This window comes from Danio rerio, chromosome 15, assembly GCF_049306965.1.
Source record: "Danio rerio strain Tuebingen ecotype United States chromosome 15, GRCz12tu, whole genome shotgun sequence".
NCBI lineage: Eukaryota > Metazoa > Chordata > Actinopteri > Cypriniformes > Danionidae > Danio > Danio rerio.
In genome coordinates, this window is record NC_133190.1 from 7,363,736 (window position 1) to 7,485,356 (window position 121,621).

General features: G+C 35.8%; 2 protein-coding genes across 4 annotated transcripts; both read left to right on the plus strand.

Annotated features, from left to right (window-relative positions):
- Positions 1–611: 611 nt before the first annotated feature.
- foxl2a (forkhead box L2a) lies at positions 612–4,695 on the plus strand. Of its 2 annotated transcripts, none has more exons than XM_021481464.3 (2): positions 612–689; positions 3,077–4,695. In XM_021481464.3, the coding sequence occupies exon 2, from the start codon at positions 3,090–3,092 to the stop codon at positions 4,008–4,010; it is 921 nt and encodes a 306-aa protein (XP_021337139.1). In that variant the 5' UTR covers positions 612–689; positions 3,077–3,089; the 3' UTR covers positions 4,011–4,695.
- Positions 4,696–10,943: 6,248 nt separating this feature from the next.
- On the plus strand, positions 10,944–107,913 carry pik3cb (phosphatidylinositol-4,5-bisphosphate 3-kinase, catalytic subunit beta). Of its 2 annotated transcripts, none has more exons than XM_005157466.6 (25): positions 10,944–11,010; positions 11,132–11,177; positions 32,183–32,251; positions 69,574–69,757; positions 69,867–70,095; positions 76,472–76,692; positions 76,788–76,970; positions 77,714–77,911; positions 83,205–83,303; positions 86,238–86,489; positions 86,646–86,742; positions 86,944–87,074; positions 89,286–89,336; positions 90,929–91,117; positions 91,193–91,314; positions 91,389–91,532; positions 91,654–91,753; positions 96,409–96,593; positions 96,837–96,946; positions 97,034–97,112; positions 101,897–102,064; positions 103,891–104,014; positions 104,146–104,291; positions 104,482–104,614; positions 106,287–107,913. In XM_005157466.6, exons 4-25 carry the CDS (start codon positions 69,608–69,610, stop codon positions 106,416–106,418), a joined length of 3,243 nt encoding a protein of 1,080 aa, XP_005157523.1. In that variant the 5' UTR covers positions 10,944–11,010; positions 11,132–11,177; positions 32,183–32,251; positions 69,574–69,607; the 3' UTR covers positions 106,419–107,913. The 2 variants fall into 2 exon arrangements, with proteins under 2 accessions (XP_005157523.1, XP_073780479.1); XM_073924378.1 differs by having other exon boundaries at positions 69,623–69,757.
- Positions 107,914–121,621: the final 13,708 nt, after the last annotated feature.

Consider the following 121,621-nt stretch of genomic DNA (forward strand, 5'->3'; position numbering starts at 1 on the left):
ATACTACGAAATAATTGTGATAATAACTCTATGTAAATAATGATACATTTTTTATCATCAATTGTATGCTTTTAATTAGAATCGATTATAATATTCGAAACAATTTGTTCGAAAATTCACTGGATGATCAGCTAAATCTGAGTTAATATTGTAACACAATGCCATAAACATTGTTTATCTCTGCGTACTGGTCTGACTATTCTTTCGAAGTTTAATATCCCTACAATACAAAAACTATCTCACTAATATAGTAAAACCTGGTGAATGGCGACAAACGAGTCGGACCTCTAAAAGGCGTTTACACAATTTTTTCCCTCTTCAAATATAGTTTCACAGATAGCTATGTGATGGTTATGTTAAAAGACAATACAAGATAAAACAGTCTATGAGATGCCCTAAATAAATACAGTAAATAAAAGCCTATAGCTAAATGTGAGGGTCTGCGCGCATGACACCAACCCCGATTTTAGAAGCTGCGGAGATCAGTAATCTTTTATAATACAGTTACTAATGCACGCATTATAAACGAACGCCTATCTTTCCCCTCTCTCCTCCCTCTTCCTTCCTTGCTTCTAGACGGTCTATATTATTTTTCTCACTGAGCCTGTGACAAACGATGGATGTTGTTCACACCTGAAAGAGCATTTAAATTCCACTCTTTGACTCGTGGTGGGGGCTTAACAAACCTGGTGAGTTTTACAACTAAGATCTGATATAGCCTGGGTAAATTAATAAAACTAATAGGCTAAAAGCTCACTAAATTGAAAGTGATTTCTTAATTGATTTAAGAGAGAATATATATATATATATATATATATATATATATATATATATATATATATATATATATATATATATATATATGTTCTCTTAAAACAATCTATATTTCTTATTATATATTTCTATTAAGAATAGAATAATTAAGAATAATTATACAAATAATTTTAGCTTAATAACCACTTAAGCTAAAATTAATATTGCCGTTTAAATGTCATGAAAAGTATTTTTATTCAGTTGATTTGTTCTATTTATTCAGCAAGCTGAACTTTCTGAAACTTATTGTTCAACTTGACCCATTATGGACGAAAATACAGCTTAACTATTTTAATTCGTTCATTTGAAAACATGCTTGTACTGAACTGTACTGCAACTTAGGCCTAATATTTCCCAACGGTTTCTCATTAATTTTTCTAAGAGGATAAACAGAAGATAAATGCTTAGCCTTAATTAATGAGTAAGCCTTTATTAATCTTGGAGTGAACAAGAGCATATTTGATCAGAATTAAGAGTTGTGTTTTGGCTTTACGTTGAATTTGTGACAACTATCAGTCGAATGTCTAAGCTCAAAACTAAATGCTTAAATATATTATAAAACTTAATTTCAATTCTACACATTTTATGTACCGACACTGTTGTGACATGTAAAGCGTCTTTTTCTGTAATTTGCCGTTTTATACACATCACAGTGAATTCTAAATGCTTGCAAACCAAATTCATTCATGTGTATTTTATTCTACTTCAATAATTTAGGAGTAACAATGTTACTGAGTTTAATCAAGCCAGCATGTGATTACTTCAGAGCGTCCGTAAAGGAGCTGTCAGGTCCAACGGTGCTGAAAAAGTGTCTCCGTGTAAACCTAAATGAGATAAATAGGCTAAATGATGCAAAACTTAAAATTGCTTTTATTATTATTATTATTAGGCTAACAGTAATAGTAAATAATAATAATAATAATAATAATAATAATAATAATAATGATAATTATTATTATGCAATTATTTAATAGATAGCGACAAAAGCTGGCTTAAGACAATATTCTAAATGTTGCTATTCTACACGAATCTTTATCAGTTCTAAGTAAATACAGGTCACCTAAAAGTAAGGTAAACCACATTTCTGTAGCCTATTTTAGGCAAGCTAGCGGGAATTAATAAAACACTTACTGCCAATAACCTGTGAAATAACAGCTTAATAAAAAAAAAGATAGCCTACGCAGACATCTACTATGCATTTGCACTTTAGTAAACTGTAGGCCTATTTAAATTTGTGTTTTTATGATTGTTTAGCCTAATGGTCAAGAGTAAAAACAACATTTTTGAAATTTTCAAAAATGAATTAGAGTTATAAATAGCCATCTATCACTTAAGCCCCTTATAGGCTATGCACAAACTGCTTTTAAAGCGTTTTTTTACCTTCGCAAATCCGGTTTTTATGAAATAGAAAGGAGCAGAAATATCCGTCAAATTGAATGGGTTATGTAAATATACATCTTACACCATAGGCTATACAATGACTTATGATTTTATTAATTTAACTGTAGACCTTTGCATGCATGACTCGGGTAGGTCTAGCCTAGTGGAAAAGTTTATTGTACAATTTAGTAAATTAAAATGATCTGAGCGATCAGTCACATTGTCTTAAATAATAGCCTAATTATCTTTAAATAAAACATTACCGTCAAAGTAATATTGCAAACAATAATTAGGATAATAGACCCTAGGCTATTCTTATATTCGTGTTTGTATTTGAATGCTTTATGAGCTATTATTTGCAATAAAAAATATGCTCATTAAAGGCAATGTCTGGCTACACATTTAAAATGGTTTGACTTCAACAGACTTCTGCACCTGCTTTACGAACTAATTATGTCTTCTAAACTGTGTCGGTTTCCAGTTGTTAGTTCAATTGTTGTGATGAGAGACATAGTTTATGAATTTATGAAGCGAAATAGATTAGTCGCTTTCCAGGCATACGAATCAGGAAGATTTATGTCGTACTGCATCAAATATGTGTGAATGTGAGGGAGTGGGAGGAAGAGAAGGCGGGATTAGAAAAACCGAACCACAATTTGCCCTCCTTCTCCAGGGGTATCTAGTTAAGAAACTCTGAAGAGCAGCAGCTTGCAAAACCTTTAACGCTGATATTAAGCTCCACAAATAGGTCTAACCTACAAAAAACACTGGGAAGGTAAAGAAAATATCTGTACATGACTCCAAACGGACGATTTTACTGCCATCGAAATAACATTGGTTTGCAAAACTTGAATTTTTATTAAGTGATTTTGTTTTGGTATAGGTTTGCGTGCGCAATGATGGCCACCTACCCAGGCCACGAGGATAACGGCATGATACTCATGGACACAACCTCGAGTTCAGCGGAGAAAGACCGAACAAAAGACGAAGCTCCTCCAGAGAAGGGACCGGACAAATCCGACCCGACCCAGAAACCACCGTACTCATACGTGGCGTTAATCGCGATGGCAATCCGCGAGAGCTCGGAGAAGCGTCTTACGCTGTCCGGTATATACCAGTACATCATCAGTAAGTTTCCATTCTACGAGAAGAACAAGAAGGGATGGCAGAACAGCATCCGACACAACCTGTCACTCAACGAGTGCTTCATCAAGGTGCCTCGGGAGGGCGGCGGTGAGCGAAAGGGCAACTACTGGACCCTGGATCCTGCATGCGAGGATATGTTTGAAAAGGGCAACTACCGGCGAAGACGACGAATGAAAAGACCGTTCAGGCCTCCACCGACCCATTTCCAGCCAGGCAAATCTCTCTTTGGCGGTGAAGGGTACGGTTACCTCTCCCCGCCCAAATACCTACAGTCTGGTTTTATCAATAACTCATGGTCTCCTGCACCCATGTCATATACCTCCTGTCAGGTGAGCAGTGGGAGTGTGAGTCCCGTTAATATGAAAGGCTTATCCGCACCATCGTCGTACAATCCATACTCGCGCGTGCAAAGTATAGGTCTTCCCAGCATGGTAAACTCTTACAACGGCATAAGCCATCATCATCACCACCACCACACGCATCCTCATGCGCTCCCGCACGCCCAGCAACTCAGTCCCGCCACGGCTGCAGCACCTCCGGTGACCACTGGTAACGGAACAGGACTGCAGTTCGCTTGCTCGCGCCAGCCTGCAGAACTTTCAATGATGCACTGCTCATATTGGGATCACGAGAGCAAACACTCTGCACTACACGCGCGGATTGATATATAGTTCGGGCATCTCGAGATCAATGACACATCAACATATTCACTGAAAGACAGTAAAAAAAAACAAACCAACAAATAAATAAGACGAGTCCAGCCATTTCAAAAAACAAAGACACAAATATGCGACATCTAGGAAGACTGATAATAAGGACGGACCGTTTACTGGAGCTAAATTATGGAAGCACGGGCATTGATGGCAAAATGATGTTTTCTTTCACGGGAGACGTGGACATTTATTTTCTGAATAGATATAAATTGTTCAACCGCATCGCTAAGCCAAGTAGCCAGCAGACTGAAGTTATCATCGTCATGGAATAATTACAAATCCTGCTTAGCCTACCTGAAACCGTTCGCAACATTTTGTCAGTGACTCTGGAGTGAATAATTGGGCCCTGAACTCCTTTACCAGTTATTCTTTTTAATTCCATTTGCTTTTGTTACTGGATACAGTGCATCTCAAGATAAACTGAAGCTCTGTGGAAATGTGTTTGTGAGCAACACACATGCCCCTTGTTGCCGTGATTAGGGTCTCAAAAAGGTCAGGACACGTGACTTCCAGTTGAACAATTGTGTATGTACTTTGTAAAAAAAAATCATGTCTGACACATTGGGGTTGCGTTTAACTAGCACTTTTCAATATTTTTAATAAATCTAATTTTTATTCTTTAATAAACTCTTTATCAGCTTGTCACTGTTTTGGATCTTATTTTGGATATTTATTACGTATGTAATAAGCAAATTTACGCCTGCAGATAAGAAACAATTGCTTGAGACAAATCATTTAGCTCAATGTCACGCAAGTCCAAAAGGATAAAATGTTTATTGTGTTTATGCGGAGTAAAACTATTATGGTAGTTCCGCTTGTGGCAGCTATCAAACAATGTTCAAGCTATTTAATTCAAGCTACATTTGTCGCATTTATTCTAAAACACATTACATTTAGCCTACGTGCTAGAATACAACTGCTGTAAAACTTTTCAGTAGGCGTCTAAAAAACTTCGTATTTTTATATGAGAAGCGACTATACAATCCAACAGATAGCCTAATTAATTTTAAATAAAGTGTTTCAGTTAAATAAAGTGCATGTTTTTGCACGATTTAATTGTAGGTTACGCAAGCCCAATTAAACAAACCCTGAAACAACCTATTTTGATGTCTTTAATACAAATACATTTGTTTCTTTATATATTTCATAGACCAATGATGATGAATAAATATACAACATGAATGTGCAAATAAAGTTTAGACCTGTTTCAATAAATAATTTTTACAATGAATTTACAAATGCTGTAGCATTTGGAACTCAAAAGTGTATGTTAATGTCTTAATGTTGTTGTTTATGTTAATGTTAATGATAACTTTCTTCTTGCGCGTAGGCCACCACAAGACAGGAAAGTCTGAGCGCTCCTGACGCGTCATATCTACATTTTTATTTTATCATTATTATTATTATTTTGTAAAATATGCTCACACAAAAGGTTTGCTCACGGTTTTAAAACTTACGGTTGAATCAAACAATGTTTTAGCTACATTTTAGTGCATTTGTTAAATTAATATATGACAGCCGTTATTTTATCTTAATTTACATATAGGCTAGCTACTACTTCTCTACTACCGATAGTAACATAAATAGGCCTAATAATAACAACAATAGACTTAAAATAAAGACAATAATAATAATAATAATAATAATAATAATAAACTAATAATAATAATAATAGTAATAATAAAAATAACAGACTCATAATAGCCTAATAACAATAACAGCAAAAAATAGGCCTAATAGGAATTAAAAAGGACGAAAAAGAACGTGATTATTTTGAGAAATTATTTTCTCAAAGAAAAAATAATAGTTGCAAAATTCTGCTCAAGAGATGACGATTGCTTTCCATTTTTAACTATTTTAGGCCTTGGCCCCATCCCTCCGTCAACCACAGCCATTATAGGTGCCAGGTGTGCATCACATAATACGCCCGCATACAGGATGCTTAAGGCCATTGTGAGTTAAAGGTGGGCCCCCTTTAAAGTGTTTATGTAGGCCTATTTTTGTGAAAGCGCATCGGAATGCTGTCACAAAATATCTCCTTCTTAAATAGTTTTGGAGATGTACAGGTGTATTGCTCCTCTTCAAGGCAGTTCATCTGCAGCGCACGTGTGTTTGTAATTAGAAACATTTTTCAATGACAAAGAAAATCATATAAACTGCTCAACTAACTGCAAAGAAACTGACAATTATAAGTAGGACTTAAACGTAAGATGTGTAAAATGTGAAAATATAGAAATAGTATTAAAATAGTTAGCTATTCTTTCGTGTACGTGCAATAATTTAGAATTAAATAATAATAATAATAATAATAATAATAATAATAATAATAATAATAGTAGTAATATATTGTGCAGAATTACTGAAGAATAATAAGAAGAAAGAACAAGAACCGTGGAGTCTAACTTTCGGAATTTAAAGCTTGATTGTCTAATCGCTTGTCATTTTGACTTTATTTAGGCTTATGTTTCATGTTTAACGTTAGTCTATGAATTTAAATCAATTTTGACTTTTAACTTTTTTTGTCAGAATTTTAATTATAACCAAATGTTTAACATATTGTAATATTCTTGCAGAGTACTGACAACTTTTCTACAACGCTTGGGTAATCTACGCTGCGTTAACAAAAAGTATTTAGGAATTGTTGAAGACTAAAGTGCAGAGAGACACGCGCAGCCACCTGCAGGACAACTCAAAAATTGCATTAAAATTATTTGTTTATAGATTAATGTTCTATTTACTTCTAGCTTAGCACGCACACACACACACACACACACACACACACACACACACACACACACACACACACACACACACACACACACACACACACACACACACACACACACACACACACACATACATTTTCATCCATTTCTCAGTGAATATAGAAAATGTATTTTGGTGCATTTAAACAAAAGAGATTTATTAAACAAATATATTTATTAAAATAATATTTTTGCCACAAAACATATTTAGAAATCAAAAGATAATACAATTAAATTGAAGCAAAATATTGCAAAAAAAAAAAAAAACTCCAAAATTTCAACTAAATTTTTTATTTTTTTATTTTGCTTCTCTTGATTTTTCCTTTTTTAAAATTAGTATTTAATATATTGTTTTTTATAACAAATTTGGGTGTACTAGTTTTTGGACCGTTGTGGATATTTATAAATATGCTCCAGATTTGTGCTGACTAATCTAACGTACATGAACAAATATAATGAGATGTGTATTTATATATGCTGAGCACAATTAGGAATACTAAAAAAATTTAATCGAAGTTGAGCAACACAAATGCCCGGCCCAATGGTGCGCTTCCTATTTAGGTGCGGAGCTGACCGAAAGGCAAGAGTCAGAAAGTTTATGCATGCCAAATGATTTGCACCCAGTTACGACTAAATCAAGTTTCAAGTGTTCGGTGCATGGTCAATACTTTACACATTATGTAACATAATTCGAATTTGTAATGCAGTTTGATTGCTTTAATTGTGAATATTATAGGTCAACATAAGCCTAAAGCCTTGCTTGTGCGGTTTATTTGATTTTTCTCAATATTTATTGTTGCACGCGTCCCCTTTGTCAGCACTAATTCTAAAATATAATTGTCCTTGTTATGATGTCATGATTTTGATGTAAACTGATTTAAATCAAAGAAAAAGAATCGTTCAAATTATTCTTTTTTGAAAATACAGTAGGCTACTTTGTGGCAGCGATGCACAACGACGCAGCACAAGATTCCTTACGTTTTGGGATTACTAATTCATGAGTTCTTCAGCCCAGAATATGTATGATGTTCCTGAGGTTTCCGCTGTTCTGACCTCGCGTCACGACACATGCTGTCGGTTTCCCAGTGGTTTTCACACAATTGAATTCCCAAGATTGTTAGGAAAGCTTTAAACTGGACGCAGTGGTTTCCAAGAGCTCCCGTGCCCCTCGTCTATTGAAAAAGGGGAGAAGGGTCAGCTGTGTTTTCTATGCACAGGAAAATAGTCGAAGATTTGATTTGCACAAAATCCGGCAATTGTTATGAAGGACATGATTTTTGTCAGAATTCATAATAATTTGGTCAGTGGTTTCATTTTATATTTTTTCTCCATTTACAATTGGACATTGAGTGAAGATTCACCCTACGTGATGTTTTGTGTTATTACCTTTGATGAACAATAGACGACATTAAATAGGCATCTCTATGCCAAGATTATTATTGGGGTGTGTTATGATATGCCACACTCGTTTGTAAATAGGAAATGTATACACACAATTTGTATGGACGACCCTTTCACCCTAGAAGGAACACGAAAATGTTATAATGAGGTTCAGAAATGGTCAGCTAAAAATAAATGATGTGTCATTTCCCTCTGGAAGATAATGAAGACAAGAGATTCTTGCTGAAATAAAGCAGTGACCTTAGAACGACCTTTGTCACCAAGGTCATTCTAATGTTATCAGTTGTATGTAATTTACTTTACATTGTGCATGTTAAACACTTTCAAGATATATATAAAAAAAGATATAAAATACAAAAACATATAATTGGTTTTATATTATATTTTTAGTAAACAACACAATGGAAAAAAAACATGAAGATTTAACATTTGTCACCTTGGATTTATAAGGTTCTATCTGCAATCTGAATGATTTGGAGATATTGAGCTTCAAAGTTTTTGCATTCCATATAGCAAACAGTATATGTGTAACATTTGTTTTTAAATAAAAAGTCTTAAAATGTAAACAACTTATAAAAAAACATCCCATAATGTAAATAAGTCGTCATTTAATAAGAATATGTGAATAACTCAATTTTGACAAATATGTCGGATAGAACTTTATAATTCTAAGGGGATGATTTATTGACCATTTGAATCTGAATCAGAAACGTTATGCAGAAATCAAACATATGCTAGCTTTAACATCTGTTCGATTTTTTTAGAACTATCATTAAATTATTTAATTCTGTGGACTACAAACAACAACAAAATACTACAGAAGATGTTAAGATACCATGCTCCTTATTTCAGCATATGATAATATGTTTAAAAAGCATACAATTAGCAAATAACCTTCAAACCTCCATCTACATAGTTAATTACAGCAGTACAGTCATTCCTGAGATTGAGTATTTTAAACACCTCAAATCTAATTAAGCAACAAAAAAAAGTACAAGCAATTTTATACTTGGCCAAGGTTCTCAAATTATGTTATGATAGCCATTATTATGCACTAGGCATGGGGGCTCCTTTCAAGTGTCATGTGTGTCTAGTTAAAGATGATGCGATTAGTAGTTAGGTTGGTTTATATTCCTTAAACAAAGTGTTTAATGAAATCAAATGGAATGAGTGAAAAATGGAAGTACTGTTTTCCGGGCTACCCCTTTAAGTTACAAAGAAAAAAAAGTGTGGATCCATTTAGTCTACAATAATCACATAAGCATCTTTCATACATTAACAACATGAGTGAAATTATTATGAACACATATTGTCATTCTCTAAATAAATATAAACATACCAAACAGTTCCACATGTATAGAGTCATCTGTGGGATGAAGATTGAAGAAAGCTGAAAACATAAACACTGACTTCTAAAGTAGGAAAACATACGAAAGTCAGTGATTTCGGGTTTCCAGCTTTCTTCAAAATATCTTCTTCTGTTTTCCACAGAAGAAACAGGTTTAGAACAAATGACATGAGAGTAAATATAATGACAAAAAAAGTCTTGGGCAAACTATCTCTTTAATGCAAAAAGAAAATATCAGTTGATCCAAATTGAATAGATTTTTTTATACTCAAAATTGTTTTAAAATTATTTCATTACGACAAAATAATAAATAAATACATTCATTGAATTATCGGTTTTGGCTGAATTCATGTAATGTCTGTCACATGTAGTGCTTTCAACCAGGCCAGATTTATGAAACATCTAAAGCAAATTAAAGGGACTCAAATAATTACTGTAATTACATTTACATTCACGTTTTAGAGTGCACTTCAAAAGTTTATAAAAATTAACAGGTAAGAAAAACTTGTCTGTAAACTTAATGGATATTGTTCTGAAAGAAATAAGCTTTTAACAATTTCCCTATTTCATAAAGTGCATTATCATTCTTGTTTGTCTAACGAAATGTGTCAGTAACGAAGTAAAAGGTGCCTGCAATAAAATTAAATATAAAATGAATATTAATTTTTTTTTATACAGAATGAGGCTGAATGAAGTCAAAATAATATTTAGGTTTAGATGGAAATTAGCCTTACCACTAGATGACAGCACAGTGCCGTAAATAAAAAGGCGTACCAGGTCATTTGAAGAACTAAAAAAGGAAAGAGAGTAACAGCTTGGGAACATAAAAAATAACCATTTGGTTAATAAAAATGAGCAGAACTTTTATAGTTGTCTAATCTCTAATAATTTTCAATTGTCCACATATTTGACGAACTGATCTAGCCTACGCTATTAAATAATTATGACCCATTAATTACTAAGGAGAATAAAATTAACAATTAAACTAAAACCTAGACAAATCAAATTAACCGAAATCGTTTAAATACTCATGCCCAAACAAACGAACGCTGTTAAGAAAAAAGTGAAACAATTACACCAGGCAGCCAATACGTCCAGTGCACCGTCATCCCAGCGGAATGGAGGAATGCGCAAGCTGAGTGAGAGTCACGCAGTTCATAGCCTACGGCCTAGGAGAGGAGTTCTGCGAGAAGATATTTGCAATACATTAAAACATTCTCGACTGTATAAGTTGTCATCGCATTACTTTATGACTATTTCCGGGTGAGATCACGGCTAGGTTCGAGTGTCTGTGAGCTGAACTGTTCGCGAAATAGCGGATACGTGTGGAAAGGGAGGGTGTTCAAAGCAAACAGGGAAAAAACTGAGCGATCGCTTGTTTCGCTCAGCCAGCTGAAAGAAGCAGGAAGCGGATCAAATCAGTTCACCTGTCGAAGGAGAGACGGTATTGGGAAGCTTCGTTCATTTTTTTTTTTCGTCGTGTCGTGATTACATCTCAAGTCGATGTTTTTTGGAGTTTAAATCGCAGTAAACTTTTAACATTCATTCTTTCGCTAATCACACAGAACTGGTGTCGTACATTTGAGCCCAGTGGAACACTCTGTACGGAAGGTGAGTTTATTTTTGCGTCATTTAATATTATGTACTCGGTTGTGTTTGTAATGTTTATAATGTATTGGTTTCAGTTTGCCCTAGACTTGTCAGATTGCACTGATCCTCACATGACGGCTTCTTCTTTGATATCAAGTGCTGATTGCCTCTGTGTTAGTTTGCTTATATCCGGTTAAATAATATTGTAAACCTTGACAAAAACGTCAAATTCGCGAAGAGGAGTTTTGTTTCTGGTTAGTTCATGATCTAGGTTTGTTAATTCCATAAAATTACGTTTCTATGAAGATTTCAGACTAGATTTTACAGATTTGGTGTATCAAACCCCAGTGCTTTACTTTGATAAATGTTTTATAGAGTTATATCAGATTTTGATGTTCGTTTGGTTAAGTGAATACTTTGACTCGCTTTAGTAAACATTGCAAAGAATAAGAATGGGTTTCTACTGGAAATCACTATCTAGCCTGCTGGAATCACATCAGTTGTTCTTGATATAAAAAATAGGGTGAGTTGCATGACATTCCTTTACAAGTTAAGCTGACAATCCATATAACGTGGCTTAATGTCGTAGACGGATGCAATGGCATAATGCTGAACTAAATGACTCAAAAGCTGTACTGACATGAGTAATGAAGGCACTCAGTCTCCACAAGTCACGCCCACAGGCTGTTCACAACCTCGGGGACGTGCAGAGACCTTTTACGGGCTGGGGCAGGGTCTCACGTGGAGAAAAGAGGATTTTTTTTTTAAATAAAAATTAATAAATAAATAGATTTAAAACTGAATTCAAAAAGCCATTCAAATGAGTTCATTCAAAACAGAAAATCACGCAACCATTTATGGATATTTTACTTGTTCTAATTTCTTACTCTGGGATTCAATAAAAATATCTTTAGTGTTCAACAAAATAAAGAAACACAAAGATTCTATACGGGTGGCGCAGTAGGTAGTGCTGTCGCCACACAACAAGAAGGTCGCTGGTTCGAGCAGCTGGGTCAGTTGGCATTTCTGTGTGGAGTTTGCATGTTCTCCCAGTGTTTGCGTGGGTTTTCTCAGCGTGCTTCGGTTTCCCCCACAAGTCCAAAGACATGCGGTATAGGTGAATTGGGTAAGCTAAATTGACTGTAGTGTATGTGTGTGAATGAGTGTGTATGGATGTTTCCCAGTGATGGGTTGCGGCTGGAAGGGAATCCGCTGCATAAAATAGGTGCTGGATAAGTTGGCGGTTCATTCTGCTGTGGTGACCCCAGATTAATAAAGGGACTAAGCCGTAAAGAAAAGGAAGGAATGAATGAAGGAAAGATTTGAAACACTTTGAGGGTGAGCAAATTTTGGGGAAAACTTTCCCTTTTCAATCTATTATGATTTCTTTTTGTTGTTGAACAAAATAATACAATATTTTGAAGATTGTTGGAGGGACTGACCTCCATAGTGAGAAAAAATTACTATGGAAGTCAATGGATAGTCTATAGGTAGCCTACCTAATTTATTCATGTGTTAATAAAAAACACTGCAAAACCGAGAGAGAAATACTCTCAAATTTTATCAAATTTACTTTGCTGGTTCTGTCGATCACATTGTGCTAGCTAAAGTACGGTCAGATAGTAACACCTGTTTCACACACACTTCTGCTGCATTCCAATTTGCATAATAAAACTATTGTGTCCCAGGCCATAGTATGTTGAAATACACCAAAGGTTGCCGGATATGCTTCTATTTCCGGTAAAAAATCAAAGTGTAAAACCATCCATACTTTAACTACTAATATTGCCCACAGAACTACAAACTCGGGTGAATGAACTACAGACATGCGATACCAACCTCAAGTAGAGAGGCTCAAAGATGTTTGAATGACTAATTATTAGTATCTAGCCTACTGAAAATTGATTCAAAGCTTGCTTGGAGCAGGTGAACTAAAACCTGTATATACTTTGATATTTAGTAAAAAAAAATTGACAAGGAAAGCTGTTAAATATAAAGCTGCTAATTTAACTCACGTGAACATATAAATGCATTCATCCATTTTTCTTCAGCTTATTAACTTTATTCATCAGGGGTTGCCACAACAGAATGAATCGCCAACTAATCCAGCAAATGTTTTACACACCAGATGCTCTTCCAGCGGCAACTCAGTACTGGGAAACAACCATACACACTCACATGCACACTCACTCATACACTACGGCCACGTTAGTTTATTCAATTCACCTATAGCGCATGTCTTTAGACTGTGGGGGAAACCGGAGTACCCGAAGGAAACCCACACGAACACGGGAAGGGCCCATCTGGCCCAGCTGGAACTCAAACCAGCAACCTTCTTGCTGTGAGGTGACAGTGCTAACCACTGAGCCACCATTTCACCCTTACATATATATTATATAATTATGAGTATTTAAAAAAAGTAATAATTATCCCCAGAAAAAAGTGCTTTTTATTTCCAGGAACCCCTACCACACACCCCTGCATGTGCCTAATACTCATTATACTCTATATATAACACATGACACTAAAAGCGCATTGTGAATATATTTGTTCCAGAAAATTCCAAACTTGAACGTTGAAAGTAACATGCAATGTAAATGGTCTTTGACCAAACTAAGTTTGTCACCATTCCTAAAGTGACATCTATAAGCATTTAAACTGTTTATGTTTAACATTTAAACATAAATAAACATTCAAACTGTTATTTTCAGATATAGAAAATAAATGTTCTAATACAAGGGTGTCCAACTTGGTCCTGCAGGGCCGTTGTCCTGCAGATTTTAGCTCCAACTTGCCTCAACACACCTGCATGAATGTTTCTAGAAAGTCTAGCTTGATTAGCTAGCCCAGGTGTGACTGATGGGGTTGTAACTAAACTTTGCAGGACACCGGCCCTCCAGGACCGAGTTAGGGCACCCCTGTTCTAATAGAAGACAACAAAAATCCAAATATTTTCACTTTTGACTTGATCTGATACACATCCTTCTTAATTTTAATATCATTGTGTGTTGTGTTTTTGACACACATTCATTAATTCATCAGTAAACTGCTCTCAATTAGGATCTATTTAAAGAAGGAAATACTATCCACTGTTAATGGTCCTCAGGTGGTTTGCCAACTTGTACAATAGTGTCTTTTGGTTTGAGATCATTCCTAAAGCTACTTCTAAATTAAAATTTTATCTGCTATTTTCAGCTAGGGCATTTGTATCTTTTGTATTATCTGTGAGTCAACACATTTCTCTGTTTTCCATTCAATAAGAGATAACACGAACAAATCAGATCTGTTTTTTCACTCTGTTTATATTTTTACATGACATGCTATTTTCAGCCATTGTATTTTTGTGTCTAGACACGTGTTTTTTGTGAGTTGAGCTCTCTGGCCCTCACCCAACTACATGTGACAAGTGCTTCAGAGAGACTTTGGTGGCAGACTGTGATGTCATCAGTCAGGGGACACAAACACTTTGGGATGCCGTACACACTCCCTCACAGTCAGCAGAGAGGTCACTGTGGTGACAGGGGCCATGAATGGGCTGATTCTCTCAGTCATGTGAGAGCACAGTGCGTGTGTTTGTTTTAGAAGCGCAGGGAAACATTTTTCCTAAGAAATGGGTACAAGCACACACATACACACCCCCAGGACTAACTGTATGGTTTAAAGAGCATATTATGTATGACAGAGCCAGTTATTCTGTTTATAAATCGGTAGAAAATCAGATAGGGTCAGTGTCTTATTAGAAACAAGGGTCAGTTTTGCCTAATGGTCAGTGAGCTGGACTGGTAACTCAAAGGTTTCTGGTTCCATTCTCATTCCTGGCAGAAATTGAAGGTGGGGAGTGAATGAACCACACTCGTTCCATCTTCATTACCCAGCTGAGGTGCCCTTGAGCAAAGCACCTAATCACTATTTGCTGCTCGGGCACTGGAAGCAATAACTGCCCATTGCTCCGGGTGTATGCTCAAAGTGTGTTTGTGGTTGAGTGTGTGCTCTCAATCCTCACTTATATTGCATGTGTTTGCACTTGGATGAATTAAAAGCGGAGGACCAGTTTTGAGTGTGGGGAAAAATCATAACTCACAAGGCTCACATAACTTCACTTCCTGGACAGGATTTAAATTAAACCAGGAGTATAGGCCTTAATCTACAATAATGTAATAAAGTGAAATCATTCATCCTTGCATCCTTTAGCCTCACAGCATTGTCATTTTAATACAGTTGGGACATGTTTCTGGCATATATGTGCACAGATATGTTTCGGGCATATATGTTGACATATATGTTTCTGGCATATATGTGCACAGATATGTTTCGGGCATATATGTTGACATATATGTTTCTGGCTTATATGTGGACATATATGTTTCTGGCATATATGTGGACATATATGTTTCTGGCATATATGTGCACAGATATGTTTCGGGCATATATGTTGACATATATGTTTCTGGCTTATATTTGCACAGATATGTTTCTGGCATATATGTGGATATATATGTTTCTGGCATACATGGGACATATATGTTTCTGGCATACATGGGACATATACGTTTCTGGCATACATGGGACATATACGTTTCTGGCATACATGGGACATAAATGTTTCTGGCATATACGTTGACATATATGTTTCTGGCATATATGTAGACATATATGTTTCTGGCATATATGGGACATATATGTTTCTGGCATATATGTGGACATATATGTTTCTGGCATATATGGGACATATATGTTTCTGGCATATATGTGGACATATATGTTTCTGGCATATATGTGGACATATATGTTTCTGGCAAATATTGGACATATATGTTTCTGGCATATATGTGGACATATATGTTTCTGGCATATATGGGACATATATGTTTCTGGCATATATGGGACATATATGTTTCTGGCATATATGGGACATATATGTTTCTGGAATATATGGGACATATACGTTTCTGGCATATATGTGGACATATACGTTTCTGGCTTATATGTGGACATATACGTTTCTGGCATATATGTGGACATAAAAGTTTCTGGCTTATATGTGGACATATATGCTTCTGGCATATAAGGGACATGTATGTTTCTGGCATATATGTGGACATATGTGTTTCTGGCATATAAGGGACATGTATGTTTCTGGCATATATGTGGACATATGTGTTTCCGGCAAATATGAGACATGTACGTTTCTGGCATATATGGGATATACGTTTCTGGCATATATGTTGACATATAGTTTTCTATATGCCAGAAGCATCTCACTGATTTTTCCTGCATAAGCAGATTCTTGATTATTAAAGAATAAATAATTATTTAGTATTGTAATAGTTTCAACATCCACAAAACAAGAGATGCCCTACAAGATGGTTGAACTTGATCAGTTAATGGTTGGAGGATTTGAGGTTGCCTATAAAACATGGAACGAAGCAAGAAAAGTTTAGATTCGTATGCAACTGAGAAGGTAATGGCAATGGCAGCTGAAAAGAGTACAATCAAAGAATTTTCTTAACATAAAAAAATTATTTTGAAGTAAATAGCTTCAAGACCTCCTCTTATTAAAATTAACTGCACACATCAGCTGTTTAATTTAAAATATATATATTTTTAAATCAATTAAACTTTTTCATGCACATCACACTGGTGTGATTAGAACTTTCCATGCATCACGATTAGCTTTTAAATCTGCTTTCCTGCAATAGCTCTCACTCAGACAGAAAAGCAGTCAATTACCAGTTTTTAACATTGTTAGAAAGCTGTAACTTGGGAGTGCAGCCACCTTGGACATTTATGGAAGGTCAGTTCTTCCGGTTCTTGTATTCCTCAATGTATGGAGTATATAGATGCTTAATGGGACTATGTGTCCCATCTTTGCAACCTATGACTCCTGGGAAATTATACTTCATCATACTCATAGAACATTACCTTATCAGATAGCTTGGGTTGCAGCACCAGGGAAATTTATGTAATGGTCTTAATTCACAAATTTCCCTGCATAATCTGTTTTCTTTGGGTAACAGATGAAAGCCCGGGTTCAAAAAGTTAAATAATTTTCACTGAATTTGAATTATGACTTGCAATGCTAAAGACTACTTATGCTAACAATTTCCATAACAAATACACAAAATTATGTTTATGAAAATATTGATTAGCCCACATTAAGTATTGATTTGATTTATTTCATCAAACGTCTGTCTAGAAGTACTTTTAGCTTTTTGGTAAGCATTGGTCTTCACATAATTACATTTAACATACTCTAATTAATCCTCCAAATTATATTAATTTATAGTTAAACCTGCATTTTTGTAGGGTCAATTTAAGCCTTATTTTAGTCCTGAGATCTTCTTTTAGTCCCTATTCTTCCTCCAGCCTAAAATCTGTACTAGACCAAGTCTAGAACATGTATTTGCTACAGAAAACACAAGACACAGCACTCAGGAAAAGTTAATGCAGGATAAAAAGCACACCATAAAGCACAAAGGTATCCAGACACTGCCACTGTGCACCTGTAAACAGAAACTTGCAACCGAGTTCTGCACTTCCGAGATCTGACTAGTCCACTGCTTTGGAATCAAGTGCATGTTTACATTGAAAGAAGAAGTCCTTCAGCTTCATTGTTGTATTTTATGTCAAGATATTTTACCCGTTTTGCATACTTTGTTCATTTGAGAACATATTTTGCACTTCTTAAAGACTTAGTTCACCCTCAAAAATGGCATTTAGTTATTAATTACTTAACCTCATGTCATTCTAAACCTTAGTTTGTCTTCAGAATACAAATAAAAATATTTTAGGTAAAATTTGTGAGCTCTCTACTCCTACACAGACTGCAAGTTTCTCGGGTTATTTAAAGTCTTGCCGCATTTATAATTCACAATATATCATATTGTGGCAATTGCAATACCCAGTCCTATTCAAGACTGCAGGTGCTGCCTGGTAATTAGATTTTCTTTTCTGTTTTTATGCATATCATTTGTGGGTGAACTAACGTGTGCAGTAAATGTATGAAGTTCTTTTAAGCATTGTAAGTCGTTAATGAATTAAAAAAAAAAAAAAACAATGGTACACTTTCCTTTTACATTCTCTGATTCTGCACCAATGATCAATAATTTTCAAGACTGTCAGTGAGCGTAAGACACCTGTTTGTTTTTAAGCCTTGACATAAAAGCTGATTTGCATTCTCAAAATTTCAGCTAATTTCAAATGTCAGGCCTACGTTAAATACATATGCACACCTAAGCAAGTACATGTGTGCACACCTGTGTACTTTTGAGAGCTGCTACAGTGTGAGTTGAGTTTTAAGTACTAAGCGTGCCCACACTCAGAATTCTACAATTCTCTGTAAACAAGTAAGGACATGCTCAAGAATTCAGTATTGAGGAACAGGAAAGGAGGGAGTTGAAAAATACCAAGAAAAAGTGACGATAGAGAAGTCAAGAAAATATAGGAAGGATTGTTTGATAGAGGCATTCTTATTCATTTATAAACGTAAATCTTTGGAAGTTCAGTATGTCACAGAAGAGTTCTCAGTGTGTTATTTGAGCTGATTGAGACACATCTGTCTTCTTCTTTGCCCTCAAACAGAGCGTGATCCTGAATTTATTTATTATCTGAGCAGGTTCAATTCACTTGAATGGTCTGAATTGTACACACTGGATTCTTTGATAATGTTTGTATTCACATAAACATAACTGTCAATAATGTTAATAAAACAATGGATATATTTTAACACACTACCTTGTTAAAGCATAACCTTGGCCCATTTTGGCTATATCCAGCAATTAAAAATTAAGAAATGGTTATATAGAAAAAGTTTGCATTAAGTTTTAACTACATTAACACTTTAAATAATATTGGCGTCACGGTGGCGCAGTGGGTAGCACAATCACCTCACAGCAAGAAGGTCGCTGGTTCAAGCCCCGGCTGGGTCAGTTGGCATTTCTGTGTGGAGTTTGCATGTTCACGTGTGTTTCCTTCAGGTGCTCCGGTTTCCCCCACAGTCCAAAGACATGCAGTATAGGTGAATTGAATAAGCTAAATTGGTCTTGTGTATGTGTGTGAATGCAAGAGTGTATGGGTGTTTCCGAGTGTTGGGTTGCGGCTGAAAGGGCATCCGCTGCGTAAAACATATGCTGGATGAGTTGGCGGTTCATTCCGCTGTGGCGACCCCTGATTAATAAAGGCACTAAAGCGAAAAAAATGACAGAATGAATGACTTTTGTATGTGACACATACACAATTTTAATAATTTTGTTAGTGAACATATTTATATACAAATAAAACCTTTTTTTCCATACCACTGCTTTTCTTGTTAGCTGCTGTGCTGCAGTTTTGTCAATGGAATCAATCTTTAAAGGGATAGTTCACCCAAAAATAAAAATATGACAATATTTATTTACACTCAAGAAATTCAAAACATAAAGCAATGTATTCTGAGGAAAGTTGAACATCAGCAGCCATTAGCTATGTTTCATAATCTAAGATGTGAATTGGATTTATGTCCAAAACTGGACTATCGCATAAATCATAAAGGTTTGCTGTTGTAGAAGAAGCCACTGTGGCCTTTTTTAGATAGAACACATAACTTGCATCTCAGTAGACAAAGTGCAATGAACTAATAGTATATAGCTGCAGACTTGCACATTCATGCTTGTTTTTGAGGAGTGAGAGAAATGAGAGCACAAACTCAAGTGGTTATAATAATAATAATATAATTAATAGTGGTGGAAAGAGTGCTGGAAAATCATACTCAAGTAAAGTACCATTACTTGCCTAAAAATGTGCAAGTACAGTAAGTAGAGGTAACTGTTGTAAATATTACTCAAGGATGAGTAAAAAGTAGCTCTTTCCAAAGTACTCAGGAGTAGTGAGTTGTGAGTATTACACTGTTTAAAGCTGATGCGTTTACATGTAATTTGGGGATGTGTTTAAACGTAACATTCTGTAGTGCACCTAGTTATTGCCTAGCAGGCACACAATCTCATAAGACATTAATTTTAGGTTAGATTTAGAATGTGGTGTCAGGTGACCAAAATTTAACGTTTAGCCAGCATCTAAGGACAATGTTATTTTAATGTCCAATAACGACGTCAAATGATTTGGTTTATTTTAGGTTGTTAGAAAGTCACCAAAATCCAACGTTGAGCCAACATCCTAAATCAATGTCATATTGACATCAAATACTGAAATTTATTTGTCAGGTATGGCAACCAAAATCCAACATCTAATAGACTTCATAGTAATAATGTCGGCACAACATCAAGCTGTAACATTATTAGACATTGATGTTAGGTTGGTTTTAGGTTGGACAATGACGTTGGCCTGACATTGAGTTCTGCCATCTATCCGATATCCAAACAAAATGCAACGTCCCCATGACATTAGGGTACAACGTCAATCTGACGTCATCTTGATGTCTTGTGCCTGCTGGGTGTTTAAGGCCATTTCTGTAAATCATACAGTATCATCTTTTCATCAGTGACCAACAGTCTAAACAGTCTCTGGGACCAAGCGTGAAAATATTTTGGACATCTTAAACACTTTTAATGCTTCCTAACAGTTTGCTGCAAGACCCATGTCTTGACTAGGTTCATTATGATGCGATTTACCTTCTATGTGTGATTTCATTTGACAAGAATCACAGGACTGATTCTTCTAATGCCTATAGACAGGAGAAAAATAAAGTAGTGACTGCAGGTTGAAGTAGTGGAGTAATAGTACCAATACTGCAGTAAAAATGTACTCAAGGTAAAGTAAAAGTACACATTTTGAAAACTACTTAGTAAATTACAATTCCTGAGAAAAGCTACTTAATTACAATAATTTGAGCAGGAAGCACCTAGATAGCCCCTGGGCCCGGTTTTTCAAAAGGTTTCATCTGGATAAAATTGATCCAGATTTAGTAATCCTGTTTTTGCGATCCGTGATCACGTAATCCAGCTTACTTTTTGAGCCAGTTTTTCAAAGCAACATCGGATTGGATCAATCTGATCCGAATAGGAACTTTTCAGGATCACTAAATCTGGATAACCAGTGCTCAAACAGCATAGGACATCACAATGTAGAACTATAGATATGTAAAGAGCGACAAGTAGAATAGCCAGCATGGGGCCAATATAACTTTATTTTTATTTGAAATGAAAACTAAAAAGAATTTAATAATTATTAAAATAATAATAAATAATAAAAACAAGAAAAACCCCACCCCATCCTCTTTCAGCAGTCCACTCATCTGAGACCTACAACACTGTACATTGAGGATATTTATAATAAGTTTCAAATATAGATGTAAATAAAAAAAAGACTTAATTTCAAAAACTCAATAATTTCCGACTTCCTCATCTGATGTGGAGAGACCAGCTTGTCTGAGCGCAGCCTTTAGGAGGCGAATCTCAAGTCATTGGCCTTGGTTTGCTGCAGTTTGGTTAGAGTCAGTTGTTTCTCTGCCAGACGAAGCTGTGCTTCTGCCCTTTCAGTCTCTTTTTGCAATTGTTGAAAGTGATTTCAAATATCAGCGATTGCCATTCTTTGCAATTTTTTTTTGTTATTCTGTAATCATTGCATGCATCACTAATAAATATTCTAAAAAGAAAAATATTTTCCATTGTGATGAATATATATATCAATTAGTGACAGAATAAAATTGATTGTTTTTGGTCAGTTTTGACAGCTGTTTGGGGGATTATTTTATATGGCCAAACTCTTTCTACTTTGCTGTACGCCTATACTGAAAGGCTGAATACGTTAAAGCCTATACTTACTATAGCCTGACAGATGAACAAATAAAATTAAAACCTTATGAATAAACAGTATATCTCGTAAGATACTGCATGATCCAAAAATAGTATTATTTAATACATTTTTTAAGTTTTCATTACATTTTGGGCATGAAATCCACGCTAAATCCACCCTTCTGATGGGATCAGTTTAATCCAGGTTTTTTGGATCAAAGTGATCCAGATCCTACAAAAAAAGGTCTGAAAAACCCAAACTAAAGGTTTGATCCGGATCAAAGCCAAGATTGGATTACATGATCTAATCCGATTACGTAATCCGTTTTTTCTTTTGAAAAACCCATTTTCAAGATTTGATCCAATCCCTTATCCAAAATCCTAGTGGATTACTTTTGAAAAACCGGGCCCTGAAGATCACATGAGTTGCCTGCGAACCTGTTCTAAAAATAGCTCAGCATAGTCTCATTTACCAGAAAGCTGAGCATAAAAATCTAATATTTTTTACCTTTTTTATTTTACTATAAAACACTTTTTAAATCCCACTTGCATTGGTGTAAAATTGAAAATGACATGAAGTTATACTGTATATAAAAAAAACTATTTCATGTTGCATATTGATATTTATCGGTTTCCTACCTTGTTAAATTATTGTTGACAACTATTGTGAGAAATCATTAACATGATCAGTGTCTTCACATAGATGAATATCATTAATTATTAATAACATATAAAAGTAAATTGAGCAAGTTTGTTATTTAAGTGTGCATCAAACTGGTAGCCCTTCACAATACTCGGTACTCAAAAAGTAGCTCTCAGTTTCAAAAAGGTTGGTGACCCCTGAATTTGAGTATTTGTAATTAGTTACTTTACACCACTGATAATTAATAACAATACTGCACCACTGTGATGACAGACTTTTGCTGAAGCTTTTTTAGAATTATTTTATATTGTGGTCAATCTGCTGGTTTGTCCAATAATGTCGTCCCATTGTGCCTTTTTTATTTGCATGCTGGAATTTATTTGGTAAATGTGTTTCCATAAAAGTTTATTCTACTCAGTTGTGTGCATATGTTTTTATGCAAATTTTGAAAATGTATGCGCTTTCCTTTCATGCATGATTTCTTACATGCATATCTAAAATGTGCATAAAAATAGGTGGGTGGAAACATAGCATCATGTAGGCATAAAAATATTATGCAGGCCAATGGCTGCTTCTTTCCAGCGTTCCTCAAAATATCTTATTTCGTGTTCAATAGAAGAAGAAAACTTGTTTGTAACAAGTGGAGGATAAGTAAATGATAAATATTTTTAGTTTTGGGGGTCTTTAACAACCCGCTGATATGCATGCAAGGTCAAAAAAACACTTTCATTAACTTATAATATGCATTTAGTTTTACCTAATTATGCCAATGACTCCCATATGATTTGTTCAACGATTCATTTGTTCCCAAACCATCTCTTTGCATGACTCTAATTTTTGTTGATTGGTCTGATGACCCAGTCTGTTGCAATTGGTCGACTGCTTTCAGCACGAGATGGAAAAAAATGCCCACCATGGCTTGTCAACATTGTTGAAGCAGCCAGCGTGCAGAGTAACTGATATATGTGAGCCCAATGCTGGAGTGCATTAAAGCAGTGTAGTTAAATATCAGCATATAGCTCTATTCTTAACCATAAGTAAAAAAACTACACACATTCAGTATTAATCACCACAGTGGCTAAAGTTGAACTAAATAAAAAAAAGAAGAAACAGAAATGCAACACATTTTTCAACACAATGAACGCATCTATGCTACTGAAAACACAAAACACGGCACTAAGGGAAAGTAAATACAGGATAAAAAGCACACCATGCAGCACAAGGATATTTAAACACTGCCACGTTTCTCCTGTAAACAGAATCTGCTATGAAACTGGCTTCCAAGATCTGATTAGTCCACTGCTTTGGATGTTTACATTGAAAAAACTATAGAAAAGTAGAGCATTGGAGTGGAAAACCATCCATTAAATTTACAGCCCTTCAATTTCATACTTCAAAACATAGGTAAATTCACTGATGTATTTTAATGTCAAGAAATTTGACCTTTTTGCATTTTTTATGTGCATGTGGGGTCATAATGTGCACTTCTTAAAGGGTTAGTTCACCCAAAAAAATTTATTTAGTTATTAATTACTTAACCTCATGTCATTCTAAACCTTCATTCGCCTTCTTAGACATTAATCAGATACAGTACAAGCCATGCAGAGTAACAAAACACAGTTGAATACATATTTTGCAAGCCAGAGAAAACGAGAAGGCAACCATTTTATTCACACTTACACTTGTGAACTGGAGGAAGAAGAAACTGCTCACTGACAAAGTGACAAAGTTTCTGTCAAGATCTCACAAAGTCCCATACATTAATAGTTTTTGCTGATCCTTTATTGACAAAAAGTCAGGGAGTCCCCCATTTCAGGGTAGGTAATTGTATTAATCACCAGACTGTTCACTAATTAATGTTTGCTTCTCTTCCGTCATGATCAGTCTCTCATCCACACTCCACTAGGGTTTTAAGTGAAGGGCACGTTCATGTTTTACCGGAACCGGCAGCACATATTTGATATAGCTTAGTGCTGACGTCGATACAAACTGACAAAAAAAAATTTAACGCAAGGCGACTCATTTAAACAACTCTGAGTCAAAAAACCCCATTAGTTTTAAGTAAGGTGCACTCAGATTTAAAGTTCGGCTGGAAGCTTTCATTCACTTAAAGCTGTGTTGCACGCTGCATGGAAGGTAATATTCAAAAATACATAATAGGCTCTTTCACTACAGCACTTTTTGTTATTTTTATGTAATATTAAAATATGAATTGATTCAAATTGTAAAACCCGACGCAGGCCGGGTGTAGATGCAAGTAGAGACTGAATGCAGTGCTTTTTATGCATACACCTAGCCTTCACAGTGATGTCACTAGCTCTATTGAGTGCATGTGTCTGAGTCTGTATGTCTGAGGCTTGCATGTGCATATCTGCATCCAGATACTATTGACCCTAAGGGCACAATTTTAAACGAATAACAACATCTGTGAAGTAGCAAAGACTATAGAATACACAAAACTTGTCACTCATATCTTTTTGAATATGGAAAAGTGTAAGTCAATATGGCGAATAAAGCCCGCCTTCTAGTACAGGAGCCAATCCTTGATCCCTATAGACTGATGATAGTCCGGGGGAGGGGCTCAGAACTGACGAGAGTTTTTGCAGATTTTGTGTGATTTAGGCATTTAGAAATTAAACTAAAGATGTTGTTTAATTTTAGTGGTGATTTCTAATATGAAATTTAATTGTAAGCTTGGCAAGCAGTTTTGGAGAATTTGATGTTTTCCTATTCACACAGAATGCCTGAGCATACTGCCCGAGAGGCGTTTCAAAGATGGCTGCCGAGTGAAATCACTTGTCTTAAAGGGACTTTGGAAGTAGTGAGCATTAGTTTGAAATCTATCATTTATTCAGGTAACGGTTATGGGAGGTTTCCATTTATCCTTAAAAACAGATGTTTTCGGAAAATAAAATCACAAATAACAAACATAAATTCTCAATATTGCTACAATAAAAAAAAACTTCTCCATCATTTGATCCTGCTGTTAAATTAAGAGGTAAATGCATTGTGCACGTGTGTTCAATGTAGCACTGCACACTTGCATTTTAAAAAGGACATTATTAACCATTGTTTTATTTAGCTTATCTGTGGCATAACTACATTATTGTTTGGAAATAAGGCCAGGGGCCTGTTCCATAAACCAAGCTTACAGAAAAACCAGGCTTATTTTGGTTTGTCAGGTTTATTTATGAGGTTTAATATCAGGTTTACACTGCCTCCATGCCTTCTTCATCTCCGGGGACTTTTTCAGTTTATTCATGACAATTTGCTTTTGTATAATGTTATTATTAGTATAGTAGTATTTATTATATGCATTATTAATGGCTGTAAACCCTGAGTGGAAAAATCGGGAGATGGATCCAGCCTCACTTTAATATAAGGATATTTTCCCACGGGCTGCGCGTACACAAGTGTCAAAGAGAAAGCAGCAATTTGCAGCGGTTTTGGGAGTAAATTAAAAATCCTGTGTGTGCACGGCTCTTTGTTGCCATTATTTTAAACTCGGTGTGCTTATTTTAAGCGTACTTTGAATGTTACTGGGAACCTGCAATGCATAATTTTTTTTTCCTTGTAAGCAACAATTGGCTGTAAGCAGACATTTTCTCTTTCTCACGCGCAATAACAACTTCAAGGTTTTTTTACAATTATGTAATTGAGTGTTAATAGGCCTAAATAATGGCCTATATTTAAAATCTGCAATTTCCTGTCAGCCTTCCCACTTGCTTTGTTGCAAGCCGTACTGTGGTTTTTGATTATTATGTTTAAATTATTATATGTTTGAACTCTAAAAACTAACGTGGCTCACTCGCTTTGAACATTGATTCACTCATTTTCTTGTCGGCTTAGTCCCTTTATTAATCTGGGGTCGCCACAGCGGAATGAAACGCCAACTTATCCAGCACATTTTTACGCAGCCGCAACCCATCCCTGGGAAACATTCACACACACATTAACACACACACTCATACACTATGAACAATTTAGCCTACCCTATTCGCCTGTACCACATGTCTTTGGACTGTAGGGGAAACCGGAGCACCCACGCAAACGCAGGGAGAACATGCAAACTCCACACAGAAATGCCAACTGAGCTGAGGATCGAACCAGTGACCCAGCGACCTTCTTGCTGTGAGGCGACAGCACTACCTACTGCGCCACTGCGTCGCCCTCGCTTTGAACAGCTGCGTCTCATTTCAGAGCTCTTTCAGTTGTCATAGTTGCCATGGTTGCACACAACATAATCGATGCATCTATGCTCGACCTTCAGGGTTTCACGACAGTAATGTGCACGAGCAGTTATCTAGATTATTAAAAATGAACTCAGATTAGTTCGATCAACTTGCTGTTATGGAACCAATTTAAGCGTGGATGTTTAGTTCGGCTCATTGAAGTCAGGTTTTTGACTTTAATCCCCACTTTTCTAAACGACTTTTATGAAAAAGCCCCCAGTTCTAGTTGTCAAAACCAGTGGAATTGTATTGTTTGTTTTGTGCATTAAGTTATTGGATGCCAAGAGTAAGCTAATATAATAATTATTCAGTTCAGTTTATTGTGATTATTTGGTTCACTGTTGTGATAAAAAAAAAGAAAAACATTTTGTTGTCATGCAAAACCAATCAAAAAAGACAACCAAAAGGCAAAAAGACAAATTGCACAGACATCAAATTATCATTTATCTGCTGTCATAAAACACAAAAGCTTAATCACTCTCACTGGATCTTTTTTGACTCTTTGTGTGTGTGTGTGCATGTGTCTGTATGTGTTTGTGCACAGTAAATAGAGTTTGTAAAGTCTGTGCTTTCCATCTGTCAGCCCTTGCATAACTTTCTTACGTAGATGCGTAGCTCAGCTTTATTCAGACATACAGTTAGCCATACAGGAAGAGTGAGAGAGACACATACATGCTCCACCCACAACTAAAATGGGACCTTTGTTCAATGCCTCAGTAGGTAACTGATTAACATCTTTGTATGTGTTTATTGGAATTTTGCCAGCATGGCACAGCACTGAAAGGGCAGCTGCACAATAAGCTTTCAATTTAGAGCTTAAAATGAAGCCAAAATAGCCCTATCACTATTTACTTTTATTTTAGAGGTTTAAATAAAAGAGGATTACATGATGTTAAATGATAAAACATGACTAAAATTGAATTAAATGCTTTAAAAATAGTTTGTACATTTATTGCAGGAACTCTAGCCCTAGTAATTATTGAATGTTCTGCTTCGATTTCTGCAAACTCCATCCTTTTAAGAAGCCCAGAGTGCTTTGTGATTTGCCAGGCGTTGTGACTGGCCAAACGCCACACACATGCTTCTAAAGTAATTTTAAGCACAATAATGGTCCATAATGGTTAAAGATTTGTTGTGTCAGTTCAAGTCAAGACCATGGCAGACGATGTGGATGATAAAGCATATCGATTACAACCAAGTTGTGCATTACTTGTGCAAAATTGTTCGCCAAGCCATTTAGCATCTCCACAACATATCGGCAGCTATACTCAAGTATGTCCTAGTAGAAACACAATAATTTTGTGTAAAAAAAAAAGTCCTCCAATGGGCTGTTAACTATTAAAGCCAGCACATGTTGGAGGAAAATATGCTATTTAAAACAGTTTTGGTATTTTGCTAGATGTGTTGTATTGAGCAATAGCTGATGTAGCTTGTGTGAAAGGGGAGTGTGGCAGCTACAGTGCTCTCTTTGTTTATTATGAGGTTGTGGCAGTGCATGTGGGCAGATATTGTACCGGTCATTTCGGCCACACCAATTTTAGTTGTTTTGTCAAAGCACATTTGACATCGTAATCTCAGATTTACTTTATAAAAAGTTTACAATTGTTTGTGATTTTTATTTTTTTTTAAGTCTTTGGAGTTTATTTATTCATAAATATGTAAGTGGCTAACTTCAGATCAGACAAACCTGTTGAAAGTTTGTCCCATTATTAATGGAATGACACAGTTTTTCAAACTAATCCAACCAATACTTCCAAGTTATTACTAGTGTAAGTCATTCATATAAACTGTTTTACTCATCGGCTTTGCAAATGAATTCTTTTTGAAATTTCTTTTAAAGCTTGCTCTTTTTTTCCTGGTTGGGAGAAAACTTGAGCAAAGCCCAGTGTTTTATGTGTGTGTGTTGAAAAGGTTGTAGGAAGGGGGATGTAGTCCTATGCAGAATCAAAATTCTTGACATTCCATTGTGAGAACGGAAGGTAGATTGAGGAAGAGAGTGGAATAGCTTTGGTTGGGGCCTAAATGGTTTGTCACTCTTACTTTTGTCTGTTTTTTTTTTAATGTAATGATGACACAGTGATCATCATGTATACAACAAGGATATAATAGTTTTGGATTTTTTATTAGTTTTAGTTTTTTTTTTTTTTCAAATTCAGTTTGTTTTAATTAGTTTTTAGAGGTGGATTTACTAGTTTCTATTAGTTTGTATATTTTGAAATTGCTTGGTTTTAGTTTTGTACTAATTAGTTTCAGTGTTAGTTTAGTTTTTACTGATTGTTTGTTTTTGTAAATTAGGATATTTGTTAGGTGCAATATTCAAAATAATCAGAAAAAATATTTTATAAAAAAAACTCAACCAAAGATGGGCTACATTTTGACACAAGAACACTGTCATCTACCCATCCTCAAATTCAAATACAACAGTCCACAAGATAGCGGGCCTAAGTACAATTTGTGTGCAAGGCTGCTTCTGAGGTTAGATACACAGTAGTGATGGGAAGTTCGGATCTTTAGAGCGAACCGGATCTTTTGTGACAATCTTCCCATGTTTGGACTCAACTTATCAAAAATAGGTAGTCAGCAATCATAATTTCAGTCAGTTAAAACATCACCATAACTTTAAGGGCCCTATTATACACTCAGCACAATAAGGCGCAAGACGTTTTTTTTATGATGTGTTGCTATTTTTAGCCCATAATTTTCCTGTTTTTCGCCACGCTGTTTAACTAGCAAATCCATTTGGGCCACTTTGTGGGCTCATGAGTATTTTGGTCTAGATAAGAGGCGTTTTAAGGCGCATTGTTGGCGTGTTGCTATTTTGAGGAACTAATAAAGACTGCACAATAGACCAGCTAAGAGCAGGTCTAAAGTCCAATACAGAGCACATTAGTTGTGCACCTCCCTCACACATGTACATCCTGTCTGCTTAATACACACAGCATGTACAGCAATACACACATATTTACAAATGAAAAAGAATTAAAGGAATAAAATATTACAAAAACTATTATTTTCTACATAAATATAAAAACCACAGCCTCCATGTCTTCTTCATCTCCTGGGGCCTTTTCAGTTCATTCATGACAATTTGTTTTTGTATAATGTTATTATTAGTAGTAGTATTATTTATTATATGCATATTTATATTTGTTTTATTAAAAAAAAGCATGCCCACCTGTCAGGTTTTGGACCATATGGGGCATAGCATAGTTTTTTGACCACACTTTGTTATTATTATTAATTTATTAGTTTGCTGGAAATTATTATGGAATTGCAGTTCAAGTTTGCCTCAGTCACAGCAGGCTGTCATGTACTGTTTGTGTTTAGCTCACTAATTCACACATGCGCAGTATTAGTGGTCCACCTCTTGTCAAATCTGTTATCGGTGTTTACTGTTCTAATAACTGAATAACTCTCTCTATATATTGGTTTATTTCAAAGGCGGTATCAGGCATGTTAGTAAGTAGTTTGTGGATAAGTGCTTAATGCTACTGGAGACGCAGTTCGATTTGGTGAGATAGCTAAACTGGTTCACTTAGGGTGCTTTCACACCTGCCTTATTAAGTTAGATTGAATCACACTAGAGTTCGTTTTCCTTCTTGGTGCGGTTCGTTTGGGCAGGTGAGAATGCAGCAATCGTACTCGAGTGCGCACCAAAAGCGGACCAAATAAGCGTACCAAGACCTGCTTGAAGAGGTGGTCTTGGTACGCTTTCAAACGAACCCTGGAGCCGTTCGTTTGTGGTGAGAATATGATTCGTACTAAAACAGGTTCAACCGCAAAAAGTACTGGGACTTTTGGACTAATCCAGCTGCCTTAGGCCGATGCGCTGTGCATTATGGGATATGGAGGAAAAATATTTGTTGACAGCGCTTTACTAACAGAGAGAGAGAGAGAGAGAGGCAAAACATTACCTGATGGATCATTGGTAATATTTCTGCAAGATGACTATGTTCCAGTTTAGCTAAATTAATTCACGCCTCCTCCTGAAGTGACGAGCGATGCATTAAAACGCTGTTTTCCAGTCGCAGCTAGAAATGTGTAGTTTGTCTAAAGCAGGGATAAAATCAGTCAGCGCAGTCGTCCCTCCAGAGTAAAAATGACATTTTGTGTCTGCCGGTTTTGTTTACTTGCGGGAGTTCATTGGCATTTTCCCGCACATGAATTCTAACTAATCAATAAGCAGTTTAGGAAATATGTTCAACAACATCTGGCCAATGAGAGATGTGGATTTTGTCAGATGACTGCATTTTGGTTCGTTTCAACTGGTTCGGACCAAAGCCAGCAGTGTTGTGTGAAAACGACCCAAAGATGGCAGAAGATGCAACAATGTATCATTTATTGCCCTTGTTCCGGACCAAATAAAGCGAACTACAGATGTGAAAGCACCCTTAGGAAATCTGGTTAAAAAGAATGACTCATTCAGCACAAATGATTATTTGGCACAAATGTGTTAAATTAATACTTTTAAATATCTTCTCGGGTTTAATGTTTTCACCATATTGCAATCACGTCCACTCTTTGTTTTTGTCGCGGGAGCAACAGCGAGGATGACTGGAGGACAACCGGCTTGATATGGCTGGATTACAGACTCTGAGGTGTCGTACGGGTCAAACACCTGGCAGCGTGAAGTAAATAGATTTACTTTTAAAAGGCATACAGTCTGAATTAAATACGTTAAAAAAAATGAAAATGAAGAACATTTTTGCTACAATTTTAGTTAGTTTTGTATGTACACAATACAGTTGTAGTTAGTTTTAGTTTTTTTTTTAAAACTCTCGTTTTTATTTTTAGTTCAGTTAACAAAAATCTTTTTTTCAATTCAATTTTTTTTTTTTTGTTTTTGTTAACTATAATAACCTTGCTATAAAAATGAGTAATGGTTATGCTTTCGCGTTTCTGAGTGCTCACAGATGCTGGAAGCTTTCTGCAGTGTGAGTGTGTGAGAGTGTGTGTGTGTTGCCTACTTTACTATTTTCTGGGGCATACCAAAACCTGACTAAATTAAAATTACTTGTAGCTGCACTATCATTTATAAAACTATTACAAAATAAATATGTGAAATTGTGAAAGTGGAGAATTAATTCAGTCCTAGCCATACTAATTAACAAAGAAAGACATGCTATTTGGCACATGCTACTAACATTGTAGTATAATGTGAGGTTTACCATGGATTAAAAATGCTTTGCTTGTTGCATGTGGGAAAAATATATTATCACATTACCACATCCAACACTAATAGCAATTCTTTATTTCTGAATACAATATAGAATCCACTAGATAATGTTTGCACGTTTTCAATAATAAGAGGGTATAACTGCTGTTGTACATTGAAATATTAGAGCCATGAGTTGCTGTACCAGCTGATATGGAGACGCTTAGTGCCCTTTCATCTTAAATATTTTGAATCCATCTGTGTTTCAGTGTCAGATGCAGCATCCTCTTCATCCGATCATGGAACCAGCTATGAAATAAAAACTGCAGAGACAGCAGGTGAGTAAGTGGGCGCATTTGTGTTCATGTGTTCATTTTTATAGGGATCAGACCATAGATCGTGCTGAAAAAAGCATGCTAAATTACCATAAATCGCAGGAAATGTGCTTAATTTACACTTATCACACATAAACACAATCTAAATATCATATAATAGGTCTGCTCGTACTGAACACTTTGCCACAAAAATCACTGCTGTCATTCAAACCATTTCAAACATGTCTCTGTTTTTTTTTTTTTTTTTTTTTGCTCAATCTGAGTAAACACGTGTAGTATGAATCTCTGACTTGCCTAGATCAATAATCATTGAGGAACATTTAGCTTTCCCCTTTGGATAGCTGGCTATAACACTGTCACCAGTGTAACAGGCTCAATTACAGAAGGGTCTTTATAGACCTACATGCCTGTAAAGACATAAAGAAAAGTCAAAGCTTCATGCAATGAGAAGAGCAGCACCCTCGCTCTCTATCTAGCTGTCTCATGCTCTCGTTCATAGAGGACGAACTGTAGCATATGGAGAAAAGGCTGTATTTCATTTTTATGTGACTAAGAGAAACAGTTTTAGTTTTGGTTGTGGTTTTGACATTCTATCATAGTAATACAACTGGTTATTTGTTTTTCTGTTTGAATGGTGGAATGACAGAAGGAAGTATGTGTAGAATGATAGTAGGCCTGCATAGTACTGCAATGAGCAATGTAGTGAGAATGTGGCATGTTGTCCAAGTGTATTATAAACAGTTCCTGTTTCGCAGAATCAGATAGGAAAATTAGTATGTGGGTTTCCCATTTGCCCATTAGAGTGCAAGAAAGCCTATAGTTCATGTATTTATTCATTTTTATACTTTTTACATAGTGATAATCTTTATGTGACCTCTTTTGAACCTAGCACTGTGTGTGTGTGTGTGTGTGTGTGAGGGGGTGTGCACCCCTATCAAGCTTTTTAGTACAGAGGTCTTTTGTTTCCCTGTGGTAATGAAACTAACACAAGTGTATTCTCTTGCTCAACGAAGCAATTCATTTTCACAACATGACAACATGGGAGGTTTTATGTTGCCCTAGCATCACACTTCATCAGAAATAGAGGAAGTGTCATACAACTGATATCCTGTGTTATTTCCTAATCTTTACATGGTGAAATAACAGTCAGTTATGACAGTAGAAGCAAAAGTTCTAGATGCATCGTGTCACTAATTCTGTACACTGCAAAAATTATTTTTTTTGCTTAGATTTTTTGTCTTGTTTCTAGTCCAAATATCTAAAATGTCCTAAATCAAGAAGGATTTCCTAGACAAGCAAAACATGTTGTCTTGTTTTGAGAAATAATAAGCTAATATTAAGTGAGTTTTTTCCTTAAAACAAGCAAAGTAATCTGCCAATGGGGTGAGCAAATTAATCTTGTTTTTTCTTTTGACGTAAGATTATTTTGCTTACCCCATTGGCAGATTATTTTGCTTGTTTTAAGGAAAAACTCACTTAATATTGGCATATTATTTTTCAAAACAAGACAATATGTTTAGCTTGTCTAGAAAATGCTTCTTGATTTAGGAATTTTTAGATATTTGGACTAGAAATAAGACAAAAAATCTAAGCAAGAAACGCATTTTTTGCAGTGTAAAAGGCTTGGTGGTGTTGCGTGAAAGCATAAAGACATTAAGGAGACTTTTTCTTTCAGAGATAATAAGAACGGGTTCATGCATGTATTTGTAGATTCATGATTTTTTGCCTTTTTTAGTAGGCAAAAAAGATGTATTGGGCAATGTTTCATAATTGTGCATTCATAGCCAGATTTCTTCACTCATTCTCATTTTAAAAGTCTATTCTTTCACCAGCACAGTGACATTTTACCCAGTGATTACCACTTTAAAGTGCTCCTATTACAATTTCTTTAGAAATTTCTTTCAATTCTATTCATCTTTATTTCTACAGATGTTTTGCAATGTAGATTGTGTCAAAGCTGCTTAACACAGATGGAGTTCTTCTCTAATTGAAACCGTTTCAGTCCAGTTTCACAGTTGCTTCGTTTTAGTTTTAGTTAAATCCAATGATGTGCTGCTTCATAAGTCCCAAACCAAGCAAGTAAAAATTCACCAATTAATGAATGTGAAGGAAATTTCCTTGAGAAACACCAGGCTAAGCTGAGCACGACCAGTTCTCCTCTGGCCAGATGTCTTGTGCAGAGCAGCAGTTTTGTTACCGGAGGCTTGAGAATTCTGGACGTCCACCGTGGAGAAGCTGCTGGTCTGAGTAGCTCACTGGCGGGTGTTCAGGCTAGCCCACAGGCTCATTGCGGTGACTCGTCTGTCACTGGGGTCTTTCAGGAATTAGTCTCACGCTCTCCATCTGCTCAGGTTACAGGCTGGGTGCAGGATTATATCAACCTTGGGATAGGGAGAAACAGATTAACATTAGCATTGTGGCTGGGCGATTTAGCCTAAAAACAAAATCTTGATATATTAAAATTTTAAATTGATTGCAACTAATAAACGATTTTTTTTTTTGCACAATGTGTTTATTTGCAAGACAGAAGGTAACAGAAAAAATTCAATTATTTCCCACCTCAACAAAAGAACATCACTCTCTTCTCCCCTATAGAAATACACAGAATTCTCTTACAAGAGATAATTTAAATGCAAAAAAAATATTGCTAGGTATCCAAAAACCAAGTATGTATTACTGTACTTTACATATAAAAGTTACATTATCTAAGAAAACAAAACGAAACACTCACAAAAAAAAACAAAAAAAAAAACACTATGACCAATATTATTGTTGTTAATGTAGTAATTAAATGGCTTCCATATTTATTCATATACATTCATTTTGTTTTTAATAAAAATATATTACTTTTTTCCATGGCCATAAACTGTGCCATGGCACTAATCCAAGTTCTAATAGATGGTGGATCATTCTTAGCTTGTATAATAGCATAATCTATGAATTTGCGCAGCTGAAGATTTAGTTTAAGGTTGTTTGGATAAAAATGTAGCAAAATCATTTTCTCATCTAGTGGAATATTCAAGGCTATAATTACCTTTGTAATATTAATCACTTTCACCCAAAAGTCTCTAACAACATTGCATTCCCAAACAAAATGCACAAATAAACCCTGAGCCTCTCTGCATTTAAAGCATGTATCAGGAATATTTTTATTAAACCTATTTAGTTTGACAGGAGTTTTGTAAGTCTGCATCAACCAGTTATATTGAAGTATTTTTAAGCTAACGTTCCCTCAGTGTTTCTGAGAATTTTTACAGACTTGTCTCCATTTATTCAGCAGACCCTGATACAGGCCAATTGTAAAAAAAAAAAAAAAAAACTGATATTAATCCTTTATTATTGCATTTCTTAGTAATTAATTCCTCCAGAGAGGAGAGTACTGGCAAGTATGATTATTGGTTCTGCCTAGAAAGAACAAAACTCCTTATCTGTAGGTATTTAAAGAAATGTTTTCTTAGATTATTGTAGTGTATACTTAGTAGTAAATTGCTCAAACGACATCAACGTTCCCTCCTCAAAAAGATCACTAATTTTGCCTAATCTTTTTTCAACCCACAACCGGAATCCTGAGTCCAATGAACAATTATTTTATTTTATTAATTAGTTCATAGTTCACTGATAGGTTTTGTACAGTAAATATGCTCACATATTACAAGTGAGAGATGTTTAAATGAAGGGTGCATTACTTGATTTTAAAATAATTGAAGAAAACATGCACACTCTACTATCTAAGGTTATTTACTTGAACAAATGAAATTAAGACACACATTGTCTAATACAAACAGTGACACTTTCTAATAAAAAAGTGCAAATAAATAGCATACCCTTTTGGAAATAAAATTTGTTGTTGTTGTTATTATTATTATTAATATTATTATGTTTTTCATATTAAAAATAGAAAATAAGCACTTTCTCTTCTAAATGAAATAACTCTATCCAGTAAATAATATTTTAAGCAGTGCTTTTATCACTACCTCTGTTAACAAATATGTTTCATGTAAGTAATACTTTTAGGGGCGAAGCAGTGGCGCAGTAGGTTGTGCTATCTCCTCATAGCAAGAAGGTCACTGGGTCACTGGTTCAAACATTGGCTCAGTTGGCGTTTCTGTGTGGAGTTTGCTTGTTCTCCCTGCATTCACGTGGGTTTCCTCCGGGTGCTCCGGTTTCCCCCACGGTCCAAAGACATGCGGTACAGGTGAATTGGGTAGGCTAAATTGTCCGTATTGTATGAGTGTGTGTGTGTATGTGTGTGTGTATGTTTCCCATAGATGGGTTGCGGCTGGAAGGGCATCCGCTGCGTAAAAACGTGCTGGAAAAGTTGGCGGTTCATTCCGCTGTGGCAACTCCCAATTAATAAAGGGATTAAGCTGACAAGAAAATGAATGAATGATAATACTTTTATTGTAATGGAAAATATGCTGTCTCAAGGCTTTTCTGGCACAGCTTTCAATCATCATCAATGTAGTGCAAACGTGTGCAATGTGTGGTTACATTTTTTGAGAGGTGCACAGGTATGCGACCGAGCAAAGGCTGTGCCAGACCACACCCGTGCATTTGACGCAGAAGTATAAATCAGTCTTAACAGAGTGGGGTCACATGACTCCATACACGGGGAAAGTAATTGAAAAAATTGGATCGATTGTAGGTTCTGAATATCGTTAACGATCATTTTTTGATTAATCGCCCAGCCCTAACAAGCATAGATGCCATTCAAATTATAATGCCTTTTTTTGGAAATGTTTCTGGCTCTGGTTGCCCTAATTAATGCAGCCTAACAAGGCTTTTGGTTAGGTTAGATTTAAATGTCAAAAGTTACACTTTTGTGTTTTATGTGTATGCAAATGCAAAGAGATGTTTGAGTGTGCCTGTCTCTTAATTTGTGCTAGGAGAGTGGTTCTCAAATTTTTTTCATCAAGTACCACCTCAGAAAAAAATTGTCTCTCCAAGTACCACCAAAATGAGCAGTATTGAAATACAGTAGTATAGTAGGCCCAGTAAAGCAGCTAAAACTCTGCACAGTTAAAAAATGTGGCAAATTACCTCAGAAATATAAGCTATATGTCATATATGGCATACTATATACATCATTTTTGATAAATTTTGAAATATATGTAGCATGTACATGCCATATTTCATTCCTCCGCGTACCACTAGAAGGAAGCCCGCGTACCACTAGTGGTACACGTACCACAGTTTGAGAACCACTGTGCTAGGAGATCTGTTCAAGAGTTTAGGTGGCAGATATGAAAAGGATCTACTGCTTACAGTACTTACTGCTTACTTGATAATTTCTAAATAATCAATTGTCCTGAATGAATTGAGCATAGTAGACATGAGGGGCTGTAACACACCAAGCGCTGCCTCAAATACTGGGGAGCTAAGCTATTCAGTAGCCAGAAAATTAAAAAATGTATACAGCTTTTATCAAGGTCCCAATGTATAATAAAAGAACTGGAGTGATATGATCATATTCCTTAGTTTTAGAAAGTACTCTTGCAGCTGCATTTTGAACCAACTGAAGTTTGTTTATTAGGCCTATAAAGTAATCAACCACTTAGTAACACAATGCGATAGGCCCAAACCCAATTCTATTTTAATACCCCTACTTCTTCCCCTTCCCCTTGGCCCTTTAAACAGAATGTGAAGAGGAAGGGCTTCAAAATTCAGCCCCAAGAAATGGGACAGCACTGCAGCACTGCACACGTCATCATATGTCATTGGGATCTCTGCGATCACAACCAGTGTAGTTATTCCAGTTGTGCTATTTGTTGGTATTTATCTTCAGGAAGTCACTGAAGGCAACGGTATCATGTTACCATAACGATATACTGTGGCAATAAGATCGTAACTGTGCATTTATACCATATTCATCTATATAAATACACAAAAAACACAATAACATTATACCAGACACTGTAAAAAGCTCATTCCCAGCCAATAGACTTTTCTGACAGGGTATTCGAGTGTCACTGAGTGACAGAATGTTGTGGGACTACTATACAGGAGTTATTATTATGTATTATAGATAGCGAAATTTATCGTTTTTTATTTTAGCATTTTTTTTTACACGAACATGGTCATAAATGTATTAAAACACATGCTTGTTTGTTAAAAGAATTCATATTAATGACAACAAAATACTAATTTATGAATCTCCTGACTGGTTTGAGCGTGGTCTTGACAAATCTCCATTTCAATGGGTATCTAGGACTTTACTCTAGCCTTACACCTTCAAGCTAAAGACAAAAGGGAAGGGAAAGGGGTAAGGGGTAGAATTGGGAAAGGATCCAGGGGTGCATATCAGCTCTCTATTCTGAAGAATTCCACAATGCACCATTCAAACCACATAGCATCAATGCTCACTATATTCAGAATATCAACAGTGACATTCTCATGTTACCATCAGTGTGCAAATCAGTGTTATGGATGCTGAGTAAGCCAGGGTGCTTACTGTATATAGCAGTGACTGAATTTATGTACATGAAACACATGATAAGATATGAAAGTTATTTAGGTGTGGGCATTTCTTTTTAATGTTTGTTGTTTTTACAAACCCCGTTACAGTTTTTCTCAATTGCTTTGGCACATTTTTCAAAACAGACATAACATACTCTAAACTGTGAGAGCAAATGTCAAAACTGTTTGCTGGAATTTCAGAACTTTATTGAATGTCTGTAAAACGCAGTTACTCCCCTAAAACATTTAATCCATGCTTCAAAACCTAGTTTTTGTGTCAATAATTTGGACAAGGCCACGAAAACATAAAGTGTATTTGTCCTCTGACACTGTAAAAAGGTCATTCCCTGCCACTATACTTTTCTGACTGGATTTTCCAATTGTTAGATATGAAAGTGTGTGGAGACTACTATACAGGAGTTATTAGTATTATGGATTAAAGGTAGCAAAATGATGGTAAAACACGAACGCTGTTATGAATGTATAAAAACACATGTTTGTTTTTAAGAATTCATAATAATGCCAAAAAATCCTAATTTGTGCATGTCCTAACTTCCGTGTGCAGCCATGGTCCCGTTGTAGCTGGTGTATTCTGGGAAATTTTCTTTTCCCTTGGTTTTGAGCGTGGTCCTAAAAAATTTCAGTTTTAAGGGGTTCTAACCCTTCCCCTTAGCCCTATGCCTTCAAGCTAAAGAGAAGTAGTGTAAGGGGAAGGGCCAAGAGGTAGAATTGGGATTGGGCCATGGTCTATCTGAGAGGTCGTGAATGCATAAATAAGCTTTTCAGCATTAGATGTTAATAGTATGTCGAAGTTTGGCACAGTTTTTTAAAATGAAAAGTTGCAGTTTTATAGTTTACTGTGTAGCAATGAATGAAAAGTTTTAAAGCTGCAAAGTTTTTTCAAAGAGTTGTTATCAAAATGTATCCCAAGACATTTCATGGCAATGTACATATAAAACAATAGTCCTCACTTGTAGCTACTAATTTTTTTACGGACACAAACTGCACAGACCCTGGTCTCGCATAGAAAGAACTCTAAAACGCTAAAAGTCTGGAAACTTTGAATGATGTCTTACTCTTATCTTCATGACCAAAATAACAGAACATTTGTAGTTTTTTGTACTGTCATTAGAATGCTTAAGCATACATACGTGTTTGTCGACATCATGGGTTGAAGCAATTATCCAGTGAGTATTACATACTTTAAATAATCTGGAGCCTCATGTATCAACACTGGCGTAAACTTTGTGTACGCCAGATTTCACGCTCACGTTTAGATTTACGAACGATGAAATGAATTTGAGAATGTGCGTTGGTTCATGCCAGCTTCATGTCTGGCGTACGTGCATTTCTTGTATGTGTGTGTGTGTGTGTGTTTATTTCCATTGGTGACTCCTAGAGGCAATCGTGTTAAATTGCACATTACAAAGTATCTTTGAGCCATGCAATGGCAGCTGTATGGGAAGGGATCATCTGCATGTCTAGAAGGTATATAAGGTTTCCATACCATGCAGTTGACCAGCCTAACATTAATGTGTAATTTGCAACGATCGCCATTTTTTTTTTATTTAATCGAAGCAATCGACTGCCCGCACATTGCTATAAAGGCGCCATCTAAAGACGAATTTGCATACGTTAATCGGAAACATTTAAATTCAATAAATGTGCAAAATATATGTGATGCTCAAATGCGCCTAGCAAATATTGTAGCAAGGTGGCCTTGGTGAACCCATTATTAATTTATCCTCACAAACAGCCTGGTTGGGATGAGGCTCCAAGGTGGCAGGCACTCGGTCAGTTATAGAGCGAGCCATTGGGCAGCTGAAATGCAAGTGGCGCTGCCTTGATTAGAGCTGAGGGGTGCTGCTAAACCGCCCTAACAAAGTGTTCCTCTAATACATCTGTTTCTCCCACAGACAGGCCCGGATTAAGAATTCAGAGGCCCCTGGGCACAATGTCTTGTAGCCCCCCAACCTGGGCGCATCCCTATAGTTGAATTAAAAAATAAAATTAATATCATATTTTTTTATAAAATTAATCTACAATGCATTGCCCGCATTTTTTAAATAAATGATATACAACACAGATATATCTAGTCTACAAATATTTAACTTATTTTTAAAGCACACTGAATAAAATATACTAAAACAACTAGTGAAAATTGATGGATTTTAATATACTTGTTTAAGTACACTGAAGCGGTACTAGAATTTATATTTAAGGGTATTTTTAATGTATAAATTCTACAAACTTATGATGCATTTGATTTGGATATAACACCTCTCCAATCCAGTTTAGTTCCATGAATCTGAATCTTTCATAATACACACACTTATTAATAATTCCTACTTGTCTTCCTCCTGATTAAAAGTAGGCAAAATCTGATATGTTGTGTAGGTAAAGTAGAGTCATTATCATATTTATTAGGGAGAGGAGGCAGGGAGGGGTTTTGCGCTCATGTACGTGCGCTCAGTGTCACGTCAATTTGAATGTACAAAGATAATATGCGTGGGATTCCGCAGTGTTTCATACATCTGAATTTTTTACTGAGTACGCATATTTACTTCTTTGTGCATACGCAAAGTTTTAGTAGGAATTTATTGCAAATCTTTGAGGTCCCTGGTGTTTAGTCAAATTAATAAATGCTTATTGTCACAAAGTTACAAGGAGTGCAGGCAGTAAATCACTGATTCATGAATGTCTAAAAGCCAGGACACACCAAAGCGTACAGTCGGTCCTTGAGGATTGTGGTGCCGTCTGTCAGCGTTGGTCTAGCTAGTTTGTTTGGTGTTTACATAAGTCATCTCTTGTCTTGTTAAAGGCAGAATGAGTTGGCCCAATTCAGCATGTAGATCCAATTCATCATGCCAAACTTAAAGAAATTCAGCTTTCCAGGACATTGATTAAGCACTCATCATGGTGCTTTAATGGTGCTCAAAGGTGTTTAGGAACATTAGGAACTCCTCAAAAAGTTTGTTTTAGTGAGCAGTTTACAGGTGCTGAAAAAGAACTTTGTTTTGACCAGATTTTGTTTAAAATTACATCACTTCAGTTCCTTAATTAATTTTGTTTAAAGTATACCGCAGGGCCTTAAATGTTTAGTCACTGTCAAAGGCTGTCCTTTCATTTTTGCTTGCATATACGGTGAAACAATCAAAATTGGTTCTTTAGGTAAAACTTGAAAATGATGACAAATGGTCCCTCTTATCTAGTCTTCAAACTAGTTAAGATGTGTCTTTTAGATTCTGTTGAACTGCCTCAAGCTAAACTCTTGGATATCATTTGAAAAACAATAATGACATGAGAGAGGCAGCGAGACTAAAGCTCACAGGGCCATGTCTAGAGATGGCAAAAGTACACGCATTCTTTACTCAAGTAGATGTAAAGATACTCATGTTTAAAACGGCTTTAGTAAAAGTTGAAGTACTGATTACACTTTTGTACTCAATTAAAAGATGTATGTAACAAAATAATTAAAGATATAATAAATTAAAAATAAATTAAAGATGTATGACCTTAAAAATGAAGTAAAAAAGTACCCATTACTACTACATGTTTTAGTTTCACTGGGTAGGAAAATATCCTGTTTTCCTCACAGTCATGCAGTATGGATGAATAGATAAACTAAATTGGCCACAGTGTATAATTGCAAATATATATGCGAGAGTGTATTGGTGTTTCCCAGTACTGGGTTGTGGCTGGAAGGGCATCCACTTGTGTAAAACATATGCTGAAATAGTTGGCAGCTCTCTCTCTGCTGAGGCAACCCCTGATAAATCAGGGACTAAGCTGCAGGATAGTGAGCTAAAATAGGTATTGATATTGATTAAATAACTTACATTTCCTTTTTTTATGTAAAATATTTGTTGCCAATTTTATGTCACATGGCCAAGCAGCATCACACCCTGCAAAATCTGCCCAACATTGCTCAAAAAGTTGGCCCATGTATCATCATCCTGACGCAAACTCACAGCATTCAGCATGTAGTTTTGCAGCTATTAGGTCAAAAACAACAGCTGCCATTCATGTTCATACACTTTAATACTATCTTTATAAATAATATAGACATTATAAACATTGTCTTACATTTTACATTATTCCTGTCCAAAATATATAGATTTTTTTGTTATTTTGCTAAAATTATTAAATATTTCAAAAATATTTAAATTATTAATTGAAGACAACAGTGTAGGCCCTTATGTAAAATTATATAGTGAATAATATTCAATAAAACAGCATAAGTTCTGTATTAAAAAATATGCAACTTATTGGAAATAAAGAAAATAAATGTCAATGCATAACGGTTTTATAAAGTACTTGATTGTTTTAGTAGCTACTTACTGTACAAATCTTTACAAAAAAGCCCTTGTTTTTTGTTGTATTAGATTGAAAGACCAAAGAAATCTCATGCAGTATGATCGAAAGTGGACAAAAGACTCTGAACCTTAAGCATTTACAAGGCATATTTTTAAACTGGAATGTATCTCTCTAGTTTACCTGTAATCCGATCAAGCAAAATGTGTTTTATTACCGTGTAAATAGGGCAGCATCAGACATGTTAAATTCTCTGACTCCCTCTGTCTTATCTGTGTAGTCATCCTTGCCTTTATCGTGGTAATCTTCATAAACTAGCCTACATAAGGTGCAAGATAACCTTGGTTGAAAAGTCACGCACTACAGCACGCAGACACACATTGACGAGAAATAGATTGATTGCATCGTGAAGTTGTTCAAATTGCGCAATAACAAGAAATAATATAGATTGTGCCACCAAACACATGAAAACGGAAGTAATGACCGTGGTTTAAAAATGTAAGGAGTAGAAAGTATAGATATTCGTGTAAAATTGTAAGGAGTAAAAGTAAAATGTTGTCAAAAAAATAAATAGTGGAGTAAAATACTTACAGTTGAAGTCAGAATTATTAGCCCCGTTTTGATTTTTTTCTCTCTTTTTTTAACATTTCCCAATTGATATTTAACAGAGCAAGGAAATTTTCACAGTATGTCTGATAATATTTTTCTTCTGGAGAAAGTCTTATTTGTTTTATTTCTGCTAGAATAAAAGCAGTTTTAATTTTTTTAAAAACAATTTTGGGACAAAATTATTAGCCCCTTTAAGCTATATTTTATTTCGATAGTCTCCAGAACAAACCATCATTATACAATAACTTGCCTAATTACCCTAACCTGCCTAGTTCACCTTATTAACCTTGTTAAGTCTTTAAATGTCACTTTAAGCTGTACAGAAGTGTCTTGAAAAATAACAAGTAAAATATTATTTACTGTCATCATGGTAAAGATAAAATAAATCAGTTATTAGAAATAGGTTTCTAAAACTATTATACTTAGAAATGTGCTGAAACAATCTTCCTTCCATCAAACAGAAATTGGGGAAAAAAATAAACAGGGGCGCTAATAATTTTGACTTCAACTGAATACCAGAAAAATCTTCTTAAGTACGGTAACAAAAATATTTGTTCATTTGTCCATTTCTGGCCATGTCTTTATGCTGACACTTTAATAGACACCGAACGACAGCACCAGTGTATGTACTGTACAGTATGCTCTTAGAAAACAATGTTGTTATGAATCTAAAGGATTGCATACAGCTTCTCAGCCACCCATCTCTTTCAGAACAAAATCGGAACCTATCAGAACAAAAAATGTGGGATATTCCACCCCAAAACCATAATGTGGCATTATGTTATGTTAAGGTGTACATTGAGAAATTTGGCACATCATTTATAATGAGGCAGCAAACACATGTAAAATGCTAAATCTTTTTTTTTTTTTTGACTGAAAGGACACCTATAAATGTCATAATTGCTTCTGTTTATGTAGAGTTTGATATTTACTTCCTGTCTGCATTTTGATATACGTTAAAGCTTTCAAATACAACTCGAAATGCATCTTTGTCTGTCTTTAATCAGGTTTAATTGTAATTTATATTTAATCCACCACACAACTAAGGAGCAAAATGGGTGATTTATATTAGTGATTTATATTAGATTTCCCTTTCACTTCATCTTGGTACAATAAACCTCACCAGTTCAGTTAACAAAAAGGCATGCACTTTGTTAAAATATTTTTTTGATGAATGAAGTATGATTATTTTGCATGTGTTTATTTAGTGCATCATTGTGTGTATGTGTGTCTGTGTGTTGTTGTTTATGAGGGAGAGAGAGAAAGCTTGGGTGAGCTGCATCTCAGAGCAGGGGTGAATAATATTCATGAACATGCCAAATATTGTCAATGGAGCTTTTAAAGAGCCCCTATTATGCATTATAAAGTTCAAATTTTGGTTTTGGGGGTCTCCAACAACAGGCTGAAATGCATGCAAGGTCAGAAAACACTTTCATTGTCTTATAACATGCTTTTATATTTACCTAATTATCCCAGTTACTCCCATGTGATTTGTCCTCTTGTTTGCATGACTTTAATTTGCGGTGATTGGTCCAATGACCCAGTCTGTTGTGATTGGTCGACTGTGTTCAGCACAAGACAGAAAGAAAGGTCCACCATGGCTTGTCAACATTGTTGAAGTAGCCAGCATGCAGAGTAACTTATAAATGTGAGCCCAATGCTGGAGTGCATTAAAGCAATGTAATTAAATATCAGCATATTGCTTTATTCAACAACTAGCGACAGGGGATTGCAAGCTCACAAAGGCATTTAAACCAGTAAAGAAATTGGCAAAAGTCATGCTTTCAATGTGGTTTTTAGACCCATGTGAACCAAATACAGTACAAGCCGCATGGAGTGATTATAAGAATAAAGACATAATTTTGTTACTATACATTTTGTTAATATATATTTTGCAAGCTAGAGAAAACAAGGAGACAACCATTTTAATCACACTTACACTTGTGAACTGAAGAAAAAAGAAACTGCTCCATGAACTGTGTACTGAAAAAGTTTGTGTCAAGCTCTAACAAAATCCCATACAATAATTCTCAGTTGATCGTTCCTTAACGTCTGGCGAATTCCCCATTGCAGGGTATGATATTTAATTAATCACCAGAATGTTCACTCATTAATGTCCGCTTCTCTTCAGTCATGATTAATCCCACATCAGCACTCCGCTATGGTTTGAAGGGAAGTTTGTGTTCACGTTTTACCAGATCAGGCACCTCATATTTGGTATTGTTACATGTCGATGTTGATATACGAACAGGCAAAAGATTTGGACAAAAGGTGAATCATTTTAAACGACTCTAAGTCTACTCTTCTTCTTTTTTGTACTAAATACAGTACAAGCTGCGTGGAGTGATTATAAGTAAAAAGACATAATTTTGTTACTATATATTTTGCAAGCTATAGAGAAAACAAGGAGACAACCATTTTAATCACACTTACACTTGTGAACTGAAGGAAGAAGAAACTGCTCCATGAACTGTGTATTGAAAAATTTCCTGTCAAGGTTTGACAAAATCCCATACAATAATTCTTAGCTGATCGTTCCTTTAATAGCAAACGTCCGGTGAATTCCCCATTGCAGGGTATGATATTTAATTAATCACCAAAATGTTCTCTCAATAATGTCCGCTTCTCTTCAGTCATTATCAATCCCACATCCGCACTCCGCTATAGTTTGAAGGGAAGTTCGTGTTCACGTTTTACCAGATCAGGCACCTCATATTTGGTATTGTTACGAGTCGACGTTGACATACGAACAGGCAAAAGATTTGGACGAAAGGTGAATCATTTTTAATGACTCTGAGTCAACTCTCCTTTTTTCTATTTCTTTCTTTTTTTTTTTAAATCAGTAGGTTTAAACATGGTCTACTTTTCAGATTTAAACCTCAGCTGGATGTTTTCATTCACTTAAGCTGTGGTACACACTGCATAAGAGGTCATTTTCAAATACCCATAATATGGGACTCTTTAAATCAGATATAAAACAGTTCCGGAGAATTATTTAACTCTAAGTCACACACGACTATTTATAAATCAGAGATCAGTTTACCTTATTAATTCAATGCTCTGTAGGCCGTAGCAATTACTGCAGCAGAAGCCCCAAACTTAAGCTGTATCCTAGTCAATTTACCAATGACTGCTAGAGTATAGCAGTTTAAATGTGTATCATGTAGAATTCAGTGGCAGGTTGTTATTGAAAGCTTCATTAGCATGTTTGTACATCTTTTAGAAGAATGTATTTGGACATCTCGTTATATTTAGGTTTGAATTGTGGTAAGTCACTATTTAAGCCATGTTTTTTTTTTGTTCATACAATCTTCATAAAATCTTCAACACTTGATAAACCATAATCCAGTAACTGTGATGGGCATTCTCTTTCTGCTGCACAAAGTAGACCAATCACAATGAACCAATCACCAAAAATTAGAATTACGCAAATGAGGGGTTTGAAAAAAAAATCCATTCTTTTGGGAGCCAACTGACATGCAATTGTATTTACATATGAAATTGTAATTTCCATCCACATCCTTTTGCTCTTAAATTGCTCCTTTATTTGCATTTAGTAGTACTGTACTTATGCATACCACTAAGCCCTCCAGCAAAAGTGATAAAATACAAAATAGTCATATACAGGACACAATATCAAATAATTTTTGGTACATGCAAATAAGATAAATCAGCAGAACTGTGAGCATAGTTCTGATGCCCCTTAGTAGCTTTAAACTGTTTTGTGTGGCCATTCATCTGCATTTTAAAACGTCTGTGTAAAGTGAATATCAGGAAGTTAACTTAGCTTAACATGCTTCATTATTTGTTTTCAGCATTTCTGTGTGGCTGGGGCATAAGGTCTTACATTAGTCATGCTAGTTTTGAGAGGGGGAAAAAAAGAGTTTGTGTTGCCCATAAACATTCTGGTTTGGTTTAAACATTATTAAAAGACAGTTCCTGTACAGTTTTGTTGTTTAAAGATTTAGTTTGTTTCCTTTGAATTTTGAATGTAATGTCAAAAGTTTTTAAAAAATAAAATTATATATATTTTGAAGACGAGTAATCAAATAACCAAAAATATCACACATTCATACTGTATGCCCTATACATATGCAGACAGTGGTTCCCACAGGTTTGAAATATACTTGTGGTGGCAGTCGGATTGAAACAAACCTTTTACCAATGCACATAAGTGGTTAACTACATGCATCAAACAAGGGTTGGGTCGATAGATGATGCTGAGCTGGAATCACAATCACTCTGCCTATTCATGCTCTTCATGCGTCCCACAGAAAAAAGTGATTGACATTTGGTAGTTTGTGTGTAATTTATATTTATTTTATCTTTGTTTGTTGGTTTGTATCTTTATATACTTTATATTATTTGGTTATGGGTGAAACAAAGACCATGCGAGTCAGGTAGTTGAAACAATAGCCTACAAATAATTATTTATAATAATTTATTAATAATTAATTCTTCAACGCCTACGACGACAATGCCATCGTCCATAGCGGTGTGTTTCACATTAGACATCATACAATGTTAAATTGGTCAACATCCCCCAACCCTACATCAAACAGAAAATATGTTATTTTTAGCAATTATGCTATTTATTAAAATTAATTTTAATTACAAAAAAATATTCCACAGATCCAACTAACCACATGGGAAGAGTAAGATAAAACTAGAACCTAAAGTTCATTGATAAACTTTGATGTTGGCTTGAGAAAGTCAAACGTTTATGGCATTCTTAGGTGGTTGCTAAGCAATTGCTAAATGGTAATGCTCGTGTACATGTTTGATCAAATGCTAATACTTAGTAGGCATTCCTAGCATATGTTATTGCATTTAGATAATCATTCATAGCATGTAGCTAATCGTTATTAGCACTTGGCTTCCATTATCATTGTTACCATGCAAAGTACACAGGAAGTCCCATTTGCTAGCATGAGTCAAACAAGCCAATGCCCAGGTCCCTAGGATGTTCTGATGTAGAGATATTGCTATTTTTTAATGGTTGCTAGGTTATACTGTTTTATTGCTATGGGGACATTTGACAGGTTAGTGATGATACATCAAAGCTTCTTGGCAATATGAGTGATCTAAATCAACCCCGATGTTTCTATGACAGTCTTTATGAGTGTCAAAAACTGGACTTGAACATTATGTATTCCTGGTGTTGGGTTGCGGCTGGAAGGGCATTCGTTGTGTAAATCAAATGCTGGATAAGTTGGCGGTTCATTCCGTTGTGGCGACCCCTGATTAATAAAGAGACTAAGGGAATGAACATTATGTAAAAATGGCTTGCTGTATTTTTTTGAAAATACAATGCTTAATAAGTGTGAAGGTGATACATTCAATAATGGCTTGCCATATCAGTAAAAAATATTGAGTTTAAGTCAAAAATGGCTTGCCACATTTTGATTAAAATAATGCTTAAAATGATTTATTGGAAAACTAAAAGTCTGATAAACATTAAAGATATAGCAACAAAATCTAACGCATCTAAATACAGCTTTTGGCCAAATTTGGGGCTTGTATATTTTTTTTATATGTCCGGATTATAAACATTTAATATTTAACATTTTTTTATTAAAAAAATTATAAGTCTTACAGGCATGAGGAGATATAGCAACAATCTTAAATGCAGAAAGCACATTTTGACCACATTTGGGCCTCGTGGCATGAATGGCCTAGGAGGAGATACGTTTGTTTTCAAGGACAGAGTAGCATAACAGTATGTTGGCTTTCTCAAGCCAACTTAATAAAGATAGACACTCATGTCCAAAGTTGGCTCTGTTTATAAGAGCACTTCTACCATTCTATTTAAATTAAACTGTTACAATGTAGACTGTGCCAAAGCAACTTAACATAAATAACCTCAGTAAAATGAAACTGCTTCAGTCCAGCTGTCAGAAATTTTGTTAAATTTAATTCGGTGAAATGTAATGCCGATTCACACCTGACTTCAGCGTCAATGCTTGATGGAGGGCGTGTCTGAAGTTGGGACTAACATTGTCATCATAGCAGTGTCAGCCAATGAAATTAGTCTGCAATCAGCTACTGTCTGAGCTGGGGTATTTGCTTAAAGTAATCTGATTGGCTGATGCTTCCGTTGGGGCCTAAAGTTGAGAATTTTCCAACTTCTGCTGCGAGGATCTTTACATTCACGGTTGAAGTGAACCATTCAAAGTGAATGGGAAGCATTGATGCTAACACCCCATGTGAATGGGTTGTAAATGTCACTGCTGAAAGCCCAAACACTGAAGAGCAAATCCAGTGATTCACAGCTCCACAAGTCCGAAACCTAGCAAGCCAGTGGCAAGGAACAAACTTCACCATTTGACGAAAGTGAAGGAAAAAAAAACCCTTAAGAAAAACCAGGCTTAGCTGTGCATGACCGGTTCTAATATAATAAATTTGTCAAGTAAATGCATATCTTTGATATTTAATTGTTTTGTTTTAATTGTGCAGTTGTAACACTACAATTACCTTTTCAACTTTTTATAAATGTAAAAACATTTTAGCAAAATCGCATAATTTCAGAAATGCACTGTTACACAAATACATAGCCCTATAAATACAAATAAAACGGAATTAATATTTTTATATATAAATATATATATACATAAATATATATATATAAAGTATATACAAGTATATATATATATATATATATATATATATATATATATATATATATATATATATATATATATATATATATATATATATATATATATATATATATATATATAGGTATATATATAAGTATTTTCTTTACTATGGCCACTTGTGCTTCAACACTGTCTTGATAAACCATGTTTTCTGCGCCACAGAGGAATGAACCGCCAACTTATCCAGCATATGTTTTACGCAATGGATGCCCTTTCAGCTGCAACCCATCACTGGGAAACACCTAAACACTCTCAGTCACACACATAAACTACAAAAAATTTTAGCTTACCTAATTCAACTACAGCATGTCTATGGACTTGTGGGGGAAACCGGAGTACCTGGAGGAAACCCACACAAATACAGGGGGAACATGCAAACTCCACACAGAAATGTAAACTGACTCAGCCGAGTCTTGAACCAGCGACCATCTAGCTGCAAGGCGATTGTGCTATCCACTGTGCCACCGTGCTGCCCCTGGGATAATTAGATAAAAATAAATGCATAATATTAGACAATGAAAGAGTTTTTGATCTTGCATATTAGCCTGTCATTGGGGACCCTATAACCAAACTATGAACTTTTATAATGCATAATAGGGGCTCTTTAATATAATTAAATCAACATAAAATACAAAGCCTTCTTGCACAGGAAGGAATAAAATGGACCTTCAATCCTGAATGACTGTCCAATAACACTGCCTTCAGATGCACTTATCCCAGACCATATTCTTTAACTAAGTTCCAACCCAGTTTTACCTCCAGGTTGAAAATCTCCAATTTCCTAGACATTGGAGATAGGTCCAATACATGGTAGACCTATTTTGGAAAAAAACGGACAAGGGAGTATATTCTGTTATTGCAAAAGCGACAAGCATAAAAAAGGGCGAAACTTGAAGGTTGAGAATTTGGTGCTCATAATGGACGAAAATTTTGTGGCAATTGGGATGTGTAACAAAAGCAATATCAACACTCCAAAGGATTTGTTTGGCGTGTTTGTCAAAACCAAGTGGCAACCTCCTGCTCTCCCTTGTAAAGCAAATACGGAAGTAACTGAAACTATAATTCATCGAAATTCCGCTAGTCCTGGCTCCACAATAGAGCAAATTTCTATTGACCCCGCTGTTAAAATGGCCAACTTTACAGCAGATAAAAAGATGTTTACAGGCTGGTACAAAGAAAGATTTTGGTTCTTATAGCTAATATTACACTTCATGACAACTTTGAGGGGGGTGAATGTTTTTATAACTCATCCGTTTCGTTTATATTAAGTTATATTAAATCTGCATAATTTAGGGTGTGGCCACTTGAGTGACAGCTAGGTCTCACTGGTCGCTGTCACTTAAACTCAGCTGATTCTGAATAATTAGCTGCTGAACTCGGCATATATATCATATTTTTGTTTTGTTTTATGTGGCTTTACACAGTCAATTGCCTTTTGGAATTATTTTGTACAATTAACAGATAATATGGCACTTAATTGTGCCCACAAACTATTCAAGTTGCCTCCATTTCCCAAGTGAGTGAAATTATATACTTTAATGTATTTATTTAAAATAAACTTTTTAAAATCATTTATATCATTTATAATTCTCTCTAGAATCTGACAAATTGGTTAGCTGTAGGCTCTAGAACAGTCATCTGAAAAGTTGTCATACAGTGTAATGCCTGCATTTCAAGAAGTAGCCTTGCATTTACTAACACTTTTCAGTAATTCGTAGTAATTTGCGTTTTCTCCAATAGAAAAACATCTTAAGAATAATGTTTAGTGGCTCAGTGTATTACAACAGATTTTTCAAAAGATTAATCACTTTATTAATAAAGTATAAAACCAAGCCCATGTGGTCAGAACACAAACGAGTCGCAGGTAATGAAGTATTAGCGTTTCTCCTAAAGAAAAGCCCATCTAAGCAAAATGCTAGCAGGCATCTGTAGTCCTGCTCACGCTCCACCTCTTTGCCCTTATTTGGTTACCCTCAAATGAAGGGATGACGCGCAAACAAAATGGTGCCAGTTGGCCATGCCCACTTGCAGCTTCATTTGCGCTCTTCAGAAACCTATGGGTGACTTCACGGATACTACATCCATATCTTTTACAGTCTATGGTCAAAACGCTCAACTGGGCTGGAATGCCCAATCAACAAGGTTTACCTTCTGCTAGAAGGAATTTATTTCAGATTATTTTGAGTGGAACATTTACACTTTTTACTCACTTATGTTGACTACCACCACATTAGGCAGTTGCTGAAAATTTTAGTCCGAAAGAGAAAAATGTCTAAAAATGGGACACTGTTCATGCAACTGATTTCATCATTCCTGCAGCTTTATACACTGTATATGAGGCACTGGGCTGGACTAAAGTGAAGTGAAAGCAGAGATAGAGCTCGCAGCGATGCGCAAGACAGACCCAACATGTGTTTAATCTGCTTTCGCTTCACTGTTCTATCTGCTTATGCATGTACCACACATGCTCACCGGAAAAGTCCACTGAACAGATGCCAGTGCTGTGTGAACATTTCTATGTAGTAACTCTTCCTGCTTCGTGCAGTAACATCTAATAAGAGGCTTTTAAAAATTCTAAATACAGGTGCTGGTCAGTTAATTAGAATATCCTCAAAAAGTGTATTTATTTGACTAATTCTGCCCAAGAAGTAAAACTTGTAAAGTATAATGTATACATTCTTTCCACACAGACTTGTATATTTCAAGTGTTTATTCCTTTAATTTTGATGACAACTAATGAAAGCCCCAAATTATACATGTACCCCATGTAGACATTATAGAAGTTTTACTTCTTGAATGGAACTAGTCAAATATATAAACTTTTGGAAGATATTAATATGATTAATAAATAAAGTGTTTAGTAATTTATATTACTAATTGACAATTGACTTTTGATACATTTACAGTGGAAAAACACAGCAAAATATCTTCATGGAATATGATGTTCCTTCCTTGTAGTTCTAATAATTTTTGACATAAAGAAAAATAATAATGGACCCAAAATAATTTTGATCCATTGAATTTTTTCACAGCCTCAAATGCCAATAGCAAAGCAGATGAAACGCTATACTAAGATCGCATCATTATGTATGAGCCACAAAATATGCAAAACATCTATAATAGACAGTGTGTTAAGGACGCTGGCAGTGTGCAGCTGGAAGCAAGACATTAGCATAGCTAAGAAATCATCGCTTTGAAATGACTGAAAGAGTCAGTTTAAACAGCTGGGCATTACATTCATCTGTGCATAAAATCTCGCTGAAGCACTTAGTAAATGTATGTGTTGTAACTTGCTTCTGAACAAGTTTTTGCAAAGTTGAGTACCTGTAGCTTGACTGAAATCTCAGATCGCTTTCATAAACATTAAGTAGCCCAGCTCATGAATAAGTAAAAGATCAATGTCACTTATCTTTTAGTTGTTTGTTATGTTGTGATGATTTTGGATGAATGTCAGCGCTTGTGTTAAACAACACTGAGGATTTAAAATGCTGAGAAGCAAACTCATTGGCTGCAGAGGCAACAGCAACCAGTGTAGCTCCAGCACTGTGTAGTCAATGACGTATGGTCAGATCAGATGACATATCAGAGTGTGTGCATAGACTTTCATGACAGAACTTTGTATTAATTAACATTTTGGATAAAATAGTGAAACTGCCATGAACTCTATGAACCTGAAATAGTGTATAGTGAAGTGTAAATAATTGATCATGGCTAACTATTGTAAGCTGAGAAAATATTATATACTTTTCCTTCTATGCTAATGAAGGACTACTGAGACAGTCCAAGCATGGGATGGGTCTTCCTGGTGAGGCAGAGTTCCTCACAGCTTTAAAGGGTCACGAAACACCAAAACACATTTTTTGAGCTGTTGACAGTCGTATATGTGTCCCACACTGCTAAAAACACTATTAGGACACCTATATTTCACTAAAAAGTGTAAATTGGTTGTTTTTGCGTTATTTCCAGTAAATTCGTACTTCCTGTTTGAAACGAATTTTTGAAGCTGCGTCACGGTCATGACATAATAGCGTGTATTCCAGTGTGCAGACTGAACGTCTGAGCCAGAGTGTGTCTTATTACGTCTTACAGTGTGTTGCTTTAATGCATGAGTAAGGCTTGGTTCAAACCAATTAGCGCGCTCTATTGTGCAACTTCATTAATATTCATTCCTGTCACCGCGTTTACGCCACAGAGACGCCACGTTGTGTTGGCAAAACAAGCGTGAAGTGTTGCTTTTATAGTTTGCTGCCATTAAGTTTCGTTTTCATTTTCTCTCTGTGAGAGCTTAGCTGGATCACGTGTGGATTAACAGTGTACGTGACGCTCGACAACAATAACTTGAGTGTCTAAGGAGGATTATTGTTTACCTGAGAGCTTTTCTCATCTGCAAACGCTGAAATCCGGATTCGCTTGTAACGTTAGTCTTCTCTTCATAAAGACTTGGCTCTAGTTGCTGGTGATTGTCCTGTCTCTACAGATTTGGTAAGTGAGCAACCAGTGCTTTTTGTTTAATCAGCTTGTTCGTATCGAATTAAGTTAACTATTGCACTGAGTGCAAACATAGCACCGCATTTTGTGACCGGAATAACACGCGCGGCTTTCTGAAGCTACCTGCTGTGTGCATCTAAGTTTCCAGGAAATGCTGAGTTTTTTTTTTCTCTCATTCGCCGTGCGGTATCAAACATTGCATGAAAAATACACGCTTAGAGCAGATCCTCGAATCAAATATCGCGTTTGTCGCGAGGGGCATGAATGAATTCCCTGAATGAAAGAGCCAAACTGCAGTTAAAGTCCAACATTTAATAATTAGGCAAATAATTCGACTACAGATGTCCATGTAGGTTAAACACCATCACTTTCTCATGTGTGTGTATTTTGACTGAAACTCGCGCATGCCCAAATAGACACTCCCACACCATCCCACTTTTGTTCCTCCGACACTCCCCCCTAAACAGAGCTGGACACGCCCACTTTTCTGACTTTTTTCAAAGTAGAGGTGTGAAAACACCCTGCTGAAACGAGGGGGTTTCATGGCCCTTTAATACACATCTCTGCCATTTGCTTACAGTGACCATGTGCTTTTCTCCATACACAATTCATCTGCTCGTGATCCTCCTTCAGATAACTTTGTCATGTTTGGTGTCATCTGACAGTTTATGACTTCAGTGTTGTAGTGATGAAATCAACAGAGGCATTGATTAATTGTATTTCAATCTATAATATATTTACTATTGTTGAGTCATGGCCTGAGGAGAGTATGTTAATGTACTTCTCCCCCACTTTATCTCCTCAACTTTGCTCTCATGTCCAGCTGGTTTTGGGGGTTGGTTTTCACTCATGTTTGACAATGCTTTGCTCAGGGTATAAGAAGGAAAGGTAACTGTTGATCTGGGAGAACGGCTTTTACTCTGCATCTCCCGCACACCAGTGCGTAGCCTCATATGCTAACAAAGGCAGTTTCACTGTCTTTGTTGCTCAGCAGTGCATGTGTTACAGCTAATTTATTTATACAGTATGTTAGTTTGTTTCATTCTACTGTCTGTATATTTAAACATGTAACTTAATGAACAACTTTGCCTGCTTTAAGGCGTAGAGATTCTTTCTCATTATCAATCATGATAACAAATTTAATGGAGTCAGATTAATTACAATGGAGTCAGATAAATAATGGATTTAAACATGCCATCCTTTAACTGCTTTCTGCTTCCGACTATTGGTTCAGAATAGCAGCGTAAGCTTCGAGCCTTACACTATGTTATTGTAATTAGAACAAATATCATTTGATATAATTTGAATCTTAATTTTTATGCATTGTTGTCAATAAGTTGTGTGTAATAAAAAAGGGTCAAAAGAGTGTGATTGGAATTAGATGCCTTACAAACAAAGCATGTATGGCACCATACTAGATCAAATAGCCAGAATGTGTATATTTATTGAAGTATAGATTTTTGAATAAATTAAATTTCACAAAAATCTAAATTAGGCCGTCATTTATTCACCCCTTGGATATTTTTATCCTGTATAAGTGTCTATTCTTAAACTGTTAACCTTTTTGTATTTGTCATTAATGTTATTAGATAATTTTTATATACAGTTTATAGAATTTTATAAAACATTTGTTGTAAATTCATAATACCTTTGTTGTCACGTGACCAGCACTTTAGTGATGTCGATTCATACTGAGCCATAGATATATACAACAGATATTGCATATGGACCCTGTGCATGTGTCAATAGCGCCGCCACATTTGTACAGTGCTCTCAGCACAAATGTCATTCAAGAATTTGGTGCTCATAATGGACGAAAATTTTGTGGCAATTGGGATGTGTAACAAAAGCAATATCAACACTCCAAAGGATTTGTTTGGCGTGTTTGTCAAAACCAAGTGGCAACCTCCTGCTCTCCCTTGTAAAGCAAATACGGAAGTAACTGAAACTATAATTCATCGAAATTCCGCTAGTCCTGGCTCCACAATAGAGCAAATTTCTATTGACCCCGCTGTTAAAATGGCCAACTTTACAGCAGATAAAAAGATGTTTACAAGCTGGTACAAAGAAAGATTTTGGTTCTTATAGCTAATATTACACTTCATGACAACTGAGAGGGGGGTGAATGTTTTTATAACTCATCCGTTTCGTTTATATTAAGTTATATTAAATCTGCATAATTTAGGGTGTGGCCACTTGAGTGACAGCTAGGTCTCGCTGATCGCTGTCACTTAAACTCAGCTGATTCTGAATAATTAGCTGCTGAACTCGGCATATACATCATATTTTTGTTTTGTTTTATGTGGCTTTACACAGTCAATTGCCTTTTGGAATTATTTCGTACAATTAACAGATAATATGGCACTTAATTGTGCCCACAAACTATTCAAGTTGCCTCCATTTCCCAAGTGAGTGAAATTATATACTTTAATGTATTTATTTAAAATAAACTTTTTTAAATCATTTATAATTCTCTCTAGAATCTGACAAATTGGTTAGCTGTAGGCTCTAGAACAGTCATCTGAAAAGTTGTCATACAGTGTTATGCCTGCATTTCAAGAAGTTGCCTTGCATTTACTATCACAGACTATATTTTATACCTTTGTTGATTTTATACCTTTGTTGTCACGTGACCAGCACTTTAGTGATGCCGATTCATACTGAGCCATAGATATATACAATAGATATTGCATATGGACCCTGTGCATGTGTCAATAGCGCCGCCACATTTGTACAGTGCTCTCAGCACAAATGTCATTCAACGCACTAGTCAAGACATTGTGCCAACGTGAAGATGCTGGACTTTGTGCTTTGTTTTCTCATTATTACACCTGTACACAGCACTAAAGGCAGAACATTTCATAGGTAAGATTTTGTTGATTTACATTTTTGTTAAGAACTTTTTGTGCTTACCAAGTAACGTTATTAATGATAATACAGTCACTTACTGCATTCACCATAGGGAAAAGTAGCATCAACTTGCACTAAATACTAGGCTTATGCTAGTTTTGTTGAATAAAATAAGCAAAAAATGCTAAAGAATTCTGACAACAAGATGCTGCCGTGCTAGAAGCTTGTATTATTGTCGGCTAAGTGAACGAGTCTTGCATAACAGGATTCATTCACAAACGAATTGCTCCCACCATCAGAATGAGAAGTGAATCCAGGAGAGGGGGTGTGTTTCAAGACACGGATTGGATCAAATTTAACAGAGAGGGAGGATAGTACATTTCCAAACACACACTCTTTGTCAGTAATGCCTGTGCAGTCACTACCCATAGATGTAGCAAAGGGATGTAAAATGATATTTTTCGTAATTTAAAATAATATTTGCAAAATGACCACCGGGAAAACTCCCAATTATGTATATATGTATGTATGTATATTAGGGATGGGAAGATTAATCGATATGTATCGATACGCGGTCATGCGCGTGCACGATGCGAGTGCATCGGTAGAGCAGCAGAGGAAGAATGAAATTTTGGAAGCAAATCGAGATGCATCGGTTTTTGCGAGATACAGCTTATTTTTTTAATATAGAATGTATTTTTTATTTATTAACAAGTGTTGTCAACCTGTTTTTGGTGCATAATTTAATCGACCTACATAAAGTAAGCCTTAGCAACGGATTTGCGGATGTGTATCAGGTGTGCGGATGAAGCTAGTGGTGCGCCCTCAGAAAGCGCGAGAAGCAAAACAAACATTTTATTCCCCACTGAGTTTTAAATCTAAAGTATAGCAACATTATGGATTTAAGGATGGACGACTTGACAGGACAGATGCAATTTGCAAAATGTGCCATACATGGGCAGTACGAGTAATCTGAAATCTCACTTGAAGCGGCGCCACGGTGTTGTTGTGAAAGCATCTTCCAGTGTTCCTACATCCCCGGCTTTCGCACTGCTTGATCTGTAGCTACCAGCTCCAAAAGTGGTGAGAAAAGCATTGCAAGTTTTTTTTTTCCATGCGCAAAAGTTTTGTGCGCTCTATGCCAATAACGGATGTTACTGCATTGTTCATCTGCAGGGCCGGAGCAAGCTGAACTGCTGCTCTAGGCAGAGGACGATCACGCCGCCCTCAACCCCAATGTGAAAACGAAAGTGACCGGTTATGAAAATGAAGTGACGTGTCGCGGACCGCTATTCTGCCGCCCTATGCGCTGATATAACTGCGGACGCGCAGGTGTCGCGGACCTCTATTCTGCCGCCCTATGCGCGGATATAACTGGGTGTTGCAGACGCCGCCCTCTCTATACTGCCGCACTAGGCGGTTTTAAACACCTCCTCCTGTTAATTTTTATTTAATTATAATAATAATAATAATATTAATAATAATAATGATAAAAATAATGGGTGTCACGGTGGCACAGTGGGTAGTTTGACCACCTCACAGCAAGAAGATTGCTGGTTTGTTATATTTTTATTAGCCTGTTGTTTACAGTGACAGTGATGTTTCAACGCAGCATAACACTGCTAGTTCACGACCTTAAGTTTTGAATAATCAGTGGCAAAATATATCTTTGTAAAACTTGTTTTCATAGTTGAAAAGTTAAATCACAATTCTTGTTGTGCAATGCTCAACCTTTATGTTGAAAGAGTGCAAATATATATATATTTTAATATATATTGCACTTATACATTCTGTTTATCTTGAAAATACTTAAATAATATGTGCTATATGTTCTAAAATGGCCCTCTACTGTAAACTGACACTCTGGCTCTGAGAGAAAAGCCAGTTTGTAAAAAAAGTCTTGGTTTTGCTTGGTTAATAAATAATCAAACTCATTCAATGGCACAGCATCCTCTTTCACATAATATCATAAACTTGATTTAATTAGTTAGTGCTGAATTATCGCATTGTATCGTGATATGGGTGTGAATCGTATCATGTCGCATCGCAATATGTCATAAATGTATCGCTAATATATCGGATCGTATTCTTTGTATCGAGATGGGTATCGGATCGGCATTATAGCTTAGATGCCCAACCCTAATGTATATATATGTGTGTGTGTGTGTATACCTAGCTCTGACACATTCCTTCATTAGACAGCAACAGGGTAGGTGACATCTTTGGCGAATGCCGTTGACAGTGATTGTTATTTTGATTTGAACATAACCCTTTGTTGCTTTGTTTTATTGCTGAGCTACAAAAAAAAGTCAAAAATTAAATGTTTTAATTAAATGTTGTAAATGAATCAGACTTTTAAAATGTAAAACATGTCTTGACCAAAAGCGATGCACAAGACATCGGAAAGCAAATCAAGGCAAAGGTAGGCGCAGGTCGACTAGTGTTTTCAGAATTACTCCATTGTGGTATAAATGAGATTATGTTTTTATTGTAATAATAAGTTTATTATAAAATGCTAAAAATTGTGCTTTAGTTCATATGATTTAAAGCAACATTTTCTAGCTATTTTTAAACAGTAGAAAATAAACTAGGAAATAACCCATGGCAAATTTTATGTTATACGATGTAATATATATTCAGTATGCTATATATTCAGCCTACATCCCTCAGTCAAGTTTTGTTTTTGGGCCTTTATAAGAAAAAGTTTGGGCACCCCTGTTCTATACATGCATGCAACTTTCGCTGGCTAGGAGCAGTGAAAATGTTTCCGATAACTAATGTTTCAGAGCACTAGCTCATGAAGTACCTACTTAAGCGAAGGACCAACATGGAGGATAAACCTCAGCTCTTAACAAATGGTGTCATCAGCAGAGAGAGGTCAGAGGTCTGAGATCACTAGTGATATTGAGCTGTGGTGGATGTGGAGGTTGGGCTTCCTGAAGCACTTCACAACAGTGTTCACAACAGAGTTATTATACGAGCTGTAATGTCTGTGGTGGACTGTCTAAAAGCATGCAAAGTGCACTTTGCTGCACTGACACAGCAAGTATCTCTCTTCTGTTTTTTTTTTTTTTTTTCGATTGTGCATACTTTATTAAACAATAGTAAAACAAAATGAAAACATTCTGTTTTATTAATGTAGACATGTATGTTTAACTTACCATATATATATATATATATATATATATATATATATATATATATATATATATATATATATATATATATATATATATATATATATATATTTTTTTTTTTTTATTATTATTTTTTTTTTTTACAAGGGTTTGTCTTTTGTGGTGAGCCATCTAAAAACATTCTAGCACACTTGTCCCAGTTTATCAGATATTGAAACATTGTTTGAATTATTTTCCACTCCTGTCTGGACACTTGTTTGTGTTGTCATGTTTAAGACAATTCTTTGCTTGTAAGGTGAGAGCAGAGAGGTGAGCAGCAGCATGTGATTCAGAAAAGTAAAGACATTGTCACTGAACGAAGCACTTGAGACAGTTTGGTTATGTAAAGAAGATATTTAATTTAGACTTAATTTACAATTTCTTAATTACATGTAAACATTATATTAATTATAAAGGTCTGTTTTTTTTTCTTCCGTAAATGTACTGCTTAAGTTAGACCAAGTGCGACCACTTTAACATCTGTTTATCACCAGACCAGATCTGGATAAGTACATGGTGATTTAACAAACTACATGTTTGGATGGGATGTAAGGCTGAAATGTAGATGGTCAAAAATGAAGCTGAGCACTGACGTAACTGTGATTCATCCTGTATGTCAATGAGGTTTATTTTACTATTCGTCATGTACTCCATAAGCACTGTTCAAATGTCTAATTTGCAGACAACTGAAAACACAAAACAGAACAAGAATGAATTTGTACTTCTTCCCCAACAATCATACCAGCGTCATTGTGATATTAAACTGCCCTACAATGTTAGTTTTATAGATATCTGTAATGCTCTGGTCATAAAACTCCAGTCCTGCCCACGGAGCCCTTAACTTACCACAACAAATTGTTTGACACATGCTCTACATCAGTGTTTCTCAACTATGTTGCTGGAGGACCACTAGCACTGCATGTTTTGGAAGTCTCCTTTGTTTATCACATCCATTACAGGTCTTTCGGTCTCTGCTAATGAGCTGATGATCTGAAATGTGCAGAGCTGGTGGTCCCCAGAAACGTGGCTGAGAAACACCGCTCTACATCAGTTTCTAGGGCTTTGTCTGAAATTACCCCATAGTTTTTAGCCACATGATTGAGTCATTCTATTATTATGTTGGCTTGAGAAAGCCAACATACTGTTATACTACTCTGTCCTTGAAAACAAACGTATCTCCTCCTAGGCCAATCATGCCACAAGGCCCAAATGTGGTCAAAATGTGCCTTCTGCATTCAAGATTGTTGCTATATCTCCTCATGCCTGTAAGACTTATCATTTTTTAAATAAAAAATGTTAAATATTAAATTTTTATAATCCGGGCATATAAAAAAATTATACAAGCCCCAAATTTGGCCAAAAGCTGTATTATGATGCGATAGATTTTGTTGCTATATTTTTAAGGTTTATGAGACTTACAGTTTCCAATTAATCATTTTTAAAGCATTATTTTTCTCAAAATATGGCAAGCCATTTTTGACTTAAACTCCATATTTTTTACTGATATGGCAAGCCATTTTTCCATGTATCACCTTCACACTTATTAAGCATTGTATTTTCAAAAAAATACAGCAAGCCATTTTTACATAATGTTCATTCCCTTGGTCCCTTTATTAATCAGGGGTCGCCACAACGGAATGAACCGCCAACTTATCCAGCATTTGTTTTACACAGCGAATGCCCTTCCAGCCGCAACCCAACACCAGGAATACATAATGTTCAAGTCCAGTTTTTGATACTCATAAAGACTGTCATAGAAACATCGGGTTGATTAAGATCACTCATATTGCCAAGAAGCTTTGATGTATCATCACTAACCTGTCAAATGTCCCCATAGCAATAAAACAGTATAACCTAGCAACCATTTAAAATAGCAATATCTCTACATCAGAACATCGTAGGGACCTGGGCATTGGCTTGTTTGACTCATGCTAGCAAATGGGACTTCCTGTGTACTATGCATGGTAACAATGATAATGGAAGCCAAGTGCTAATAACGATTAGCTACATGCTATGAATGATTATCTAAATGCAATAACATATGCTAGAAATGCCTACTAAGTATTAGCATTTGATCAAACATGTACACGAGCATTGCCATTTAGCAACTGCCTAGCAACTTTCTCAACTTTCTCAAGCCAACATCAAAGTTTATCAATGAACTTTAGGTTCTAGTTATTATTATTCTTCTAGCTTCTGTTCAGGGAGTCTATGGCAGCCCTATATGAACCATTTGTGGCATTTGCGCAAACCTTGGCACACTGATGATAGAGGACCGTCTGATCTTCGACCACAACAAATTTGGACTCCAACTCATAGTGCCACCACTTGTCTAAAGTTTCACTTATGTTTATCTTGTGAACCGATGTCTAAAGTCTAACTTTTGAAGCGAATGGGCTATTTTTTCTTTAAGCCGATTCAAATGCACCACATGACATCAATTTCTGTCATGACATTTTTTTTTTTTTTTTTTTGTTATTTCGAATGTTTTGCAAAACCTATTTGAACAAACTCGTCTCAGGCTGTTTGTCTGATTTTCACCAAAATTGAATCACATAATGTACAGACTACGCTGACCATGGAATTCAAGTTGATTAGACAAACCGTTTTCGATGACCTTGCGATCAAATTTAACATAGAGCTTGCACAAATTGACTTAAGGTGTTATCTCCGTAATGTATTGATATATTCACACCAAACTTGGTGTGTGTTATCACAACCATAGTCTGATGTGAGCTGCATCATTACAGGGCACTGCCCCCTTGTGGTCCAGAGATGCAAGAAATGGCTTTTTTGTCCAAAATTCATAAAATTGCTCTTTTTATTACATTCGGTGGAACATGCCAAGTCGAATGATGTCTGATGTTCCTAGGTCAGCCATTTTGGCCTAAAATTGTTATATTTTACGGACACATTAGTGAATTGTTATGACAGTAGGTTTGTGCCTTGGGGACTGTGCCCTGAAGGTGCTTAAAGTTTTGTCACAGCACCACCTTTTGGTCAAACGTTATAACAATATTTCTAAAAATGCTAATAACTGTTGACTAATTTTGCCTATTGTTACGAAACTTATCTTGATACATTCACTGGGTTATCCTGAGAATATTGATACCAATTATGCCTTAATTAACTAAATCTTCTGTCCGCCATCTAGCCTTAAGTCCAAAACCTACTTTTTCAAATTCCTCCAGCATCGTTTGGCTGATTTGGACCAAATTTGACTCAGATCATCTTTAGAGTTCTCAATATTTTTCATTTCTTTCTTAAGATTTGTCACTCATTTAGACCAAGATAATCGGTCATCATTTGTAGCATCATTAATGACTTTACATAACAGACCATTTAACTGACTCACAGGAGTTTTCCAAAATCTTGGTCCTGATGTCTTCCAGTCTCAACATGATAAACGATTTGCTCCTCAGTTCCTGAAGAACCAAAGAACTCTGGTTTAAAGTTTTTTGGCTCTTTAAAGTTTTTCAAAGTGTAAGTCGAAGTAGAATGGTGCGGGTCAAACAAGCAGGAATGTTGCAGCTGAATCGAGTGGTCGAAAGCACAACCCTAAAGGCTGGTTTATACCTCTCCGTGCTGTTTGTGTTGCTCTGCAATAACACTTCTAAAATGCTAGCTGGCAGTGATGTTTTTATGTTCCTCTGTGTCAAGTTTCTTCGAGGGTGTTTTGTTTTTTTCTAAATGCTACCATCATGTGCAAGCAGCTCAAACTCTCTCATTCAGAGGCGGGAACTGGTGGACGTGCAATAACTTTAATCATAAAGTAAACACAAAACAAAAGTTTATATTTGGAGCTCCTTCACAGGACTCGACACTTGTAAACTCTTGCTACATCGGGCTTGCGTGGCTTTTACCCCCACCCACACTCGTCAGCACTACCAAGCCAACCAATCACTAAGCTTGCGATACACGTCATTGCGACGTGTAGTTAAATTTTTTGAGGGGTGCGTGACAGTATATGCAACCACGCAAAGGCTGCACCGGACCAATTGCGTGCGCTTGACGGAGAATTAAAAATCAGTTTACACTCTTTTTTTCAGTTGAGCATTAATGATGTGCTGCATGAGCATGGTGATCAGTTTTTATGATCTTAAATCCAGAACTGCTGAAACAGCCGTCTCAGAACATCAAACCCAGAAATGTCAGGTTTCGATATCCAGATTTGGTGCAAAATTTATTCAGCCAGTTTTTTGGTTCATTGTCTGATGGAGGTGGTCTGATTATGGGGAAAACTTGGGGTATCACTTTATTTTGATGCTCCATTTGAGTATTAATAGACTGTCTGCTTAATATCTGTTGATACAGATGTTCAACAGCCGTTTAACTGACTATAACAAACTTTGCAAGTACATGTCAACTTATCCTAACCCCAACCCAAACTCCAACCTAACAGTCTACTTATAATCTAATCAGAATTTGTTGCCGTGTAGATGCAATGTAACTTAAATTCAACAACCAGACCAGAAAATTCTGAAGAGAAATGTTGAGACATGTATGTATTATTGTGGTGGTCAGCATGTGACTAGGGGTATTTGTGCATTTAGTATATGGGCGGAGACATCTGGGAATCCTCTGCGTGTGAAACAGCTAAACTTATTTTTTTATATCGATCATTCAAGTCACATCATTTAAACAACTAGTCTATGGAGACAAAAATGTCATGCAGCATGTCGGCATCTCGCCACTGGATCAGGAGCAGGATTTTATACATGATGACACGATCATGATGTTCATCAGGAGGTATTATTCCAGTATTAACCTCATTGGTCCAAATTTGACCAGGATTAATAGGGATTACTTTAAAGTCTTCCATGACTAAGATATAATAGTCAGACTATTACTCACGCTATATATACATAGAAAGAACCTGGAGATGGCAAACCCAAACTCTGTCATCTTGAGGTGTGACCTACATTGGTCTCATGGTTCAGTTACAATTGCGATTATTATGCCATTGATTCGGTTCAATTTGATATTTTTGTGCATTATGGTGCAATGACAATGCGTTTCATACACAATTTTATATTTTACTTTACAGCACAAGAATTCTTATATTAAAATATATAATTTTAAAAAAAAAATTTAAGCCTGTGTATTTGTAATACAATTTTGTCTTTTAATACAAGCAGTCAGATATATGACCTGTTCCTTTAATTTTACCTGCTCAAAGAAAACACTCTGCATCAAACAAAACTTAAAGACATGCACAGAACAACATGAGCATTGAAAGCAAATGAACAAAAATGTAAATATTATCCTGGTTGCTTTTGGGACGTTGTCGAGTGAGTTGTTAAACGTCTTTGATTGGCTCCACAGAAAGATCCGCGATTAGCTCTAATGCGCTGGCACTGTTCACCGATGAGTGACACTGATAAACGGCAGCGCCGATCTCAGCTGATCCATGATAGACGTGGTGGAGAAAACTTGCTCTGCAGACATGCTCATGTCTGAATTCACAAGTATAGCTTTAACAACGGAGAGAAGAGGAAACGTCACACCAGCAGGTCAAGAGAGAGTGAAAGAGAAATTGAATTTACTGCAGCTTTCTCTATGGCAGTGAAATAGTGTCACTATAGCAGATGTGTGTGTGTGTGTGTGGCATGACTGAATATGTAGTCCATTTACAAGCAGATTTGTAGTCCTATGTGTGTGAGTGTTTACCAGTGACATCTGGTGGTTAGATTGCTGGTGATCATGACAAGTACATAATAACCGGTTAGGATCTGTTACTGTACCGATACCGAATTGTCCGCGTCTGCATCGCGGTGCTTCGAAGAAACAATTAATTTAAACACCCCCACTGTCAGCTATATGATATTCCAGTACATTCTTATCATCATTCACCATTAGGAAAAACAACCATTTATGGTTCTATCTTCCTGAAAGGTGTCATCTAATAATTAACAATGATCCGACAGTTTTTTTTTTCTTTATCACCGAACACCATATATATTACCATATAAATGGTAACACCCATCAGTTATGTGGTCCGTATGTGTGATATAATTCTACGTGATATGATGATCTTTCACGGATAGTTCTAATGCTTAGTAAATTTCTTTCTTATCAACTGACACACACACACACACACACACACACACACACACACACACACACACACACATGGGAGAAACACACAGTGTAGTACTGTATGAGGCTAAAGTAAAATTGAAATGTTTACAGTGATAGTTTATTAATATAATAAATTATCAAAGATTACAATATTATATAATGATTGTATTTTTATTTATAGTTTATTCAAAATAATATAATTATAATACTTTATTGGAATAATTAAAATATAATAATGGTTCTAATAATAGTTGGAATAATTTCATTATTTTGAATACATTCTAATAAAAGTTGGCATAATTTAAATAGTTTGATTAATGTTACAGGAATCATAATTTAATTGATTTGATTATAAAGTGGATGTCAGGATTCTGCCACTTTAGTCTTGTTAATTCTTGTTTTGGTGGCAGTCTAGACACTAGTCCTGTCATGTCTTGTAGGTTGTGCGTGGCTGAAGTTTTCTCGGGTCGATCACTTATATTTCCTGTCTATTTCTGTCTTCAACTTAGTATGAGTGCCGTCTTGGGATTTTTTTGCAAGTTTTATTCGCATCTTTGAATGGAGAGAGAGCTAATGAGACTCTTTAAGCTCGCTGTCGGAAGGAATGAGCCTAACTGATCAATCTTGTTCTCTACCTCATCAATTTCCTGTGAGCAATAGTTTACAGTAAAACATATATATATATATATATATATATATATATATATATATATATATATATATATATATGTGTTATTGTTTTTACAACAGTCGTCTAACTGCACAATGTTGCCCTAAGGCAGGGGTGTCAAACTCAATTCCAGGAGGGCCGAAGCCCTGCACAGTTTAGTTCCAACCCTGCTCCAACACACTTACCTGTAGGTTTCAAACAAGCCTGAAGGACTCAATTAGTTTGATCAGGTGTGTTTAATTAGGGTTGGAACTAAACTGTGCAGAGCTGCGGCCCTTTTGGAACTGAGTTTGACACCTGTGCCCTAAGGCAACAAATGAAAAACTTTTATTTTAGTATATAGACAATAACAAAAAGTGTCTTTTCTCAAGCAAATATGCTTCTTAACATATCCATACACATCACACATATTTGTAATGTACTGTAAAGATTTTTAGATTTTAATATGCTAAAAAGTTAAATCTATCTTATATTTTGCTAGCAGTGTGCTCAAGCTTGCTATGGTAACAAAAATGGCTTTTTTGCCTCCAGAGGACAGGTCAAATCCACACTCACCTGAAATTTCATTGGTCATCAACTTATTATTAGACTTTTTTTCTGATATTTTATTTAAAAAAATATAAAGGGGGGTTCGTGGGCCAAAAAATTTGTTTGATATAAAAGGGGTGGAAATCCTTCCCTAAAGGAGCAGTGCTTAAACTGGAAGTAATCAATTATTTTGACAGTACCTTACATATATTCTCTCTTTCATATTTTCCTAATAAAACAATATATATATTTTGCATAATGGCCGGTTATAGGCTTTATATTATTATAATTTTTTTGTTAGCAGTGTTTTAAATGGAACAACTTTTATTTTGACGTTATCCAAGAGAAATGGAAATCATTGCTTACTCAATGAAATGGGTCATTAAACATAACATATCACAATGACACAATTTTTAAAAATGTTTTACAAAAATTTACATCGAATGATGCTAAAATCTTTTATTTTGTTGTTTTTTTTAATTACTTTATTTTAAGCATTTATATATATATATATATATATATATATATATATATATATATATATATATATATATATATATATATATATATATATATACACACACACACACACACACACACACACACACACTGAACAAGAACAAACATTGGCTCGTATTTTAGACAAACAAAAGACAATATAAAAGAAAACAACAAAGAAGAGACAAAATAAACAAAGAAAAAAGACACACACATCATAGTCACAAAACATACAATCAAAACTAGTGAGGATGTATAGCTTAAACCTCAGAGGGGTCACTGGATTGCTCTTGAGATGTAGATTTGTCAAATAAATCAAGAAATTGACCTCAAGTAGTCAAAATTTTTCTCGTGGAGCTAGTCCGTAAAAATCTGAGTTAAAATCTATTATTTTGTTGAAAAACAAAACTTTTGTTATACAAGACAGCTGAATGTGAATGTGCTTAGAATTTCAGGGACGCTTTACAACAGAACAGAAAACTTGTGAACATTCATGTATAGCCCCAAAGCATAGTCATTGAAATTCCCAGTCACAGAAAATTTCAGAATTTTGCCTGGATATCAGACTGAGCCATTTATGTGGAGGGGTAAAAGGCAAACATTTGGAAATTTTTATTTTATCAAATTGAATTGTTTCTGTGGTTTTGTTCCCTGGCATAACTAAAATCAATATTAGAAATATTTACAGAACAGGGGCCTGCATAGTGTAACTATAGCATGGTACTATATTTTGTGGGGCCCCCTGGGCTGTGGGGTCCCTATAATTGTCACCACCTTTCAAGCCACTAGCGATGGTCCTGCTTCTGCTCCTCTCTGCCACGCATGCAGATAAGACATGACAGTGCACATTTGATGTCATTACTTAATGCTTTTAATTTAAATAGTTCCAATGGCCAATCACAAATTGCCTGAGTAGCTGCAAGAATAGAGGCCTTTCTACTTCAGTTGTTTGCTTTATTTTGTAGCTAATTTGAGTTTGTTTTGATTTGTGTCGAGGTTCCCATGGTTTGGCTTCAGTGTGTTCTCTGCCATGCCTCCCGCAAAGACAGATCAGCTGGACTTGTGGGCGGAGTCGGGGTTAGATGGAGACGACCAGGTTATGGTGGACTTCCTGTTGCCCACTGGAATCTACATCCAGATGGAAGTCCCTCGCGAGAGTACCATCCAACACATCAAACTGGTGCGTATGTGGTATAAACAGAATATATATTACGGATGCTTATTTGATTTTATTTATTTATGATTTAAAGAGAATTCATATGTATCATTTTGTTTTTGCATTTGTGTAGCTATTATGGAAGGAGGCGCAGACATATCCTCTCTTCTCATTGCTGGGGGAGATGGAGGGTCACATGTTCGAATGCGTGAACCAGGCAGCAGTGCACGAGGAGCTGGAGGATGAGACCAGGCGACTATGTGATGTGCGACCATTCCTGCCTGTTCTCAAACTGATCACACGTAATTGTGGACGTGCAGAGCGCCTCCTAGATTCCAAGATTGGAGTTCTCATTGGAAAAGGTGACGCATATGTACATAATCACACGCATAATATTATGCTATACTTTTAACATGGTAAAATTCCAATTAAATAGAATTAGACAATTTGCAATTTTGGTTACACTTTATTTGAAGTGAAGCCGTTCACTGGACTACTGAGCAATATTAATTAATTACATGCACTTATTATAAGATTAATGGTAGAATGTGGGTTAGGTTTAGGGTTAGTTACATATCATATTTCATTAAAATACTATAATAAGTGCACTTTAAAGTTTTACCACAATTGTTATTCCTTGTCTTTTTCAGACTACAATGGAATATAATTGCTTTTGTCTTACATTGTTTGATGTGGTTATGATTATCAAATTAATGATTTATGAAGTACAATGGAAAAAGGCAAAGATGGTTTAGTAAAGGTCAAACTGTATTTTAAAAGGATTACTATTGTTAATATGGCTGGATACAATTTTTAGAGCAATGCATTGTTTAAACATGTATTGTTTCAATGAAAATGGTGCCTTATGGCAACCTCTGATAAAAGAAGGGAATTACCCGAAGAAAGAGTGTATGCGAGTTGTGTGAGTGTTTAGACGCATTGAAACATGTGTCTTTATATATATATATATATATATATATATATATATATATATATATATACACACAGTTGAAGTCAGAATTATTAGCCCCCCTGAATTATTATCACCCGTTTATTTTTTTTTCCCCAATTTCTGTTTAATGGAGGGAAGATTGTTTCAACACATTTCTAAGCATAATATTTTTAAAAACCTATTTCTAATAACTGATTTATTTTATCTTTGCCATGATGACAGTAAATAATATTTGACTAGCTGTTTTTCAAGACACTTCTACAGCTTAAAGTGACATTTAAAGGCTAAACTAGGTTAATAAGGTGAACTAGGCAGGTAAGGGTAATTAGGCAAGTTATTCTATAACGATGATTTGTTCTGTACACTATCGAAAAAAAATAGCTTAAAGGGGCTAATAATTTTGTCCCAAAAATAATAAAAAAAAAAATGTTAAACTGCTTTTATATTTGTCGAAATAAAACAAATAAGACTTTTTCCTGAAGAAAAAATATTATCAGACGTACTGTGAAAATTTCCTTGCTCTTTTAAATACCATTTGGGAAATATTTAAAAAGAATAAAAAAAAATCAAAAGGGGGTTAATAATTCTGACTTCAACTGTATATAAAGCCAAAGTCAGCTTTATTGTCAATTTAACCATGTGTACAGGACATACAGAAAGTCAAAATTGCGTAACTAAGACCCTCAGTGCCTAACATATACTATTAATACAAAAAGTAGAATTTTAAAAGGAAATTAAAATAAATAAAATTACTCATATAATCTAAAAATAATAAATATAAGTAAAAGATATTTTTTTAAACAATACAATTACACTTAAGGGTGTTTGGCAACGAGTGCAAACTAAAGTTTTGCAGAAGCAAAACAGTATATAGTGCTAAATATTAGTGTATATTTTTCATTTACTCATAATGCCATTTCAATCCTTTATGAATCTTCATATTATAAGAAAACTTGACTCAAAGAATTGAAAATCGTATTATTCAATTTAATGTGTGAAATTTTATTATAAAGAAAGTGCCACCTTTAATGTATATGATTGTAAGAATCAGCGTAGACTTCAGTGTAATGCTGATTGTTTGTTTGTATGTATACAAAGTATGAATCATGATGGAACTATGAGATGTCAGGCAAAGCCTGCAAGGGTTACACTCTCAAACACTCCACTTGCATTACTCATTCATTGGATCTGAAACACACATGCACACACGCACACACACACACACACACAAACACACACACACACAGTATGGGCAGTCTTTCTTTTTAGAGAGGATCAAATGAATTTTTAATGCTCTCTAAATGTCATCATGTGTGTTATCAGGAAGCCATTTGAAACCTTTACCCTAGTGCTCTGTCTCCCAACAAAACACTCTGATGTCATTTAACAGAAAAAGACAGACATTAAAGGAGTAGTCCAGTCAAAAATGAAAGTTGTCCTTTACTCTTCTTTAGTTTATTTAAATAAACAAAAAAGTACACAGTATCACATTACATAATTTACTCAACATATATTATGTGTAATATTGTTTCCTTGTTAATGTTACTAGTTCATTTAGGAAATCACAAAAATGTGAACAATCAAACATTTAAACAAATGATTATATGATGTTTATAACCATATCAAGTACTGATATATTGTCTTTTATAAAAAAAAAAAAAACTTGGATTTTGGAAAAAGTACCACAAGTAAAATGTGTTTGGGTACCAATCAAGCAAGCCTTTAAAGCGGATATTAAAATTTTCATAGTTGCAAGAGTGTCAATGTTATCTGTGACTGAAGGATTCATGCTGTGCTTTTCACATAATTTCAGTTGAGAAGTTATCCATGTTATTCAGTGGATAAACAGCAGCGGTATGTTCTTTGTACATTGCTTAATTGATCAAAGATGATTTGGCATATCCTGGGTCTTTTAACAAATTAGTTTTTGTGTGTGTGTGTGTGTGTGTGTGTGTGTGTGTGTGTATGGGTGGGTTTGGGGGGGGGGGGGGGTGTATGGTGGTTGTTGGCAAATTTGGTTCTTCAAGGTTGCAAATCAGAGTAAAATATTTGGATTAATTGATCTTGTATTGCTGCATGTTTAAAAGGACAAATCAATCAATCCACAAAATCATGATCAGCAATGCAGCAATTGGTTTAAGGCAAGAAAGTGACAATCTGATTATAATCTGATACATAATGTGATCAAAGTGTGCATTAGTATCTAAAAGATCCATGTTGGAATCGTAAAGTATATTAGTACTCATTCATTTATTTTTAGTTGGCTTAGTCCCTTTATTCATCAGGGGTCACCACAGTAAAATTAACCACCAATTTATCCAGCATATGTTTTCACAGTGGATGCCCTTCCAGCTGCAACCCAGTACTGGGAAACACCGATACTTTCTCACATTTATACACATACCCTCTGGACAATTTCGCTAATTGAAATCACCTATATCGCATGTCTTGGAAATCCACGCCAACATGGGGAAAACATGCAAACTCCACACAGACACACCAACTGACCCAGCCAGCGCTCAATCCAGCAACCTTCTTGCCGTGAGGCGACAGAGCTAACCAGTGAGCCACAGTGTCGCACCTAGCACTTATCTTATCTTATTAGTACTTAAAGTGAACAGGTTTTTCACCAAAAAGTCTTTAATCCCCTTCAAAAAGTTATCTCCCCGTTTTTGTACCTTTATTTCGGAGTGTAGATTACATAATTGTTTTCATTTTTAATTTAGATTTTGTTTGTTTTTGTAATTTTTTTGTAACAATATTACAATATTTGATTTCTCCACTGTCCAAATTGATGCAGTATTGGTTAATTGGATAAACTAAATTGACCAGTGTGTGACTGGCAGAGCGTGTGGAATGGCAGTATTGGGGGTTGTACTCTCAGGGCTGGGTTGAAGCAGGAAGGGCATTCGCCGGTAAAACAAATGCCACAGGCTGAAGGCTGATTTATACTTCTGCATCAAGCACATGCGTATGGTCCGTGTGGTCGCATAGCTATCGTTGTGGCTGACGCTGACGTGCACCTATCAAAAAATGTAACTATGCTTCACAGCAACGTGTAGCGCAAGCTCTGTGACTGGTCGGCTTGGTAGCGGTGATGAGTGTAGTCAGTGCTGAGAGCCGCAAGTCTGTTGGATCGATCGTTTAAAAGTGTCAAGTCTTGTGAAAGAGCTCCAGATGAAAACTTTTTGTTTTGTGTTTACCTTATGATTAAAGTTGTTGCACGTTCATCGGTTTTCCCTTTGAATGAGCAGGTTTTAGCTTCTCGTACATTAAAGGTTCACGAAACACCAAAACACATGTTTTGAGCTGTTGACAGTCGTATATGTGTCCCACACTGCTAAAAACACTATTAGGACACCTATATTTCACTAAAAAGTGTAAATTGGTTGTTTTTGCGTTATTTCAAGCAAATTCGTACTTCCGGTTTGAAACGAATTTTTGAAGCTGCGTCACGGCTATGACATAATAGCGTTGTATTCCAGAGTGCAGACTGGACGTCTGTGCCAGAGTGAGTCTTATTACGTCTTACAGTGTGTTGCATTAATGCATGAGTAAGGCTTGGTTCAAACCAATCAGCGCGCCCTATTGTGCAACTTCATTAATATTCATTACTGTCAGAGTGTAGACGGCAGAGACGCCACGTTGTATTGGCAAAACAAGCGTGAAGTGTTGCTTTTATAGTTTGCTGCAGTTAAGTTTTGTTTTCATTTTCTCTCTGTGAGAGCGCAGCTGGCGTCACGTGTGGATTAACAGTGTACGCGACGCACGACAACAATAACTTACGTGTCTAAGGAGGATTATTGTTTACCTGAGAGCTGTTCTCATCTGCAAACGCTGAGATCTGGATTCGCTTGTAGTCTCCTCTAAATAAAGGCGCGTCTCTAGTTGCTGGTGATTGTCCTGTCTCTACAGATTTGGTAAGTGACCGACCAGTGCTCTTTGTTTATTCAGTTCGTATTTTATTCGTATCAAACAAACTATTGCACCGAGTGTAAACAAGTTAGCACTAACAGTTACAACCAAATTATAACCTCGTGTTGGATTTTGTGACCGGAATAACACACGCGGCTTTCTGACGCTACCTGCCGTGTGCATCTAAGTTTCCGGGAAATGCTGAGTTTTTTTTCTCTCATTCGCCGTGCGGTATCAAACGTTGCATGAAAATACACGCTTAGAGCAGTTCCTTGAATCAAATATCACGTTTGTCGAGAGGGACATGAATGAATTCCCTGAATGAAAGAGCCAAACTGCAGTTAAAGTCCACCATTTAATAATTTGGCAAATAATTCAATTACAGATGTCCATGTAAACACAGTCACATTGTCCCCTGTGTGTGTGTGTTTTGACTCTGAAATTCAGCGCGCCCAAATAGACACTCCCACACCAAGCCTCTTTTCTTCCTCCGACACTCCCCTCTAAACAGAGCTGGACACGCCCACTTTTCTGAGTTTTTCCAAATTAGAGGTGTGAAAACACCCTGCTGAAACGAGGGGGTTTCATGGCCCTTTAAGGTAGCATTCAGAAAAAACAAAACAGTAACTTATGGAACATAACCCACTGCCAGCTAGCGTTTAAGAAGTGTTATTGCAGAGCTACACAAACAGAGTGCAGAAGTATAAATGCACGAGTACATGCAATGCATGTGTTGGATTTCACGGCAGTCACTTGACGCAGAAGTATAAACCAGCCTTAATTTATTCTTCTGCATCAAGCTCACGCTCACGAGTGTGGGCGGTGCTGAGAGCCACGAGCCCAATAGAGCGAGTGTTTACAAGTGTAAAGTCCCGTGAAGGAGCTCCAGATGAAAACTTTTGTTTGGTGTATACCTTATGATTAAAGTTGTTGGACGTCCACCGGCTCTGCCTCTGAATGAGCGAGGTTGATCTACTAAAAACTCAACACAAAGGAACATAAACCTACTGCCAGCTAGCGTTTCAGAAGATTTATTGCAGAGCAACACAAACAGCATGCAGAAATTTAAATGCACGACTACAATCGTGCAACGCAAGTATAAATCAGAATTGGCAGTTTATTCCACCTTGGCAATACCTTATTATTTCCATAATTTAATGCAGTACTCTTGTAAGAGTTGGTAGCAGTTGGTGTATAATTTCAATAACACTTTTGCTTGAACTAATCCTGTTTATATAAATATATATATATATATATATATATATATATATATATAATTTATATAATATATATATATTTATTTATTTATTTATTTATATGAAATTATTTTTTTCTACCAGAGCTGTTGCTATGATGTTGAAAATACAACTCTAGAGTTTAACAAAAGTCTTTACAAAAGATTTTAGTAATTTCAAACATTATATTGTATGAAAAAAAATATATGATGAAGTCTATAACTATTTAAATGAAAACCAATGAAAAATGAAAATGGTGTTTAAATGAAAAACACCAGTCCAGACAATCTATAACTTCAAACTATTAAAAATGTCACTAAAAGTCTAATTTCTCAAACATCACATTTTATAATGCAAGTCAAAAGCAAGATTAAATGGGAACTTTTAGTTTACAGATCATTTTTTACAGTAAAATTTGCGGAAAATTTGCTTTAATAATTAAAATATATATATATTTGTATTTTTTTCCCTCACAAATCCTGGATGAGTTTTGAAGAATGAATAAATCCTAGATAGGGTCAAATTATAAATAATCAAATGTAGCTAAATCCACATATTTAGAAGAACAGACCCCAGATTTGTAGTGGATGTTGTTTATGTTGCGAGACTGTTAAGTCACAGAACTTTATGGTGCAGGTCTTCATGAGTTGGATGCCCTGCAAGACCAGGAAGTAAAAGACTTTCGTTCCAAAATGAAAAGAATCAGCGAAGAGAAAATGCAGCAAATGCAAATGATGTCATGGGGGCAGTGGCTTCGCAGCTCTTATTCCCCACAGCTGGACACAAGCTCATTGGATAATTTGATTGAGAGGCATGAGGGCATAATTAAAATCACCATGCACTACGACCAGTCACAGGTAGATCTGTTTTTTATTCAGGATATGGCCTATTACATATGTTTCTAGCATGAAATTCAACATCAATTGTATTCTCTCTTTTTTTTTGTCTGTAGGACACAGCCAGCCTGAAAGTATCGTTGAATTGTACAGTATCTGAAGTAATGGATCATGCTCTCAAGAAATGGCAGACTACTCATGGGCCAGAGGAAGACATTGGTGCCCGTAGCAATTATGTGCTGCGTGTCAGTGATAGACTTGAGTTCCTGTTTGAAGATTATCCTCTTATACAGTACAAAGTAAGATAAAGTGCCAGAAATGGCTTTTAAAGGTCAAACTTAATTTTCCAAAGGTTGCTATTGTTAATATGGCTAAATGCAGTATAGCAAGTATCATTTTTTAAAGACAATGCACTGTTTAAAGATGCATTAAAAGCATTTATTATTTTCTCTCTTTATTTACTCATCATGCCATTTCAATGCTCTGACTTAACATAATATTCAGAAGACTTGAGATTATTATTTATATATTTTTAGGGCTGAATTAGTATTTGATTTGTGCAATTTTACTCGCATTTAAAATTCCAGATGCATAACATTTTAACACTAATCTTCACTCATATATTTATCATGCAAGTACTTACAGCGAAGTAGATGTACAGTAAAACCCTGGTTGGTTTTTCAAAAAAGCAATGAAAAGAATTCCTCTAGAAAATTGTGTCTAACTGGTAGGTCATGTTCAGACATCAAACACAAGATTTTTGTGTGCATAATAATTTTGTTTATTCGTGAGCCTAAAACCAGTCAGGTGAGTGATTAAGGACACGTTTTGTTGTGTTTGAATCGTAAGAGCTGGGTTGTTCCAAGAGATATAACTCAAGCCATTAATATTCAAATGTAGGTTTGGAACTTGCACTTAATTGGCATCATTTGTTTGCAGTATTTGTTTTGGTATTGTATAGCATAGGGATCAGAAGTGATATAAATATTTCTTATATGAAAACATTAAAACTACATGTGTGTCTGTCTCTGTGTGTGTGTAGTACATTAGGGCTTGTTTGTCGACCGGTGAAAACCCTCATCTAACAGTGGTTCACTTTGACATAGTGAAGAGCATGTTTGAGAAGGAAATCGCTACTGTTGGCTCAGTGCTTGCAAGGAAGACCTCAAACCCTCCGCTACCACTGCCCCCAAAGAAGAGACAAACAACTGTAAGGACATCGAGTATGTCTGCGTCTCAGGTAATCGACGTACTATTTTTTTATTTCTACCCCTAGCAGCACCAAATGACAATGCACATATATATATATATATATATATATATATATATATATATATATATATATATATATATATATATATATATATATATATATATATATATATATGTATGTGTGTGTGTGTGTGTGTGTGTGTGTGTGTATATATATATATATATATATATATATATATATATATATATGTATGTGTGTGTGTGTGTGTGTATATATATATATATATATATATATATATATATATATATATATATATATATATATGTGTGTGTATATATATACACACACACACACACACACACACACACACACACACACACACACACACACACACACACACACACACACACACACACACACACACACACACATTCTCACCTGCTATTGCTCAAACAAATAGGCAGTCCCACCCCAAACTTACATCATTTTTTGAGGCAGTGCTCAACCAGTCTGTCTTTGATTTTGTGCCAACAATTTTAAATTTTTTTAGCCAAAAACGACTGATTTTGTGGTGACTTTTCTTAAAATCTGAGGTAATATTACAGTATTTCTTGTGGGTTTTTACTGTGAAAATCTAAACAAAATTAAACATCTTAGTTCAATATTTAAATTTTTTTTTTTATTACAATAATGCGGCAACTAGAGGATTCACACAGCAGATAAGCAATTTCTATATGCAAATATTATGTTTATCAGTATAAAGCAATGCAGATGTTGTGGCAGAAATTTAACACTGTCCTGTCTGTCTGTTTATTACACGTTATGTTACCATGATCTCTGTTAATGATGAAAATTCAGCTCTGCAGTTTAACAAATTCACTCAATCCAACTAGGGCTGTGCGATCAATTGAAATCGAAGCGCGATCACGATTTGAAAAGTAGTGATTAGCTAATCGCAAGAAGCTGGGAAATGAAATAAATATATGTATTATTAAATTTCCTGCGGCCAGAACAAATGCGTGACCGATGTCTGTGTGTGATAGTTTTACGAGCCAATTGAGTAAGCACACTTTCGTTCTGTCCAATCAACCGAACTATGTGGAACATCCACAATAAAAAACAAACAAACAGACAAACGAGTGACATGATGGCATTTGCCGCTTTAGAAGCATTAATAGACCAATTAATATCAAAGAAAAACAGGACATCAATAATATGGGAATAATAATTATTTTATAACAAAAACAAGTCATTTGTAAGAGCTGTCGCAGAATTGTTGCCACATCACGAGGAAATATAACAACAAGCACCTAAAAAAGCAACACAGGTGGCTTTATGAGGAATGTCTTGCTAAAAAGTCAACTAAAAGTATTGCCAGTGACACTCAATTTAGAAATTAGCAACAGTAAAGTACAATTTCAGAGATGTTTCAGCATGCTTTAGTTATGTGTAGTCAGAATTATTAGCCCCTCTGAATTATTAGCCTCCAGTTTTCTCAATATTCTGTATCGTAGTATCATAGTATATATATATATATATATATATATATATATATATATATATATATATATATATATATATATATATATATATCGTCACCTTAGAATTATAAGGTTCTATCTGCGTTCTAAATGATTTTGAGATATTGAGCTTCAAAGTTTTTGCATTCTATATTGCAAACAACGTGTGTAACAGATCTCTTTCATACATTAACATGACAGAGACCCTAAGGGTTCTCCAAATGTAAATTATCAAAGTTCTCTTACATTTGCAAATTGGAGTAAATAAACCACGGTAAATTCAGATAGAACCTTCTCATTCTGAAAATACATTTTCCACTTGGAATTATAAGGTTCTATCTGGCAGATCATTCATTAAAGCATTATTTATCAAGAAATGCAATCAAAAAAATATATAATTTAGTGTTGTAACAATATGTTGATGCTTGAGAAAGTAAACATTTTGCTTTCTGTAACATTTATTTAATGTTTTAGGATGAATATTTTTTCTTGTTCAAATTAAGCATACAAGGCTGTAATAAATATTTCTTTCCAGTGCAGCTGTTAATTTTATCTAATTACAATAGTTAATTTTTATTAAATTTTATGCTTTATATGAATTATTAAATTATATTTATTGAATTATATGCCCTATGAATTAAATTAAGTATTTGCCCTTCAAGGCTTAATATTAAACTTATAGACTTTAAAAGAAACAGACAATGAACAAATGAGTTTAATAAACACTGAAAAGTGTTTCACTCACTATATATACACAAATAAATATATTTCCTGTTTAATATACAAATTTTTAAATATTCATTTCTTTTTCAACAATGTAAAATTGAGCAATTCATCTCATTGTTTGCGACGCAGTAGCGCAGTGGGTAGCATGATTGTCTCACAGCAAGAAGGTCGCTGGTTCAAGCCTTGGCTGGGTCAGTTGGCATTTCTGTGTGTAGTTTGCCTGTTCTCCCCGTGTTTGCGTGGGTTTCCTCTGGGTGCTCTGGTTTCTCCCACAAGTCCAAAGACATGCGGTACAGGTGAATTGGATAAGCTAAAATCGGCCATAGAGTATGTGTGTGATTGAGTGTGTATGGGTGTTTCCCAGTGTTGGGTTGCAGCTGGAAGGGCATCCGCTGTGTAAAACATATGCTGGATAAGTTGGCGGTTCAATCCACTGTGGCGACCCCAGATTAATAAAGGGACTAAGTCGAAAAGAAAATGAATGAATGAATCTCAGTGTAAAGAAATGCTTCTAAATCATCACATTTACACACATTTCAATTGTGTCTGGTGCGGCATTATTTAATTGACTCTGATTGTGTGTGATTTTTGTCTTTCTGGTCTTTCCCGCTGTCATTAGAGCGGTCCGGCGAAATGACAAAGAAAGTTGATCCTGATTGGTCCTCGTGCATGCATTAAAAATGCTGATTGGCTTACAGATAGAACCTTATAGAGCCAAGCTAGAGTTCAACTTTGTAGATGCACCTTTTTTGTTTTTTAAATCTTAAAATGTAAACAACTTATACAAAAACATCCCATAATGTAAATAAGTTGCCATTTAATAAGAATATGTCAAAAACTCAATTTTGACAAAAAGTTCAGATAGAACCTTATAATTCTAAGGTGACGATATATATATGTATATATATATATATATATATATATATATATATATATATATATATATATATATATATATATATATATATATAAATATACAGATAGCTGAAGCTTGACTACAAAATTAAATTGCACATCAAATCAAAATAGCAATATGTCAAAAAAATCACAATTACATATTTTGCCCACATCACACAGCCCTAAACAATATGTTGTATAAGAAATTAAATATAGAGAATTAAGTGAAAAACAACATAACTGTAGTTTGTGTATCATAGTTGACAACACAAACGGAGACAATCGTAAGCGAATTGGAAGACATTGCTTCTAACTATAAAAAATGTCAATCAAAGGCACAATCACCTCTTAGGAAGAATATCGCTAGTTTAAGCCCTGACTGGGTCAGTTGGCATTTCTGTGTGGAGTTTGGATGTTCACCTCGTGTTTGCGTGGGTTTCCTCTGGGTGCTCTGGTTTCCCCCACAAGTCCAAAGACATGTTCTGTAGGTGAATTGGGTAAGCTAAAAATTGGCCGCAGTGTATCTGTATAAATGAGTGTATATGGATGTTTCCCAGTGATGTGTTGCAGCTGGAAGGGCATCCGCTGCGTAAAACATATGCTGGATAAGTTGGTGGTTTAATTTCGCTGAGGTGACCCCAGATTAATAAAGGGACTAAGCCGTAAAGAAAATGAATGAATGAACTTCTCTGGAGAGACAGCTGCCTTTTTAGTCAGGGATAGTCAGGGAATTTGATGTTTGGCTTAGAGTGGGAAGCCTGGTTGTCTCATCTACATTGTAAAGGACACAATCTATGTTGTAAAAGTGCTATAGAAATAAAGATGAAATGAATTGTAAGATTCTCAGAGCTGGTTGATGTCTTTGTTTTTTCATTGCTTAGTGAAGAAACGGAACATTGTTGTATCTGTTGCTGCCTCAAAACTGTAGACTCATATAGTGGAATTTGTTCTTTCACTTCCTTTGCAAATTGATGACTTTTAACTTGGTAATATGTTAATGTCTCTCCTCTATTGGTTGAATGGGGAATTTGTATTTGATGTTGTTATGGTGAAGGCAAGATTTAATTTAGCTACCTCTGAATTCCAGTGACAATCAAAATGCTTCAAACTCTTCTCCAGGGTTGGATTAAGCGAGGCGACCCTCCGTGGATTTTGGTCATGGAATGTTGTGTTTCAATTATGTGCTGTTTTATTAATTTTGTGCTGCAAGTGCCGTAGAAATGTTTGTGAATGCAAAGTACTAGACTCTCAAAGGAAATCTCAAACTTGATATATTTTTACTGTGATAATATAATTATTTGCTGCCATGTGGATGAGTGTAATGAGTATGTATGTGTGTCTGACAGACATATAAAGTGAACTGTGATCATGTGTACTGGCCAGTGCACAGTAAAGGTCATTTGCTAACAGATTTAGATGTTTTGGGCCAATGAGTTTTAAAAATGTGTTCCAGGAAGTGAGTCAGGGAAGTATGTTAGAACTGATCATGTGATTTATTATGTCAGATTGCTGACCTCAGGGGAACTGCTGATGTTAAAATCATCTGCTAAAATAATGTATATATGTGAGCTTGTATGAGCATTTATTTCAATGTGTGTATGAGGTCAATGTATAGATATATTTACAGTATATACTTATTTAGGTCACACTTTATTTTGATGGTTCGTTTGTTGAATTTAAGGTACATTGCATCCACATGCCAACTAATTCTCATTAGATTATTAGTAGACTGTTTGAGTTAGGGTTGAGGTAAGTGTTACTCTAAGTTGACTTGTACCTGCAAAGTCAGTGAAATGTTTGTTTATCAGCAGTATCAACAGATATTAGGCAGACAGTCTACCAATACTCAAATGGACCATCAAAATAAAGCGTTACATTATTTATACTTACGCCTTTTCTAATGTTTACTTCATTGTGTTATTTTATTACATATAATTAATCTTAAACTTTGACACTTCAAATTTGAAACTTTAAAAACGCATTTGTTCAAACCATTGCAAAGGACTCTCAGATGTGATTTAACAGAATGTCCAATCCTCTTATTCGTAAAAGTGTCACATTTAAGTGTGTGTTGTTCATCACTCCCCATAAATAGTAACTGATGAAAATGTTTTTTTTTTTTTAATAATTGTGTTTGTTAATGTTAAACCTAACTGAACTCTCTTTTTGTCTTTCAGTTACCACAACAACTTCATACATGTGTTTGGAAGGTTCATTCTCTGTTTAGAATTAATCTTGTGAAAGCTAACAAGGTGAACGCTGAAGATGCTGCTAAGGTAAACAAGGACAACGCCTCTAAATTCTGAATGATCCTACATGCAATAATGATTATCTGCCTCCTGGTGGCCTAGAGAGAGTATTACATTAAAATAAAATATATACAGTTGACGTCAGAATTATTAACCCCCCCTTAATTGTTAGCCCCCTGTTTATTTCCCCCCCCAATTTCTGTTTAACGAAGAGAAGGTTTTTTTCAACACATTTCTAAACATAATACTTTTAATAACTGATTTATTTTATCTTGCCCGTGATGACAGTAGGGCGACGTAGTTTCCCCCACAGTCCAAAGACATGTGGTAAAGGTGAATTGGGTAGGCTATATTGTCCACAGTGTATGAGTGTGAATGAGTGTGTATGGATGTTTTCCAGAGATCGGTTGCCGCTGGAAGGGCATCTGCTGTAAAAAACATGTGCTGGATAAGTTGGCGGTTCATTCTGCTGTGGTGACCCCGGATTAATAAAAGGACTAAGCCAAAAAGAAAATGAATGAATGAATGAGGACAGTAATTAATATTTGACTAGATATTTTTACACTTCAATACAGCTTAGAGTGACATTTAAAGGCTTAACTTGTTTAATTAGGTTAACAAAGCAGGTTAGGGTAATTAGGCAAGTTATTGTATAATGATGGTTTGTTCTGTAGACCTTAAAAAATATATAGCTGAAAGGGGCTAATAATTTTGACCTTAAATGGTTTTTAAAAAATGAAAAACTGCTTTTATTCTAGTTAAAATAAAACAAGACTTTCTCCAGAAAAACAAATATTATTAGACATACTGTGAAAATGTCCTTGCTCTGTTAAACATAATCTGAGAAATGTTTAAAAAGGAAAAAAAAAAAAATTAAACGGGGGATAATAATTCTTCAACTGTATATATTTGTGTAAAGGAGCAGTATTCCAAAATCCAAAGTTATTGGAACTCACTCTCGTGGTATGTAATAAATATGTTTAAAAGATTTGCTGACTAATTTGTACAATCACATTTGCAAGTTTACATATCTGCTTTCACCCCACTGATGGTAAGATTTGAGGCGTGGGTCTTCATGTTTGTTTTTTTTTTTTTCCACCCCATAAAAAATAGTTTCTAAAATTCTTTCTCATGAAATACAGTCTGGAATGCTTTTCCAAATATACAAAACTACATAGGACAATAGTTGTATTACCAATGGGCTCTATGCACAGCGAGAGTTTTAAAGCCAACGATAAGCATCCAGTGAAAGCTTACTGTGACTATTTTCAATTTCAAAAGGTTGTTTTTACAGCATCGATGTTGTAATGTAATTACAATATATTCAGTTAAATAGACTTCAGTATCCATTTAGTTGCTTAAGCGTAAAACGAGATAAAAGACCGTTGCAACCACTAGCTCCATCAGGAGCAACATGCTAGCGCAGATATTCCATTGAAAATACTGGGGTAAAATAAACTGTCATATTTTAAAGACATAAACAGGGAGGGGGGAGTGGAATTTAAAGCAGTGCTTCTTGTGCGATCTGAGACCCACTTCATATCCTAAATCTAACAGGCTGTGAATACCTCTAATCTTAAACGTGACACATTTTGTAATGGAAAGACAGTTCACCAGAAGTCCTTGGGCTGCCTGGCTGAAAATTAAGTCAGTGTGCATATAGCCCATTGCGTGTGGAAAGTTTTTAGCATTTAGTAAGATGTCTATGTGATGCTTTGGTGTTATGTTGTTGATTACCACGGACAATAATTTCACTTGTTTCTCAATTCTTTGTAAATTAATAAACTGTTTTCATATTTTTAAATGGAGGTTTGACTGTCAAGCCTGCTCACTGTGGAATAAATTCATACAACTTTCACACTTTTTTTGGATAAGGATACTCTGTTCATTGTTCATTGTTGCACAAGACAGAGGGCATTTACATGAAATCACCATTAGCTGGAGTAACTTTTGATTTTTGCCAACAAGTGTTTACTTGTTACCCAGTGTTTAAACCACAGTCAAGACAATACAAACAAAACAGTAACAGTAATCAAACATTAGGGGCCTTATCATACACCCGGCGCAATAAGGCTCGAGACCTGTTTGCACTGAGCTGTTGCCATTTTCAGACCAACGCAACATTAATTTTCCTGTTTTCAGCCATGTTGTTCAACTAACAAATCCATTTGCACCACTTTTTGGACTCATGGGCGTTTCGGTCTAGAAAAGAGGTGTGTTAAGGCACAAAAACTATTTTAGATTTGTCCAACTGTCAGGTTTTCGACCATATGGGACATAGCATGTGTATTTGGATATAACTCTGTTTTTTTATACCACACTTCATTATTACTGTTCATTTATTCGTTTCCTGGAAATAAGAAGTGAATTTAGAAATAGTTTTGAAACAAATCTTTTCACTTGACAAACAAAATTATGTAGGCTAATGGATGTCTTCAGCGGAGCGTGTATAACACTGTTTCCTTATCCACGAATGAGAGAAAGTGAAAGTAAACGTAAAGGCAGATTGTAGGAAGCTCATTCTTTATCCTTGCACTGCAGATGGTCTGCTTAACTGTTTTCTTGCTAGTGATGCGTTCAGTTTTTACACTTACAAAGTCCGCCATGTAAAAAGCAAATGTGCCATGGCGCAACACAACTGACTCTTAAAGAGAATGGGAGATGAGACTCTAATTGTTTTATTCTCCAAACACACAAATAACTCATTAAGAGAATAAGCTCAACCCTGTTAGACCATGCGCCGTGGCGCAGAGCGTTTTTTTTTCTTCCTTAAAATAGCAAAAGTAGATTCGGACAAGCCCTTAATGCTTTTTCGCTCTGCGCTTTAGACTTAGATCGTTAAAATAGAGCACTCAGTGATGCTAAAAGCTGGTCAGACAAAGTTAACTTGTCATACATCTAGAAACACTTTAGCATTATTAATGTTCTCTTTTTTCTCTCCTTTTTTATTGTAATATGTAGATCCAGGTTCGAGCAGGACTTTTTCATGGTACAGAGTTGTTGTGCAAGACAGCTGTCAGCAATGAGAGCAGCAGTCGATCTGAACATGTGTGGAACAAAACACTGGAGTTTGACATTCCTGTTTGTGATCTGCCACGGATGGCCCGCCTCTGCTTTGCAATTTATGCTGTTATGGATAAAGTGAAAAAACAGAGATCCACAAAGAACACACACCTGAACAAATACCAGACTATCCGCAAGGCAGGGAAAGTAGTAAGTCTAACCCACACTAGCTTTATTTATAACACTAAATCATGTTATTATAGTAATTCCAATTATGTTTAGTTTTGTGCAAAATCCTCTATTCAGTCAATTATTCTAAGCACTGACACACACATACACACACACACGTGTGTTTTCATTTAATAGCACTACCCAATTGCATGGGTGAATACTATGGTATTTGACTACAGAGGGCAGCTGAAAACTGGTGACATTATCCTCCACTGTTGGTCATCATTTCCTGGTGAGAACACACACACACACATATTCTCAATTTACTGGGGTGTGATTGTGACTGTGCTTGTGTAAGCTGCTGGATCTATGTCTCATAGGGTGTGTGTCTGTGAAATTAGAAAAACACTGCGTATTTTGTGTAAGACTGAGAAATGATGCTTAGTAAAGGAAGGAAATGTGCTCAGGAAATGCCTTTTCCTGTATGTTGCAGATGAGCTGGAAGAGATGTTGAACCCTATCGGCACCATTCAGACCAATCCATACACAGAGAATGCCACAGAGCTACATATAAGCTTTCCAGAATACTCAACGCAACCAGTTGTTTTTCCTGCTTTTGACAAGGTATGGCTATTTACTGACATACGCAACGAAGCATATACACATGGTCATATGTTGATCATATGTTTCTGACTTGCGATTCACTTAGTCTTGCACAGTCAGAAAAGGACTGGCACTTTTGACTCTAAAGGAGGTCAGCAACCTGAGGCTCTTAAGTCGCATGCAACTTTTTATCCTCCCTGCTGTTGCTCTCAAACAACATGTAAAAATGTACACAGTATATATAACGTAGTAGTTACATAGTAAGAAGAAATGTTTCAAAAGAAAGCTCTAAAACTTTTTAAAAACATTTATTAAACAGGAAGCAATGGCAGTTCAGATTGTTATGGCTGTTAGGCTGTTAGATCACACCCTGGGGGCTGGCTGCAGGACAAGTCATAAACCCCACCTCCTCCGTGTTAAAGAGCCCTATTTTGCATTATAGGCCCCGTTTACACTAGTGCGTTTTAGTTTGAAAACGCATAAGTTTTGCTACGGTTACGCCATCCGTCCACACTACGCCGGAGTTCTCGAGCGCCGAAAACTGAGCTTTTTGAAAACGCTGGAAAGGCCGTTTTCATTCTAAAACGCTGCTGCTCCGTCTCAGTGTGGATGGGGAAAGACGGAGACATCTGAAAACGGAGGCGGGGGTGCAAACGTTCGCCTATCTGATTGGGGCTTTTCCTCAATATTAAGTAGCCCACACACAGTTCAGTCTCGCATCCTCTTCTTGTAAGTTAAGACTTCGCAAGTTTGATCAAGGCTGCAGTCTCCCCCTTCTCAGTTTGATATGGAAAACATACCGAGGACACGCGTAAATCTTCAAAGGGAACCGTGTACTTTATAACTTCATTCACATCACCTTGGCTACGTTGTTTCACTTTCTCAACAATAAAATGTAAACATGATTTAAGGAACTGCCTATTTTCTTTTTAATATTAGCAACTTAACAGACAGCAGAAATGTTGAGGCGTCGTGCTGCATATATGAGCGTCATCTTCACTGTGTGGATATTTATAACAAAACGGAGCCAATAACAACTGTTTCCTTTCAATTTCAGTAAAAATACGAAACACACCCTCTCTTTTGCTGAATATCAGTTTTAATAATCGATAATTATAAAAGTATAACATACAATAAGTTTATACATTGTAGGAAATAAAGGCAAGCGATCAGTCAATGTACCTGGATTAATCATTAACTTATCTTTGCGCTTAACCAAAACATGTTACCCGTGAACAAGTAACTTAATAGATTCCAATGACCAAAGTCAGGGAATTGGCCTATGTCGTTAGATAAAGACAACAACATGAATGAAATATCACGTTTAGCAAATATAGTGAGATTAGATCCAGCGAGAGATGCTTGAGGAGCAGTCCGACAAGCAGAGCTCTCATCTGGGTAGAAAAGCTGGTGCGCTTGCCCGAGAGTGTGTGTGTGGTCACGTGATGTGCGTTTTCAGCGTTTTGGTGTGGACGGAGAGATGTTCAGAAACGCTGGGTAAAACGCGAGTGTGGACGCGGATCGTTTTCATTCTACAACGCCGTTTTAAAACTAAAACGCACTAGTGTAAACGGGGCCATAAAGGGGTCATATTTTGCTTTAAGGGTCTCCAACAACAGGCTAACATGCATTCACTTTCGAGGCTTTATGGCATGCATTTATTTTTACCTAATTATCTCAGCGAATCCCATATGATTTGTTCAGCAATTCATTTGTTCCCAAACCCCTCCTTAGCGCGAAGCTAATCTGCGCTGATTGGACCGATGACAGCCTGTTGCAATTGGTCAACAACGTTCAGCGCAAGACGAGCGAAATGCCATATGCATATTGAAGCAGTCAAGTAGTCACTCCTGCTTTTCCTGTGAGTATAAAAACCTCAAAGGCAGGTGCTTGATCAAAAAATAAACACAGTACCAAAAGCTCAAAAGAAAATCGGCACACTGCTACTTTAGCTCTCAAAAGTTCTTTAATATCACTCACAACGTTTCGACCTACATGATCTTCATCAGGTAAAACAATACATGAGAATACTCAAGAAATAATGATGCAGCTCTACAAACTCAATTACACCTGAAATCAATCACCACAATCAGCCAACAAGCCAGTAAACAGGCACATTAATAGGCTTTTTTTTTACGTTTTAGATGGCCGTAAAGTAAATTTATTTATGCCCCAAAGTTGTGTTTGTTCCATCATGTTAATTGCTGTTCTGTAATAAATGTTTTTCATTAGATCCTGGAAAAAGCTGCAGAAATAGCTGGAGCCAGTGATTCCATGTCAATGGTAAATTATATTGAAACATTAACTTGATTTAAGAATATTAAATATTATAATGATATAATGACCCAGCTTCCCGTGGCCCTTAAGCCTAGTTCACACTACAGGATTTTAAACCTCAGCAGATCGCTGTGCCGTTCACACTACATGACTTGACTTTGTGTCTTTTAATCTCTGTGGTGTTCACACTACGCAACACTCTGTGAATGATCCACAAGAGGGGGGTCACACACTACATGATCTGACAACAACTCATTCCCCATCAGCTCATTCAAGCTACCAAACCACAGCCAATGAAATTTTGAGGGAGGAGTCGTCAGAAAAAGCTGAACACTATTGGCTGCTTGTGTGCTGATGACATTACTGACAGCGTTTCAAGCTTTGGAGAAAGCATTTAAAAACATCGTCAAATCAGCTGATTTATCAGCGGATTAATCACTCATCTGCAGGTTCCAGTGGATAGATACACAGAGTTTTTAATTTTTGTAATTTTATAACTCTTTGAAATAAAACTAACATATTTATAACACCCTGCCGTTTTCTAACTATCGGTGTATTTCTTTCTGACATTGTTATTTTTTTTTTATTACAAAACAGTAAAGAACTGAGCATTTCTGCCTTAAATTACCATATTGGTTAAAATGACTGCATGCATGTCTGATACTTTTCACTGTGACTTTAAATATGTGTGCATTTTCTTGCCTAGCAACTTCCTGCTAACATAAACAAAACTTTCTGATGGCACAAACATCAGTTTACTTCAGATATCTTTCAAAACAGCATATTCTATGCTGTGAAATAGCTCCTGTTTGAAAGTGAAAATGAAAGCCAAGACCTTTAAGTGTTTTAGTATCTTAACTACATATTTATAGGCTGTATTACCAAAAAAAAGATAATATTTTTATGGTAATGGTGTCATTAAATATGATGCCAGACATTCAAAGCTTAATTTTAATATCTCAATAATAGCTTTGAATGTAAATATGTTGTGACAATATGGCGTTTTATATGAGAATGGTCAGAATGAGCAGTATGGTAAGTCTAATAGTTACAGAAGTCTAGTTCCACTGTTAATATAGCCTACTCTCATGTCTGTGTTAACGCAGAATGAAGCGAGTGCACCGATGCCCATTCTGACCAATCACAGATGTTTCTGCTGAGCTCCTGAACACACAGGCATTCAGCTCATGCTGATATGCTCTCTCATTGGCTGCAGCTCGTCACTACATCTGACCACACGTGGGGTTGAGTCGGCCGACTGCTCTGGAGTATTTAGCATGCTGAATGTTGGATTTCCGTCTGCGAGGTGTCGGCGACGCGTCAGCGAGCCTCGTTGATGCGTTGTTCAGTAGTTCACACATAAAGAGCGTCGAGCGCCGAGCACCCGCAGATTTCTTCTTGATCACAGCCCGATCTGTCGGCGAGCTCGTTAACTTCCAAATCGGGCTCAAATCAGGTTTAAAATCCTTTAGTGTGAACCAGGCATTATTTGTAATGGTATGATTTATTTGGATCATCCATCTATTACTATAATCACTTTCATGTAATTACCATTATGTCTATTTGATGTCCTTATTAATGTATTGAAATAATTGTAGGGTCGTGGGGGTAAAAAGTTTTACATAGAGCTGAAGGAGATCATGGAGAGGGATCCTCTTTCTCAGCTGTGTGAGAATGAGAAGGATCTGATCTGGACACTTCGCTATGACTGCAGAGAAAATTTTCCTCAGTCTCTCCCTAAACTTCTACTCTCTGTCAAATGGAGCAAACATGAAGACATGGCTCAGGTATTATGAATAAACAGACTCATGCATATACATTCCACAACAGACATTTTCAAATGCCTCACTCTTGTACTGCAGCTACAAGCTTTGCTGCAGATTTGGCCTAAGCTGAGTCCTCGTGATGCTTTGGAACTTCTGGACTTCAACTATCCAGACCAGTATGTCAGAGAATTTGCAGTCAGCTGCCTCAAAGATATGAGGTGAGGAGCACATGCTGTCAAGCAACCTCATGAGAAATGCGGAAATCCTAAATGTTTGTTTTTGTGTGTGTTAGTGATGATGAGCTGTTGCAGTATCTGCTGCAGCTTGTGCAGGTGTTGCGCTATGAGCCATACTATGACTGCAGCCTCAGCCGTTTCCTCCTAGAACGTGCTCAGACCAGCCGTAAAATTGGTCATTTCCTCTTCTGGCATCTCAGGCAAGTATATATCTGAAGAAAGCCTGCATGTGTAACTATGTTCGGTTCAACCAGTATGTCATTATGTTTATGCAGAACTAATGTGTGCGCTAATTGTGTTTGTTTGTGTTATGCGATACAGGTCTGAAATGTACATGCCAGCTGTATCGGTTCATTTTGCTCTGATCTTGGAAGCCTACTGCAGAGGCTGCATCCCACACATTGAAGTTCTCAAAAAACAGGTGCCAAATGCCATGCCAACTTTTTCAATTATTATCGATTACTGTCAGAAGTAAAACTTTAGGATTTAAAGTAAAATCCAATGTCAAAAATGAAAGGATTTAATCTAATCATAGATGTAGGCAGAAGACGAGGGTCAGAATAAATGTGGGAAAGGGCAGTACTTTTAGTAAATAGATTTAAGCTTCATTGACCCAAATTCAGCATCGCTAGTTTTTTTGGTTGGTAATATAGTACATTTTCTTAATTGTTTGTTATATTTTAAAGTTGCAGCACATTTACAAGTAGAAATTGATTGATTGATTGATTGATTGATTGATTGATTGATTCAATTCTTTTGTTTTTCTTTTTTTTAATCACTTTTTTTACAATAATTGTTTTAAAGCAGCTTTACAAAAGGTGCACATTATTGCATTACAATCAAATTCAGAGAAGTTAAAGTTATTAGTTAACATAACTTTAGTACTTACTAATACCTTTAATTAACTAGTAACTAATAGCTTTTAACAGTTAAAGTTATTATTTATAAACTGGTTTAACCTGCAGTTTTATTGCATATAAGTGATGTACAGTATATGTGTACTCAGAAGACCCTAACATCCACCTAGCAACACCTTAGCAACCACATAGCAACCACTTATAACACCCTAGCAACCACCTAGCAACACCTTTGCAATGACCTAGATCACCTTAGCAATGGTCTAGCAACACTTTAGCAACAACCTAGTAACCAATCAGTACGCTTTAGCAACCGCCTAGCAACATCTTAGCGACCACCTAGAGCACCCTAATAACACCTTAGCAACCACTCAGAACACCCTAGCAACCGCCTAGCAACACCTTAGCAATCAAGAGCACCCTAACAACACCTTAGCAACCGTTCATAACACACGAGCAACCGCCTAGCAATGCCTTAGCAACCGCTCAGTGGTTGACCTAGCAACCACTCAGAATACAATAGCAACCAACTAGCAACATCTTAACAACTACCTGGAACACCATAGCAATGCCTTTGCAACCACTGAGAACACCTTAGCAACTGCCTAACACCTTAACAGTCAAATGCCCTAGCAACCCCTTTAGGACACCCTAGCAACACCTTAGCAATGACCACCTAGCAACCACCTAGCCCGAAACATGCCAATCTTTACTATAAACCAGCTAACCTATATGTAGTTATCTCTCTATGCCAGCTGCTTCAATCTTCTTAAAAACTATTTCAATTATTTAATTTTTAAAACTGCTTCAAAATGAATGAGGCTTTCTCAAGATACCATAAAGTATGTCTACGAACTCTACTTTTCTAGTTGTCTTTTTACTATTCTGCCCTTGTAAAATAGTTGCCCTTCTTTAACTAGACAGATAGACATCTCCTTCCACTGAGATTTTGAACTGGAACATTTGGATTCATTGTGACCACCATTTTAAATGTAGGTGGAACAGAGTAAATCTGAAATACAGAGAGTACACATACATAATAAAATGAGAATTGAAGAAATATTACTGTACAATCGAAAGAGATGTTCACACAGTATCACCACAATGATGTGGATGCATGTATTTTTGATCTAAACTAAAGCAGTCTTATTAAACAAAGTTTATCATAAAAATGTCCCCGACACTAGAAAATAATGCACACGAAATCCTTGATAAAAATGTCAGTGATTACAGACAAAGCTTCTATAAGTGATTACCAAATGAATAGATGGCTGAAAGTCTGAGAGACTGTGTGGCTGTCTGCTTCAAATTTTCTCAATGCTAAGATTAGAAGAACAGTTCCACCCAGTGGACCAAAAATGAACTACACTGCAACCAGCACATGTTTAAATGAACTTGCATTTTCTTACAATACAAAACCTATATTATACAGTTGAAGTCAGAATTATTAGCCCCCTTTGGAATATTTTGCTTTTTTAAATATTTCCCAAATGATGTTTAACAGAGCAAGGAAATTTTCACTGTATGTCTGATAATATTTTTTTCTTCTGGAGAAAGTCTTATTTGTTTTATTTCGGCTAGATTAAAAGCAGTTTTTAATTCAAATGAAATATGTATTTTAAGTCAAAATTGTTAGCCCCTTTAAGCTATATATTTCTTTCAATAGTATACAGAACAAACTATCATTATACCTTGCCTAATTACCCTAACCTGCCTAGTTTAAGTAATTAACCTAGTTAAGCATTTAAATGTCACTTTAAGCTGTATAGAAGGGTCTTTAAAAATATCTAGTAAAATATTATTTACTGACATCATTATTATTATTATTAGAAATGAGTTATTAAAACTTTTATGTTTAGAAATTTGTTAAAAAAAATCTCTCTGTTAAACCGAAACTGGGGAAAAAAATAAGGAGGCTAATAATTCTGACTTTAACTGTATGTCAATAAACCTAAAAGTGGTGGTGCAGATTGTTTTTTTAAGGATCGGTTGTGTTTATGGGTTGCAAAGCACTTTGAAACACTTGATATGCAATAGTTCCAACAGACTGTTACTCACGTGAGTTGTGCATAAAGACTGTAAATACAGATGTAGCACCACATCTGTAGACAGCTTTCAGCTGCTAATCCTAACCTACACATCATTTACCTCCTCACGTTGTAGCACTGCTGATGTGTAATATGGGTGCGCACTGGAGTCTTCGGCTTTAAAAAATTTGTCAACTTAGAATTATAAGGTTCTATCTGACATAAATTGAATTATTCATTCATTCATTCATTTTCTTGTTGGCTTAGTCCCTTTATTAATCCGGGGTCGCCACAGCGGAATGAACCGCCAACTTATCCAGCAAGTTTTTACGCAGTGGATGCCCTTCCAGCCGCAACCCATCTCTGGGAAACATTCACACACACACACTCATACACTACGGACAATTTAGCCTACCCAATTCACCTGTACTGCATGTCTTTGAACTGTGGGGGAAACCGGAGCACCCGGAGGAAACCCACGCGAACTCAGGAGAACATGCAAACTTCACACAGAAACGGCAACTGAGCTGAGGCTCGAACCAGCGACCTTCTTGCTGTGAGGCGAACGTGCTACCCACTGCGTCGCCCCTGAATTATTCACATATTCTTATTAAATGACGACTTATTTACATTATGGTATGCTTTTTTTAGAAGTTGTTTACACTTTTTAGACTTTTTATTTAATCAATAAATGTTACTAGGGATGCACCGAAATGAAATTCTTGGCTGAAGCCGAAACTGAATAATAATGAATTGCTTGGCCGAAGGCCGAATACTGAATGCGGTGTTTTGCATTTTTTTCCATTTAGTTTGCCAATTTTTTCACCATTACAATAATTAAACAGTAAAAATTATCTTTTAACTATTTTGTGTTGCTTTTCAGAGAAATAAATCAAATAACAAAAATACAATTTCAAAAATATTTATTTAACACTGAACATTTTTTAACATTCCAGCAGATAATATACAAACAAAGCACAATATAACTTTAAATAAATAAATTTATTTATCCGTAGTACGAGCCCGTTTACTCTCTGCGCTGTTTTCATCTCCTGCGCTGTGCATCACCTGACCGTCCGTCTCCAACACCTAGCGGCTTTCCCAAGTCCAACTCGGCCTGGATCATTTCTCGTGTGCGCAGCTTTTTGCCCATATCCAAGTAATGATCTTTTATATCGCGGATCAAGCACAGTCGCGATGAAGTACAGGTGTTCTGAGTCCGCCTGACTAAATCGTGCCCTGACAGCTTCTAAGAGCGCACTTTTAGCTGTTTTCACTCCGCGGTCCTACTGGTTTGTTTAAAAGACGCTTTAGTGCTGCAAGTAAATGTATGACGTCTGCCACAGATGAGCTTATCTCTCTTGTTATCTGCTCAAAGGGGGCGAGAAGACAGAGAACGTTCCTCTGGACAATTCAGCAGAACAGTGTCTGCAAACGGCCGTTTTTGCCTCTTTCTCTTACACTTTAAAGCGCTTCCACACTGCTGACATGTTTGCTGCATAAAGCGCGCGCCTCTCACTCTACGCGGGTTACTATTTGATCGCGTCATTAAAAACGTCATTGTTCGGCAAAATTTATTCGGCCTTTTTGCTTATTCGGCCGAACACCGAAAGGGCTTTTTTGACTATTTTCGGACGAATAATTTCGGTTGCCGAATATTCGGTGCATCCCTAAATGTTACACACATACTGTTTGCTATATCGATGGCAAAAACGTTGACGCTCAATATCTCAAAATCATTCAGAACGCAGATAGAACCTTATAGTTCCAAGGTAACGAATTGTAACCAATTGTATTATTATATATTCATAGCATATTTTCATAGTATGCTATGAAAAAATACTGCTGTGGTAATATTTTTCTTTCACATCAAAATTTTTTGTGTGTAAATCTCTTTAAATAATCATGTTTTGTTATTGCATTTTGTCTTTCAGAATAATTTTATAATCCACTTTAAGTGATGGGTTACACATTATTTGCATCTTGCTGTTTCCATTAAGTTTGTTGTTATACCCTAATATGTCAATAAAGATAATAATAGAAATATATTATTCTTCCAATAATTTCCAGTAGTACTGTTGCTTTACAAATTGTTCAGGACAGCATTCATTGGACTAAGACATTTTTGAAAGCAGTGAGCTGGCCAGTCAACCTGACACTGAACATTTTCATGTTTTGTTATTATTTTGTAGGTTGAAGCTCTCAATAAGCTGAAAGCAGTAAATGAGTTGATAAAACTGGGCACTATAAAAACGAAGACAAAGCAAGCTCATCTGAAAGAGGCCATGATGTCATGCCTAAGACAGACAGGATTCATCGAGACACTCTCCGATTTGCATTCTCCCCTCAACCCAAACATATTGCTTGCTGGAGTCAGGTAGGATTTGTGCATGTGTGTGTTTTGTTTTATGCTTGTAGATAGTAGATGCTGCACATGAGTAGAATTTGACCAATAAAAAGGCTAAATACGAATAATGGACTATTTTAATTTGTGAAAGTTGGGACATTTATTAGAGAAAATATGCCTTTATACTTTCAGAACACTTGTGTGTTTTATCTGGCTGTCATTTTAGAAAAGACTGCATATAAAAAATATATATTTTGTAACTTTTTTTGGTAGTGTGGAGAAGTGCAAGTACATGGACTCTAAGATGAAACCTCTGTGGATCGTTTACAATAACAAGTTGCTGGGAGGAGAGACAGTGGGCATCATCTTTAAAAATGGAGATGGTAAGGGAAAGATCTTGGATGATAGCTAGAAGCTGTCCCAAGAAGACAATAACACTTGTAAACTTCTAAAATCTGTCTTTTTCTCAGATCTGAGGCAAGATATGTTGACTCTACAGATTTTAAAGTTGATGGATCTGCTGTGGAAAGAGGCCAACCTGGACCTCAGGTATAGAGAGATTGTGTGTCTGTGAGTGCGAGCAGAGGCATTGAAGCAGGAGACATGCTTATTTTTTAAAATGTAGGAAGCAAAGAGTTAGGGTAAATTGGGCATTATCAGACATCATTAATATTTCCACAGGCTCTCCACAAGGCGGCGTACATTCTCCTGTTCTTTTTATCTTAAGCACAAATGATTGTCCGAGTACACAGGAAAATAGGTACTTGATGAATATGCAGATGATACTGTGCTTTTATCCTTGCTTTCTTACTCAGGAATATGAGCCCCTTTCACACAGTGATACCGGTAAATATCTGGAAAATTTCCGGAACGACTTTACCGACATTTTCAAAAAAGCGCTGTTCACACAGGCTAGGACGTTATGGAAATTTTCCGGAAAAGAGCATTCACACATCCATTCCAAAATACCGGTAAATTCTGACATCATTCACCACAAATGAGCTTTAAACGGCTGCGCTTGTATTTGTAAACATTTGACTAAATTACAAACTCTGTGGATCATCAATATTGTGAACAACTTTCGCAGGATCACTTTCGCATGTCGAGATGTTCATAATATGCGTGTGCAGGCGCTTACAGGCTGTTTTACAGGCACACGCAAAGCTTGAAGGTAAACAAACAACGGCTTATCATAAGCATCTCATTGATGATTATTTACACAGTTGGCATTAAGAAGAACATATAAACATGATCTGACTAACTTCTAGCAGCTAAATGTGTCTGGAAAAATATTCAAAGGTTTTTATCCTCACAAACCGCGCGGACGTAAATGCGTCTGACTGTTGTGATTGGCTAAAGCAGACGTCTCACGTCAGCACGTTCTAGACGTGCACGCGCTTATTACGGTAATCTTCCTTCTGCATTCACACAGCGCAGCATTCTGGCAAATTGCCGGTAATGTTACAACTTCTCTTTCCGGAAAATAGCCAGAACGAATTTACCGGTATTTTCAAAAAGGACCTGTTCACACATACAACCTTTCCGGAAAATTGCCGGCAATTTTCCGGAAAGCTCTGTATGTGTGAAAGGGGCTATGGTCAAGTCTTGCTTAATTTTGTCTCATAGTGCAATAAAATGAAACTAGACCTGAATGTGTCAAAAACCAAAGAAATGCTCATTAACTTTGGCAAAAAAAACAAAGAACACCTGGGGCCTCATGTATCAACGCTGCGTACGAACAAAAACTTTGCGTATGCCAGGTTTTACGCTCAGAATCGCTCACGTTTGGATTTACTAACGATGAAATGAACGTGGGAATGTGTGCACCTCCTCGCCAGCTTCATGGCTGGCGTACGCACAGTTTTTGTGCGTGTCTGTTTTATTTCCATTGGCGACTCCTAGAGGCAGTTGTGTTAAATTGCACTCTACAAAGTGTCTTTGAGGCTTGCAATGGCAGCTGTATGAGACAGGTTCATCTAGCAGGTATATAAGGTTTCCATACCATACAGCTGACCAGCCAAACATTAAAGCACAATTTGCAGCAGTCGCCTGTTTTCCCAATGTAATCTGAGCGATCTACTGCACGCACATTGCTATAAAGACACCATCTGAAGATGAATTTGCATGCGTGAATCAGAAACATTTCCATTCAATAAATGTGCAAATAAAATATGATGCACAAACTTATTAATGATTCTTACTTGTCTTTCTCGTGATAAATAGTAGGCAAAATCTGATATGTAGCTGGGAAAAAAAGAAGGATGAGTTCATCAGATGCTGGATTCGAACCGAGTTCATGCTTGAATGTGTCAAAACATGTTGACATGCGTTTTACCAGCTGCACCACTGAGAGTGTTAAGGGTACTACAACATTTTACACATTTACATCGCACAATTTATTTTTTAAATCTACACAGTGCGATGTTCAGACTCAACTGTGTTAACCGCATCAGCTAAACTCTCCCCACTCTATTTTTTTCTTTTGTTGTTAATTCCGGAGGACAAACTTGCAAATAACACTGTTTCCCTGTTGTCTACCTCCGAAAGGAGCACCTCCAATTCACATTCTGTTCAAAGTTTCTCTTCTTGCTTGCTTTTGCCTTTACTTTTTCGTTGGGTTTTGCCAAAGTAGAGTCATTAGCATATTCATACGGGGGAGGAGGCAGGGAGGGGTTTTGTGCTCGTGCATGTTGCACTCAGTTTCACGTTCATCCGGATGTACAAAAGAATATGCGTGGGATTCGGCGCACGCAATGTTTTAGTATGATTTCCACGCAAGTCTTCGTACATGAGGCCCCTGCTCTCCAAAGCGTGGTCATAAATGTCACACAGGTCAATGTTGTGAAGTAATACCTAGGAACAATTATTGACAACAGGTTGAAATTTGATCAAAACACACATACAATTATTAATAAGGCTCATCAAAGACTGTTTTAATTGCGGAAAAGCTAAACTCTTTTAACATAGAGAAAGTTAAGTTCTTAAGACCTTTTACAGTTAATTTATTGAAAGTATTTTGTCCTTTTCCTTTATTTGCTGGTTTTCTTCTCTGTCTATAAAAAACAAGAATCATCTTCAAGGCATTGTTAATTTGTACTTAATTTTAGGAGTTCACCTACGAAGTCTTGCATACTATTACGAACAGCTGGTGTTGAGGATGGCACATAAAATACTAGGAGATGGCACACACCCCTTGAGCAGATATTTTGAGTGGATGCCCCTTAGGCAACAATAAGATGTTCCGCAAAACATTATAAATTAACATTTGTGCCTGAAGCAATTTGGTTACGTAAGAAATGTAGTTAACCAATGCTTATTATTAATTATTATTATCATTATATATTTTTTTTTCGTTTTTTTTTTGTGTATACTTGCTATTAAGTGTTTGTGTTCACGGCTCACAAAGTTCGATTCCTGCCTCACGGTCCTATGCCGATACTACCCCTCTCTCTGCTGCCCATGCTTTCCCGTCAATAATCTCTACTGGCCTGTCCATTAAAGGTGAAAACCCTGAAAAAAAAATACAAAAATAATAAAATAATTAAAAATAAATTAACACCTCAAGGGTACATACAAGTGCCTTAAATGTACAAAAGTGTTCCTTTTCAGGTACTAATATATACTTTTGAGGTACCAATATAGACCCTTTAAGTACAAATGTGTACCTTTTGAAAAGTTACCACCCTAGTGACCACTTGCATACCTTTATTTCTGAGAGTGTGGGCAACAGAGCATTCAGCTGCTCTGCTCCCTGGCTTTGGAACTCACAACCACCTACCATCAGAAACATTGACTCCCTTACACTATTCAAATCAAGACTAAAAACCCACTTATTTAAGATGGCTTTTAATACTTAATTGAATCTGCACTACTGCTGTGTATATTTTTTATATTATTTCTCTTGTTGTTTTATTGCTCTTGTTTTATTATACGGTGTCTTTGAGTTGCCAGAAAGGCACCTTTAAACAAAATGTATTATTATTATTATTATTATTATTATTATTATTATTATCATCATTATTATTATTATACCTGTACATATGGTTGTCAATTTGTATATTTCCATTCACTATTTAATTTTATTTTAAAAATATATTTATGCTTTTTATACTGTCTCTTTTATTCTGTTGCACTGTCGAGGCTCTGTCAAGTTCTTTCTGATTCTGCTATTGTGGTACTTGACAAAGATTTGCCAAAGTATTCCTGAGCCCATGTGGTGATATCGCTTATAGATGAGTGACGATTCTTGATGCAGTTGCTGCCACAGTTATTCAGCGTAGGCTTGCACTCTTGTCCTTTACGGACTGAAATTCCTCCAGATTCTTTGAATTTTGTAATTATGTTTTTGAAGAAATATATCCCAATTTTTTCCTATCTGTCTTTGAGAAACATTGTTTTTAAACATTTTAATAATTTTCTCACGTATTTGTTGGCAAACTGGTGATCTTCATCCCATATTTGCTCCTAAAGGACTAGACCTTTCTTGGTAATTCTTTCATAATTAAAGTCACATGTTGGCATCACCACGTTCAAATTGCATTATTTAACCAATTTACCTGATTAATAGTCTTAAAGTGCTCCTCTCCCAATTTTTTGCGATGTGTTGCAGGTCTGAATGACATGAATGGATAAGAAAATGTTTCAAATCACTACTTTTTTTTTTTTTTTTTTTTTGCGTTTTCAATACTTTGCAAATTTCTATTTATTTATTTGTTCGTTCGTTCGTTTGTTCGTTTGTGTGTGTCATCCAGCTATATAAAATTGGCTGTCTACTAAATTCTGAGTCATTATATACAAAAGAGTAAGCTGCTTTAAAATAATCATTGTTTATATATATATATATATATATATATATATATATATATATATATATATATATATATATATATATATATATATATATATATAGGCACATTAACAAAAAAAACAATTACTTGGAGCCTTGGAAAATTCATTGTGCCATTCAAAAAAAAATAAACACACACTTCAAACACAACAGCTAAATCAAAACATTTTCCAAAGTATTTTAAATATGAGTGTCTTTCTATAAATTACACAATAAGGATGATGTATGAAACATCTTCACAATTTAGTTTTTTGCTTAGAGAGAATATACCAGGCCATGTTTTAAGCATAAGTCAGAAATGTAATAGGTGAGATGAATGGGTAATAATGTGTAAATATGGCAATGAGTTAGAGTATTGCATGTGTCAGTTTCTCAAACACCTGTAAAGAGGGATCGGTCTTAATGAATTAAGATATTTTTATGTGATGCAGCTATTCATTTTGCTCTCTGAGATCATTTCAAATTGTTTTTTTTTTATGTCTTGTAGAATTGTGCCTTATGGTTGCTTGGCGACAGGAGATCATTCTGGACTCATCGAGGTAGTATCTTCAGCTGACACCATTGCGAACATCCAAAAAACAAGCAGCAACATGGCTGCTGCTGCCGCCTTCAATAAAGACGCTCTGCTAAACTGGCTTAAAGATAAAAACTCTGGGTACGTTAGACCTGTAGTAGACTATGACCTCTCTTATAAATTGATGATTTCTTTTATCCTCACTTGTAAGTCACTTAGATACATGAGTCTGCTAAATGAATAAATGTAAAATTATCAGTATTTATTAACTTTTTAACTGTATTTATTTTAATGCTAAAGTAGATTGTGCAAATCAAAGCAGCTTCAAATATCTTGACCATAGACTTATCTCTTATCAACAATTTATTCATTAAATTGGCAAATTAATAGATTGCCATCACATGCAGTAAGAAGTTTTCACAGGGGATGACAGCCATTTTCTGGTAACACGTTAGAATAACTATCCATTTTAACTAGTTAATAGATCATTAAAAACTGTTAGTTAATGAATTATAAATGATTTGTTTAACTAAAGTTAATAGTTTGTTTATTATTTAAAACTGTGCCAAAAGATAACTTACAAGCTGTTAGTTAACAAGTTATGAATGACTTGTTAACTGTATTTTAATGATTTACTATAGCTAATATATTAGTAATAGATCATGAACAAGCTGTTAGTAAATTACTTACTAAAGACTTGTTAAGCATCAGTTAATAGGTTATATACATTATTGGGACATTATTCCAGTTGCAGCTATTCTTCATTTATTAACTGTTAGTAAATAAGGAACAGTTGCAACTTTAGAATAACGTCCTAATAACATACATAACTTCACATTTTATCAGTTGTTCATAGTTTGTTAACCATCTTACCAGTGAAACTTTGTAGAACAGCAAATGGATGGAACAAGTTCAAGCTGCAAAAAATTGATGTGATATTTAACAAATGACATTTTTGTACCTTAACCTTGTTCCACTCATAGGCTTTTCTGTGTGCTGTATTTAACCACAGAAACTTCACAGATGAAATGTTGAACGTTGTGTTTAATGTTTAGAAACACACATACTGAGCCATCACATGGCAGAACAGCAGTATACAACAGAATACAAACCCATGAGGTTTGGGCACTTTTTGTGCTAAACATGAAAACAAAATAAATAAAAAAAATCTTTTATTAAAAAAGTTCTACAAAAGTTTCACCGGTATTAGTAGATGGTAAACAAACTATAAACGACTGATCTGTAAAGTGTGAGCTACTATATGGCCCCACTTTATAGTAAGCGTGCTTATCTACTATGTACTTACATAAAAAAATTAATGAAATGTACTAACTGTGTTTATAATGTATTTGAGAACACTTGTGGCGCTTTTGAGTTGGGATAGAGGTTGGGTTATGGACAGGTTTGGTGGCATAGGTACGTTTAAGGATGGGTTAAGGTGTAAGCGATGGTCAACTGTGTATTTACAAATGTAATAACAAAAGTTAATTACAGATGTAATTACATACATGTATTTAATCAATATTAAGTACACAGTAAATACATATATACAAAAAGTACATTGTAAAAACTATCAATTCCTGTACATATTAGTTAAGGCCACTTAATATAAAGTGGGACCTAATATATTAGTTAAGTGTTAGTTATCAGCTTATGTATGTTATTGGGACGTTATTTTAAAGTTGCAACTGTTCCTCATTTACTAACAGTTAATAAATGAAGAATGTTTGCAACTTTAGAAAAACGTCCCAATAACGTATATAAAATATTAACTGATACTTAACAAGTCTTTAGTAAGTAATTTACTAACAGCTTGTTCATGATCAATTACCAATATATTAGGTATAGTTAAAAATCATTAAAATACAGTTTACAAGTCATTTATAAGGGATAGTTATTCTAAAGGGTTACGCATTTTCTTATTAAAAATAGTTTCAAATCTGATTGGCATCATGATGTTTTAACAGGGATGCTTTGGACAAAGCCATTGAGGAGTTCACTCTATCATGTGCTGGTTATTGTGTTGCCACCTATGTCTTGGGCATTGGTGATCGCCACAGTGACAACATAATGGTCCGCAGTACAGGGCAGGTAGGTTGGAAAACTACTGTATATATGAAGCCATTTTAATGTTTTCCCACATAATGTGTAGTCTTCTAAAATGTCATTCTAATAAAATGCTATATACTAACGTAGTGTCTGTCTGTCTGTCTGTAATTCAGCTTTTCCACATAGATTTTGGGCACATACTGGGAAACTTTAAGTCTAAGTTTGGGATTAAGCGGGAACGTGTTCCTTTCATCCTCACACATGACTTCATCCACGTGATTCAAGAGGGAAAAACAGGCAACACAGAGAAATTTGGAAAGTTAGTAACAAACATCCTTAAGCATATTTCATCATTTTGCATATCGCTCTCACACAATATATATATATATATATATATATATATATATATATATATATATATATATATATATATATATATATATATATATAAAATATATATAAAATCCTTGATTAATGTTCTGTATATAATGTGCTTGTTTTGTGTGTAGTTTTAGGCAATATTGTGAGGAGGCATATATGATTCTGAGAAAGAATGGAAATCTGTTCATCACACTCTTTGCTCTCATGCTCACCGCAGGCCTACCAGAGCTCACGTCTGTCAAAGATATACAGTATTTAAAGGTAATCAAAGTATTAAGCAAATACAACATTGTGTGTGTGTATATGTAATATATTATATATATATATATATATATATATATATATATATATATATATATATATATATATATATATGTAATATATTATATATATATATGTAATATATTATATATATATATATATATATATATATATATATATATATATATATATATATATATATATATTATATATATATATATATATATATTTCAGTCAGAATTATATATATTTTGTCTTTTTTAAAGATTTCTCTAATAAGGTTTAACAGAGCAAGGAAATTTTCACAGTATGTCTGATAATATTTTTTCATCTGTATAAATTTTTATTTGTTTTATTTGTTTTATTTCAGCTGGAATAAAAGCAGTTTTTAATTTTTGAAACAAATTTTAATGGCCAAAATTATTAGCTCCTTTAAGCTATATGTTTTTCGATTGTCTACAGAACAAACCATCATTATACAATAACTTTCCTAATTACCCTAACCTGCCTAGTTCACCTAATTGACCTCGTTACGCCTTTAAATGTTACATTAAGCTGTATAAAATTGTTTAGAAAAAAAAAAAAAAACGGGTTGGAAAAAAATCTTCTCTCCGTTAAACAGAATATATTGAAAAATAAAGGGGGCTAATAATTCAGGGGGCTAATAATTCTGACTTCAACTGTATATATTGCACACACATTTCACACACTTTTTAACCGAATGCAAGAAATACGCTTTTTCCATACAAAGTTATGTGAATAATAATGTATCTGTCAAACTCAACTGCAAATTGTTCTCTTCCAAATCATATGAACAGAAATGAAGTATGAGTGGAACACTGGGAGATGTTTACAACACCACAATTCAGGTTTATTAGAAACTGCTGTGCAGAAATACCTTTAACATGACTACCTATCATGTCAAAGAATATTTTTAGAACAGGTTATGCCACGCAACTTTTTTTAAAATGGGACTTGTGATTTGCACAGAATAAAAAACACTTATTATCACAACACTTACATGCAGGATTTTTGCCCTGTTGATCTTTAGATCAGTTGTGAAAAGATGATACATATTAACCGTATCAGATTTCAGATACTATAAAAACACTGCCCTTCCATACCTTTAATCTCTTTAAAGAACACAAAACCTCTCTGTCTACCTTTGGGTTTCATGAAGAAAAAAATACTACACACTCAATCAATGACTTCATATTTTAAGTGATCACATTATTAAGGATAGATTTGCCACCACATTTAATTATCATTTAAATTAGATATTTAGTCCAGTTAATAGACTCATATAGAGACATGTAAAAAAAAAAAAAAAAAAACTTGCACTGTTCCACAGTATATACAGTTAATAATATAGATATTCCTTTACTTAGATTTGTTGTTATTGCTTTTAAAATTTCTATTCTTCCTGTTTTATATTGTTTCCACTTGTATAGATGTACTTTGTATTGCTATTGTTGTATTTAATAAACATATATGACAAGTACTATGCTTTTATTTTTTTGTTTACTGCAAAAATTGGATAAAGTCAGGGGAAAAAAAGAGGGGGGGGGGTCACATTTTAACAATAGATTGAACTGTTCAATGTATCATAAAGCAAAACTTTTTAAACATTACAGAATTGTCTGAACATTTCACCTGTGTTTTTTTTTCCCAGGACTCTCTGGCATTAGGCAAAACTGATGAGGAGGCCCTCAAACAGTTCCGGCAGAAGTTTGATGAAGCTCTGCGAGAGAGTTGGACCACCAAAGTCAACTGGATGGCCCACATTGTGGCTCACCCTTCATAAAATGAGTGAAACACTAATACTGAGCTCCAAATGAACTTAGACTTCACCATTAAGTGATTTAAGTGCAGTAAAACTATTTCAGTAAAAATAACTTATTTATGATCTTAGAAAATTAATCAACAAATTGCATGGATCTAAATAATCATCAAAGGTCTATAGTCTGCGGGAATAAACAAACAAAACAAAAAATAGCTTGCACAATATCATCTGCCTCTGACCTCCATATAACCATACAAACATAAAGCGTTACCATATTGGGACTGACAAAAATGGATGAGTACAAGCTCAGAGGATCAAAAGGTAAAAATGTGCCTCACTGCACAGGAAACATTATTTGTAACTGATTTCTGTTTTTTATTATTTTATTTTTTTTATTTTATTTTTTTTTCATTTGCAGGACTTTATTAAAAGAAATGACCTTACAAACACTGGAATCATGTTATAGGTATAAATATTTTATGGCTTTTAAACATTGTCATATTAAAGCACTATTTTTATTCCGCAATACTACTTTATGTACAGTATAGCAGAAATTGCTGTAAAAAAACAGAGGTTTTACACAGATTCACTGAAGAAAACTTTGAACAGACACTGTGTAGATGGTGGACCTTCTCCAATGTTTTACCTCTTTACTTCTCTTTGTTGAGCAAAGCTCATGAAGTGCCAGCTGTAAAATAGATACTTAATCTAATCCTAAGCACAACATTGTAGCCAAACCGGTTATTTGATGGTACAGTCCATGAAAATTGTTCATTTTTCTTGCCTGTTATTTTAAGTCACTGTGGGTTTACTGTATTCCTGTTGTATTCCTATTCAAAATGGAAATTCAGAATTTCAACAGTTTATTCAGTTTCAGCTTATTTGTAGAATTTCTGCACAAAAGACTCAAGAGGACCAAAAAGGGGAGGTCTAGCTGTCATGAAAGCTACTGTCTACTGACAGCTCAGTAGTAATCACAGAAATAATCAATGTTTTACTACTGATAACATGCTGTCTTGTAGTGCTGCTTTTCCTTTTTTTGGCTACGTGACTAGACGTGTATAGATGCACTGAGCATGTTATTTTTACACTGAATACACTGTGCGAATGGGATGAAAGATTGTTTTCTACTGTGATATTATTAAAACAATGCAAAAGCCTTGGACCAACATTCCAGAGATATTTGTGTGTATTGCATTAATGTTTGGGCATGTACTGTTTAGTATACGAGATAGGAAGACTTAAGAGTTGTGTGTATCAAACAAATAAAATTTTGTACTCGAGCAGGTTATGCTCAAATGTCCATTGACCTTACTCCTGCTATTAGGGGATTTCACATTTTGATGCCTTTCTGCAATATGCCAATGTAAAAGTGCTACTGTAAATGTTTTATCAAAGAGATATGGGCTCATGCGGCTGTATGCTACACAGCTCATATTTGATTTCACTGTTAATTTAATTGTGGATTTTTCTCTGTCTTGCCCATTTCATATGAATAAAAGTTGTTTTCATTTAATTTCTATTTATAACTGCAATTTTGTTTGTTGTTGGGCAGGTGGGAGAGGGAAAGCTGTAACATAGGCTTGGAATTAAAGTTTCAAAAAAAGATACACAATTTATAGTAGCTAATATGTTTTTTTGCTACTGTCAAAATTTGATAAATGACTTAGGTCACACCCCATCCATTTATATATATATATATATATATATATATATATATATATATATATATATATATATATATATATATATATATATATATATATATTAGGGGTGTCACGATTTCGATTTTTAATCGAAATCGATCGAAATTTATTCTCAATTTCGATTATCGAATCAAAAAATAGAATCGTCGATGCTGCCACGCCCCATGTCACGTCAGCTTGGCTTGCAAAGCGGGAAAAAAACAGGCTTGTTGAAGTGCTTGTTAAACTGCAGAAGCAGGAGACCCGTCGACAGAACTTAAACCCTCTCCTCTTTCAATGAAGTCGCCGGTGTGTAAGCATTTTGGATTTCCAGTGAGTTATGTTGACAACGTTCGTGTTGTCGACAAAAAAAAACACAGTTTTGCTAGCTCTGCTATGTACGTATTACGTACGGTTCGTCCGATAGACAACACCGGCATCGCGATCCTCCGCCCGCCCCCGTTGCAAATCCGCTCGCGAAAAGTATGTTTACACTTTACACTCAGGTCCTGTTTACACTTTTAGAACGACAACGATTTGACATCCACAGTGGCGTGTAGCATTTCTGAGCAGCCCTCCTTCCTCACTACCTCTGAAAATGCACATCACATGACCACACAGACACAGACGCACACACATCCATGCCCTCGAGACAGCAGGTCCAGGCAGTCAGATGACTGCTTCAATCTTTCACTCACTTGTACTTAGTCATTTTAGCGAACACCTCAGATACTGTTGGCTGGTTCCTGTTGGTTGTGCGTCTTTTTTACAGACGCCATTATAACGACACAAATCACTGCCTATTCACGATTCCCCCAGGAAAAGTGATTGACAGGTGTTAATTATGTGTGTAACTTGCCTTTATTCATTTACTGTATGATTTGTTTATGGGTAAAACAAAGACCATCCAGGTCAGGTAGTTTAAACGGTAGGCTACAAATAATTAATTGGTCATTAATTAATTAATTATTCATAATCGAATCGTGCCTTTAGAATCGAAAATGTAATCGAATCGAGAATTTGGAGGATCGTGACACCCTTAATATATATATATATATATATATATATATATATATATATATATATATATATATATATATATAGTTTATTCTTTCTGGTAATTCGATTCTTACTACCAATCTATTTAAATCCTATATATTTTAGAATTTTGGTAATTAGATTATCAGTTTAAATTATATATAATAATTCTGGTAATTAGATTGTAATCAGGTTAATTCATCATAATTCTGATAATTAGAATGTATTCAAACTAATTAAATTGTATATTTTATAAAGGGTGCATATAAATTGGTAGGGTGGCAGGGCGGCTCACCTAACAGCAAGAAGGTCGCTGATTATGGACTCAGCCAAAAGAAAACAAATGAATGCATATAAATAAGTTAAGCTAACTGTGTGTGTATGTGTGTTGATAAGGGAAACATCCACTGATTGTTACCCAACACCCTGACAACTGTTTAAGTAAGATTCATATCAGGCATCTTATGGGATGTTCCTTATTAATTTGAATATGTTGTTAGCTAATAAGGAAAACGTTGATAAGGAAAACATATCACTGACTGTTGTGCCCCTGACAACTGCATGTATGTGTTTCGGTGTTTGTTTGTGTGTGTTTGCTCTACATAAGTAAATATTAAATTATCACTTAGCTTATGATTAATCTACTTTATGTAACATTATGTGATAAATAAAATAATAAAAATAAATGGCTGGATAACCCATTCTACTGTAAAAAAATAATAATCTCACATTTTAATCTAAGCTGAAATTAATGGGTTAATTCAGTTCAATTGATCAATCAGTAATAATTATACAAGTAATATCATACATGAAACTTAATGTTATAAAGTTAACAAACATACAGTATGAAATAACAAGGTACATATACGTTTAAATAATACAAGTTAAAAATTTATTTAAATAACGGTAAAATTATTTAACAAATATTTTTCAATATATTAAAACCGCATTCGTTTTAAAAGCTTACTGCAAAACGACAATAAATAATAGGTTAAAATTCACTGTACTTTAATAAAAAAAAATTTACTTGTTCAATAATAATTTATAAATGTTTTATGTTCACATTGTTACTAAATTGTGTATTTTACAGAGAGGTCACAAAAAACCTCACCAATAATATACATTTCTGGTCACAACTATGAAAGTAAATATTATACAACTACAATTTTAATCCGGTAAATGTCAAATCTTAAGTTATACTATCAGCGTTTTAGGGTATGGTTGTCACTCCTATTTTGAGACTTGGAGAGATTTTAAAACTAATAACATTATCCTGCCATATTCGTTTCTGTGAATGAGTCACAATCCAAAAACAGTCCGATGGATTAGCAGCACTTGAAGAAACTCTCTGAGATGGGTGAAACGCATACATCAATGACGATAATAAGGATTTGTTACAAACCGTTTGTATGTCTGTCTCTCTCTCTCCCTCTCTCTCTCTCTCTCTCTCTCTCTCACTTCAAATTTAGGAACCGTTTACTTTCGGAACACTATTAACACAATTGGCTCACAGGACTGCCAATCACATTCGCTCATGTGATGACACTTATTCCTTGTCAATCCTTATTTGTGCAGAGACCTTAAAATCTGAAGCATCAATGGGAAGACATCAGAGGCGTATTGCACAAAAGTGGAATCAAGAAAGACAGGATTAAAGAAAAAATGCAGCTTGACCTAGTTTAATCGGGTCGTCCTGGCTCAGTCCTTTGCACGTTTGCTGATCCAGGATGAGAACTAGCTGATATGTCAAACCCAAGCAGCAACATGCTGCTCTCCCATGTGAAGCCAATATGGAAATAACTGAAACTACAATTCATCGACTCGCCTTTGAGGGCTGGCTCCAGAAACTCCAGATGTTCACTGACTGCAGTGCTAAATTAGTCTATTTTACAGCTGATAAAAACATTTTTACTGCCTGGTACAAAAGATGGTTTCGGTGCACATACAGTTGAAACCAGAAGTTTACATACACTCTAAAAAAAAGAACATGACCATATTTTAAAAATGTCTAGTGTTAAATCATACCAAATGTTTACTATTTAGGTCCATTAGGATTACCTAAATGATTTACATTTGCTAAACGCCAGATTAATAAGAGAATATTTTTTTTATATTATTTTATTCATAATTATACAGTCAAAAGTTTACATGCTTTCCCTTGGTATTTTTTTAACTCTGCTTTTAAACTGTATAACTGTGGTCAAATGTTGGCTGTCTTGCTCGCACAAGCTTTTTCAACTCTGCCGACAAATTTTCTATAGGATTGAGATCAGGGCTTTGTGATGGCTTCAGTATTTCTACATAATGTTCTTTCTTCATGATGCCATCTATGCTGTGATGTGGACCAGTCCCTCCTGCAACAAAACAGCCCCACAATATAATGCTGCTGCCCCCATAATTCACAGATGGGATTGTGTTCCTAGGCATGAAAACTTTCCCCTTTGTCCTCCAAATGTAACACTGGTCATTATGGCCAAACAGTTCAATCTTAGTTCCATCAGACCACAGGAAAATTCTCCAAAAATGAGTATTTTCCAAATTTAATTTACCCAATTGTAATCTGGCTTTTTTGTTGATTGTGACTTGTTTATTTTCTCACGTTGTCACAAAAGAAAGCAGTGTGTTTAAGGTTTTCCTTGAATACTATTCTACAATTGTCCCTCCAATTAACTCAAATGTTGTAAATTATCAGAAACTTCCAACCTTGACATCATCATCTGAGCTTTTTCAAAGGCGCAATAATCTTATTGTATGTAAACTTGACTTTCAAGAAGTTATAACAATTTTTCAAAACATATCTCTCATTATTCTGCTATTAAGCATAACCTAACTTAAAATGTTTATGTGCCTTTATATACAGTGTATGTAAACTTCTGGTTTCAACTGTAGCTAATATTAAACTTCATGACAAGAGGGTGAACTGTTTTTTTCCTGTACAAAAAAAAAAAAAACATCATAAGAACAATGCTTAATGGCTAAATGAATTACAACAGTGTTTTTAAAAGATTAAACTCATGATCTAGAAGGTATGATGATAAATTGTATGCTTAGTGTAATTTTAAATTATGATAACGTTTGCCTGTCTTGACTCAAAACCAGCAAGAGGAACAAAGAAAGTTTCCATCGCAACTTTTTCTCTTATGCCATTGGTCAGTCAATAGAGAATGGGTGTGACTTGACCAATGGTTAAAATCTATCTACACTCCCAAAATTGGTGCAGTAGGACCCAACACATCATCTAAAGCAGTGGTCCTCAATCAACGGGCTGCGGACTGGAATCAGTTTGTGGATTAATTGGTACAAGGCAGCACAAAAAATCATTAACTGTTTCAGTTCTATTTATTATTTGAGTCTGAATGATCTTTTATTTATTTATTTTTTTTTTGAGAAATGACCGTATTCTTTAGCATACATTTGTCACTTGAGCGGCCAAATTTAACCTACAAGCTGCAAAATAAGTAAGAAACAGATGTTTCTTTGCAAAGGGGAAAAGGCCCAGTGAAGGACCCATGAACTGCCAAAGAATAGATCCGCAACCCATTTGACAACTATTCAGGTGAATGCACCATGTCTGTGCTAGATTAACTGCTGAAGATCACAAATGACGTTCTCATATCTTGTGTTTTCTAGAGTTTGTACTAGACTTTTTACGCTTTTCTAGCCACATGACAAGAACTGACCAATTAGCTTCAGCTTGTATGGAATACACACATTTTGGTAGACTAATTATCTCAGACCGACAAGCACAGAACACCCAAATACTGCAGTGTTTTGTAATTTTTTTTATAAATAAAACTTTATATCAGAGTGACAGCAATGTTTTGTCAGCTTGTCATGCTCTGAGAAAACATTTGATGGTCACCTAACAACCTACAAACCCAATCCCATAGTCTGCGGTAAAATTGTCATGTGTTGACTGGTTCGCGGTGATAATTGCGGACCATTGATCTACAGGACTCATTTCTGTAGAACATGCCTTGCATATCTTCCGATCTGTGCCGCAAAGAACAAAAGGACTTCTTAGAAGACTCCATATTCTATGCATCAAAAGATCCTCAGAGGAAAAGTGAGAGACTCAGTTGCAGGTATTAAGCTGAGACTTCTATTCATACACATGTGAATGTTTCATACCGGAAACGCAGGGTCATGCGTCAAGTTTTGCAGGTCGCTGCGGTGTTAAGTTCAAGCCTGGTGAACTCTGACCTGCGAAATCACATCACTTGCCTGCGTGAGACCAATCGAAGATCAAAATATAACCTCTCTGGACAGAAATTTAAAACATGGAGCAATCACTCGCTTTTTTAATGTCTAATTCTCTTTTTTAATTCCGCCCCTTTTCACAGCGCCGCATAACAGAATTTCGCTTTCCCAAACTCTAGTGTGACCGCAGCTTAAGTCATGTGTTTTAAACTGTGCCCTTTTTAAGTTGTTTATCAATACTTTATGGTCCTAATTAGTTGTGTGGAACTGAGTTAGATTTACCATTCTTTTGTCTAAATGCTCTTTTTTCATTGCTGTTCTTTTGTTTGTGTATTGTATGTATTTCATTACATGTTAGACTAGTCATTAAACCACTTTATAACCACGGTAGATTGCCTTTGTTTTGCCTCGTGGAAACGATCACTTTAGCTGTAAAAGATCCTTGCTACCACCTTATTAAATTTTAATAAAACTTCCAAAACTATGCACAAGAATTCCCTTTCTAAATAAATAAACCATAAAAGAGTCTGCTGAGATAAAGTCAGTGTTATATTTATTTCATTAAATTAACTATAAGTAATTCTGAATATTCATAATTATTTGTTAATTAATTCATTTTCTTTTCGGTTTAGTCCCTATATTAATCTGGGGTCGCCACAGCGGAAAAAACTGCCAACTTATCCAATATATGTTCTACGCAGCAGATGCCCTTCCAGATACAACCCATCACTGGGAAACACCCACACACTATTATGTTGTTTAAAACAAAGAATGATGATTTTTGTATTATTTTAAGCAGTTTTTATCACTCTCTGTCTTGGGCCTGAAAAAGCGATATTCAGAGCTAGAACCGCTCAATGCTGAAATGAGCAGAATAAGCTTTTTTTGCCAGCTCCCTCAGATGTTTTGGTTTTCACTTAAAACTTGTTTAATACTGCATACAATGTTGTTTAAAACAACAAAAAAAAAATGATGATTTTCATTGTTTTAAGTCAGTTTTATCACTTTCTGTTTTGGGCCTGAAAAAGAGCTACTCAATTAAGTTCAATTCAATTCATCTTTATTTCTGTAGCACTTTTACTATGTAGATTGTTTCAAAGCAGCTTAACATAGAAAATTATAGTAAATTGAAACTGTGTGAGTTTAGTTTTCAGAGTTCAGTTTAGTTCAGTTCAGTATGATTGAATTTTACTGCTGAAAGTCCAAACACTGAAGAGCAAATCCATCAACGTGCAGCCCTCCAGTCCCGAACCCTGCAAGCCAGAGGTGACAGCGCCCAAAAACAAACTTCACCAAATGACTAAAGCAAAGGGAAAAAAAACTCAAGAGAAACCAGGCTAAGTTGGGCAAGACCATTTGAAGAATGCTTCAAGCCCCGGCTGGGTCAGTTGATGGAGTTTGCATTTTCTCCCTGTGTTCGCGTGAGTTTCCTCCCCGGGCTACGGTTTCCCTCACAACTCCAAAGATATGAGCTATAGGTGAATTGGGTAAGCTAAATTGTCCATTATGTATGTGTGTGAATGAGAGTATGGGTGTTTCCCAGTGATAGGTTGCAGCTGGAAGGGCATCCGCTGTGTAAAACATGTGCTAGATAAATTGGTGGTTCATTCTGATGTGGGACCCCTGATCAAAAAGAGACTAAGCCGAAAATAAAATAAATAAATGAAATAAAATTTAATAACAGTTATAATAACAGCTAAAATAGTTTTTATTATATAGCTAAAATTGAATTTGTTAATATTACTGAAATTATAATTTAATCTGATTGTGATCTAATTACATTAAAAAAATTACAAAAAATTCAGATGTATGAAACACTGCTGACGCCGAATCACACGCATAGTTTCACATTTATTCGGATGTACAGAGAATGAGTGGACGAGCGTAAAACCCCTCCCTGCCTCCTCCCCCGTATAAATATGCTAATGACTCTACTTTGGCAAAACCCAAAGAAAATGCAATGGCAAAAGCAAGCAAAAAGAGAAATTTGGAACAGAATGTAAATCGGAGATGCCGTTTTCAGAGGTAGACCGGAGAAAAACGGTGTTATTTGCAAGTTTGTCCTCTGGAATTAATAACAAAAGAAAAAAATTAGAGTGGGAGAGTTTTTCTGAACATCGCACTGAGTGCATTAAAAAAGAAATTTTGTGGTGTCTTTAACTGCATGGCAGTTAAACGCATGGCAACATGTTTTGACACGTTCGAGCATGAATTTGGTTCAAATCCAGCATCATTCTTCTTTTTCCCCCTCTACATATCAGATTTTGCGTACTCTTTACTACGAAAAAAGACAAGTAGGAATCATTAATAAGTCTGTGCAATATATTTTATTTGCACATTTATTGTATGAAAATGTTTCCGATTCAAGTAATCTTATGCGTCATAAGATGGCACCTTTATAGCAATGTGTGCAGTAGATCGCTCCGATTATATTGGGCAAACCAGCGACCACTGCAAATTGCGCTTTAATGTTTTGCTGGTCAACTGTATGGTATGGAAACCTTATATACGTGCCTAACATGCGGTTGAACCCGTCTCATACAGCTGCCATTGCACGGCTCAAAGACACTTTGTAGTGTGCAATTTAACACAACTGTACGGTGGCCGGGAAGTGCAAAACAACATTACAAAGTTTGAAACACTTTAACAAAGCTCAAGACAAATTTACATTTTGAAAAACATGTTTACCTATCATCAGACACAATTACATAGGAAAAACAATTTTACCAAGGACGAAACAAATTTACATTTTAGAAAACAAATTAACATGACGTAAATTTGTTTCGGGATTTGTAAAAGTGTTTTGCAATTACAGATTCCCTACGAAAAGGGAATGTACCACACCCCGGAAGTGACGTAGAACGTACCACACACCGGTAGTGACGTGGGGGAAAGTTGTTGTTGCTGGTGAGCGCGGTAAATTCACGCTGTGCAGTACATGGCGTAATCAAAGTTTATGGTGACCAAACATGGACTGCGGTCGAGGGTTGTTTTGCCCGTTTTGTGACAAACACATGAGCAGCTTAACACGGTTTTACTTTACGTTTGGTCGGTGTTTACAGTTTATAAAGGACGCGGACCAGACGGAAACGCCAGACCTTGCGCAAGACATGCTGCATCAATGTGTTCAATATTTTAACAAGATCCACTCATACGCTGTAATCATGAACATGATGTCAAGTCTACACGGTGTAAACCTCTGCTTGAGGACTCAACAGTAAACTGAAGGAAGCCAGTGTTATGGTTTAACTGGTGTCCGTGTTAACTGAGGCCCCTTTTCAAATGTGCAAACTATCCACGTTTGCAGATTGGCAGATTGGTCACTTTTTCACAGCAACAAAACATGCCCATATTGAATAAAGATTCTTATTCACTTGGTTTCAGTGTATCATTGTTGATTTAATATTTGTGTGGCAGAACAGCATAAACCAAAATTAATCTAAAGAAAAATAATTATAATTGACATGTCATCAACGGGATTCGAACCCAAGTCAAAAGGTTCTGCACGAGTATCAACCGACTTATCCAACTGCTTTAATTGTTTCCATTGTTGGAATATTTTCCTCTATTCCATGCGTGTTCAATTCAAACTCAGGAGAAATTGTTCAATGCTTAAAAGATTAGTAATTTATTAAATACAAATGAATAATTCGATGTTCAGAGCTCTGGGCATACACCAAGATAGTCTAACCGTTATACAATGCTAACCGGGACTAACGTCAGGTACTCTGCACCGCCCGGTACCTAGAAACCCAGTTTTATACACAGAAGGAAGAGAAGGCGGGTTGTCTCTGTCAGCTTTTCGGCACCATCTCTAGTTCCTCTTTTCTGCACAGAAGAACAAGACCAGTTAAATGCACATGCTTAGAGACCTACATCGGCTCCAATACTTTTTCACAGGAAATCAGAGGCGAGAGACTCATGTTATTTTTATTGTTTCTGCTGCATATTTCTTGTCCAAGATAGCTCTTTCTGCGAAATGCCTCATTAGTATGCAAAATACATCTCCTCAAAGGCCAGTTTTGGTTAGCATATAATTTCACAGAACATACAAAATATAGTATAGAATATAAAAAATATATATAGTAAAGAATGAATGTAGGGTAACTGATTTAACATCTCTTTAGGCAAAGCATACACAGCATACTAATAGAGAATCAAGAATAACTCTGAGAAATAAAAAAAAGAAGAATTATATTTTCTACACCATGTACTTGCATTTACATGTTTCTATGCACTCTCACGCTGATATTTTCTCAGAATAGCTCTAATTTATTTTATTGCAGTTAGTCAAACCATGATTTTTATAGTTGTAGACTTGTGGAAACCTGTCTACAAAGTCACACACGAGCTGGATATTATTGAAATTTTCCAGTGTGTGTATTACATTCCGGGTCACTGCCGGTGTGTGGTACATTCTACGTCACTTCCGGGGTGTGGTACATTCCCTTTCCGTAGAGGAATCTGTAATTGTAAATTTGTTTCGGGATTTGTAAAGGTGTTTTGCATCTTGTTAATTTGTTTTCTAAAATGTAAATTTGTTTCGTCCTTTGTAAAATTGTTTTTCCTTTGTAATTGTGTAAAATTCCTTTGTTTCCTTGGCTGTGTTTTGGATCAATGTCTTGCTGAAATGTCCACCCTGGTTTCAACTTTATCATGCTGGTAATGTAGAAGTTAACTAAAACTAAGTAGCCTAGACTAAAGCAGCTGATAATAATTTGTAATAATGAAGTAGAGGGTTGCTTCCTAACTACTGAGAGATTTTAGCTGCTGTCTGGGCTTTCACTGCCTTTCTACACCTCCCTTTCTTTGTGTATTTAATACAAGACAAGGCAAGTTTATTTATATAGCACATCTCATACACAATGGCAAGTCAAAGTGACCCTTCAAGTGACAGATGGAAGCATGCAGGCAATCCAATGGAGAAGTCAGGGTCACAGGCTAAAATATCGGTACAGGAGGCAAACAGTAAAAACAGTTAACAAGGCAAGAGTCTTAAGGAAACACGGCAAGGCAGGACAATAGAATGCTTCATATAGATGAATCAGGAACTGGTGTGTATGGGCATGATGGGAGTTCATTAAAGTGGTAAATGTGTAGTTCACCAGCGAGGTACTAGGCCTAAATTGCTGGTGATTGTGACAGAGCATACCCCCCTCCTATTAGGTGCGGCTTCCAGACACAACAAAAATAAAATCCAATAAGGAGAAGCGTAGGCAGAAAAGGGAGAGGGTTGGAGGGCCAGGTCTATGCAACGGAGGTGAGCCTAGAACAGGAGCTGCAAAAGGCCCGGAACATTGAGGGCCTACTCACACTATGCCATCCGTACCGTGCCCAGGCCCGTTTCCCGGATCGTTTGAGAAGTGTGAGTGCGCTGAATCGCGCTCAAGCACGGTTCACTTGGCCGGCCCTGGCCCGGTTGGAAGAGGTGTGCCTGAGCGCGGTACACCTGGGCTTTGGCGCGGTACGCTTGTGTGTGAGCGCAAAACGCGCCAAAGCCCGAAACCGAAAGCGAGACGTGACTTTTAAGGGACTGTTTGATATGGATTTATTAATCATTCTTACTGTTCAGTGAACGCAAACTGCCGTAGTTTATTAAAGACGCAAACTCCTCACAGCACGCCAGCTGCGCGCCTTCAGCAGACCTCCTCATTCCTGCAGCACGAGAGCTTAATGATTGTTTATGAGCGCCAAAAGTGGCGGATCTGTTCGGCGAAATATCTGACTGCGTGTCCCCGCATCCCTAAGGACTGTTTGGCGAAATATTTGACGGCATATCAAACGACTGAAACGATATAACTAGAGAAATCTCCACTGTGCTGCTGAGTGAGAGCGTATGGCAAGCCGATTTAGCATTTAAACCTTGTTCTGACTATCCATAAATATATTTAGAGATATCTCTAATTGTATTTTGACTAGTCATAATTATAATTCGACTAGTCAGAATAACAATTAGAGATATCTGCAATTACAATTGTACTAGTACGAAATCAGATTGGAGATATCTGCAAATATATTATGACTAGTCATATTCCTCCATTGACCTCCATTGAAAAAATATTTGCAGATATCTCTAACTGAGTTTTGACTTGTCAAAAATTCAAAATATCTACAACTGTAATTCGACTATTAGTGAATTAATTAGAGATCTTCAAATATATTTGTAAATATCTCTAAATATGATAAATTAAAGATATCTTCAAATGTATTATGACTAGTAAAAACTCAGAGATATCTCTAATTACAATTGTGACTAGTCAAAACTCATTTAGAGATATCTGCAAATATTTTTCAATGGAAGTCAATGGAGGAATATGACTAGTCATAATATATTTGCAGATATCTCCAATCTGATTTCGTACTAGTACAATTGTAATTGCAGATATCTCTAATTGTTATTCTAACTAGTCGAATTATAATTATGACTAGTCAAAATATAATCAGAGATATCTCTAAATATATTTATGGAGTCAAAACAAAGATTTAAATGCTAAAAAGGCTTGCCATAGAGAGCGCTTCTGAACAGCGCAGCAGCGATGACGTAAGCGTGCTGAGGCCCGATATGGTGTGAGCGCGGGCCGTCGGGGGAGACGGGAGGGGGACAAGCGTGCTGTGGCCCGGTTCGAGGCAACTGTACCTAGTGTGAGTACGGCCTGAGTTGAGGCATCGGTGGGTCAGGAGGCACTGATGGGTCAGACAGCCCCAGTGGTTCAGGAGGCTCTAGGAAGTAACACATCTCTAGCAGCTATTTGTGGGACTCAATTTATGGCTCTGGCCATTCGTGGGACACAGGTGGTGGCTCTGATCATTCATGAGACTCTGGATGATCTGGTGCCCACCATTCTGGGAATTCAGAGGGATCTGCCACCCGCCATTTGAGAAATTTAGAGAGATCTGGCGGCCACCAATCAGGGAATACAGAGAGATCTGGAGCCAGCCATTTGGGCAATTAAGAGGAATCTGGTGCCCCTAGAGGATCTGGCAGCTCTGGCAGTGATGGAGAATCTGGCACATCTGGCAGTGACAGAGGATCTGGCAGCTCTGGCAGTGGCAGCTCTGGTGGCGGCCATTCTTGTGGCACAGGTAATGGCATTTCAGGGGCAGGAAAGATGACAGAAATTACAACAGGGAGAAACTCAGAACAGAAAACCATCTGAGCAATCCAGGCTCATTCTAATTACGTACCGCTATATAAATATTTGGAGATTGTTAAATACTTTGCAAGTGGTATGTTTTTGCAGTTTTTGCAAATCCACCAAAGCCCCCTGTGTAGGCTTTTTGAGATCCCAAATTTCTCTCGCTAGTGCCATTCGCGCCTGCCGTTCTCGTGTAAAACCACAAGAGGCCTCTGTCAACTTACTGACTGACTGATGGAACGGCGTCATACCGCCCAGTAGCATTCATTTTAAAGACAAAATGCAGCCATATGTAAGTCTAGCTACATAAATTGCAATGTCTAGAAATCTGTATAGGCGAATGTTTTCAAAATGAGCCAGTGTTGCATTTGAGTCAACGGTAGATCGGCAGAAACCAATGTGTGAGCTGGCGCATTAGCTGCAGCCTTTTTGTGAGCTTGTAAACTGGAGGTAGCTATTTTGTGAGTGAAAGGACCCGCTCCATCGGGTCTTGTTGTTGATTGCCCTCCCCCCAAAAAACTTTTAGGGATTTCCTCCACTGCACGATCCACTGATATATATGTCACCTAAAGTGAATGCAGCGAGACATATTCATGAGAGAAATCCATAATGACAGCTATCCAAACCACATCGGAATGGAGTAGTTGTAATAGATTTAACTTTAGTTAACTGCTACTACTAGAATAAAATGCTCAGACATTTAGTTGACTACAACTCCACCAAACTAAAAAGGGTGGAAACATGACTAAAACAAATAAAAACTAAAATCACAGCTTCACATAAAGACTAGGCTAAAACTAAAATTAAAACAGGCTACCAAAAACAACACTAAGGTTATTCAAAGTTCCCGGATGAGCTTTTTAGCAGTTGTTATCTGGGAATAACATATCATGGAATGTCATGACTTGACTAATCAGAATAGAGCATTCCAGGCATCTGTGTAGCATATGTGTAAGCCATAATAACATATATTAGCCAACTAATGTTTGTAATTTCAATAAATGTTTTTATTTTACTTGTAAATGTAACCCTATATATTATGTACATTTTACACATCCAAATTTTTTCCTCCTCGTCCTACTTGCCATGGGTCACTCACATTAGCCGCAGATCAATGAACACTCTTGTATGGTGAAGTTTCCCAAGTATGTGTGCTCTGCTAGTA

Excerpts from the sequence above, each read along its gene's own strand:
- foxl2a (XM_021481464.3), top strand. The coding sequence starts at position 3,090 with ATGATGGCCACCTACCCAGGCCACGAGGATAACGGCATGATACTCATG.
- pik3cb (XM_005157466.6), top strand. The coding sequence starts at position 69,608 with ATGCCTCCCGCAAAGACAGATCAGCTGGACTTGTGGGCGGAGTCGGGG. Across the intron at positions 87,075-89,285 it reads TTTTTCCTGCTTTTGACAAG|ATCCTGGAAAAAGCTGCAGA; the intron begins GTATGGCTATTT and ends GTTTTTCATTAG. Across the intron at positions 91,754-96,408 it reads TTGAAGTTCTCAAAAAACAG|GTTGAAGCTCTCAATAAGCT; the intron begins GTGCCAAATGCC and ends ATTATTTTGTAG.